This window comes from Apteryx mantelli, chromosome 1 (assembly GCF_036417845.1).
Source record: "Apteryx mantelli isolate bAptMan1 chromosome 1, bAptMan1.hap1, whole genome shotgun sequence".
Lineage (NCBI taxonomy): Eukaryota > Metazoa > Chordata > Aves > Apterygiformes > Apterygidae > Apteryx > Apteryx mantelli.
This window is the reverse complement of record NC_089978.1, coordinates 160861896-161006074: the sequence shown is the minus strand read 5'-3', so window position 1 is coordinate 161006074 and position 144179 is coordinate 160861896. Positions and strand designations below refer to the sequence as shown.

General features: G+C 37.6%; 4 protein-coding genes across 10 annotated transcripts in view; 2 read left to right on the top strand and 2 right to left on the bottom strand.

Moving 5' to 3' along the window:
- Window positions 1–30944, bottom strand: part of WASHC4 (WASH complex subunit 4) — a 43594-nt gene extending 12650 nt beyond the window's left edge. For 4 of the 5 annotated variants that reach the window (XM_067308638.1, XM_067308645.1, XM_067308662.1 and 1 more), the window contains exons 1-25: window positions 30813–30944; window positions 26760–26899; window positions 25420–25473; window positions 25194–25259; window positions 24980–25025; window positions 22271–22338; window positions 18877–18959; window positions 17955–17997; window positions 17327–17430; window positions 16676–16796; window positions 14996–15119; window positions 14761–14888; window positions 13855–14015; window positions 11918–12044; window positions 10444–10569; window positions 9804–9911; window positions 8760–8906; window positions 8593–8672; window positions 7369–7474; window positions 6411–6527; window positions 4766–4934; window positions 4477–4631; window positions 3002–3076; window positions 2151–2255; window positions 435–569 (exon numbers count right to left, since the gene is read on the bottom strand). In XM_067308638.1, coding sequence (XP_067164739.1) covers window positions 435–569; window positions 2151–2255; window positions 3002–3076; window positions 4477–4631; window positions 4766–4934; window positions 6411–6527; window positions 7369–7474; window positions 8593–8672; window positions 8760–8906; window positions 9804–9911; window positions 10444–10569; window positions 11918–12044; window positions 13855–14015; window positions 14761–14888; window positions 14996–15119; window positions 16676–16796; window positions 17327–17430; window positions 17955–17997; window positions 18877–18959; window positions 22271–22338; window positions 24980–25025; window positions 25194–25259; window positions 25420–25473; window positions 26760–26899; window positions 30813–30873 — 2649 coding nt within the window. In that variant the 5' untranslated portion in view covers window positions 30874–30944. Of the gene's footprint in view, window positions 1–434; window positions 570–2150; window positions 2256–3001; window positions 3077–4476; window positions 4632–4765; window positions 4935–6410; window positions 6528–7368; window positions 7475–8592; window positions 8673–8759; window positions 8907–9803; window positions 9912–10443; window positions 10570–11917; window positions 12045–13854; window positions 14016–14760; window positions 14889–14995; window positions 15120–16675; window positions 16797–17326; window positions 17431–17954; window positions 17998–18876; window positions 18960–22270; window positions 22339–24979; window positions 25026–25193; window positions 25262–25419; window positions 25474–26759; window positions 26900–30812 lie in introns of those variants that run through there. The other variant, XM_067308654.1, reaches the window with a different exon arrangement.
- Window positions 30945–38186: 7242 nt separating this feature from the next.
- Window positions 38187–74280, top strand: ALDH1L2 (aldehyde dehydrogenase 1 family member L2). Its single transcript, XM_067308621.1, has 23 exons — window positions 38187–38326; window positions 45192–45333; window positions 47626–47860; window positions 49823–49988; window positions 50832–50933; window positions 52873–52962; window positions 54015–54149; window positions 54550–54675; window positions 55885–55976; window positions 56803–56950; window positions 57714–57833; window positions 59004–59131; window positions 63336–63486; window positions 64212–64282; window positions 64389–64494; window positions 64949–65036; window positions 65854–65947; window positions 66214–66310; window positions 67796–67894; window positions 68640–68805; window positions 70097–70202; window positions 71812–72011; window positions 73054–74280. Exons 1-23 carry the CDS (start codon window positions 38276–38278, stop codon window positions 73107–73109), a joined length of 2769 nt encoding a protein of 922 aa, XP_067164722.1. The 5' UTR covers window positions 38187–38275; the 3' UTR covers window positions 73110–74280.
- Window positions 74281–74337: 57 nt separating this feature from the next.
- Window positions 74338–80488, bottom strand: NOPCHAP1 (NOP protein chaperone 1). Its single transcript, XM_067308629.1, has 4 exons — window positions 80345–80488; window positions 78888–78974; window positions 76980–77116; window positions 74338–75645 (listed from the first exon to the last, which is right to left on the bottom strand). Exons 1-4 carry the CDS (start codon window positions 80412–80414, stop codon window positions 75463–75465), a joined length of 477 nt encoding a protein of 158 aa, XP_067164730.1. The 5' UTR covers window positions 80415–80488; the 3' UTR covers window positions 74338–75462.
- A 3525-nt stretch (window positions 80489–84013) lies between these two features.
- SLC41A2 (solute carrier family 41 member 2) lies at window positions 84014–143094 on the top strand. 3 transcript variants are annotated; one of them, XM_067308593.1, is made up of 11 exons: window positions 84014–84120; window positions 92542–93283; window positions 96309–96416; window positions 102764–102835; window positions 103710–103854; window positions 105768–105914; window positions 115431–115578; window positions 117265–117344; window positions 130321–130452; window positions 131415–131563; window positions 142747–143094. In XM_067308593.1, exons 2-11 carry the CDS (start codon window positions 92729–92731, stop codon window positions 142930–142932), a joined length of 1722 nt encoding a protein of 573 aa, XP_067164694.1. In that variant the 5' UTR covers window positions 84014–84120; window positions 92542–92728; the 3' UTR covers window positions 142933–143094. The 3 variants fall into 3 exon arrangements, with proteins under 3 accessions (XP_067164694.1, XP_067164703.1, XP_013803484.1); XM_067308602.1 differs by lacking the exon at window positions 105768–105914; XM_013948030.2 differs by lacking the exons at window positions 84014–84120; window positions 92542–93283 and adding an exon at window positions 93444–93481.
- The last annotated feature ends 1085 nt before the right edge of the window (window positions 143095–144179 follow it).

Below are 144179 nucleotides of genomic sequence, written 5' to 3'. Positions count from 1 at the left end.
AATGCTCAAATCTTGACATAGTAGAATAAACATACATGTTCACATCTATTTTGGATTCTGATTAATCTTACTATCCAAAACAGACAACTGCTTAGCATGATTTGGACCAGAAGTTTAGGACCTACACTGGACCACAGCTGAATCAAATCATCTTTTCCAGGTCACTGACAGAATGATTTTATCCAATCCCATTAACAAAGAAAATATTCAGAGCAGCCAGGATGAAACAAAGCCATTCTGAAAACGGGAATTTCTAACACTGCATTTTACTTAAAGGAAAAAAAAAAAAAAAAAAAGCTGTCACTGTCTGGAAATACACATTTAAATAAAAGGAAAGTTGTGACATTTTATGGTTTGGTACACCTTCAGCTTCACTTTCATGAAAGTGGCACGTATTTCAGCCAAGTTATTCAATCCTTCAAAATTTACTATACCTTGTGATCATTTTGATCCTTGACTTCCCTGAAGAATCTGATGTCTTTGATAAGTCTGGATTTGATATGCTCATCATACATGAACTGGCTAAAAATATAAAACTTTTTCCTCAAAAATTGGTAAGTGAAGTTCACCTAAAATAGAGTTAAAAGTCAAATTAAGAAAGCTGACAAAATAACATGCATCCCTAGCAACTCCTGTCTAGCAACTTCCTGAATAACTTGCATTTATGATAATGTAATTTAAAACCAGAAACTTTGCCACAGTTCATTTTGAATTTGTTATTCCTGCCCTTGATCTTTTTTTAACTTTGCTAGTTTAAAAAAAATATATAAAGAAAAATCTTCTCCTGAAAGGAAGAAACCTTCTCTTTCAGGAAGGGCAAAAAGGGACATGCCATAAGTTGGCCATTTCAGTTCTGTGACCTGCCCCACACTGTCTGAAATATCCTGTTACTGTCCCTTTGAAACAAAACATTTTGATTTAAAAGGGCAAACAAGCTCAACTTCCTCAGTCAAACTGTGGAGTCTGCATAACCTCCTGACACACCTTTTTACTTCCATAAAACTTTTTAGAAATACTCTCCTATAAGACAGAAGCCTATTTTCCCCCTACATATTAATTTTCATGTCTACCAGGACAACCTCAGTCAGAAGTAAATAAAGCAGCAAAGTCTACTTCAGGAAATAATGCAAAAAGCAGAACAACTTTTTCAATGACTGAAGTCACTGAAGTAACCACAACTAGCTATTCTAGTACCAAAAAGAAAAATCACTCTCAGAATAACAGTGCAAGGGCAGTTATTTCCCACAGTGTGAGGAGGCGTGAAAACCTTTTGTTTCTAATCATTTTCACTTTCAAAGAAATGACCTGAGAGTCAGCTCAACATTCACCAAGTTCCTTTCTTTTTTGTTGACGGGGGCCAGAAGAGTGGGACAAAGCAAGCAGCCAAGAGGTAGAAAAGATGAGTAGCAGATTTGAAAGCACCTGAAAGAACACTTAGTTGAACTTCAGCACTGTATCCAAATATGAGAACAACAATAAATTCCTGCTGTAATAAGCAAGCTACAGGAAGCACTCTTATTTACCATGCAGAGAGAAAAATGCCTTCTGCTGGTTAAGACCACCATCTGCATCACAGACAGCATTACAAGCACTCTAGTAATACTAAGCCTTTAAATAAATTATCATAGGTCAGCAGTTTTCATTTCACTAATACAGAAACTGATGTTTCTTAAGTGTAATTATTATGAGATCAACTTATATTAACATTGCATTTCTTCCCAAGATTTGCTTTGACAGCAGCAGAAATATCTGCATACCAAGTGTTAATAAGCAGCAACTTACAGCATGCTAGTTTATGCATGCAATTTAGAGTCAAAATGCTGTGCCACAAGTTTGATAAATATTACTTTCATAATTATTGAATTCAGAGTCCTAGCCAGGACATCTCTGTCTTTTATAGGTGTGTTTTTAGATCCCTTCACTAGCTTTTATGTAACAGCTAGTAGCAGCATAACTCCTAAGAGATTTTTCTGATATGGGCTGTATGATTCCTAAGAACTGGTTTGCTTCAGTAATACACAAATATCATTATCACATTATTAAAATTGCACAGTCAAACCATTTGGAAATGCAAGAGTTTGGAGGCTCTTTTGCACTATTAAAAGGTAGTATTAAAAAAAAAAAAAAAACACGGTACAGAATATACTCACTGTTGTGTTCATGATTCCTGTTCCATGAGTTCGAATCGAATTAGCAATATGTCGGATATTGATAGTGTTCAAGTGTTTGTTATTACTGGTTCTTTCAATGAATATCTGGAAGGGGGGGGGGGGGAAGTTATTTACCCAAAACTGACTCCATGGGATATCACCGGTCTATGTAGCCCATTCCCTATTTCTGAAAGTAGACAATAACTGTTGCTTAGGGAAAGAAAGATAAAATAGAGCATGCATATGATGAACTCTACCCTGTGTGACCCTCCAGTTTCTGGTGATTTAATGTTCCAAAGCAGATATCGCACCCAAACTCTCATGTTTGAGCCCATCCTTTATTGGTCTAATTTCTTTTGGCCCCACTATATACCATGGCAATGAGTTCCACCCCTGAATTATATGCTTTGAGAAAAGGTATCTCCTTTTCTTTCAGCTGCTCAATTTCATAGAGGGCCCCTCGCTCTCAATTATTATTCATGTTCTCCAAATCATTCATGGCGTCACCTCCCTTATAACCCATCCTCAGATATCCTTTTTTCAAGTTGAAAAATAGTAATAAATGTATAATATGTCCTTATGTAGCAGCCAATCATCCTTGCTACCTTCTCCTAGTTTCAATGTAACATATGAAATGGGGTGATCCTACAATATGCAAAATATGTTCACAGAATATTTTCAAAGAATTATCTACAGTGTCCCCCAAAATGTTTTTCCAGAGCAGCAATAGCTACTGTACAACTCGTCACTATGCATATTCAGCTGGGGTCACAGTCTTACATGTATACTACTTTGCACTGCTCGAAGCCTTCAAACCAGAGCCAAACCCAGAAGTACAGAATATACTTTACCTGATTATTCAGATTGTAGAGGTAGCGAGATACAAAAACATGAATATTTCTCATGATTTCCAAAACATCCAGACCCTGAAACAACATTATCTATTGAGAAATTTTATCATAGCAGTTCTCGATAACTACTGAGATGCATAACCACTAAGATGGGTAAACACCATTTCTATAGTTACTTGAAAACATTCCGGGAATCAACATTCTCCCTCTTCAACATCAAAAAAAAAACAAAAAAAAAACCACCTCTTCACAACTTCTGTTCAATGTTTATAAGATGTCACTTAGAAGAACAAGAAAAAAAGCAGCTAAGCTCACATATTTAAATTTACACTTCTGCCTTTTTTTTTCTTTTTTTAAAACATCCCCTAAAAGTAAGGGATTCTCAAGTCTATTTGTCAAGCAAAAAACAAACAAAAATCTGAAAAAAAAAAAGGCTGTTCTCAGAGTCAGAGATTTCTGTGACATAAATATATAGCTATTTTTTGATACTGTTTTCCTCATTCTGCTTAGAACACTGAAGTTGTGTATTTGCAATACAAGTTTGACAGTTCTTTTGTTCAATAACCTGTTGAAGGAGTCCCTCTAGTATCACTGGGCATAGAGATGATGTTATTTAATCTAAACACTCTACTTCTAATTGCGTCAAGGATTGCATCAGGATTTTTCTGTGTTTTTGTTTTCTTTGTTTATTTTAAGGTAAAGCTCATACCAGGATGGATGTTATGAAACCAGTATTGTGAAAAGACTTAATTCTCTACAATATAATCTGATGTCCAAACATTGCCAACAGAAAGCCAAAGCCAGAAAAACTATAACGAACTGCACTTTGTTCAATAAGAAGTAGCGAGTTTTAGTTTTCTCTCTCTTCCAACTTGGAAAAGAACAACCACTGTGAACATAAAAGGAAGTTGTATATCTACAAGCTTGCTAATGCAAATGAAAAAAGCTAACTGTATAAGATGTTCAAGATACTAAAACTCTTGAGGGAAAATCTCCAATACATAAATTGTACTTCTTTTGCACCCACCCTGTAACAGCAAATACTTTGACCATTAACTTGGTGAAGCAATAACTTTATTCTATATGTAACCAGGGTTAGGAGTTTCTAGGAGGCTCTAGGTCACTCTCCTATTAAACTAAATAAAGGCTTCTTGAAGTCATGGATGCCCAGCCTGTGAAACATTGCCTCTCTTGGTCACTGCTAGGCAGAACCTGCTGAGAAGCAAGCAATAAAGCAGGGAAAGTATTAAATGGGATGTTAAAAACAAATGAGACCTCAGAAGCGCAATATGAATTAACTGATACTGGTTCTAAGTATTTCCAAAGAAAGATAAGGCCCTTGTCTCTGAAGTCAACCAGAAATTAGATGCTGCTTTTTCCAAATAATTCTCCAAGTTTCATTTTAATGTTTGAGCAGCTATCTAGTATGACAATGCAATGGCACAAATTATATTCATATCCTGTGGATACTGTACCTGTTCCAAAGTCTGGCTGGGAAGATGTGCTTCAGTCATACTTAAACCATATCGTTGAGTTGCTAGGTTTCTCATTTCACTATAGGTAGCCCAGTCATGAAGAGCTACAGTTGTTAAGTTGTAGAAGGTCTTGTCCAAATAGTGAGTCACATAAGCTGTAAACACATGAAAGGATGAATTAAAACAGCCCTATGTATTTAGTAAGTGTGGAAAGAAGTAAAAAGATATACTAAAAACAAACTGTAATGGAGATAAAATAATAGTATCAAGAAAATGTATTACAACCCACCTTTTATGTCAATGAAGCGATTGAAAAAACGTATTGGGTTCAGAAAGAAGAAGTGAGCTAGATCCTTCATACCAACTCTGAAGGGATTTCTGTCATCAAGTTTTAGGTGCGTATGAACTGACAGGCGCAGGTCCTTTTCTATCTCTTTACATAATTTGTCCAGCAGGTGCTATTTAGAGAAGTTTGAAAAATAAAAAAAAATCATTGTCGGTGTCCACTTACAATGTTCTGTTAACAGAACTAACATCTCTGCACTGTATGAAAGCACTGTTTAAAAGACTGATTAAACTAGTGAAGAGAGCTTTGCCTCAGCAGGGATACACAAGTCAAAGTGAAATAACGCTTGTGAACCAGAAGGGTATTAATTCCTGTGATTCTGTACTAGCACACAATGGCAAGAAAAAGTTATACAGCTCAGAAAATGTTACACTATAGCCATCTAACTCCATTCTGTACTTGAATAAAACTTCTACATAGGACTTTAACACAATTCAAATTTAAGTCTTCTCACTTTCATCTTAAGGAGAACCAGGCTTATGGCTATTTATCTAGAGAAAACCCTCCAAATATACATATTGAAAATATTTCACTGACGAAGTACTTTACAGAGGCTCATTATGATCTTTTAACTAGAACTGGACAAGTTCAGGAACTGCTCAAGGCAATAAAAAATGCTTAGCACTCAACAGACAATGCCTGTCCAAATCCTTCCTCACACACATAAAGGCAATGTTTTTAGAACATTTTATGGCTGAATATGTCTCCTATAATGATTTGTCATGAAAACACTGTTTTCTGTCTATATTTGAACACACATTCTCTTCTCTTAACACACATAAACTCCCCAAATACAGATTCAGCAATCTATGGACATCAGCAAAATTCAAATCATATTCTGCAAAGCAAAGCACAGATGGAAATGACATTATGGTAACAGCAAAGTAGAAGGAAGCCCTTCTTCTCTCCCCAACCCCTTGCGCCTATTTACACTCAACAGTTTGAGAACTCTTCCTTATCCCTGTGCTTGTTAGGTACGCACTCCTTATAAACCCTGATTTTCATAGATGGAGCAGGTTTCCAACAAGACCACAGAAAAGCCTTGCAATAAGTGATTTGGCCTCACTTTCTGCAGAATATGCAATATTTGTTTTTGAACCTGTCAGAAAAAAAAAATTGTTCAGAAGTTGAGACCTAGGACTCAGAGCAAAAATGTGAATTCAGTTTTCCTGTCAAGTATCCTTTGTAATTCTACGCAATAGCTCTCTAAAGAGGCCACCTACATTTACGTAGTCTCCACTAGTAAAAGCCCTACATATATACTACCAACAAAAGTATGTTTTTTCTGCAGTCATACAAACAGAAGCTAATCTGACCAAAAGCACTATACAGAGTTATTGCCAGCTTATTTAATATAATTCAGAGTGCAATATTTTCATACTCCTAACCAACATGGATACCATTAATAACATCTTAAATATCCAAGATAACCAGTGAACATTTTCTCATTTATTTAAATACTTCACACCAACCTCAAAAGGTCTTTACACTATTTTTATAGATGATATCAAGTTCAATACCACAGATGTGGGCCTAAAAGACATTCCAAATATACTGTTGCCTTTAATTCCCATTCACAATAACTTACCTCATTGAGCACTTCCACGATTTCTTTGTCATAGCATTCCAGAAGTACCTCATAGGATTCCAAGTGTCTTGCATGCATCATAGCAGGTACACAGTCCCGTAGTGCACTAAACATATACTAAAAACAACTATTATGCTTAACCAACAGACTGACAGACATGTCAACAGCATCTCAAATAGCGTTCAAAGCTAACTTAAACAAATCAAAACCTCTCGTCTTCCCACCTTTATTAAAAATGGGCTTCATAAGTTCAACTAAAGTTCCCTTATCTTTAACACATTAATTTGAGGTATTCAGTTGCCACTGATCCACCAGTTGAAAGGTCATAATTGTTAGCAATTTCACCTTACACAATTCCCACTGGCAGTATTTTAATACCGTGATTAACTATGGCACACACAATACTGGATCAAATAATTGATTCTATCAGGATAAGCATGCCAAAGTGTGATTCGTTTCTGCAGCAAACACCTGTTGCTTCAAAGGTGGGGGGAAGAGGGGAAAGCAGAAAAAAACAGGACAACTATCCCACACAGCATTACTGAACTTGGCAGTAAGTGCTTTAAAAATACCCAAACCACACTGTGGAATGAAAAGCTTATGTTAAAGTTCAGCTATAGGTGTCCATTTCAAATTAGAACGAACAAATAAAGGAGGAACAAGGAGTGAGACAGAGAGAGAGAGAGAGAGACAGACAGACAGACAGACACACAGAGAGTTAACAATAGCAACCTGAGAGTTTTAGAGAAATTTGAAAGTTATACTTTTGTTAGACTTAAAACAAAAATTGCAATTATATCCTCCAGATTGCCCAAATTTGTGCTTCAGTAGTTACTCTTGCCTGGGCATGTTCTTTTCGACTGACAGTTTTTCTTGCAGAGTTTCAGTCTAAGCTCTTTCCTCCTTCTCCCATCCCTCCCATTACAGTGGCTTGTTAAACTAAGTTACTGTTACTTACATGCAGTCTAGCAGAATCAACTGCATTTTCATACACGTCATCTAAATAGATGGGAAAGACTGCTCGATGCCAGTATAAGAAACAACAGTCACACTGTGCTCGAACTCTAGAATACAAGATTACTAATTAGACACAGAATCAAAGGAAGTCATTCTTTGAACATAATGATATGCATTTTAGTGAGTTTAAACTAAAGACAAGTGCTTTCCGAGTTTAAGTTTTACATGGTTACCCTAGTGTTCCAGATGCATTGTCCTTCAACAGAAACTTAAGTTCCACTAGCCTATTTATAAACAAACAGTACACCTGCTTTAGAAACAATGTTTACTCAGCCTCTGAAAGAATTGAACCTTACACTACAGCAATATCCTAAATAATTCTCTTGATCTCAGCAATAATATTGATCTAACATAACTTCAGTAGCCTAGGAGTCACGCATATATTCTTTCTATCACAAACAGGGAAACGGGCATCTCTTGATCACAACTCATGTGCAGCACTCATCCCAGGAGGGGCTGAGTCCTCTGCTGAAGGTGTTTGTCTCTCTCCATGGAGTATGCCAGGATCCCAGGCATTCACCTGGCTTTCAGATGGCTGGTGTTATACAAATTGAGTGCCACTTAAAACTACAGCAATGGTAAAATTTGGTGTCACATATGCACTAACAGCCTCATCTCCCAAATTGACTGGTATTATCTCATAACTAATCTTAACAGAAACAATACAATGCCACAAGTAGCTGTAAGCAAATTCAAGTTTTAAGAACTGACCACTTAACTTTGCTTCATGGCCACAGTAACAGTAGCTTTATAAGCTACTAGGTTCTATATACATAAATGCACTTACAGTAATATTTATGAATAAGTGTGACGATAACACAGAGGCGATTATCAAGTTTGGGTACAAAGGAAGATTTTAGTTTAACATAGAGCCTAGTCATCTACATGTCCCAGGAAGTGATAGAATTTAAAAACAATAAGAAAAGTACATTATTTAAATGCTAGCAGTTAAGTAAAATGTGACTTGCATTTCCTGACCAAAGATTAGTGAGCTACAGGCTTAGTTTTAGAATTCTTTGTTTCTTTTTCTGTCCATCCCTGGTCTACAATATGTGCAAATATCACCACCAGCATGCAGCTGCAAGATTTTTCAACTTGTGTCATCAAGATCCAGCTCCCCCAATTACACTACGCTGCCTCCTATACATCACATGCTACTGCTTACCGCTCTACAAGTTCACTGATCAAGTCTAGCTTTTTCAGAACTAACTGAAGGGGAAGAAGTTCTTCATCTTTAAAAGTTTTCTGCGCAAAAGAAAAAAAGGACAAGATATTCAATAAGATGTTACATGTAAACAAGTGAAGGTCTGGAACAGTCCTGACGGCACTTACCATCTGTGTTCCCACACTCAATGCAAGGGAAACTATTAGTCGCCTCTGTTTTGTACTCGGTCCATTGAGGGTGTTCTCAGCCAACACCAAAGCAGACAGAACATCCAGGCGTTGCTCGCTGTACTTTTTATCAGAAATGACTCTTTTCTTGATGATAGAAAGACACAGAAGTTCAGAGAAAACTCATCTAAGCCAAAAAGCATATTTCTTCCTTTCAAAACTTATGGACTTGTCACAACATAGAGTATTTCTGCAAACAAATTAGGTTTTGTGAACAGAGCTAACTGAATCTAGATTCACCTCCTCCATCAATTCAGTGGTATTATTTATATATAAACTTGGAATATGTGCAATTCAGCATCAACATAGATCAGGTCATAGCATATAAAAATGTGCAAACTACATGCGACTACATGACAATTTTTATTCTACAGTACGTGCAACTTTTTTTTAAAAAACAGTAGCTCCCTGTTGTTGGTTAAAAAAATCCAGTTTATGGAGGAATAGCTAGAAGATTTACAAACATGGTAAGAAAGACAACTTGCAATTTCCTATGAATTCTAGTTTACAGGAAAGATTAAATGCAAAAACATTTACATGAACAAACATGGGGGACTAGGTCCTCTGGCTAAGAGGTTCATCTCAAAGATGTATTTGCAAATAGCACCATAGTTCAGAACAGGCACAGCATCACAAAAGAGTTAACTGAAAGAAAACCTTCTTCAATTTTAAGAAAGTATGCTGAACATGAAAATCCTACTCGTAAATGATAAAGCTGTATTAGATATATGCCTTAGAGCTTACATCACTTAGAAATGTGATTAGCAAAGGACAAAGCACAGCAAATAACATTAGTACTAACGAACTCTTCTATTTACTAGCCCTGCCTCTTACTCATTTTCAAATGTCAAGATCTGTTCACAGAATATTCTCCTTCATTTTTCTCCCCTTGATATCCATTTGATATACAAGTCTCAGCATATTTCTATCCATTTAAAAGCACTACTTACAGGAGGATTAATTACTAGAACTTGGGTTACATACCTTGGCTACAGAAATAGAGTGAAGAGCCTGATACTGCAGATGTTGAGTGATGTGTGTCACAGAATCTGCCACAACCATACTTCTTCGGTAAAACATGTGTTCTATTGCCTAAAGGGAATGACAAAACACAATAGATCATGCAGTAACTGAAATCATAGCCTTTAGAATTTCTTTCAATGCTTGCTGACTCATCCACACTGCAAATATAGATTCTATCTCCACTTTGTAATGTACCACTAGTTGCAGTTACAATTAACCCTCAACACCTGAAAAAAGTCTAATTACTCAGGAGCATTAAAAAAAGTTAAGAGTATATTGTAAGTTTTTTTTTTAAATTAATAATTCAACTCTGTTCTGCATAACTTTAGAAAGCCACCATCAAAAAAGAATATTTTCACTTTTTTTTTTTGGGGGGGGGGGGTGGGGGGGAAAGAGAATGAATAGGAAATAAGAACTAAAGGAAGCTGGTTAGAAAAATCAGTTCTGGTCTCCCAAACCCTATTCTTCTCTAACCAAATCCAGTCTTGAAGTAGAAGCCATGTAAAAACATTTCCCCACTCAGTTTTTGTATCATGTGGTATTTGACTAAAGCTCTCTGTAAAGGCCTAAATGAAATAAACTGTTTGGTCCAGTAACTGACCTTGAGAAGTTCCACAAGTCTGCATAGAGCTTTCACCGAGGTTTTGGTCATAGGTTTTTGCATTGACATGTAGAGATTCATTGTGGTCTTAATGATGGTGCTAAGACTATATGCATAAAGAAAACCCTAAAAATAAAATGGGGGGGAAGGGAGGGAGGAAGAGAATAAATGAATATTTTCACAATATGTCAATCAAATAAGTCCTCTGTTTTTTTTCCATATAGGATAGACAACTAACTTTTGCCTCTTCACACTAGAGCCCCCACCACTCTTCCACCTAATAAGCAAGCCTGGGATCTCCTATGAAGTTGAAGGAGACCCTTCTTTTAGGCAGAGATTATGAGCTTGCCTAAGATTCTCTAAATCACTTGATCATTAGCCTTTCCTAGAGCTATACAAATTCATCATAAGTCAATGAATTAATCACATAGCCTCAAAGGACGAATCACTTCAGACCTACTGTAAACCAAGGGGAAGAAAAAAAAGAAATGCAGCTTATCACAAGCTAAAGTTTACAGATTCCATGGAATCTGTAAGCCAACATTATTTACACAGTTCTACACTTCCTAAACAGAACTGTTGATCCCACAACAAAAGAAATGGAATAGTGTCTACAGGAACGTTTTTCAAAGTCTAAGCTTTTAAAATCATGTATTGACTACATACAGCAAAATAAAAATATCATCCAAGTTACTTTAAAGGAGGTAGCTACAATTAAAAAATGAAAAAAATAGCAAGTGGTCTATGAAACTGAATTTCTTACAGACAAGATTTACACAAGTCCATTGCAAATAATTCAAATGTAAAAAAACAGATCCTAGTCCACCTATGTCCTTAGATACTTAAGATCCAGGATCATATTTTTATCACACGCCTATTTTCATCAGAACTCTGTCAAGACGACATATCAAAACAAGCAAAAAAAAATTTCAAAAATAAGATGCATCTTACATTAAGACTACATGCTGTTAGTAGGCCAAAAGAAAACCAGCTGCCTCAATGAAGTTAGATTCTTGCAAAGTACCATCCCTAGCCAAAGCACAATGGGACAATGCAAAACTTTTTATTGGAAGTAGAAATTATGCTAAGTAGAATTAAATTAGGCACTGGTTCAGTACAACTTAAATACCTCATCACTAACAGAAGAGACAAAAAAAAAAAAAGAAAAATTTTACTACAGAGAAAACAAAGCTTTCTTGATTTCCTAAGTCAAAAGAAAGATTCAGAATTTTAGCAGCTGAATATTCAGTCAGATTTGCTTTCCCCACATGTTTTATGGGAACACCTTTTACGGAATTACTTAGAACAATATCTACTGGACATTTAAAACATATAATTCCCACATTGTAAAATAACATACAGATGACCACACAACTTCTGTGATTTGTTTTAATGTTCAACAGCTTGCACCTAAACATCAGCTTCCTGAATCACTGTACAACTTCAGGTAGCATCACATTAAAGGACTGCACACCTGAATGAAGACGTTGCAGCGGTTAGAAAGATCTTCAGCAAACTTATCCATTCGTTGCTCCTTCGACAAGATAGATTCCATTTTCGTCATCCATGAGCTCACAAAGACATAATATGACTGCATATCTCTGGAGAGGGAAACAAAGCAGCTGGCTCACTTCAAATAAGAAGGGTATGATGATTTTCTTTTCTCTTTCTGAAGCTTAAATCCTTCCAAATACACACGCACACAGACATATTATGTTTTTTATATAAAAATTTTTATATATAAAAATGAAATGTTCAGTCTCCAAAGTAAAAGCTCACTCCATTCCCAAAAGTATCAAAACTTCATGCACTCATTTAAATTTTGCTTCTCTCTAGGTAAGGATTAATCTGTCAATTACATCTGTACAAGCATAATCCAAAAGACAAAAACAGAATTTGTATCTCTTATTCTTTCAAGAGAACAAATGGCCTTCTTAGCAATACACACACTACATTTTAAATTAAAACAGTAAATAAAGCTGCCGGAACATGCTTTTAAAAATTAGACAAATTCGACCTACATCAATTGCTTAATTTTTTTTCCACCAAAGTTTGAACTTTTTAATATACATAATTTGTCATTACAGCAATGCCAGACTGGACTGTAAAACTTGTATTACATAGCATACTTCTCCAGAAGATAATCCGCTCTGATTGCGCTGGTTGTAATTAAACAGAATCTACCTCTAAAACTGCTATTTATTTCATGCTTCAGACCTGTGACACTGCAACACTACTTATTGTAGCAACTATAGTAGGAACACATTCAGGTCATTAATGACATGTCCAAAGTTACACTTTAGAAAGTATATTTTTTAAGGCAATAGCCCAATGATCAAAGGCAATGCAAAAACTTGTAAAAGACAAGAAAAGCAACTACTGGAAGAATTCAAATTAATCTAGATTTGACGACAATGTCCTCAAAGTGTCTAAGAGCACCCAAATCTTTTGTTCAACGTTTCCTGCATCTTCAGAGCTGCAAGACAAGATTGTGCTGCTGCCCAGGGCCAGAAGCAAAGCGGCCGTGGAATTGTGCTCCACCCAGGAGCGAAAGCCTGCGAAAGAATTCGGTCAGAGCTCCTGACTCTCACTGGTTTATATCCTAGGTCCACAGGAAGAGCTGGATTGGTAAAGAAGACAGGGCAGGTAGTGAAAGTAACCTGCAAGAGGATCACATCAGCAGTGAATTACTACCCTCTCTTTTTTCAACTCAGTTCTGCCAGCTGGCATGCAAGGCTGGAAGACAGCCGAGGAGGATCTGTGAAATTTAAGCACTTGCTTCTCTTCCACAGGCCATTTTCCACCTCCTTGTTTTGGCTTGCAACACAAACGGAAACCTTAAGCCCTGTTACCTCCCCACGCAGAGCAGCATAATCTTCCCCATAAGGTTGAAAACTCAAAAAAAAATTCCAACTGGTCCTTAAACAGATTTTGGAAAGCATTTAGGGAAAGAAATGACATGCAGAGCACAAGTACCACTGAAAAGGGAAAACTCTCTGCAAGTTAGTCAGCCTACTAGAGACGTACTCTCCATAAACTGACTGAAACCAGAGAGTCCTAATGGAAAATACAGCAACTCAGGTTAATAGACACTAGTTAAAAAAAAATAAGTTAAAAGTGCAGAAATAGAAACAACTGAAACAGTCAAACATTTAGAACCGCCAAGAACTTTGTGATTTTTGGTATTAAAAAAAAAAGACAGGATTTTCTGAAAGCGTAACATGAAAAATACTTGTTTGTGACTGGCACTTTTTCAACAGCACTGTAACACACATAATGCAATGAAATATAACAATTGTTTAACACCACTGAGAAACACTACACAACATGTTAGCGCACTGAACGAATAAAGCCACATGGTTATAAACTATTCGCTGAATAGCACAATGAAGTAATACTTAGCAAACATACTTGGGGAGTGACTGCGCCTTCTGCTGTAGAAAATTCTCTCTTTGCATTTTAACTGTATGAATACTTTTCTTGTCCAGAAGTTTGGCAGCAGCTGGTATCTTCTGAATCAGGAAGTCGTCAGCAAACCATATAATGTTAGCAGTTAGTGTGACGGCTGGTACCTGGAACAAAAAGAGGAAAAAAACAAACAAACAAAACAATGAAGTAGCCATAAGCCTAAGTAATTACAACAAATACCATGCCACTCTGCACAAGGTCACACTTTCTATTTAACAAATATCTGGATTTTATGCCTCTTTTGAACTGTATTAGGCAATTCAGTTTATTTATGCATCACTAGTTTCTACCAAGCATTACGTTCTCATACACACACACAAAAGTCCACAAAGTACATACACCGCATGCAAAATTGTTACTACTCTCAGTGCTTTTAAACAGTGTTAAATAATTTAATCATTTCTTAATACCAACTGAAAATGAAAAAACCCAACTGCCATTGTACTTAGAGGTGTTTGAAAATTCACGTTATATAGCAAAGGTCAAAACCACAAATCATTTATTCAGTCCCACAATACTCAAATCTATAAACTTTTTTTCATCTTTGCTGCTATATATTGGTCTTGAGAAGAAACACTATAATGGTAATTTCAAGTCATTTTACCTCACTGATGACTAAATCTAAAATGAAGTGAGAACACAAGTTTTACATTATCTTAAAAAAAAAAAAAAAAAAGTGAGGGGAAATTATAATGAAGTAGAAAACTATTAGGCCCGCTTCCTGAAACCTTTCAGTAAATTGTGTTTTCTTTCTCCAAGTCTTAGCCATGCTACATTTTAAGAAAAGAATATTATCTACTTCATTATTTTTTTTCCCCTCTTAATTATTGACAAGAGTAAAGCATTCACCTTTTTGCAGATATCTAACAATGACTTGTAAAATTTCTTGTCTATGGTCCGAAAAATCTGAAAATGGAGCACAAAGAGGCCGCAGATTCCTACATACTTGTCTCGCTGGTCAATTTCCGAAGGTTCCCCTGCAGAAACACATGCACAAAAAAAGTATTTCTGAAGTCTACTCCCAAACAACATAAAAATTTTTAGAAACAATGAGGTTGGCACAAGAAATATAAGCTGGCATTACCAAGTTTAGCTTCAACATTTGCAAAAATTGTGCGAATGGTATGAGCAAATTCTTCAGCAAACGTGCTATTCTTTGACACAGACACTCCACCATTCATGGAATCAAACTGCTGTTCTATACAGGCCTGAGCAAAAAGAAAAGAAGATACTTTTATAATGTTAATGCCATGAATACTAGACCTCAAAAGAATACTGATTTTGGAAGAGAGAAGAACAATGATCTATATTGTACATCATAAATCCGAATGTACAGTCCTAAGTTAAACATAACTAAAAATCAACATGTTGTGAAATTTCATGTTTTCAGTCTGGTATAAATAATAAAAACCTCTTCTATAGCTAATATTCAGCCATTTTATTTACTTACTTAACATTTCTGTTAAGGGGTATTTTTAAAGAAAACACATGATGCGTTAACGATGAGAATCTAGATGCATATTTACTTTTCTATATTATAATGCATTACTAACTATTAACTAAGCAAGATTAAATGCAATTTATTTGAAGGATGTGGTTCATGAAGTCATAGCATAAAACCCTGAAAACACTGTTTTGTTTTGTTTAAGTTTTCCAAAAACACATACAAAAATCAAAGCAGGAAAATATGGAGACATTTCATACTTTCTAAATATGTTAGAAAAGTATTTAATGGGATTATATTTCACAATATATTTCAAATGTTTTTGTTTTCATTGGGGGGGGGGGAAATTCCTTGAATGAATGCCAGACAAATCCCACTGACATCTCAAATTAAGCATAGCATGAAGTCTTTATATGAACGCAACATTAGAGAAAGTTAAGATGGTAGTTGTCAATAGTGATGTTCTTTGAAAGGAGAAGCTAAACTGCATTTACTGATTTATGTACAATTTCCCTTCTGGAGGCCATTCCAGAGGAAAACCTTCTTCCCCCACCTATGCCAGATGTAACAGTAAGACTTTAATAACAACCCTGTTCAGGCAGCTCTGCTGTGACTAGATTCAGCAGTGCTATCCACTGCCCACAACACCACCATATCCAGTTTCAGTACCTCAGGTACAGACACTTTTCTAAAAGGATGGCTTCTTCTAGGAACATGTATACATTAAATACATTGGAAAAGCAGTAATCCTTCTCATCCATCTGTGCACTTACTTGAATGTTTCAGAAATATCACTAAATCACTGAAGTGATTTCTGATTTTTATGACAGCCGTCTCATATGTTAGGAAATACAGCAAGAGGCCAGACTTAACATACACTTGAAGATTAATATAGCTGTGAGTTAAAATCTCCTCAGTAAAGCAAACCTATCTGGGACTTACATTCTCTACACCTGACCTCTATTAACATTTCTGGTGAAAAAACAGACTCCCAAAACATACACAGTCCTAATGCCAAGTTCTCTGTGTTTCTTTCATTCTGCAAAACAGCGAGCATCAACCACTACCATTCAAAGCCTGGCACAGCTCTAAAACATGAGAAGAGCAAGGAAGAGTCTTGCAATAGAGCATTTTTTATGCATAAATGCAAGAAAGAAATTCACATATTTAAACACTGCTGTATCCAGAACCACCACAACAGCAACAGTTAAAATACTCACAGAAGGTCAAAACCCTATTAAATACCATTCTAGAAATATCTAATATCTCATCTAATATCACAGTTTCCCCTAACGCATTGGGAAACATTTTTTTCATTACCTGAAATATCATTCCATCAAGTAACTGACATTCCAGTTTTAACAGCAACTTTTCAAATGGCTTCAGTTTATCTTCTTGAATCCCAAACTTTGAAGGGTTGTGATGAACAGATTTTAGCAGCCTGTAAGGAAATTTGGGGGGGGGGGGGGGGGGACACCACACACAAAACAATTAGAATATGCTAACAGTTTTTTATCCTGTGTTGTTCTGACGAGTCCTACATTCTGTGGAACATATTATAATTTATTGCCCACATCTGTGCCCAGCAGCAACTCCAACATTAAAAAAAAAAGAAAAAAAAGAAACCCTCTCCCCGCCCCCCAAAAATGCACTAGGTCTCCATAAGTCATTAGCATTTGAATAACTCCTATCTACTGATATTTTTCAATGAAACTGTTATTTCCCATTAATTTAACTACCTATATAATTGTTGACTCTTCAGTTTTACTCGAGTTAGTATTCTTACTCAAGTTTGTAAACTTATCTCCATGGTATATATATCCCCATTGCTCCTCATTGAGGTTCCTGGCAAAATTCTCAAGGCTACAAAAATCCATGCTCCCAAACTGACTTTCTTTGGGGGAAGGGGGGGGAATGCACATTTTCATCTTTTATGTTGTGGGACTACTTTTCACACCTTCAGAGACATACCTCTTGTACATGGTCCAGTGATCTTTCAGAGTGGCATGATTGTCAATTATTTCATCCAGGGTGATTAAAACTGTCAGCAATTCCCCCAGATGCTCATACATTGTCTGTTAAAAAACAAAAAAACAAACAAACAAGAAAAAAGACTGTGTTTATTAAACAATTTATTGCAATGGAGCATGACAGATATAATGTTGAAATGAACTGAAATTTTACCATTTAATAAGAGTTAAATCAGATTTCTTAGTCTGGTAGCTTAAAGATCAAGTATTTTGTGAAGTGACACATGGAACAGGAGCTTGCACGCAGGCCCCACTTTAAGCTCACTAATCTAATTTGACAATGAAGGTAGGATTCCCAAGTTATCTACATGCACATAGCACATATTGCATACAGTATGGGTGCATGCAAACACTTTTAAACTAAGAAAGCTAGACTTTGACACATGTGCAGGTACCAACCCTTTCCACATAAAGGGCAGGAGAAAGCTGATTAACAAAGTAAAACCTTTAAACAAGATCCCAGATTGGAAGTTGTGCTTGAAATTCACTTTCTTGCCACTTTTTCTCAGTATTAATGATTAAGGCATAGATATATCAACATAAGCAAAAGGGCTCCAAATCATTCCTACCTGAAAATGAACTCCTGACGTCTCTATAATTTTTGGTGCATTCCTGTAAACAAAATAAGTATCTTAACATCTTTTTAATCCTTAAAACAGAGGACATTTATCAATTACTTATCAAGGTTTTGGGAATATATTTTCCTTCATTAAAATAGTAACTTTCAGAAAATAAAAGAACTCAAATATAATTAGGAGTATACTCTATGTGAAATCTGTGTGCTACTATCAAATTTAATAGTGCTTTTTTGAATGCACAATATGCAACTGGATCAAAACACAGATTTCATTCACTGCGCACACATCAGCGATTCCCAGCTAGGCTAACAGCATGTAGCATTTATACAGCCCTTCAGCTGAAAGGTCTGATATCACTTCACACTTTTAACCAAGTGATATCCAGGCTACAACTTGTTCATTCAGCACTGAACAGAAAGTCTTTGTGCAGCAGTGTAAGATAAAAGTAAAAACAACAAATAAAACAGAAAAGGATAGCGTTATCCTATCTGAAAAAAGATCAAGAGCCCTACAATTATATTCTCCTTCAAGAGGATTTTCAGTGACAGTAAGAGCTCCACTTATCTGTGACAAACTATTTTGATAATTGGGCCCTCTTAACTACTATCTCAACCAATAGTGCATTAGTCTGTGGTGCATTGTTCTGGCATTTTTTTCTTATCCTATCATCTAAAGATGCTTACCATGATACAAGCTAGGCCTGCAAGTATCACGAGCAGATTTTAGACAACACATGACAGGGTTGGTTTTCACAAAAGCTAAACCCATCAGACCTCACTAAGCTCAACTTAATGTGTGAAAATCATGGTAATACTGTGAGGAACATATACTAAGATTCACAACATGAAAATAAGCAGCAGTATCGTCCATAGCAGCTGTTATTGAAAGATATAGCATTTCAGACAGTAATTACTTGTTGCTGGTATAGAGAACAGCCAGCTGATGCACTACATTCACCACCACTTCATAACATCGGGTAACAAAGCAAGACAACTCCTGAAAGACAAAAATTAAATAAATAAATAAAATGCATATATATGTATAGACCCTCATCACACACATTATTTCTAAAGCATGAAATGTAAACCGCTGAACTTGTAGCCCAAGCTCCAGGTATCTTTCCTAATCCAAATCAGTGGACAGACCTACAGCAGGATCATGAACATTATCCTAGTAAGTAACTGCTCTAAAAAGGATTTGGGACTACAGTTAAGAAGCAACTGAATACAAACTCCCAGTACAACTTGTATTAAAAAGGGATGAATATGCAGCACGGTCATATAAATAGAAACATAGCAAGGAAGACAGAAATGATTTCACAGTTGCAAACAGCTTCAGCAAGCTACATCCTGAAATACCACATTTGACACTCAGGACCACATTTTTAAAAGGATATTGAATCTTTGGAGAAGGTACAGACAAGAGTCACCACAAGGAGGTTCAATAGGCTTAAAAACTTTTACAGCAAGATATTTAAAGAGTTCACCTTATTAAAGACATTAAGAGGTGACTCAACGACAGTGCTCAAGTACCTTCAGAGAGAGAATTCCCGCTAGCAAGTGACTTTTTCGCTTTTTCTCCACTAGATTCAAGAGTTACAACTCTGGAAACGGCAGAGAGACAAATCCAAATTAGAAGTTAACACAGAAGCCTGTACCTACGGTGAGAGTGATTAACCAGTAGAAGACAACTGAGTGGACTGACTTCAAAAAACAAGACTAAACATCTTTAAGAGGTGTGTGTTGACTAAAGCAGAACTTGAGCCCAGTTACACAGTTTAAATAAATAAATAAATAAATAAAAGTCAGTTGTGATAACGTAAAGAACTGATCTTAATTTCTGTAATGGATTTTAACAAGGTGTTCCTTGAGCAATAGAATAAACAAATCTGGATTTTCCTTAAGCACAGTGATATTTGCTCACTAACGTCCCCTATATTCCCATCAGGCAAGTCAGCAGGTGCTCAGTCTGGCCAGTAAGCACACAGATGGCTCCAGACCAGACAGCCTACGCAGGCTAATCAGCCAGGCTGCCGGTCTTGCCAGAAGACTGCAGATAACAGCTGAATTCTGTCTTCCCCTCTGTCCAAAATAGATCTTATTTGGGTTTCTGCCTTCTACTTGTCACCAGTTTGCACAAAACATGGAAGTGTCATTACTTATACTTGTATTCCTCTCTTAAATGCAGCTGAAACCAGCCAACAGACTCCAGAGGAGCAGATTAACAGACAACTGAGATCACATCATTTCCTGGGAGAATGCAGGGGGGTGGGGAGTGGAAAGCAGCCCAGAGAAGTCTAATTTGATTTTATCATCCAGAGATCATTTACAGCTTGTATTTCACTATCTTGGATGTGCAATCAACCAGGGAAATTTCACTTTCTGCTTTTCATCCACTTTAAAATGCTGTTTGGGTCCTAATTCTCTTTCTCTTAAAAAAAAATAAAAAAGAGCCAGAATGAGCTGCCATTTTAAAACCTTCAGGCAACAGTCCAATTCAACAGCACATGCTTATTAGTAGCTACATAGTACAGACAATGGCCATGTTGTCAGACTTCTTCAAATACACTGTATTCTGTAAGATCAAAAGCATCTACCAGAGTTTCATTGCATTATTTATTTTGATAATTTGTCTTTTTAATGTAACTACACACGAAATTTTAGGCTTTTACATCTAGTTAATCAAGCTGTGAATGTTCTCTGGACACCAAGAAACCCTGAACTCAAAAAAGCCAGTAAACCTACAGGTGCACAGTAGCTCTATGAAAGCAACATTTCACCTCTTCTGTAGTTTTCATTCACATTTTCACACTGCCATTAGGGATATGCTTGCAACATTGACTATATCAGTATTTCCCAGCCTCTGGGTAAAGACTACTCCTGACTGGATTTAGAGGAACACAACAATGGAAAAAGAATAGGATCAATATGGAAAAAGACTTCCTCACAGCTTTAGTAATACAAACCTGTTAGCACACTAATCTTCCCTCTGGGGTAACGTGCTGACTTTCCCTTCTTTCCTAACTTGTTCAGCATTCAGCAAGCCATAATTGCACATATACAAAGCAGGCCCACAAGTGAGGCTACTATAGTTTTATTCAGTGTTTACCCTATAAATATACACATCAGTGCATCCCCTATAGATATACATAAATTTGTACTACTGAGTGGGTCTGCAATACAGATATGCTGAAGACATCCAGTCATCCTGTCCTCAGCTTTCATCTGGGGAGTCTCCTAGCAGAAAAAGAGAACATACCTGGGAAAACACAAGTGTACAGTAGCCCTGTCTCAGGACCACTAACAGATCTCTCACTAATATCTGCTCAGTAAGAGTTAGAGAATGAAAGAAGTAAACTGGCAAAGTTGGTAGGACAACAAGCCTGAAAAATGGGGGGGAAGAGGGGAAATCAACAAGATATTCCAAGAATTAACTGCACTTGAGCATGTTGAAAGAGGTTGAAAAGCAATCTCCTATGGCATTTAACCTGTCAGTGACTCAGTAAGTGAGAATTGCCATGCTGGTATAAAACCAGAAGAGTAATTTTAAGCTTTATTAAACAGGATTTTGTTTAAACATTCTAGAAGTTTCCTGCATCTTCTCTATTTTAACATACATACTTCATTACAAGTAAGTTTTGTATGAAAATAAAACAATATTTGGAATACAAGAGTCACTTAAAAACTATACTGAAGAGGGGGAAAAAAAAATTTCCACCATAGGCTGAAACCCAGGAGCACAGGAAATCCTCTGAAGAAACACAGATCCTGTTTTCATGCAAATAACCCTGATAACAACCAAAATGTTTCTGAAAGGAATGTTCTCTGAAAGTTTGAGGCATGAGTAATTTTTTTCCAAACCCACATTTTAATTTTGCCTCCTCCTATGAGCTAAACAAAGATGTATAAACAAACAATCCATGCCTAATTTTCAATGAAAAACTAAACTTGCCGCTCAAAACCATAAAATCAGAGTTCCTTAACCTTGTCAAATGAAACAACCTCAATTATCTTCTCTTGTTGAAGTTTGCTTAGGTAAATTCTAATTTCTTTGAACAATGATTACATACACCATAATTCCATAATTTTACACAAGTATAAACAAAAAAAAAAGCAACAGATGACCAAACCAAGTTAGAGTTCTGCGGTAAGTGAGCTGACTGTGACAGCTCTGCAGGCAAAATGTACCAACATATGAAATAACTACTGCTTTTCAGCGAGATGCAAGCAGGATAGGACAGACAGTTAAATTCGTTTTGCAAATAAGATTAAGATTACAACTGCTATCAAAACCAAAATATACCCTACCTGCAAGAAAGAAACAAATCTTCCCATCTGTATTTGGCAATCTCCCTCCACCATGCTGGAATCTGTGGCTTGAAAGACAAAGATTTGTCACTACTTTCAAAAGGCTATGTTAGACCTATTCACTTCACTGTGCAGCTTGCTCTCCAAGTTATTTTTTATAATACAACTGGAACACATTATTATAAGGCAATGTATCCCTGATGGGAGCCTTATAAGTTTTCATTTTGCTTTCTTAAGCCAGACTTATTTTTGAAGTTTCTGTCTCAATATAAATTATATTGTGTATAAGCCACACACAAAGCAGGGAAAAAAGGTCTCCATCACATGAAAGAAAATAAAAAAATTACAGAATGCAATTCTTGACAGGCATGTATTTTATGCAACCTCATATCAATGTTTCCATTAATAAAAGCCTGCAAAAGTACTAGGTATTTATGTTGCAAGGAAGGTCTAGCAATATGGTTATTTATTGAAACAAGATGCTGCAATCATTAATCATTGGAAAAAGCTGTGTAGCATATGATTTCTTCAAAAAATTGATTTTCCTTTTCTATATACTATCCAGCACCATGGTACTGGTTCATCACAATGTCTTCAAAGCATTACTATATGACAAAATATACTAACAGGATACTAGGGGTTACAATAACTACATCATTAATGTAGAATTCTTTCAGACAGCTGTAGTGATTGTATACCATTGACAAAATACAGTCTTTTTAATATGAGGACAGTTTAATGCTATAGACTTAAGGTTTTTCTATTGAGTCACTCTGTGTAAAAATGGCTTACAATTGCAAACTTATCTGCATAAGAAATTACCTCACATTAGAGAAAAGCAGCTTCCTGTTTCTATACTTCATCTCATTCTATAGAAGGAAACTCCTAAGTTTTACAAAGCAAAAAACCAGAAATCTAAAACTAAATAAAAATGTTTCTTTAGAGCAGTCAGAGACTAAAGAAACCTCCACACTTCTGTAAGATAAAGCTTCAACACAAAAATCCTAAATACTATATCCTTCCCCTTCATGTGTTATTTAACTTTTACTCTATTGAGTTTAGTGGATGTCCAAAACCAAATATAACTCGACCTCAAGTTCCTAGGCCAGCCCTAGCCACTGTAAGGACACAATGAAGAAGTGTTTTGCATGTATAGAGTGGGCAAAGGCCAGCAAAATATTTCTCTGTTTAATTGAGCCAGTGACTTTGCTAGCTGTTCTGAACTAAGTAAGCTTGGTAGAAGTTGCAAAGAAGGATTTGGGAGCAGAGAACATCATTTCTGCACCCCCATCTAATCCACAGAAGGCTGACATCTCGTTTACTGCCATTCTTAACCATTCCCTGATGAACACCAAGCAGGAACAAATTGCAGCAACAAGATAATATATTATAGCAGCAACAACCTGTCTTTTATCATGCTAGAAATGCAGAGAAGTTTTGAGTGATTCCCTGTCTATTGCCTTGGGAGCATATCACTTTCTTTTCAGATATTTGTGAGAATCTGCTTAAATACAAACAAACAGGAAAAAAAAAACCACTTTTTTGAGGTTTCTTAACTGAACCACAATAGTCATCTTATGTAGTACTTAAAGTATGTTAAACAGTCTCTGTCTCAAAGATTTCACATTCCCCAATAGTTCTATCACATCTAAGGCTCTTGAAAAGCTTTGCAAAGTACTTTTGCAAGACTGCTCTGAAGGAGCATTCCTTTCCTTTCTCCCACATTTCTCAAACAGAAAACAGTTAGGTGGCCCATCCCTAAATCAAGTCATCAGTACAATCAGACCTCATGACTAAGATCTGTGCTCATTCCCAGACTAACATCCTTTAAGAAAGCACTTAAGACCAACCCTTCAGAGGGGTTACCAGTGTAATTCTATGACAAAAAGTAGTTTTCATCTAAAGCGTGCTCTCGTGATTTGTCAACTAGACTGACCTACAATCATTTATATCCCTGTATGTCACAGTCTAAACAGCAGCAAGAGTAATATTACCTGCACTTTAAGGGCAGAAGATTACATTAATATATTGGAACAACTATGATCCCATGAGTAAAGTGCACAGGACTGTTATAAAACAATAAATTTTTAATTTGTAAGCAATAAAACAATAAAAACCTGAATAAATACCTTGCACTAAGGTATCAAAGCAAAATCTAGTTCCAGTAAGAAATAGGTTGTTTTAGGATAATGTATTTACATGCAAAAGAATAGGTGTTCAATGCCATACTTTGAAAAATAGCTGCTACAGTACATAAACTCAGGTTTCTGTAAACTATACATTAAGTATAATGACATTAAAAAAAGAAGCCAAAATGTTTTACAAAAGTCATCACAACAAACTTCAGAAGCACTGCTTTTACATCTCATGCATTTTCTCAGTATCTTTACTTAAAGGCCATCTGTCTGAAAAAATATGTCAGACCCTACTTCTCATGTAAATAAGGTTGCAATGTATGTCCTATTAATATAACAATACTTACTGCAGATAATGGAGCTTTAAAGATAAAATCTTAATGCTGTCTCAGAACAGTTACAAGACACTAATGTATTGCTCTATAACCTCGAAGTCCATTCTTTGGCATTCACCAGCCAAAAATATAATGAAAGGATATACATCTATTATAGGATTACACATACTGTAGCTTTTAATATAACCTGAAGTAATAACATAAAATTACAAACTTTTACAGTAAAGGGAACTACTTACCTCCTTCTCCATAAAACAAGAGGCCATTATAAAATTTAGTTTCTGCCTAACAACAAAAGCAGAAATTTGTTTTTTAATAAATAGGATATATACAAACACGCTATAAAAATTATTCAGACATTGTATCTTGTTTCTTTATCATGACAGAACAAATCTACATATCAGCTTGCCAATCAAACATTTTCACACAGCAATAAAAGACAGCTGAATTTACCTCATACTTTAATTTCTTGATTTCACAGCAAAGGGCAGCATAAACAGTTATTACTTTGTTCAGAACCTAGACTCAAAGGGGGGGGGAAAAACAAACAAAAAACATAGATTACACTTACAAGACTACAGCAAGTAAACGCCTGGTATAGCATTTCTCATGTTTAGAGGGCTTTGTCTTAGCTAGAATAACTCCAATCATCTTTTACATTTAAGTATAAAGCACCTACCTTGTTTTCTGTCTTTATGAGCTCCAGCAGAGAAGACTGTTCATATGGCAAAAGCTACAATTTAATAAAAATAAAAATAAATAAAACAAAAACCAAAACACACACTTTAGAAAATATTGGTCAAAAATACATTTATCCAGCTAGGTAAGTATCTTTTTTTTTTTCCCTTCAGTTTAACCTCAAATGAGGTCAGTAATAAGAGGGCAACAACTGCACAATAATGACAACCTATGCTGCAAGAAATCTTCATTTTTTGCATATAAAAGGAAATACCTTCCTCTTCACTGACGGCAGAAAGGGAAATAACTAGATATACTACATAGCATTTATGGTAATTTACTTACAGGAATTGTAAAGCAAAAGTATGGTCATTATGAAGTATGCAGAAAAGCAGCTCAGGAAACCTAAAACACAAACTAAAAATCCCAAATGCAGGAAATGGGAAGCATGGTGCATATCTGCCTGCAGGCACTAAAATTTTGTACTTGAATCAGACATGAGACCGACTACTTCATACACATGTAGCACTGTAGTGGCCCTGCAAAAAATTTGAAAAGTTGGAGGAATGTTTTGACCCACTGTATCTTCTGGATAGACAAGTTCTATATGGGAACAAAAGCTAAAAGTGCTTTTGAATAATGCCTACAAGTTCAGTGACAAAAAAAAAACAACACAAAACAAAAAACCCAAATGTGTTCCACAGAGGACAGGAAATTTCTGACGAAGGAAATAACCACCTCTAGAGGACAGAAAATACTGTGTAATTTTTTTCTCTAAAAAAGAAAAGAAAATCAAGGCCATTACATCAAAACATAATTAAAAATACACATACTGTTCACTTTGCAGTTATACAGCTATTAGGGAGATCTTCTGGGAAAACACGCACACACAAACACGCACACACAAACACGCACACACAAACACGCACACACAAACACGCACACACAAACACGCACACACAAACACGCACACACAAACACGCACACACAAACACGCACACACAAACACGCACACACAAACACGCACACACAAACACGCACACACAAACACGCACGAAGCTTGCAGGTATCAGGCTTCCCAAGACACTAAGAATTGTAAATTCATTTAACTTTCACTGGCATACAAAAAGACAGGAAAAAGAATAACCTGAAAACATCATCTCTGGTGATAAGCACCAATTTATTAGTTATTTGATAATTAAAAGTGTTTTAGACAGGTTTCTCAAACACAAAATCAAAATCTTAAGAGCACAAATGCATGCAGCTTTTACTTTTCAGGTTTTGAAGGAAAGCAGGAATAAGGAACATAACAATTTCACTGTATATTAAATATATGAAGACCTTTAACGCAATGGGATCAAGACTGAAGTCCCAAACATCTCCAACAGAGTCATCCAAAGCATCCTCAATTCTCTTCAGTTGAGACGCATACTCCTCAAGAAATTTTCCATAATTCTTCAACTGCACTTCAGCATGGATTTCTGAGAATTGATAACATTTGTACCATTTTAGAGAAAGCTCAGTAAACTGCAATATCCTAAAATTTATTTTAAAATATTTAATCTGTTCCTATTTGGTTTGCAGTACTATATTCCTTATTGTGCTTAAGTTTTTTTGGTTATTAAACCAATGCAGTTGTATTAAGTTCTTATTTATTTAAAAAACATCATAAAGCTCAATGTCAGTTTAAAAGGAATCCAAATATTATTTGATAAGAGTACCAAACCAAGAGGTTTTACAGAAACAATTATTTTTTAATTTACACATCTTCAGACTGAGATCTTAAGCCTAACTATCACATCAAGACGTTGTGCAAAGAAGGGACTGGACAAATCATAACACAGCAGTTGATTTTACCCATTAATTGATCCAGTGCATATACAATTATATTAGAACTTTGAGGCAATAGGTCTAATCATTTTGGCCTGAGTAGCAGTTATATTAATAGCAATCCTCTTTCACTCCCTCCCTGCCACCTCTCAGTAAGTCATTAGGGCACTACACTGGACAATTATGGTTTTCAATCATTCCCTCACTTTCAAACTCAATTTCTTCAAACAGAACTATTCTTTTGCTTAGCACCTGGATGTTCAAATGAAGAACTGCCCTGTTACTGTTAGCAGGTTATAATGTTCGAACAACATTCAGCTGGTCAAATACCAAGGACAGTGGCATCAATTAGTAAAGTAAGCCTATGACTACATGCAAGTTTCATTCACTCAGTCCTATCTTTTTTTCTTTCACACATTGAGAAAGAAAATAAACAATTACTAACTTAGTTGGATAATCTGGAGTATGGAGACAATGATCACAGCTCAAAGCTTTCTTGTTCAGTCAGGAAGTACAATTTTTTTTTTTACGTGAAGATTAAAGTGTCCTCCCCATAATTAAACTATGCACCTAACAGTTTAGGATTGTCTTATTTGCTGAAAATAGGAATATCTTAAAAAAAAAAAAATTATTGAGAGGGAATATGAGGAAGCTATAAGTAAGCTGAATAACTGAAGTTTGCCTAAACAGGATGTCAACTCTGCAGGTGGGGTTCTTTAAATTTAGTTAGCAGTATATGTGCTCTTTTCACATTTCACTGAGTAGGCTGCTCTGAAAAGTTTAAAAACTTAGATGAGTACAAGGTTAAACAAGAAGAATAAAACAATGAGTTGCCAATAGTTCAGTCAAATGATAGTTAATGGTTACTTCAGAGGAAGCACACTGTCAAATCGATTGTTCTTCAGACATTTTTTGGAGGAAGAGAAGATATTTGACTGGGACACTTCACCAGGTATAAGGGGAGGAATGGATGAGGATACATAAACAGGCAAAGATGAGAAGGATTGCGTACAGCAAGGTTGAGATTGAGAAGGAGAAATGACTGCAGTGAAGAGTAAGCATTCCTGAACTAACACTAAGACGCTACTTTGAAGTCAGCAGCAGTGCCAACCACAGGGGGACATGGATTGCACAACCTATCCAAGAAGCGGGATAAACTATCCCATGCTAATTTCTGCATTAGTACCATCAGGTTCTACCTGTACCTGCAGCCTAGACACCTGCACAGACATCGTTAAAATGAGGAGAGCGAATGTCACCTAACGAGTAAGAAGCAAGCGAAGTAAAAGCTCTCCATCAGCAGTATGCAGTCAAAAACACTGATGTGGAGCCCTTGTGGTACAGCATCTTGCTATTCTCTTCGATCCAATTCATCTTGTCTCCCAGATTCCTCAGAGGGTAATTCCAATGCATCTTCTGGAAGCTCTGCCGCAGAAAACTAGTAAAATACTGATGGATGCTATTCAGAGCCCTGCAGGATGGAGTTTAACCAGCATGTCAGCTTCAGTACTTTACTGTTATAGAATTCAGTTCTGTTGAGCATGGAGACTTACAGAGGCATGCTGCAGTATTGCCCAACCCCAGCTCCTCCCTTCACACAAAAGACAAACTAAGAGCAGAGAAACTGAAAGAGATATCAGGGCTTTATAAGAGGAACAGGAAAACTACTGAATTGTGCAAGAGCAGGAACTGGCCACTCCTGTTCAAATCAACTGCCCACGAAGCAAGTGGCACCTCTCAAACCAAATTCTGCAGCAGCACTCTGCTGGACACCCAAGTCCTGTCACCCTTCCCAGCAGCCAAGTGATGGATTTAAACAACAGTGCTATTGCTCAGCAGAACTGACATCTCCAAAGAGGTGACTGCGGAAAGCTGTTAACCTACCACCTCCAACTGATCATATAAAATAAGAAAGAGGTGTGAATAATTTCTCACAGAGAGACAAGAGTATGAAAGCTATTGGCTACCCAGATGTAGGCAGGGTTGAACTGATAAAACATGACTGGGAGGTGGGGCAACTTTTCACAAAGATGCAGAAAATCTTTTCCTAAGTAAACTAGATCTCAGAGAAAGAAAAGGGAATCCCAGAATGCAGAAGTTTGCTTTTCCTTCCAGAGAGTAGACAAGTCCTACTTCGTACAACATGATGTATTTACAGTAAAGTTAGATTTAGTTTCCCCTCAGGTGATAAGATGAAAGTATCATAATTTGAGCAACGTTAGATATCTAAGTTGTACAGATTCCCCAACTTCATCTTATTTTATGAAATCAGCAATATTAATATTCAGTGGATGTACTGCTACAGCAAGATTTGCTAATGCTATGCCCATACATATCTAGGACAGGGATCCAACAAACTGGACTTATGTAGTACCTTTTTTCTCAATTTAGAGCATAATTGCTAATGATACAGGTCACAGTCACTGGAATTTTCTTTGGCTCTTCCCTTAAAAGTTGCATAGTGTTCTCAACAGAAGACCAGCCTGTTTGTTCACTGTCAAGATAGCTGTAATGGAGCATATTAGGTCATGCAAAGTTCTCTGAACTGCATTTAATGTCACTGTCAAAGCTGCAGAGATTTGGCATTTCCAGTAAAAGCTACATTTTGCATTCCATGGCTAGAGAACAGATAAACTCACTACGGCTTTAGTTTCTACTGAAAGTCAGTTAAAATGAATATGGCATGAACTGTATCATCTCTTGGAATAACACTATATGTGAAACAGTTGGTCCATAAGTGACATATTTGCACAGCAACACCTGGTGTAAGTAGTTTGGCACAGTTCAAGATACAGTGCATATTACAGTGTAACAACTGTACACATTCCTGGTTTAGAAAGTAGGTCACCTCTACACACCGAGAAAAACGTGGATTTTGACAGGCACAGAAACCTGCTGACAGAGTTAAGCATCGCATGCTCTTATTTATTTATTTTTAAAGGTGAAATTGCAAGTGACTGCCCAAGACATGAAGCCTCGGCCAAGGGAAACCTCATACAACTAACTTATCTCGGTATCTCTGGCTAACCGGGGGGGGAGGGGGGGGGAGTTGCAAAATTTTCTTGGGCTACCAGATATGTTGGGGGAAGCAAAGAAACCCTGTTCACGCAGGAGAAGAAAATCGTGCAGATCTGCCTGCCCTCTCCCTCGCAACGCTGGGGGCCCTGGGGGGGGGGGGGACTCCCCAGAAGGGAGGAAGGGGAGGAACAGCCGTTCCCCCAACCCCAGACCTCTACGGAAAGGGTGCGAGAAGCAAAAAGGGCCACCGCCACAACCGCCCCGCAGCCCGCCCTGCGGAGGAGCAGCTGTTGGGGCGGCGGCCGGCCCCAGGCCGGGTCCGTGAGAGAAGCGGAGGGGGGGCGGCTGACCCCGCTCAGCTCCCCCGCCACTTCCCCCCCCCGCCCCGCCCAGCCTAGCCTAGCCCTGCCGTCTCCCCCCGCGCGGGGCCGGGACAGCAGCGGAGTCCCCTCAGCCCGCGCCCCCGCTCTCCCCCGGCGGCCGTTAACGCCCGCAGCTCCCCCTCCCCCCACCGCGCGCCGCGCCCCTCCCCCCGCGCGCGCTCACTCTGCGAGCCGTCGTCGAGGCGGTCGAACTCCCAGTCCGGGGAGAGGGTCTCCAGCGCCATCGCCGCCGCGAGCGCCCCAGCAGCAGCAGCAGCAGCTCCCCCTCTCCTCTCCTCTCCCCTCCTGACTCAGAGACACGGGACTTCCTGCCCCGCCGCCGCGCCGCACTCTGGGAAATGGAGTCCGCGGAGGGCGCGGCGCGGCGGCGGCGCGTCTGGTGGCAGCCGGGGCCCCGGCAGGGCCCGGCCACCCTGCAAAAACCGGCCCGGCACCGAAAGCTGTAGCCGCCTCTCGATGTCGAGGCCGATATCGGTTGATGCCAGGCAAGGGAACAACAACCTGAGACTGAAAGCTATAGCTCCATCTGGAGATGGAGAGGTATTGATGCCTGTTGATGGATGGATCGATATCGATCCTTATTGATAGGGATGGAAACCAACAGGCATCGATGGCTCTCAGCATTAAGAGGTGTCAATGCCTATGGATAGGGTTCAAGATCAATTGTTACTGATACCTGTCGATATCAATCCCTATCAATAGGGATGGAAATTGACAGGCATCAACGCCTCTCGATAGCAAGAGGTATTGATGTCAGTCACTGCCGAGCAATAGCAAAATCGGCCCAAGACCGAAAGCCATAGATGCTTCCCGAGGTCGAGAGGTCTTGATCCCTACTGATGGGTGTGGAAGTCAACCGAGCTGTGCCACCTGGCACATCAGCAATTGCACAGGGGCAACAGCAGCAAAATTAGCATCACCAGTGAGTGATGCGTCAGTAACTGCAGGAGCATCCATAAAAGCTAGTTCTGTAATGACAGCATGTCTTGAAGTAGCGCCTGCTATAATTATTTTTTGGAGAAAAGGGCTCCATATTTTGGAATCTATTAATCGTAAAGGTCTTTCTAGGGAAGAGAGATCTGGTTGGCTGGTTTATTCTTGTATATGAGTTTTTACCCCATTAAAGTACCTTCTAAGAGACTCACCTGGGAAAGAAGAGATCAGAATTAATTTTATGGAAAATTACATAAACAATCAGAATTTGGGATAACTTTTTTTTAGGGGAGAGAACTCTGTTTTGGTCAATGCTGTTAAATAATCATAGTATAAATGTGTCTCCTCCACTCATTGGCCTCTGTGCAAACTCCAGCTGTTCATACTTGTTTTTTTAAGTCCCTACAAGTTTAAAAGCTTAATTGTGCAGGATGATGACAACTGACAGTGAATACAAGTACTTCTAAAGATATGGTAAGTACGAACAGAATGGAACCACAATTTATACTGGACTTTAGGGATCACATTCTGTCTGCAGTCATGTACATATAGCTTTCATTGAACTCAGCAGAGCTGCTGTACGTGTGTTCAAAGCCCAGATGTGTCTTTCAATTTCGAAAAATAAAATAATAGAAAACTGTTCTCTACAATCCCTATTTTCTTCCTTTGAAGCAAAATATTGGTTCTTCTGACTATGGAAAGCTGCACACAAACAGAGGCTGTTACACTGCTTAAAAAGTAGTCACCAGGAATTTTGTCACCTGTCTCAGAAAAACGTCTCCTTGAATTCTGCAGGACAGTACAAGGGATAAACTACAGACCTGGCACTCTTGCAGGGCCTGCCCTCACCAGCACATGAGCTGAATTTGTAAAGAGTAAAATACTGTAGGGTTGCTTGTTGCAAGAATGTGAGATCAACAAAACTGAGGACGGTGTAACCCAACTGGTTGGTTTTCACAAGAGCCACACTGAAGAGTGTGCTGTGATCCCCGCAACATAAACTGGTGTAAGCCTTATTCTGAATATGGAAAAAGAAAATTACTTTACAATAAAATGTATTGAAATGATGCATTTTTTAAAAAGAGTAGCAGGAAGCTAAGTGACTAACTTAAAAATCACAGTTAAACTCAAACAGCTACACCAGCTAAGCTTCACACGGTCATTCATGATGCAGTTTTAAATGACTTCTTGTTGTTTTTCCTTTGATTCACTAGGTGGCAGTGGTTGGTTACACTGAGGTTTTTGAGGTCAGTTCTAGACGCCGCTAGAATTTCGATTTCCTCTGAAAGTCTGACTTAGACTTTATCCAGAAGCTGATTGCTTTTTGTGACAGCAAGTCTGGCTTAACTGTATTGATAAATGGACTGTACTGACTTATCAGTGGCTTTATGCTGTTTGCTCATGTGAAATTATTTACAGATTTTATGGGCATCATTTCTGAAAGTCGGTTGACATTTATGGCTGTCATTTGCACCAGGAAGTTTTTATTTGGTACAAACTTAGAGGAAGTTGCTAAGATTGCTAAAAGATTTGTTAATATCTTCAGAAAATACAGTAGTCGAAAAAGTCTTCAGGCTTTAATACAGTGATTTTTGGTAATTTTGAATATTAGTGAAGAAGGGCCCAGTTGAGAAAGCAATCATTGTCCTATTATTTTCTCTAGGCAAGACCAAAATGATCACGAGTTTAAAATTTCGTATTGGACTTTCACATGGACTATGTCTCACATAAATATGTTCCTGACTAAATTACTTTTTATACTAGGGTACTGGAAGGGGCAGGTGGATGCTGCATTAGAGAATGAAGTCCAAAATACAGTTAATTTGATACTGTGGCTGTTTTCTTTATGGGGTGTAGTGGCTCACTATCTATGGATTTGTAACTCAAAACAGAGGTTTGAGTGTTAAGCATCTTTCTCCCTTTGAAGTTACCAGTTGGAAAGACGATGCAACATTGGTCAATACATTTATTTGGTATTTTTAAACAGTAATCTAATGATGTTCAAAAGCCTGGTGGAAACTTTAACACAGCATTCAAACAGGAGCCATTTTTTGAAGAGCTGGTAAAGAGTGTCCAGAGCAAAAATTGCTTCTAGTGTATATTCAGGCAAAGCTCCATCAAAACTGATAGAACTATACTTACTTATAGGAGAAAGAATTTGGCTTGCTGGATCTGCAGGAAACCAGTTATGCAGTATGTTCTTTGTCTGGGGAACACTTAATGCTCAGCTCTCTGAATATTTTAAATAAAATAAAATTCTTGCTCAAAGCTTTTGTGGCAGGATTCCCAGAAAGGATTCACTACCTGAGACTCATTCTTTGCTCATTCTTTGCAACTTTGATCCACAAAGCTAACACCAATTTTTGCAGAAGTCGTTTCCGTTCTATTGTATGGAACGTGAAAGACTTGCATTTATGCGTATCAGTAAGGAAACTGCACACAATAACTCCTTCTCCTGCTTAAATTGGTAAAATAATTCCCTATCCTCATCAGAGAGACGTCTCTTTTTTGGTAACTCTGGAAAAATGATATGTCAGGCATATGATTTTAAGCAGTTGTCTGGATAGCAGAAAATCCCTGTGAGTAGGCTATGAAAGCCTCACTGTCATGGGCGTGTCTAGGCTGAAATGAAGTTAAGGCCCAGATTAAAAAAATTATTAAAGCAAGTATAAGATCCTCTTAAATATAACAACTGTCGCAGAGAGAAACCGAGAAATAAAAGCTTCCCATGAATTCTTGCCTCAGCAAGTAGAAAAACATGACAAGGTGCATATTTTGTACAATATTTGAGTTGAAACTTGTCATGCAATTAACATAGTTAGAGAAGAAACAGTACAAAGCCTTACTTTATTTTTTTAATTGCTCAACCCAATCTTTAAAACTGGGAGAGCTCTAAAATACTCATAATGAATTTGAGTCTGAACTATGACCAAATCTTGCTTCATTATGAAAATCCCCATCAAGGCTGATTTCTAACCACAAAAAGCTTATACAGAGCTAGCTGAGTTAATTAGTAAATCCCAGGGCATGGTTTTCAAAAGAAAACAAATCCTGAGAGATTCTGAGCAGTTTCCCAAGCACTTCAGAGAGTGCCTGTACTCAGCGCCTTATGGTACGCAGCCTTCCATGATGATCTTGCCAAGTCTTGATGATATCTTCAAAGACATTGAGTAACTTTTCCTTCCACAGAAATCAACAAGGATTTATAAAGTTCAACCAGATTAAGTCTTGGGTTTGTTCTGTACATTTCTGTACATACACATGCATTTTGCTTTGCGAGCATGCTATTGAACAAGCACTTTTAGGTCCTGAATAATATTTGTGCATCACAAAACCATATACACCCCCCTACCTTCTACCTATACCTGTTCGTACCACTTGCTGACATATTTCTATGAAAATTAGGAAACAAAAAGTGATTAGATTAGGGGAAACCCATGATGGAAAGCTTGCTATGGCTAACTGCAGTTTTCTTCAAAGCTAAACTTTGGCTTTAAGAAACAAGGGCCAGAACTGGAAGAAGGAAATCAAGAGAGAAAACTTGATGTATAAAATGTGCTCCAGATCAATTGCAAAATTTACACTGATTTCACTGGAGCTAGGATTTCTCTCCAAATTAACAAGAAACTTTGATAATTTGCAAAGTACTTTTCTGATTGGGATGCAGAAATTAGTAAGGACTATTTCATGTCATTTTTTCCAAATACCATAGAACCTAGAGGAGTGCGTTGTAACATTTAATCATTTAATGCTGATGTTGGAGGTTGCTTATGTCACAAGACTCAGTGTTCTTTCTCAGATAGACAGATTAACTTCATCATTTTCTGGGCAACAAAAAAAGGATGATTTGAATTGACTGTAAATATTTACATTGGTCCTTGAAATTCTGAATAGACAGATTGCTCAGTAGTTAAAAGCCCATTTATACAAGTTCGTCCCTCTGATCATGAAGAAGAAGCTGATGGTAGGCAGGTATCATCCTTGCATGGGATTTAGCATACCCTCACCCTGTTCCTCTCCCAGAACCTCTTATTACTATGAAATCTAAAGTAGAGTCCACACCCTATTCCCCTGCTATTCTTTATTAAATACTGTGATTCTATTGATGAGAGACGCTTTCTTTAGAGATTTTTCCCTTTTCCACCTAGCATTTTAATAGTCTGAGAAGTAAATGGAGATATCTTTTTGTCCCAGTGGATTTGGAGTTGTGTTTTGGAGTCCAAGGTATGCCACACCAGGAAGACCCCAGTGCTTTACTTGTGCATTGTTGTAGTGTCTACATTGTGGATGTAGAACGAATAGAGTCATAAGCCATTACAAATTACTTTCCTAGGAATACCAAGTATTTTGCCTTGAGCTTGCATGTCAGCTATTAAATGCCAAGAATGTGGTGTTGAAAAGGATTTTGAAATGTGAACAAGGACTTGAAGATTCATGAATCTGTGAATTCCGGCAGTGTTTGAGGGCCGTTTTTGATGCCAGCTTCTATGGAAGTTTTTTCCATTCCGCTGTATGAAATTTATGCAACTTCCATCAAGTCGTATGAGGACTATACATACACTGATTCCTCCTGCTGACCGAGTTAGTGAAGTCATTACTTTAGTAAGCAATAGATGCATATATGTTTTATTTGAACACTGTGTTTTTGACCAATTACCAGAATGACAGTCAAGTGCATTTGTGTATAGTCCCTGTATTACTACAAAATGGCCTATCACACTCTCCAATTATTAATCTTTCTTCAAAAAACTGCTAATTCCAAAAAGAAACACAGATGAACAGCAAGCATTTCAGACCACCAGTATCTGTTGTAGTTAAAATATAAATTTAGTCCAACAAGATCATGAGTTTTAATGGTGTTATTATACAATTTAAAATGGGAGTGATACATATGTTTGACAGAAATAACAGTGAAATTTTGTAGATTTTATGTGAGATAATTAGAAGAAATGAGGACACATACCCACAGAAATAGCTAATAACAACAGAATACACAGAATTTTAAAAATCAGCCAAAAAGCAAAATCTTTTAGCTTTCTTGATGAAAAAAAAGTAATTACTGCACACCATTCTTTATAACTCATAGTATCACAGGTATCAGAAAAGGAATCACATGTATAAGCATATTGTCCCCCCTTATTAATGGTGGTTTTTTGATGCATTCTACAGATTATTCTAGCCAATATCATTTTTAATGTCTCAAAGCAAAAGAACTCACTACTTCCCTTGCTTGACTATTCCATAATCTAACAGGTCACTACATACTCCAAATGAAGGCATCATGAGAAAAATTTTGTAGAAATAGGCAAAGTGCTCTCCTAGGTTTTTAACCCCACAGTGAAGAAATTATAGGAATCGACCAATGATAATGCTTTCTCCAATTTTCATCACAAAAACAAAATCCAGTGGTTTATTTTAATTCGTGAGCTTTTATTTCATTGTAATTTCTGCAGACTCCATTTGCTTCCATCTACATTTATGTGACTGTTGTGAGCTTTGAATAAAGGGCAAGACACAGTTATGCTACACAGGAACAAACCAGGGAATGAACTATGGCATGAGTCATAATTTAAGCCTTGATATCACTTTACTCCAAGGGGGAGGTGTGCTGTACCAACCTTTTTCCTCCTCCCTACAGGACTGGCGTGACTTACCTCTTGCTTGGGACTGATGCTGCAGCGCTGTTCCTTCTTGTGTGTCCTAAGTCTGAGGGCAGCAGCAGCAGCAGCAGCAGCAGCACTGCAGCACTGCAGCAGTGCTCCTCTTTCAGATACAGCCAAGCAATTAAGTACCCCGAAGAAGAGGACAGGGGGCTCAAAAATAAACCCTAGCAATTGCTAACACAGACTGTAGGAAAAAGATCAACAATTCAGGGCGAAAAAGATACCTGCAAGTGCTAGGCAAGGTTCTGTGTACTGTATTTTCTGTCCTGGGCAAGATCTCTGCAGGTTACAAATTTGGCCGAAGCGTCGCTTCTGACCTCTCTGATGTGGTTCACAAGTCAGCAGTATGGCGACCAGCTTCCCCTTTTTTTTTTCCTTCCTTGCTTCCTTGACAGGAACGCAGTGTATGTCAGCCTTTCCCCCAGCCCTGTTCTTTAAGACTGAGCGTCACTGAGTTTGAAAACTGACCTAAATTGCCATGATGCTTAACTACCGCCACGCTGTCGACTTCTGCTTTTGCTGTTCAGACCCCCTTGGGGGGTCGCTTTCATTTGCCTCCTGATTTTCTTAGATCTTCTCCGTAGCCCTGACAGGAAGATGTTTCTAGGAGCCTGGAAAAATACTAAAGTTGAGACACTTATGTTAATGGATGACCTCAAATGCTGGGAATTAATTGTTGGGTGAGCCGCATTATCAAAGCAGAAATGTTGGCAATACGGATTTTCAGAATGGCTTTTTTTGTTTTTTGGGTTTTTTTTAAACCTTATCGCTGGCCCTTTTGGGAGCCCCCGGGGCCGGGGCGGGGGCCGGGCGCGCCCCCGCCGCCCCCCGCCACCCCGCTGCGCGGCCCCGGCGGGCCCGGGCGGGGGCGCGCCGCCGCCGCGGCCGCAGGAGCTGGCGGGGCGCCAGCGGCGTCGCGGGTTGCATCAGACGAGGCGGCGCGCCGCGGCCGCCGCGCCCGGTGCTGGTGCCGGTGCCGGTGCCGGCTCCGTGTGCGTGTGCGTGTGCGTGTCCGCCGGCAGCCCGCGCCATGCTGCGCGCAGCGCCGCGCCTGCTGCGCGCCATCTCCACCTCGGCGGCGGTGAGTGGGGCGGGCGGCGGGTGCTGCGCGGATGCTGCGCGGATGCTGCGCGCTGCCTCTGCCCCGGTGGCGGCAGGCGGCGCCTTCGGTAAAGCGGGGCAAGGACGGGAGGCAGCGGCAGGGAGCCGGCGGCGGCCCGGCCTCCGCGGCCGCCCCCGCGGTGGCCGCCGCGGCCCCGGCCGCTCCGTGCCTGCGCGCCGCCGCCGCCGCCGCCGCCCAGATGTGCGCCTCTGGCAGAGCGCGGTGGGGCCGGGAGGGTTTTGCTGCCCTAGAGCCTGCTCCTCGTCTCCCGGGAAGCTGACTGCTCGGGGACCCGCCAGGGCAGCAGCTCTCCGAGGGAAGCTGCGGGGAAAGGCTCGGGGTAAAGAGCCCTCTGCAAATGCGGCCGGCAGTGCCGACAGCGGGAATGAATGACCGGCGGGAGCGCTGTGCTTGCAGATGGCGGGGGGAGTTTCTACTACGGGCTTCCACTTGGAGGCACGGGAATTCGGCACATGCAGGGGGATCCTCAGTAGAAATAGAGTTGCGGTACTGCTCTTCAAGGGACGCATGATTTTACATTCGTTTTAAAAAGCTGAAGCGTTGTCAAAATATTTGTGATGGACTAGCTTCACTAAATTCTTCCAGAAAATAATACAATATTGTAATCTTTTTGATAGGAAACATCATAACCACGGTAGCAGTTACTAAAGGTTAGCCTTGAAGGAATCTGAAATGAAACCAATACCAATTAAATGACAGACATAAATACTTGCCCACATTCAAAAAAGGCAGTGATAGAAAATAATCATCATTTATAACTATGAAATAAATATTTTTCTATGTAATGGTTTGCTAACATTAGACTCTTCTGAAAGAAATGTAGCTCTTGGACTGGCCTTCCATTTTTAAGGATTAGCACTTGACAAGGTACTTACCAGCATTTGTCAGGTAGTTTTGCTATGCAGTGCTTACCTGTATTTATTAATTTTATTTTTGGTTAGGTATTTTGGAGGAAAAAAAGAACTGGAATGGAAGAAAGCACTGAAATACTGTATGTCTTTTAAACAGCCATTGTAAAATAAATTCCTGTCATTTTTTGCAAATAAATACTACCATTTCAATAGATGTTATGGCCAGAATTGTCAAATAGGGAAGTTAAACTTAAATCTAGACTTTCATATTGAGGCAATGAAATAAAAGTGGACTGTCTTTCAGAGAGGTTGATCAATTCACAGTTTCTATTAATGCCAATGAGAGATCAGGATTCTCAGCCTCTGGAAAGCAAGCATTTTTATTGCATTATGTGAGAACAATATCCTCGTGCACTCACATCTAAAAGGTATTGGCAAAATTGCTCATTTTTATATCTGGAAAGACTTATGCTTCATTCAGACCATTTTGTTAAACCAAGTCTTTTCTGAGTATGACCATCCAAAGGAATTAGCGAATTATCCAAAATAATTTACCCAGCCATAATTCATTGGTGTTAGGCAAAGACAAAATTGCTTGTACAAGTAATTTTCAGGTTTTGTGCCCTTTGCCTTATGTTGTTTTTTCATCCAGGTAGAAAGCATTTGAGTTAGGGAAACAATTAATTTAGAACTGGACCCTGAGCATTTTAATCAACATTATAATATAAGCAAAATAGAAGGTTAAAGGAGAAAAAAAAAGTTCAGACAATGAAAACAACAGAATTACAGTACAGTGAGCATCAATTTTCTGGATTCTTATCCTTTGGTAGCACTGTCATCTTAACTACATTCTTCTCTTATGCCCTAAGTCATGAAAGGGCAGATCTCTGTAAACAGTCAGAGCTCCATTGTTTCCCATAACTAGGCCCTGGGTAATCTTACAAAAATACAGCGAGAAGTCCACTCCGATAATGCATTAACCCATGAACCATTAACTTTCCCATGAAAAGAAATACATCTAATGTCTTATGTCTGCAGTCAGGCAGGCAACTGCAAACAAAATCCAGTACTACCTCTTAACAGCACTGACAGAAACAATCACAAATTTCATCTTTATATGCATTAATGATAATAATCCAATACCCATTTAGCACATTATACGACTTAATTATTTTGGTGTTCTTTAAGGAGCTTCTTTCTATAGCTCCTTGATACATGTTGGTGATGGTACACCTAGGTCAAAAAGTGCCTTTTCTGTGAGAAAGAAAACACCTGACTGTTGTTCATTTCTGTGTAATTTTACAGAACTTTCAGTTTTAATCAGATCTGTGATGTCCACGTGACATTCTTCTAAAGCAATTTCTCTCTTTCACAGGTCTTACTCATCTTAGGTGAGGAATACTTGAGGAGAATTTTCCAAAATAAGATAGGGGGTGGCTGTAAGGTCTTGTGCAGTTATTCAACTGTCATTTTCCTAGTAGGACAAAAAATGAACAATTGAATTTGTGGCCGGGTCATGCAACCCCTTCCTTGTATGGGATTTCACTGAAGCCAGTAGAAATCCTATGCACAGTTGATTTGTGGCTCTTGCTCTTGCTTTTTACTGATCACAGCATATGTGTTAATGTAGTACAAGCAGATTGCCACGTCTGAGCCAGATGTTAATAGAAATCATGCAGTACACACATAGCACGTACTGGAGAATTCAAGAATGACCCTCTTGCAATTGAAACCAGTCTCTGATTGAGTAGCTTTCTGTAAGTCTGAGAGGGAAGAGTTGATCTGTTGCCAGAATAGTCTTCTTGTGCACTGCAGTTAAGAAAGGGAACTTTCTGAGTTAGCCAACCTGCAATCTTGTCTTTGCACTTTTGCCAGTTTTATTTTTTGTTCCTTTAGGGATTGTGTCCTCTTTTTACTTCTCACCATTTGTCAGCTCAGTTCCACAGCTAGCAGGAATTGAGCACATGCAATGTCACTGAAACTATGCTGATTTACAGCAACTCATGATTGGGAACTGGAGCTGGTATGCAGTTCCATGTAATACAAGAATCAGATTTATTCATAGGGAAATGTGAATCAAGAGGTAAGTTTAGGAATATGGGAGACATATGTTTTAAAACTTCATGAGTAAGTGGAGAAAAAGTAGTTCTTAAAATAATGCTAAGGATATAATTTATGAAAGTACTTTTAAAGTTCCATTTACTTGGTATTTTATTATGGCTATTGATTTTAAATGTAGTCTTCAAAACTGGTCATGCAATTTTTCTTGTTTGAGTCCTCAGACATAGAAAAATATAATTATGTCCAACTACAAATAGCAATTTGACAGTTTCATATGTAGTGTCAGAATCCTAAATTCAGAAACTGAGGAGCTGAAAAATTTGGAGACATAAAACTGTTTGTGCACTCAGTCTCTATCGAGTCCTTTCAGAAATTTCACTGCTGTCTCTCAGTCTTAGCTAAAATTTCACTCTTTTCCAGTGAAACTAGTTCTTAAAACACTTTTGAAGAGGTCCTGATTTTTTCTGTGATAAATAATATAAATGAATGGGTTTTGTTACCTCCAAAATGTTAGGCCAAAATACACTGAAAATGTTATTACAAGCCAAAAAGTTTGCTTGTTCTGGTGTATATATACAGTCTTAGCACATATTAGCCAGGGGATTTCCAGGGGAGGTGAAAATAGTAGTGCAAATATTTCAAGCCCTGACAGGGCGTCACCTGGATACAGTTCCCGTCACTCAGGTTTCAGAAACTAGAGGAGGTGCAGAAAGCTATAGGATGAACCCAGGGCTAGCATCCCTCTCTTATGAGATACAATTAAAAGGGCTTGGCTTGTTTAGTCTAACAAAATAAAGGTAAGAGAAAAGATATGATTGAAGAGCCATGTTCCCCCTGAACAAATGGGTTTAAGTCAGTGGTGATAAATTTGGGCTGAAAATTACTCAAAGGTTGCTAAGTATCAGAAAAGCAATGGAATGGCACGGTGAGAGCAAAAAACCTGTACTTTATGTTGGAACGTGGATAAATTTATGAAAGCGATCACATCACGGTTGCTTGTGATAGCAGAGGGCTGGATTTCTTAGCTAAGGAGATCCCTTCAAGTGCTCTGTTTTTACTGAAAGATGTTCACAAAGGAATGAAAGTAGAACAAGTAGCTCACACCTGGACTTTCTTTAGTGTGCCTTCAATGCACCAGCAGGACTGCCATTGTAAATTAGCCCTGTACAGAAATCGGAGGATTTCGTACCATGCCAAACATGTTTAATGACCCAGCAGGTTAGACTTTTTCCAACTTGCCTGCTGTACTTACAACAATTAAATGATTAGGAAAATCTGATGACTAATTTTTATAATGCAACATTATTTCTGAAAAGTGAAGACATTAGTGATAAATCATTGGTAATAAGCTCTACCTGCGTCCATTGGGCCTTGCTAGATAAGAATTGCAAGGATAACTTATGCACATTGTAATTCAAAACAAGAAGGTCATGCCTTTACTAAGAACAAAATAGTCAACTTATTTTAGGTATTACTGCCGACAGTGCACCTTTGATTAGGAATATCATCATCACCAGTCTCTCAGATGTTTTTTACCAGCCTGCCATGATTTTGCAAGAGCCTGAGTTATGTCCACCTTTGCAACTTATTACTACTGCAGTTGCACTAGTGCTGACTAATGCTCTAGTGCAGGGACAGTTTTACTCTGCAGTTTCATTCTGAGGTAAAATACTATCTCTGGACAAATAGCTATTTCCTACTGTCTTCCATAAAATCTGTATGCACAAAATAAGGGGCACACTTCAATAGTCCTGTTTTGGAACCTCCCATTTCTTAAGTCCCTTTTCTGAGGCCAGCTGCACAGCTAAAATGTAACTTGAAAACAACAAAATACAGCAGTAATATGTCAGCTGTGAAATGAATGCCAGTGGAATAGATTGTGGCTTTGAGTAACCTGTTTTTCAGGACACTTGTGTTTGTCATAGAATTGTCATATGATGGGCAGTCCAGACCGTTTGGTATCCAATTAATAACTGACTTAGTCAAGGTATCCTCCTGTCCCAGCCTCCATATGAAAGGGAAAAGAGGAGTGAGGAGCAAAATAGACAGGTGCCAATATACAGGAAAAATACCAATGGTTAAGATATTCAGACAGTGTTTTGATTCCTGTTTTTCATTCTGAGGTCATGGTGATCTAGTGCCATAAGCTTTTCAAAAAAAAATGGAAGTCAAAGTCAAGTTGGGAAGGATGAGGTTAAGAATAGAGGTGGGCAATATGTGGATTGATTTTCTGCCTTTCATTCAGGCCTCCTAAGAGGAGGAATCTTTAATGGTCTGAGTCTAGGAATAGCTTCCATCAGATTCAATTTTGATGAAGGTAAGGTTTCTTTTTATTGGATATGGACCTTCATTTCATAACCAGGTCCACTAGTCCCTTTGTTCTTCAAAGTTTTCCGGTCATAGCTGATGAAAAATGCGAAGGCAGTGCTTGCAGGGGCAGTGCCACCCTTCTGCTGGCCCCTGCATGCTCCTTCCTGCTCCACCGTGGGACCCGTGCCAGGGCTCGTGGCTGTGCAATGCGCTCGATCAGTGAATTGATCCAGTTGAGAATTAGCCACCTTTTGTCAGGTCTGTGTCCACCTAGCTCAGTACCCTAATCCAGTGCATCGTGCAGCCACAGGAACACCAGTTCTGGTATAAATGAGGTATTAGGAGCAAGGTACGGAGGGTGGGGAGGAAGAGGAGCACAACTGCCCCTTTTGGCAGCAGTCGAGATATATGATAGATTTAAGAGAATATGCCTTGGCATTCACGTCTGCCTAGGAACCTAGGCAAAGAAACCAGATGCTAGTGTGCAGATTAAAAAAGTTGAAGGATTCACAGGGACTCTTGAGCAGGAAGGGAAAAAAGAGCCATATGCAAGAAATATTGCAGGAGATCTTGGACTATTTTCAGCGCTTTAATCAGCTTATTTGTTGTAGTGCTCACTGTAAAAAGCAATTAGTCTTGGAACGTTTTCGGAGTTACAGTGGATTCACTGAAGCTGGGCCATCTCTTCTCCCTGTCTTTCCCAGTCACACAGGGGTGACATCCATGCCAGAAGATGTGAGCTGTGCTTCAGCTTGCATGTTTCCCTGAAAGGGAAAAACAGAAATTAGAGTGCCCTCAAAGCTGGAGTTTTGCAAAAAACTGTCCTTAAGATTTTGGGGAATCTGAAGGAAATAATACTTTTCTTAGTGTAAGCACCTGAACAGAATAGCAGTAGGTGATATCCTGATATCACAGCATTGTTGTGATTCTAACTATGCTAAAGTTCAACAGGTGGGGCAGTTCTTGGCATCTACTCAGTCTGAAGAAGCTTAAAAGCATATGCCTAATGTACTGGGATCCAAACACAGAATGCCAGTGGGTGTCCATCAAAGGAACATCATGCTTAGCAATATTTCCTGGTGGAAGGATCAAAAGGTTGATCACTACCTTTAATTTGGCAGGGTTACAGAATGCAAACTTGTGCTTTTTAGCCTATAGATATTGACCACTAGTAATATGCTCCCATTTAATTACAGAGATTTAGAGGGCATGTTCCAGGCACCTAAGTAATGCCCAGAAGTGTTTAATATACCCGTTTCAAAAATGAATTTTCATTACTTTCTATATTAGTTATAAGCAGGAATAAGATCATGGAGCCTGTTATGGCTCTTGTAACAAGCAGTGGGTCTGTCTACTGAAAATTTTGGGGAAGTAATATCAACATCAAATGATACTTCTATGCTAAATGTGGTCTTACTGAATTTTACATTACCTGTGGTTAATCTCAAAATGTGATTATTACTCCTTCAAAGGTGATTGGGATAGAAAGATTATTGCGTTTTAGATCAAAACATTGAATAAGAAAGAGCAAGAGAGAAATGTAGATAGCAACATATTTTCTTTGCGTCCTAAAACAGAGTTTGTTTTAATTCTTTTGACAGGCTTATCAACATAAGCTAAAGCTAGCACTAATAGGTCAAAGTATTTTTGGACAAGAAGTCTATAATAAGCTGCGACAAGAGGGTCACAAGGTTGTGGGAGTATTCACAGTGCCTGACAAGAATGGACAAGCTGATCCTTTGGGTAAGTGCAATAATCTGTAATAAACCATAATCCAAATGTTAATGTTAGAGGTGTACCTGACAAACTTGCCTTTTCATGAGAAGGTGATGTCTATATGGGAATGACTTGTATATATTGCCTTTGTTACACTGGATTCAGCACAAGAACCGTGCTTTAAAGAAAACTTCCAGAACCAGTTTAACCTTGTTAGTTAATCAGCATTTAAAAGCTGTTTCTAACCATATATTATGATATTAAAAAAAAAATTAATCTGGGAACCTTATTTGAATGGACATCCTAGAGGTAATTATCTTGAACCAGATCTGTATCTTATGATATGCACAGTGTTTAAAGGCAGCTCTGAGGAGGCAATATTATGTCTTGACTTACTCCCTGCTCTGGAGAGGAAGCAAAGAGCTGCTGAGCCCGTACTCAAGCACAGATGTCTGTCACCTGTTTTTCTGTGCTGTCTGTGACATTCAAGGCATGGAGCCAAGCCTGTTTATTCCTGGCTTTCTGCCCTTTCTGCCAAGCTTGCGTGCAGCAGCATATCCACAGAGCCTATTGCTCTTCCACCTGGGGTATGGACAAGCCATTCAAGAGGGCAGAGGAAGCTTTGCACTTCTTTTTTCCATTGCCAAGGTGCATAAGGATTTTCTAGATCTTTAGAAGAACGTGTTGTTGGCTGACATGTATTCAGAATTACGCTCATACTATGAAATCTACCATAATGAAGAAGTTACTTTGGAATCATTATCTGAATTGTAACTTTCTTTTTTTTTCAGAGGCACAAAAATGGTGATTTAATATAGTTAGCCAATAGAAGTGCCAGAATGGAATTTACCTTTCTGGATAATCAGAATTTAAACTACATTCCATAAACTGTCTCAAGTCACCTGGTGTTTTTTGTCAGGTTCTGGCATGTTTTTACAGGACTCTTTTGAGGGAAGAATCAAACATAATTTTTGCTTGCCTAGTTTGTGGCACTCCCAAACTAGCACATAGTTTTCAAGTTTGTTACATTCTGTAACTCTACCTTATTATAAGAATTTATCACGCTTTGGAAGAATTAGAACTGCTACTGAGAAAAAGACGATCTGACTATCCATTTCTGGGAGCATGCCATAATACTTGATTGCATTATACAAACTATTATTATACAAGCAGTTCTAACTCGGCAAATCTTCCACTGATTTCCATCACATATTTATTTTAACTAAGCCATAGAATTCATTTATTATACTTTTAATGATAAATATTGATTTTGCTGGATTCTTTGCTGCTTTTTGCCTCCAGGTGATTCAAAGATCTTAAGTCTCAAGTGAAATTTGGTAATGTTTCTATATCCTCAGGCAGTGAGGATTTTTATTTCTAAAAGCTACTGCAGTAGAGGCTCACTTCCACCATGCAGTGTGGAATGACACCTGCGTAAGTATCAATTTAAGACCTAATTTAATATGCTAAAGATGCTTTGGGCCAAACTCAAGGTTTTATTTTCAAAATGATAAAGAGAAAGGTTTCTACAAACATATGTTTAGAAGCATATATTAAATGAAGTGAATTTTCTATACCACTGCTTGTTTCCACCTTTTTTCCTATTAAACCTACAACTCAACAGACATAGAGCTTGACTCTACTGTCCTGTTCTCTGTGATGGGTTATAAAGCAGTTGTGCAGTGGAATTTATCTAACATCTAAAAATTCTCTCTGAACTCTAACACAAGTAATGCAGTTATTTTTCTCTCCTTTGAGCCTAATCTTAGGTGTGGCTCTCTGTCTCACAGATAAATGGAAGAGTACCTAGAAGACATCAGTAAACAAAATTTTGAGGAAATAACTGAGGGCCTCCAGCATGTCATTATTTGAATCACATGGCAAGGTGCTGCCGACATGAGTGAATCTTAGTTATATGAAGTCACAGGTGCATACAAAATTGCTGAAGTGGAAAATTAAGTTTGCGAAGGCAAACCAGTTGTAGGCAGATGTAGTGACTGGACAAGAAATGAAGTGCCACTGTTAAATAATCAATAGCATTCATTGTTCTCTTCCACCTTCATTGGTACTTATTGCTTAGGTCATAAAAATGAACTTAAAGCTGAGAGTGACATGAGCTGTAGGAGTAAGAATCAAAGACAGAACTAATAGAATACGTCCTACTCCAAAGGTTTGATAAACAACATGCAGAACAGAACAGTACAAAGGGCACTCTTTAATCACATTTGATGATCTGTTTGAGTTTCTTGCAACATTTCTCTGATTTCTGTTTGAATTTTTAACACAAAATGTGAATTAAAAACAATTCTTTCCCCTCAGCACTGGCAGCGGAGAAGGACGGCACTCCTGTTTTCAAGTTCCCCAGGTGGAGAGCTAAAGGCAAGCCTATCCAGGAAGTAGTTGCAGCCTACAAATCGGTTGGAGCAGAGCTCAACGTCCTTCCATTCTGCACGCAGTTCATCCCCATGGATGTTATTGACTGCCCCAAGCATGGCTCAATTATTTACCATCCATCCATCCTACCACGCCACCGAGGAGCTTCTGCAATCAACTGGTGAGATTTTGTAAGAAGTTCATCAAAACTATGTGCATGTCTCAGGTTAGGCTGTTGGGCCAGACCAATTGCTCATGTAAATGCTGGCACAGTTCCTAACTGACTTGCAAGTGAAGCAATTTCTCTGATGCAACTGAGCTTCATGAATAAGGAATGATTGTTCATTCTTTCTCTTAATAAAAAAATTAGGGGGCAGCCAGCAAAGAGATCAGATAGTAGGATTTGACTGAATAAAGGAAGTACTTTTTCTCCATACAGTCCATTATTAAACTGTGGAACTGCACTTCTAGAGAGCTTTAGAAGGATGTGTTCATGGAGGAAAAATTCATCAAGATCTGCTACACGCAAAGATGTAGATGCAGCCCCTGTTTCAGGACATTCCTGAGGTTAAGATTTCCAGAAATGGGAAAGTGGTGTATCACCATGGTGTATTACCATGTCTTGCCCTTCCTTCTGTAAGCATCTGCTCCTGCCCTTCTCAGATAAAGGCTGTTGGCCTATGAAGACCTTTAAACAGAGCCAAGATTTGGCCAGGATTTGGCCTTGATTTGGCCTTGGCTGACCATTCCCATGTTTTACTTTTACACCCCTTGCTCTCCTCACAACTTCTATCTCTTGCAGCCACAACCATGGTACTGAACAGACCCAGTCTCTCCCCCCGTGACTGAGAAAGCCTGTGGGAATTAGGCAGGGCTGAGGAGTACTCGGCACAAGCAAGGGTCCTAGGCCTCTGAGGGCTCCTCACTCCTTTCTTTTCAGCCTCCTCTTGTTGCTGCCACTCTGTCCTCAGCAGCCCAGTGCAGAGGGAGCTGGGAGAGGTGGGCAGAGGAGGGGCCACACAGTAGTTCTCGTCCTGTCGCCTACTGAGCATCAGGGACATTTGCCCACGGTACTTGCTTCTCCCCTAGAACAATGCTGAGAACATTCACTTCTCACTACCTTTACCAGAGTGCTCTCTCCGTGTTTTCACTAAAGCAGAAGAGATGCTGCTTAAATGTGTGCAAGGTGTGATATGGGCTATCCCTACTTTTGTAAGCTTTCACGCATCTGCACACTTTTGTTATACATGCCAACTTCTGCAATTGTCTTCAGTCTTTGTCCCTCCTTCTGTACAAATGCATGCTTTATTCATTTTAATAATGTATTTCTCAGTATTTATAAAACCCTGAAAATTTTCATGTGTGTAAGGTGATCGTGTGATCCTGATCACAACATGGACTGCCAAGGGAACACTTACATGAGTTACATCTTATAGTAAACTGCATTGGTGTTTGCATGCAGACAAACGATTAAAAGCATGCAGGAAAGTTGTCTTTCCATTTTTGGTTGCTCCCTTAAATACGCTTGTGTTTGATTTTCCGTAATTCTGAGGCACCTGCAGTTCCAAAGGAAAACTGGAGAATCCAAGCGGCCACAGTTCCCTTCAAGTTCAGAGGCAGATCCTGAGTTGATGTAAATCAGCGTAGGTCTGCTGTAAGCAGTGCTACGTTCATACATACCAGCTGAGAATCTGGCTAGATTTAAATTGCCCTAATGACTTTTCCTTAAACAGTTGTGCAGTAGTGCCCTGTTAAGCATCTGTCATTTTCCACCCTGAGTTTAGCTCTTTTTCAGCTGTGGGACAACTGTACTTCCCTTGCTGACCTGCTGATAAGTTGTGAGGCTTAGTTAATTATAGTAAACAGCTATGAATTATAATACATTATCTAGAAGCAGACTTTTTCAATTTGCTTGTTTTGATGTATCCATCTTTCAAATTGTCACAGCTGTTGCACACCTTTTGTTCCGTGTGTCTTACCACTGTTAAAACATTTAAAATAATTAGCACAATGAACCGTGTGATTGACACAGGACCTTCTTCTTTCCTATCTACCTAAAGCAAATGCATGTGTAACAGATGACTTGATATCCCTGAGTGCTTTCATACTGTCAGTATTTACTGTAAGGCTTTTTTCTGTGCAGGACTTTAATTCAAGGAGATAAGAAAGCAGGATTTACTATTTTCTGGGCTGATGATGGTCTTGACACTGGACCAATTCTTCTGCAGCGAGAATGTGATGTAGGCCAAAACGATACTGTGGATGACCTGTATAACCGGTTTCTCTTCCCAGAAGGAATAAAGGCTATGGTATGTTTATCTGTGCTAAATATCAACATTTTAAAAGGCAAAAAAAAAAAATTGTTGGAGTTTGAAAATAAAGGTAATATAGACAAAGCACATAAATTTGGGAAGACCGAGGTCTTGGTGCTCAGCTGAATCAGTGACTTTAGTGGAGCTCTGATGCTTCATGAAGCTGAGGAGCTGGCTTCAGAATATTTGTTGCTGGCAGCAGGCAGCATGTCCTGTTTCCACAGAAGGCAAGAAGCTGGTTTTGTCTGGAATGTAGCTCTTTCCACAGAGTGTTTGATGTTTTTACAAGGTGAAAATTTTTACAGGCTTAGAAGGAGCAGAAAGTCAGGGGTGAAGATAAAGAAAAAAGGGGAATGGTGTTTAAAGTTCAGTTGATGGCTTTGGATTTTGTATGCTTGGTCTTTTTTCATTTTGTTTTAAAATACATAAAAGAAAATGCATTAAAAATACTCAGCATGGACTCTTAGAGAAATTTTTTTCTCTCTCCATTTTAATATAGAGAAATAGCTTTTGCAGAAACAAAAGCAGTAAGAGTTGAATATAAACATACAGAACCAAATTCTGTCCTTAGCTAAGTTCTGGACCTGCAGAATTTAGGCAGCTAATATGCGTGGTGATTAGGTATTCCCATCAAATTTCTGAGGCTATTTCTTTTGTCAAAGAAGTTTAAGCATACACATATGTAAATCTACGCAGCATTGATCTCCCCGATTTTGGAAATACTAGGTTTTAAAAATAAACCAGCTCCTTTTATGCAAGAAAATCTGCTGTCATTCATAAGGATGACTGAACAGAAAATGAATACCAAAGTAACATTAAAACTGTTATTTTTCTACTTAGGTGGAAGCTGTACATCTAATTGCTGATGGTAAAGCTCCTCGGATACCTCAGCCTAAAGAAGGGGCAACATATGAAGGGATCCAGAAAAAAGAAAATGCAGAGGTACTGTTAGATAGCACTGTGTTTTGTGCACATCACTAGAAAAGGTGTTACTAACTGAGATTACAATAGTGGTGACCGAGTTACCTTGGGTTTTAACAAAGTTGTTTCCTCACCTCATATTCCTGGGATAACTCCAAGGATGTGTGTAATGGAGCCCCAGGTGAAGTTCATGTTCCCTGTCAGCAGTAACATATATTTAGAAACTTGATGTTCTACTTGGGATCATCTGCACGCAGCTAGATGGCAGCTGCTCCTTTAGTGGATTCTTAATGATACTATGATACTTTTAAATACAGCATTGAATGGAGGTATCTCTCTTTTTTTGGTTGGTGTGTTTACCAACAGTTCATACTAAATTCTCTACCAGAAATAGATGTGCTGTTAGGAAAACTGAGCTGTTGGAACCTACCAGGAAATAAAAAACATGGTCATGTAAAAAAACAGGTCATGTAAAAAAACTACACATAAAAAAATAATTCAAACACATATATAAGGACTATATTATACAACTGCTCTCACTGCATTAGCTACATAATAAGCTTCTTACCCTTAGCTGGATCTTCTTTTTGTTTGGAAAGGCCACCATAAAATGATAGTGAACGCCATCTTTAGTACCTTCTTTTCTTTTGCTAGACCAGTGCAAGTATCTAATAAAGAAGGCAAAAATTACTGATTTCAGTCTGTTGTTTGTGATGAGCATAGTCCTTTTCATCCAAAATGCTGTAATAATGATTTTTTTCTCTTATTACAACCCCTGACTTACCTTAGACACAAACAGCTTTGCATATGGATATTTTTAAGTGATCTGACCTCAAAGAAGAGTTATGTCATCGACCAAAATTTTGGGTGCCCATATACATGCTGACACAGTACATAGGAACTAGCAGAACAGCTGAAAAAATTACAGTTGACTTCTATCTATTCCAAAACATCTCAGAAAAGGAGTTTACAGAGAGGAGCTTTCATGGTGTTACTGAAATCAAAAGAACGAATGAGTATGAGGACTTAATAGCTTAAATAATATATGCAAAATTGCAATGAATTCAAAGAGCTTTAGTGACTTGTAATTTTTAATTTATGTATTTGATTTGTATCTGTGGTCCAAATGCTGTATTCATCCCTTAATTGGAAGATATAAGAAACTTTTCTGGAGTGAACTAACTTAATGTCCCTGTTGTAAATTTTTTTTCATTGGCTTATAACTTGCTTCTAAATATTCTTTGTGCTTAAACTAAGAAAGACACTGAGTACCTCAGTGTTTGTTATTTGATAGATATTCTGATACTTTCTCCAATTCATTTCATACATATACTCTTGATACTGCAAAGATAAAGGAATGCATTTTCACTGGTGCTACACATGATACACAATATACATGATGTTCTTAACAAAACATTATTTCCATGTTCCTCTTACAATAAACTTAGACTTATCGTGGAAGACCTTGCAGGAGTTGCAAGCTGTAGCAGAGATTCCATTTATGAAACAGTTTATAAAGGTTTAGTAAAGGATTAATAGGTAGTTTAATAAGTGTTTGTAGATTTATTAATTTAGGATCCAAGCAGTAAATAGATAATTTTCAGCAGAAGGTGATATCCTTGACACATACTATTCATGTTTATACTGTGCTTATTAAATTTGTTAACGGTAATATTAATTGTTATTGATATTTTCATGGTCTTATTGTGAGAAGGAGAACGTGTGAAAAGGTAAAAGCTGCACAGAGGAGAGAAGTGCTAAGAACACCCCATTTTATGGTCTTTGATTAGTAACCTGGAGATCACTGATCTTCCTTTATTAGACCAGATCCTTTCTGTGTTCTTAAATAAACAGTTGAAAGAGAGGGAGGGAAGATTTGTAACTCTTACATGGGAAAACATTACTAACTTGATTTATAACCAAACAGAAAAGAATTAGCTCGCATGTCTTGATTTTGTAGATCTCTTGGGACCAACCTGCAGCAGCTTTGCACAATTGGATCCGAGGGCATGATAAAGTACCTGGAGCATGGGCGAAAATAGATGACCAGGTATGCTCTGGAAACCAGAAGGGTATCCTTTTTTTCTGTACCCTCTTGGTAACTTTTTTATTATAAAGGCTAAAGGGGATTGCATGCAAGTGAATACAGTTGGGAGTTACTTTGGAGTGGCTCTCATTTGATGACTGTATATTTTGTATATATCTAGAACAGACCTAAACAAAGGTACAGGACACAGCAGATATATTGTAACTATGATTTTCTGTTAGGTCCATTGAATTCAAAGAAAGATAAGAGCAATATCTGAAAAAATGGAACAAAGCGGTAAGTAGGCAGGGTAGAGCCAGACTATGCCAGTTTTGGGAGGAAATAGGTGTACATTACAGTTTGTAATGCAGCGCAAGCTTACAGTGAGCAACATTACAGTATAACTCAGAATGAAACACTATAAAAAAAAGTCTTTTGTTATTTCAGTAGTTTAAAGAGATGAGGGCCTAGGAAATAAATACTTCTCATTTTATCCAAAAACAACTACTTCATTTCAATTTTGAAAAAGCACTATGCCTTTGATTCACGTTTTCTTTGTGTAAAATATTTGTAAAATCACATTTTCTTTCCTGGCTGTAATGTCCAAATTTTGTTACTTAGCCAGCTGCTGATAGGCTGCTCCAAAGACCTGGTTCTGCCCTAATATACAGGTGCTGGTGCTGGCTTGAGAGCCCGGAGAGAACAGACAAGCCCAGGCGAGCGGCGGTGTTCAGCATCGCTAGCCTGGGAGCCAAGCAGTATCTGCCCGTCACAGCCAGGCTTTTGCCGGTCTCTCACTCCAGACCTGCACTGACCAAATCTGCTTCTCTTTCTGCGTTGGTTTCATCCTGCTCAGTGTTACAGCTAAGCAGCTGTGCAGTTTTAGGCAGTTTGTGTTTGCAAAGTTTTACATGCCCTAGGTCATAAAGATACAAAGATAATGTTGTAACATGTTTTCCATGGGTCGGTACTTACATGTTATTACATTATAGTATATTAAAGCTTCAAAACAGTATCACTTCATTCTTAGGATTTTAGAGCATATTTAGAGCACATTTCACTCTGTTTATTTTTAGGTGGTTACTTTCTATGGATCATCATTACTTGATGCTTCGGTGCCTGCTGGACAAGAGCTGGCAATAAAAGGTGCTTCAAGACCTGGACTTGTAACCAAGAATGGCCTGGTCATATTTGGTAATGACGGGAAGATGGTAAGCACTCATCCTGGCAAACATGAGCATGGGTGGAATAACTTTAGCAAAAAGTGCAAGAAGCGTGAAATTGTCAGTCTAGACAAATTCAGCTGCTAAAGACAGACAGTTAATTAGCTTGGAGTTTATTAATCTTCTGCCATTCTGTAGAAAAGGCATTCATGTCTTGCTGCTCACCCAAATCTTATCCATTTTGCTTATGCAATAAAATGTACCAGTACTAGAAGAGAATCTGAAAGACAGATAGAAGTGACCTGTTTTTAATTACCTGCATCATAGCAGCTTTCCTGCAAGCTATTTATTTTAATATTTCAATGATTATTTTAATACTGAGAAATTCACCGCGCAAGGATGTATTGACTCCCAAATAGTTTAAAAATCATATCCCCTCGTTTTTCAGGTACTAGTGAGAAATCTACAGTTCGAGGATGGAAAAATGATCCCTGCATCTAAATACTTCTCTGCTGATGAAACAGCTGCCCTAGAACTTACAGAAGAGGAGAAAAAGATGGCAGAAGATATCAGGGTAATTCTAAAATCTGCTTTTGTTGGATACTACTTCAGAGAAAAGCATTATATACTTCTCATTATAGGCAAAGCATATCTTTTAATTAACCATGCAGGGTTTTTTTGGTGAGATGTACTCAGAAAGCATAGGGCTGAATCTTTAGTTACTGAAATTAATTCAGACGGATTTGGGAGTTCACACTGAAACACATAACCCTAGAAAGTTTTCTTTCTGATACAAAGAAAGTGGTTGCAGGGTCAAGTGATGGCAAATGACAGGATTTTACACCTGTACCTGTCCGTGCTGTCTCTCTCTTCTGCTGCAACCACACACAAGGGGCTGGCTGGCAGAGGGATGTGGCAAAGGAGTGGCTGGAGCAGAAAGTTTCAGAGCTGGAGAGGCAGCTTGTTGCCCTCCCCAGCAATCACTCCCTCTGCAGTGAGTGCCAGGTTGTTAGCTGAGGGCCACACATGTCATTTGTTTAAGTTGTGGGCCAGAGCAGCTGCAGCGCAGACATATTCCGTTCTGCTAGCTCTGCTGCACAGTCCGTCACTTTTGACACAGATCAGGCAGCTCAACACACTAATGTTTTAAATGGCTGTTTCAAGCTTCCCTTGAACCTGCCTGCCAGCAACTTAAATGCTGCCTGGAGCTATTGACTGACTGATACAATAGCTAAAAGAAATACAAACTCTTCAGTTTATGACACTAGCGGCTAACTCTTGAGACCTATTTATCATTAATTTAAATATCACGCTACCAGTTATTTTAGCATTCATGTTAGCAGAAATATCCACTTAATGCATGCAGCTTAAGCTACCTCTCAGCTCTGCCCAGGTGCCAAAAAATCCATCAGTCCAGTCACAAAGTTCTCCCAGCCTCTGCTGAGAACATATTCCATAATGGAATACAACGCTATTATTTGGAAGGTGAAGGCTTTAATAAAAATGGGCATAAAAAATCATTAGCATTGTAGCATTAAGTTTGCTTGCATGATTAGGCGATATTATCATGGACAAAAATAATATTTTTTGGTGTGATAATTATGCTGTAGATTTTATTGGCTGTCATCAAGTTCCAGACCTGCTTAAAATGGCTTTCTGTTGTAGTATCTGTTGAAGTAATACGCTTTGAAGGCATAACTACATTAGAAAATAGTTTCAGTAAATACTTCTTGCAATTAGAGCATTATTCATAACTGCCTCCATTATTTTTATATATTATTAGGCTATTTGGAAGGGAATTTTGAGCAATGTTGCTGTAATTGAGGATTCTACAGACTTCTTCAAATCTGGAGCATCCTCTATGCATGTTGTCAGGTAAACAAATATTCAAAATAATATTTTGAAGCAAAAGTTAATGGAAACAAAGTTGTCATGGTGCTTTTAAATCAGGGTTGATAAAGTAGTGAACAAAAATTGATTTTTCCAATTTATTTCCCACTGCTCTATCTATTCCCTTTCCTACCTTTGGAAACATGGTAGGGTTCTGTGCCCCAAATTAGGAGATATTGATGCAGTCGTGCCTTTTCTACTCAAGCAAAATTCCCCTTGACTTCAGAAACATCAGCCACATGGGGAAGCATGATGGTGCCCAAAGCCATCAGCATGCAGTGCCAGGTATCTCAAGAGCAGTGGGCTGACTGAGAAGCTGAGCAAAGGAGTCCCCATACGGAAAGTCATTCAAAGCCTTTCACAGGAAGGATTGAGCCCAGTGCCCAGTGCACAAGTAAGCGCACTGAGTTCGTGCTGTGTTGGATCACCTCAGTTAACTTCTTTTTGTAACTCAGATATGCAAGGCCGTAACATCAGGATTTCAATTTTATTTTAACAAACTGATTATTGCCCAGTATTGATTATTATCAGTATCATAGAGCTCAGAACTTCCTCCATGTGTTGGTGAGAGTAGTCTCCTATGCTGTTTCATCAATCAATGTATGTTATTTGTCATTTATTTCCAAAAGTTTACCTAAGAGTATTCCAGACCTCACATTTTCTTTTCTGTAACACCCCCAGTTAACCCAAAAGCTGTTGGTAAGCTGTCTGGAACTATTCACTTTTGACTCTTTTCTACCTTCTAATGATTCAATTATCTGAATAATTCTTTCATTTGCAATTCAACTTGTTCTATCTTTGAAATCTTTAGAATGCTGGAAGAGATCAAACAGAAATATAGTGGACTTCAGCTGCAGAATGAAGATGTGTATATGGCCACTAAGTTTGCAGACTTTATTCAAATGGCTGTCAGAAAACTCAGGGGAGAAGACAAAGAAGAAGAGTTAGTCATTGATTACGTAAGTAGTCATTGATTACTTTGTCTTTATTGCTTGTTGTTTCTTGGTTGTTTGGGAGATAGGCAATGCATTTTGTTAGGTTGCTTGATGCAGTAGGAAAAAAAAACAAGTATATGGGCACAAGCTCTTCTTTGTGGCTTTTTTTCTGCAAGTTTTATATATTTGCATTTCAGAATGGAAGTATATGTGTAGTGTGACTCATGATGTTCCTGACTGGGAGACCAAGAACGTGCATTAGAGTAGCTCACACAGGCCCCCCCCGGTGCAGTATTCTGCTAATATATTTCAGTCAGAATAGTTGCAGACCTTCTGCTTTCCTGAGGCAAACAGTGCTAGACTTTTCTCCTAAGAGTTTGTTAGAAAACTTTATGTGAACGGTGTAGGGTGTGTTTTTGAAGACATTAAGCAAGTCAGGATTGCTCGAACTTGGGGAATTTGCTTGAGCTGGGCATTTGTTTGAAGTCCTGCACCTCTTCAGGACCAACCTGAACCAAGGTTTAGTGTTGGTTTGAAGATAGAGACCCAATGATAAGAAATACAGAAACCCACTTAACTATCTCAGAGTACGGGTACTGGTGTTCAGGAAGAATATGACTTGTATTTCATTTTACCCTTTTGACTGTTCTTAATAGCCATAAATACATCCTAAAATGCGGCTGAATGTTAGCTATAAGTATCAAAAGCTATGTTCTGTTGTTAGGCAACATTAAAATGTTATATTTTAAGTACTAAAATATTCATTTCTTATGTCTTTCACTCTTAGGTTTCAAAAAATATGAACAACATGACTGTGAAGATGCCATACCAGTGTTTCATAAATGGACAATTTATAAATGCTGATGATGGAAAAACATATGACACCATAAATCCGACAGATGGATCAGTGAGTAATTTCTAAGTATGATCAATATCAGTTTATTTCAATTTGCTTTTGAAAAAATCTAAGACACTAATCGAATATTGCTAGGTTCCAAACCATACAGTACAAATTTAAGAACCCCACAAATAAATTTGAATTTTTTAATTTACTTCTCAATTTCTATATTCTTCAGTTTTTGCATGTCAGTCAAGCTTCACAGTAAATACTACCTAATTCCACCTTAACTATTATATGCTAATCTCCATACCCAGCTGTTTGTTTTACCTTGATTTCATACTTGTTTGTCTTTGCAAACAAAAAAGGCTAAGGTTTAGTTGGTAAAGAAGTATTTCTATTAGCATATTATATACATTTCCTGTCAGTCATCAACTTCAGGTTTTTTTTTTTTTTAACAATATGATGTCTTAGGGCAAATGTGGCTTTAAAATGTCACTTTAAATTCCCAGTAAGAAAAATGAGTTTTCAATAGGAAAATAGATACAGTTCCACTTCATCCTCTTGAAGGTACTGAACCTTGGTTGAGCAACTGTTAAGTAAGAATTGTAAATAAAAGGAGTGATCCTGATGTCTGCATATGCCATTGTAATTCTGGAGTAATGAAATTCCACTGAAATCAGTGGCACAAATTTTACTAGGATTAGAATCCAGAATCTGGTACTTTCCTTGGAAATCATTATGGAATGGAATAAAAATCATAACAATTTTGTGTTAGGCTTTAAAATATAATAATTATGGGATGTAATCATTATAAAATACTGTGTGTATATGGTGGTTCATGTTAACAGAAGCTCCATTCCAGAGAAATAGAACATTCAGGAGTCATTTTAGCGTGTTTAGATATTGGATGATAATATCACATATTAGAACTTTCCACTTTTGTCATATCACATTGATTTTATGTATGAAAAGAGGGTGAAATCCAGTGGGATGATGCTTCTTGGTGCTGAAGAAAAAAAGAAGAGATGTAGGAGTCAGGGTCTCTGCACTGTCCTCCAAACTTGGCCACCATTAGTTGTGCCTGAACTTTTTGGAATTTGACTCACCCATGACGACTGATGGGGTTTGAGGATATCAAGTATTTTCTTACACCCAGTCAAAAAGTTTAGGAGGAAGGAGTAACTCCGTGCATCCCAGCCTTTCAGTCTGAGCTAACACATTGCTACCTTGTTACAGGTAATAGCCAGTGTATCTTCTGCTTCGTTGGTTGATGTTGACAAAGCAGTGGCAGCAGCGAAAGAGGCATTCGAAAATGGTGAATGGGGAAGAATGAATGCACGGGAAAGAGGGCGACTCATGTACAGGTATGCAAAGGGTGGCATTGTGTTTGGTTAGTTTCCTTAAAACTAATTATTTTGTTCCTCTGAAGAATTGTAACATACTTTATCTGAATGTGATGGATACTCATAATCCCATTTTCAGAGTTACTGGACTAGCTACCTTTTCATCTCCTAATTTACTGCAGCGCACTGGCCTGAGATCATAGCTGAGGCCTGAACCTTTTTCGTGCCCAGGTAAAATCTCAGTAGCTCTTACTGTCAGGAGGAGACCTGGGTTCCCCAGCCAGTGATCACTTTGCTTTTGACTGAAACTTTGGCAGTCTCTTTGAGAAATTCTGAGAAATCCTCCAGCTGAAACCATATTAACATGAAGAATTTTTATTTGTGAATGGAAACAAAGAATTGGAGGAAAAAGACTTTAAAATACCTGATGGCTTCATTTAATCTATATGCTTTCCTCCTCTATTGCAAGGATTGAGAATTCCCTTGTAAAGTCCAAATCCTTCTGTATAGATGAGGCTAAGTTTTCAAGGCAGAGTCTAACTAGGTTGAGTAGGCAGAGACTTTTGACCTTGCAAACCCTGCCTGTATCTGCACTGCATACAGTAAACTTATAGCCACATTGCCACTAATTTTGAAATAGACTGAAACTGATGCTAGATTTTCTAGGAGCATATCCCAGCATACTTCTCACCTGGTTAAAGAGCCACCCTAGGAGCTGTTTTGTGGTCTGTTGTGGAATAATTGTCTGTCCTGTGTAGAAAAAGTCTAAGCTGAATCCCACATTTATCTGAGACACTTCCAGCTGTGTACTTCTCGTTTATGTGCTTCATTGCACCAACTCTAGATCATGCCTGGTTCTCTTTTTGGGCTGTGTTATTATTGTTTCAGGAGGTAAACAGAGGTCACACTCAGTGAATGGCATTTTAGTGGTGATTTCTGATTCTTGGAGGGCAGCAGATGATCTTGGCAAGTTGCTCATGCTAGCTAGATATTGCCAGGATGTTACTGGAGGCAGCTGACAAAAGCACATATGTTGTGGATTCCCTGTATGCAGCATGATGCTTCTGGTGCCTGATGGCAAGCACAGGGAGAACATAATTGTCTTGCAAACCTGGGATGACTAGAAGCTCCAGAGCTTCCCTGTGAAAAAAGCCTCTTTCATGGAGCCGTATGAAGAGCTTTCACTGCTTTTTCAGTTCTGGGACATGTGAATGAATGAGAAGAGTAGAGATGATTAGGGAAGCAGATTGCTACCCCTGACTGCCACAGTTAGCTACTGTGATGATGGAAAATCAATTGTCAACACTGAGGAGATATATTAGGCAAATTCTGTTCCTGTTCAGTAGGTGGAGAGCTTACTTACTGTTCTTGACATAGCAGTTGACTTCAAGGAAGTTGGGGGCTTGAACTGAGCTGAAAGCATGGAGATTTTTCTGTCCCAAGGAACTCATGAAGGAGTAGGTCCTGTGTGTCTGACGCATTTTTTTCTTCAGGCTGTAGTCAGTCAAAAAGGTGGGTTCTTCAGCATTACTACTGGAGGTCCTGGCAAGGCCATTTATGCTGAGGAGACTGGATATTTATCTATATGGAAGAGAAGGAAACATTTTCCCTTCAAAAGTCTTGTCTTCAGTAGTGTGCCCACACTCACTGCTATTTTAAGCCTTTATTTCTCTGTGTCAGGAGGCTATCCCTGGACACAGGAATGCACAGCAGAAGCAGGATCAGTTACACAGTGAGCAGCTGCAGGATGGTAGTAGACAGTGCATTTGGCTGATGAGGCAAGATAACACTGTCTGGCAATTTTGGGGGGTGTAGGGGTGGGTCACTGCCATTCCTTTAACTGCAGCACACTGCTCTCTGTATAACATCTGCATGGATTTGGAAGCTGAAGATCCAGCTGGTTCAAAGGTTTGGGGTATGCAACTAGAAGATGACCCTGACACCGTAAGGCTGGGTTTAGCCAAGCAAGACAGTAAGGAGTAGGGAATCCATTGTGTGTGCTCTGACAGCTGAAGAGGAGGAGCATGGGGAAATGTAACGCTGCACTTTGGATACATGGGTCTGTGCACTGCAGTAGTGCATGCAGCAGATCATTTGTTATCACACTAAAATGTCTGTAAGATTTTTTACTTTGTTGAATGCCTGGAATGTAAATTCTCCTCCTCCTCTCTTTTACCATACCCCTATGCACCAAATGGAAGTAAAAAAGTATTAAAGAATGCCTCATGTTTGACAAGACATAGCAGGAATCTTAGCAATAAAGAGTGAAAAGAAAACTGAAAATTATGCTTATCTCATAAAGTATGAGATCAAACAGAACTGGCCATCTCCAGAGTACCAGTTCCACCCATGTTGTAGTTGCATGGGTGCGGACTGAACAGGGAACATCTACCCAGGCACACCATTCTTCCAGGAGTTCATGGTGAGTGAGAAGTCTGTAGCTACAAAAGGTTGGAAAAAGGGCTGCAGGCCTGTAAAAGAACATTGAATAACCATCACAGCACAAAATAGGCAAGTCAGAACTCACATTAAAATTAAATACAGCCTTTCACTTAAATCCTTCACAAGTGTACCTGGATTCAAAGCATGTATAAACTTGGTTTTAAATTGTATTAGGAAGGTAGGGCACTTGAGCACCCAAGTTTACTCTGCCCTGAAGATACACTTTTAAGGTCTAAAAACTATTGCTCTGTTTAAAACTTGAAAGATTTTTACAAGCATAACTATGTTGGTTAGGCATGTGGAAAATATAACTCCCCTAAACTACATACATTATTCCAGTTGATGACCTGGATTAAACTATTCACTGCTTAGGGAGAGAGCTCTCTAAGACAGCTATACCAGAATATTTATGTTGCAAATCATTCCGAGTATAAATTAAGGCTCTCTCTGGTCCACATTAGTTCAAATGAGGCTCCTTTTTCTCTGGCCCCTATTCAAACTAGAGTTTTTGAGTGCCTCACTGGAGAGAAAGTTTTTGCCGTTGAAGCTCCAAGCTCTGCTACTGTGTCTTAAGGAATCATCAATAGAAGATACTAGCCGTGCGTTTAAAGGGACGTTCTCCTTTGTCCCTGGCATGGCATATCTGTTCTTTTACACACTAGCGCTAATGCCCTGGCCTGTAGCTGGCTCTCCAAGATTCAGTTAAAACAGGTATTGAAGAGCATTTTTCCACCTTTCTACCAATGTTTTAAAAGGACCGAATTTGCTCAATGGGAAAACTAGGTTGCATGCCCATCTTCAAATATTCTTTACAGGATCTAAAATGCACTCAGTTAACCTCTCAAAATCACATGAGGACATCGATTATACATCTGAGTACCAAAACACAGACAGAAGCTTAAGGAAAACCTTGAGATGTCTGGTTCACAGTAATACGAGAGATCTAACTAAGACCTGGGTGTGTGCATTGATTCATCCAAACAGACCTTTCTGCCTGAATGGGGTCCAACTAAAACTGCAAGAGCTCCTCACAAGTATAGGTGATCTGTCTGCATAGATGCCTGCCTGAGACACTTCTGTAGCTACTATGAACTTACAGTTTTTATTGCGGAGATCCTCAGTCTTACTTGTACCTCATCGTCTTGCTTCACTGATCTAACTGATAACTGAGGCCTGAGGAGACCACAGGCCAGATTTTCAAAAGTACCAAGACACGTTACATGCAATTTGCTTTACACCTTAGGATCTGCACCTTTATATATTCAAGTGCCTTTAAAGTATCTAGCATGAATTAATTTGTCCAAGTTCAGACAATACGAAGCAGTATAATGAAGCTACCTTTCCCAAATCTAAGCTAGGACCATAAGTACTCCTCAGCACTTTTGATTACTTGATATTTTTAGTGTTACTGTGAATTTGTTTTCTGACTTACTGGTCTGATTTTATATAATAAGCTCCTCATAGTACAAGAGAAAAAGTGGGTACAATATTCCAATAATTATTATATTTACAAGATCATAATTGAAAAATCAAGTGAAGTTTTCACAGATCACTCCCTCATCCCATTACTACTACAGTCAATGTGAAGACATTTTCAGACTTTAACAAGCATTTGCGCAGATTCTTACTGATATTAATGACCAGTGGTCCCAACGCTGCACTTCTAAATTCTGGGGGAATGTTATTTTAGTTACAGTTCTTTGCCCTACTAAATCTCATTTTAGGCTGCCAGTGGTTAGATGTCACTTCTCTTTGATGTGTATTTGTTATGTTTTGATTAAAGACTTGCAGACCTGATGGAAGAACATCAAGAAGAGTTAGCAACAATAGAATCTATCGACTCAGGAGCTGTCTACACATTAGCTTTGAAGACCCATGTAGGAATGTCTGTGCAAACATTCAGATACTTTGCTGGATGGTGTGACAAAATTCAGGCAAGTGAATGTGTAAAGGAAGAAATGAATGATAGTGCTTCTGTGCACATTCTTTGCTGACACTGTCCCAAAAAGCAGTGTTAGCAAAGGTAATCAAGGACTCCAAAAATAAAGCAAAATTAGAATTTCACCTAAAATAAGTCTTCCTGACAATAAAAAAGAAGCACAGTCTGCTTCCAATTGGAGAATATGGATTTAGAGTCTGACTCTAAATGTCTAATTATATATCTAATAATATCTGTCTAATTCGTTGAGGTATCATAGTGTATATGCATCTTTAGTCAGATTTTGATTATTCATGGATTAGAATGTCCTTGCAGTGGCTCAGCTGTGCTATAGGTGCAGAGACACATGAGCTATATTATGTCCTGACCAAGGCTGGTGAGTTTGCTTGGTGCCATAGCACATGGCTCAGGTTCAATAACATATCCTCAAGATATCCTTAAGATCCACAATCAGGAATATCATTCAGCTTTCTTTTCTTCATTATATCCTCACTTTATGTTCTTCCATACTTTTTTAGCTGTGCTTTTATTTTATCCAACCGATAATCAAGAGTTGACAATACCTGTAGCAGGAAATTACACAGTAGCAGCATCCCTGCCCCTGTCTCTGGTGCACAACTGCTTCTGCACAATATTCCTATATGGCAATGGTATTTTTAACAAAAATGATTAAATGGCATATTTGAGATTTATATAAAAGATCCCACCTCTTTCTTTCAGGGTGCTACAATTCCAATTAACCAGGCCCGGCCAAATCATAATCTAACATTCACCAAGAAAGAACCAATAGGGTAAGCATCACTTTTTTTATTCCTAGTGACAACCTTGACCAATAGAAAAGCCATTCAAAAGGTGCTATCACAAATACAATCTTTCCCTATTTTTCCCCACCTTCAGTGTGTGTGCAATTGTTATCCCCTGGAATTACCCACTGATGATGCTCGCATGGAAGAGCGCAGCATGCTTGGCTGCAGGCAACACATTAGTTCTCAAACCAGCGCAGGTAAAAACACAGAGGAAACGGCTCCAGGCCTTCCGTATTTGTTCAGGCAAAGCAATTCAGGCATTCAAGTTGATTTCATCCATAGGTTGAGCTGTCAGATGTTGTAAAGCACATGTAAAGTAATACAAATTGTCGTGATGAACAAGGTACTGATTGTCTTTGCTTCTGCTCTGATGGTACTTCATTTTCAAAAATTAATTTTTATCTTCTGTTTCTTCCTTGGTGTTTGTGTTGCATGGTGCTATTGTTAGGGAGATGGACATAAATTCAAAATACTATTACTGCATATGAACAGAATACATTCTTTTTTACAAGAAGCCATCATTTTTAATTTGTCAGTATTGTGAGGAAGAAGAAAATGGATATTATATCAAAATTAAGAAGTATGGAATGTAAGAGATATCATCACACATTTAACTAAAACAGAAGACCTAATATAAATGTTTCCACTCAGGTCACACCGCTGACTTCCTTGAAGTTTGCAGAACTCTCAGCTAAAGCTGGATTTCCTAAGGGCGTTATAAATATTCTGCCTGGTTCAGGTAAAAAGCTACAACTAATCATTTTTCTGGATCTAGGTCATGCTGAAACTGGTGAACTAGCATTTTACCTTTGCAGATCAGCATACATAAGTGTATGCTGCATGGCCTTATCTTCATTCCTAGTAGGCTGGCATATATGTTATACAGCAGTTTCACACATTCCCAGAACAGAACTGGGAAAATTTGTATATCACATAGCTAGTGATACCAGCCCTCGACTTACCACCTCTCCAAGTTCACACAGATAGCATTAACACTCTGAAAAAGAATTTATTTACAGAGAAACATGTTGCCCTTGATTGTAAGGCTTCACTTTTTTTTCCTAATCTTATCATCACTTGGAAATATTACTGCATTTAAATGTGACTGTGAAACCTACAGCAAGCTGGTAAGATGCTTATTGATCAGTATCGATAAGTTATTGTTCACACTGCGTTACCTGATGACGCTATTCTCCTCTTTCCCCTAAGGAAAGAAGGTGACAAAGTAACTATATGGGTCAGGCTTTGTTACAAATTAGGTTATTCCACCTACAGTGAACTATTAGGGAGGAAGTGCTTTAGTCCAGAGAGATGGGGAAATTTGGAGCCATTCACATGATTTAAGTTAACTAGTATGAGAATCTAATACTGATATAAATAAAGCTGTAAATGTAAATAAGGATGTGTAATTTACATGTAAATGTAAATGTAAATAAGGATGTGATATTGTACTTGATTCACATATTGTTAGCTGTTTCTGTGTTAGAGTGCCGCTACTGGGGTAGTAAAAATCCCAGATGTACTGCCCAGTTAAGCTGTTTCCCTCATCCCATTAGGTGGCTTAGTGGGACAGCACTTGTCTGAACATCCAGACGTTCGCAAAGTTGGATTCACTGGTTCAACACCAACTGGTAAAAAGATCATGAAGAGGTATTTTTAGCATAAGATTCATAAATAAACACTTCTGAGTCTAGTTCCGAAGTGTCTTATTAACTGTATTTTGCATGTAGCAGTAATACAGTAATACAGAAGCGTAACTATGTATGGTCGTTTACTTTTATGTAGAATTATGCTTAAGTCTCCTTGTTGGAAAATAGAGGTTTATACTATACATTTTCACTAGATTTGATTAAAGGGAAATAATGGATTTAGCTATTTAAAGCTTGTTTTTACATAATTATTTACGATTTTTCCAGTGCAGCCAGTAATCTGAAGAAAGTTTCTCTTGAACTTGGTGGTAAATCGCCATTGATCATATTCAATGACTGTGAACTTGACAGAGCTGTAAAAATGGTAAGATTACTTCAAAGAAAAATATATTCAATGTCTTCATGATAATCCTCACAGTATTGCAGTACTCTTATCGACTTGCCAAAAAGTGCAGCAGGGACCCTTTCATAAAATTTAATGTAATCTGTTAGAAAACAGACTCTTTTTGTACAGGATGTTTCTCTATGCCAGCACAATTAAACCTTTAATGCTCTATCATAAAGCCAGGGATCTGTACTACAAGAAAGATACATTAAAAAATACAACCAAATAAGAAAATATAGGTAGAAAATATTTTCACCAGCCAAGTTTATACATTAAAGTGATTTCTGTCAAAATTTGATACTCAGAAAAAAGCTTCAAATATAAAAGCCTGAAAAGGGGGCCAAAATTTAGTGAGCTCCATACTGCCATATAGTGCTTTGTAATTCACCATCAGTCACTATAACCTCCACCTTCCTGACCAACTGTAACTTGTTTAAAATTTGTAAATAATTTGTGCAAACAGGAAATTCAGTAAATTTAAGGAGCTTATTTCCTGTTCACATGTTCTGGTTCATCAAAATGATAACAAATACAGTTTGCTCACTAAGAACAAAAGAAAGGTCTCCCACGCTGTACTTACCCACAGTGCTAATTCCATGAATTCCTTGAACCGGCTTAAGCAGCTCCTGCTACTGGGAAGAAGCTATTATGCATTTTCACCACTTTTAGACCCTCTTTTGGGAGCACAAGAGTTTGTGTGACTGCACAGTGAGGTATATGTGGAAAATAATAAAAGCTGACACGCAGCAATCGGCGTGCTTGCTTGGCCCCACCAATGCTCTCAGCTGGAAAAGAAGGGAATGATGCAGAGGTTTGCCTGAGATATAAGTGACATCGATGGCATTTAATGATTGTGAAACAATGTGTTTTGGCTATACTTGACACTAGCACATGATTCCAATCATACCTGCTAGTGGCAGGACCCTAGACCTTTGCAGCAGCCAGAAAACAAGCGTTCAGAAGTTTTAGTTGTCCCGCTCTTTCTTCCCCCACCTCCCTGCTCCCCTGGAGAACCAGTGGCAGGCACCAGTTCTTGGTAAATACAAAGGAACAAACAGCACAGGGTCTGAATCCACGTTCTGGAAATAGGAGCTTCTCTGCAGATTAGAGTGAGATAACACTGACCCAGTTACATGCAACTATCAACACAAGCAGCATTGCTCAGTGGATTAGCACAGTTTCATATTCGTCGGTCTTGCTGTCAGCGCTCTTCTCCGTGGTGCTGCAGCCGGTGTTTCTGTGGAAGGCTATGAAAATGGAAGGAGCAACGCAAGTGGGTTCATCCTGAGCCATTTGTCTCCATGGAAGAGTGTTTGCCAGTTATAAGACTAGCCTGCTTCTTGCACTGATGATGTCTGTTTAAATAAAGCATTACATTTGAGGGCAACCCAAGGGAACCAAATGAAAGGGAGAATGAACAAAAGGATGCATATGAATATTAATGTGTTTTTTTTCCCTGATCAGGGTATGGGAGCAGTATATTTCAACAAAGGAGAAAACTGCATTGCTGCTGGCAGGCTGTTTGTGGAAGAATCAATCCATGATGAATTTGTTAGAAAAGTGGTAAGATTTAAGGACTAATGTTTAAGTAGATACTTTGCTATGGCACAAAGATCCACTAGTTTTATAGGCACATACATTTCTTGTTATTTTTAGTTGTTTAACTTCTCATTACTGCTTATGATAGGCAATGCTGCTTCTCATGAAGCTCTTACAGGGTTGAAAGGGAGGCACTGAAGGGAGATATTTTCATCAGAAATGCACAGATAAGAGACATAGTAGATATTGCACCATCAGTGATATTTCGTATTTGACTAGGAAAGCAAGATTAAAAAAATCACTGAACTTACATCAGTGTGACTGAAGACTGCTTGAAGTTTAAAAAAGAGCATATTGGAAGCATAGCTGGAATCATACAATTGTCATTGTTAAAAATCCAGTAGTCACCTTGTAGTACCATTGGAGAATTCATTTATCTAGCTCAAGAAAAGAAAATTATTGTGATAACTCATTCACCACCAGTAAAAATTGACTTTTTACATGCCTATCTTAATAGCAGAAGGGAATGAATGCATGAAAACAGCATGAAAAACTTTCAGAAGTAACTAGCGATTGAGGGCATCAAGCATAAGACACTTTACAGAGCATCATTTTAGAAGGCAATGAGCATTTCATCCTCTAAAAATTCAGCCCTTTCTTGGGGCCAAACTTCATAGCACAAACAATGAAGCATCCAGAATCACTGGTCACTTTAACAACTGTTTATTTGCTACATTTTGTAACTTCATTTTAATTGGATAACCCATAGGTGGAAGAAATAAAAAAGATGAAAATTGGTGACCCACTTGATAGATCTACAGATCATGGTCCACAAAATCACAAAGCACATTTGGAAAAGCTGCTGCAATATTGTGAAACTGGAGTAAAAGAAGGTGCCACTCTAGTATATGGAGGAAGACAAGTAAATAGACCAGGTAAAATACTACCCAAAGGTGTTTGGAATTCTTACACTTTAAATAAAATGTGGTTGTCTCTACTGCATTAAATAAAGAGTAGCAATATCGTGGAAACAGTACCAGGTAAGCCCAGGATGACACTTGAAAACAGGGCTTCCAACTCCCATATCAAGAGAAGTTGGGCAACTGAAGCATAGCATATGAAGTTGACTCAGAATCAAGCGCTGTTATTTGGGGGGCACTGGGATCGTTTCTGCAACATCACTGAACTAGCAAGAGCCATAAATGTAGTTGTATCCAATTATATTGACAAAACACTAAAGCTGTTTGAGGTACCTTGCTTGCAGAATCAGCGTCAGGAATTATGATCAAAAGCATTTTTTGCTATGTAAAGAATGCTAAGTTTGATGGGCAGGCATAAGAGCAAACATTTTCTTGTGGACATCTGTCCTGTATCAGTAATGAAAGAGAAACATCTGCATCAATTTCAAAACATAATGATTGCGTCCCCAAACAAAATGAAAGAGAAAATGTATAGCTCTAGGAAATTGATGGAATAAATTTAATGAGAAATCTTATGGAAGGGGAAGGCAAATATACAAAATCTCAAAATATGTTGATTTTACCCACTCACACTCAAATACACTCACACACCCAGATGTAGGTGTAGAAGAGGTCTGGCCAGAATCACTTGTGTGCAACACAGGGACAGTAAGGGATGCCAGCTATGAAGTCCTGTGACTCCTGGGCTCTTCCTCATTAGCAATGATGAACTAGGTTTTGGACACGTCTTTTACACCCAGCAGAAATCAACAGCTGTCATGGGTTGGCCCTTTCCTTCAGAATTTTCCTTACTTCAGTCTCCATAAATCTTAGGCAAAGTTGCTGCCCATCACATGTTTTTCCGTGTTTGGAATGTAACAGATCTTTATGGCTACAGTCCTGCAGACAGTCCTGTTGATACCTTGTAACCTTGCTGCCACTTTCCTGCCCAAGTCCAGGGTCTTCCATTGGGAAGTCACCTGGCGGTGGGGTGCTGGCCTTCAGGTCTTGATATGAACAACACACGTTACTGCTGTGATCAATACAGGCCATTTTTTTAACCCTTGTTCTGCTGTTTCTTTAGTGCTCACACACATGCATTTCCATTCATACTCATTACTTCAGTCATATCAATCTTAATATTTCTGTTTCAAGTCTCAACATGCCTATGACTTGGGCTCCCCTCAAAGTATGGAAAAGCGATGGCCTGGACAACACAAACAGAGAAGTATTTTCATGCTCAAATGATGCCCTATCCTCTGTTTAGGTTTCTTCATGGAACCCACAGTATTCACAGATGTTGAAGACCATATGTATATTGCCCAGGAAGAGTCCTTTGGTCCCGTGATGGTAATTTCTAAATTTAAAAATGGGTATGTTCTCTTCTGGTTACTATTAGAAACTTTATTTTCTCATTTTCACTCAAAATGTAAAAATAACATAATCAGAATATCCAATAGTATGATTTTGTTAAATCTTGTAAGACCAGGCTGAATCCTTAGATTCTCTTCCAGTTAAATTCTAAGTAAACACACTTTTGGGGGTATCCTTCTCCATGTCAACACAAAATTAATGCCATAGCAGTGCAGTAGGGGATACTATGCAACCCTAAATGCCACCCCTTAACAATGTGCTACAAAGATGATTAGGGGACTGGAGCATCTCTCTTATGAGGAAAGGCTGAGAGAGCTGGGCCTGTTTAGCCTAGAGAAGAGAAGGCTGAGAGGAGATCTTATCAATGCATACAAGTATCTGAAGGGAGGGTGTCGAGAGGATGAGACCAGACTCTTTTCAGTGGTGCCCAGTGACAGGACGCGAGGCAACAGGCACAAACTGAAACACAGACAATTCCATCTGAACATGAGGAAAAACTTTTTCACAGTGAGGGTGACAGAGCACTGGAACAGGTTGCCCAGAGAAGTTGTGGAGTCTCCTTCTCTGGAGCTATTCAAAACACGCCTGGACGCAATCCTGTGCAATGTGCTCTAGGTGACCCTGCTTGAGCAGGGGGGTTGGACTAGATGATCTCCAGAGGTCCCTTCCAACCTCTGTGATTCTGTGAATATTGAGTCTTATTTACTGAAGGTGACATGATAATTGCAATACCTTGATCATATTACAAAACATGTATTTTTCCAATGGAATTGCTTATTCTTCTCGTCACAAAGGACTGCATAACATTGTTGTGTATTATATAACACTGGCACATTACTGTTATAGATGAAAATCGCTCTATATATTTTGTAGACTGCCAGTAATAATGGCTTTCATTCCAAATCGTAGGAATGAATTTTACAAACAGATTAAATAAAAAAACTATATATAAACTTCATATAACTATTTCCACCAGATTTCATTTTTCTGCAGTTTGAAAATGCAGGTAAGGACTGACCACATAGACGACCCTTCACATCTATAAATTATGTATGATAAGCAACTATATTAGTGATAAGGGACTATATTAAGTTTTTTGATTTTTTAAATTATTATGGATTTTGAAGCTATAGGGAGATGAGATACATAAAGAAAATAGCACTCTAGACATGGTCTGAAAAGATGCATCACAACAGAAGTCTCAGTTTCAGCATTTATTCCCCACTAACTTGTAAAGTGGGGCCAGGTTTTAGCAAACTGATTCATAATCTGCTGCATAGCTCTGCTTTACAAGTATTTTGGTATTGCCCTATTCCCCGTCTTGTACTGCAGCTGCACAGAGATGGTATGCATAATGCAATTTCCCTTTTGACATTTCTGAGTGTAAATCTCAACCACTGAAATGTAAACTTACAAGCTTTACAAGTTTGAAGCAATGGCATGAACTTCCATAAATCTGATGGACTGATACACAGATTAGTAGTTATTAAATGGTGTCCTTAAAGAAGCGAACTGGAAAGAAGTATGAAATTGAAATCGACGGTGGAAGGTTGTTAACACTTGTTTGTTTTACCTACCAGCAATTAAATCAATTCTTTCCCCCCATAGGGACATTGATGGAGTGCTAAGACGGGCAAATTCCACAGAATATGGTTTAGCCTCAGGAGTTTTCACGAGAGACATAAGCAAAGCTCTCTATATAAGTGAAAAGCTAGAAGCTGGAACAGTTTTTATTAACACGTACAACAAAACTGATGTCGCTGCACCATTTGGTGGATTTAAACAATCTGGCTTTGGAAAAGATTTAGGTAAGTTGTCCCCCATTTTTCATCAGACAGTCCAAATCAATGACAAAAAAAGTGTCTCTGTGAACAGTACAACTAGTAAAATCTGAGCTATGGGTATGTGCCCTGCATCTCCTATATTCCTCCAGTTGCAGTGAGCTGGTTCCTCTCCGCTCCCATCCCTACAGAATTCCTGCCTCACTACCTCCACTTCACCCTTTCCTGTACATTTCCTAAATACCTCGATGGCACACAGAATATTCCTTTTCAATTCCTCTTGAAGTGGTCAAATGACAGCTTGTCCAGAGCTGTGTACAGGCTACCAGCTGCTGTCAAGCAACGAAAGGTATGGGCCAAAGTCTCCTTTCCTTTCCCTCAGAAAGAACACTAACTTAGGTCTCTCCTCTAAACTTGTAAGAACATGGGAAATTCCTTCCGTTATTATGCCTTAAAACGTGATAAAAATTTGCCAGTGGGCCCAGAGCAAGACTGCATAAAACTTGTTTCTTTCACAAAAAAAAGCCAGATCTAGTCTGTCAAAGAAGCTTTATAAGTCTGTACAGATCAAGCCTCATAGCAAAGAAAAGTTAAAGAAAAGGTTTTTTCGTAGTGACACAACCGATTTTCCCTTTGGAATCTCTAACAAGTAGCAAACATTTCCTGAAACCAAAACGATTAATATTATCGGGGGAAAAAAAAAAGAAAAATAATTAAGAACCTTCGCACAGAATCTATACACAGAGACGTAACATATTCTAGGCAAACCAAACTTCTTCAAATTCCACTATCAGCCACAACGGCCAACTAGAAACTGCTGCTGTTTAATCCCACACAGGTAGCTCCCTTTTTAAATTCCAGCTCCTTTTTCTTTCCACATTTGTTGGGTTTGACCTTTCCTTGTCAAACCAGTTCTGTAAATCTCAGCAGAAGGGTAAGTTAATCAGGTTGTCATTATTCCTTAAGGACTCAAAATATTGGCTAGTGTTGTGAATTTTTGTAATATGGCTAAAGGCTGACAACATTCATTTAGCTGCTGTTCTAATTGGTTAATATTGTGCTCTTACAGGTGAAGAAGCTCTTCATGAATATCTTAGAACCAAGGCTATCACTGTGGAATATTAAAGTAACTATCTCCCTTGGAAGTAAATTGGCTGAGTTTTAGTCTTAAGGACTCCATGAAGCACTTCATACAATGCCTGGGATGTGCTGTCCAAAGTGGTAAAACTAACAAAACAAATACACCCAATCCAAGCATAAGTATAAATAAATCAGGTCCAGATTTTAGTCTCACTGAAAGATGAAAGCATTTGACAATTAATCTGAAATTATTTAAATTATCCAGCAACAGTAACAGTTATTAGCACAAGCAGGAAAAAGAAAGTGTTTGGGCTTTTTTTTTTTTTTAATACAACTGAAAAATGTGTTCTCACATGCCTACTTTTATATTTGTGTGAACATAATATTTACATGATCATTTTAAATCTTTAATCATAAGGCTTCTCTCAAAGTTGAACTAAAATATGTATATTATGCCATTTTTTGCTACAAACTGGTTCAAGTTTTACAGTAGCAATTAAACATTCTGCTCTGGTGATTCTTCAGCAGTACAGAAAACCTTTGTGCCATAAGAAGTAAATAAATGCAAGAAAGTGCACTTACTATGATCTTTGTATAGTACATACAGAGTTCAACATTGGTGTTAAACTATGCATATCAAGCTAAAATTACTGAAAATATTTTCTATCCTTTTGTTGATATGAATGTGTGATATGGAATCTGCCTGCAATTTGAAAGGTGGTTACATTAACAGATTAAAATCACTTTTTGTGTCTGTGCACATGGACTGTTATCACTGTTTTATATAGAACGCTTACTCATATTTCATACTTTCATTTTTTCTAATCTCCGGAAAAATCTCTTGTAAAAATGACTGAGTTAAGACAGTGGCCTTCAAACTTTTTTTCAATTTGAATAGAAGCTTTCCATACAGATCAAGACTCTATCTAACAAACTACGCCTGCTTAAAACTGCTTGCTCTTAAGAGTACATCTCCACCCAAAGCTTAATCTGATCTGTGGGCTGCCATCAAAAATAGCAGTCTCACTGCTTGCTTTCCATCCTTCCCATCCTCCAAAATATTCTGTGATTTAATCAGATAATCCCAGTAAACCATGCCCTCCTCACATTTTTAAGAATCCATATTGTGAAAGGAAGACTAGAATCCATATTATTTCCTAACCCAAATATTCCATAAACAGATCTTTAAAGAAAATTCAAGATTTAAGTATGAGATTCAAAATAATTGTATAATTAATTGCAGGTTTCAAGTCACAATGTTTGAAGTCTAATATTTGAGCAAATACAGTATAGAAAATTTTATTTTAATGGTGTAGAAAATACAAAGTTTAAGAAACAAATGATGATATCCAGGAGCATCACAGATACTTCTGAAATGCAAAACGATCTCTAAGGTAAATACAACAGTCCAAATCATTGCTTTTTATCAATCTCAGGTAAGTATGAATGACACATACATTCACTGACTATGATTCCACAATTGCGTCAAGCTAATCTAAGTACAAGTCTTTTTATTCTGGAAAGGACAGTTGTCAACAAAATGGAGAGGATGGAAGTATGTGGCAGGGAAAGTGGGAGATGAAAAGTGAGATTTAAAACAATTGCAACACCACAGAGATAGACTCAACCCTTTAAGCTCTGAGGGTATCTACACTACAGCCACAAACATTATTGCTGATACAAAGCTGGTTTAGGGACTAGCAGCAATCTACGCATACACAGATCTATAGATCTACCCATACAAAGCTCAGTGCAGGCCAAGAAAGCCAAGAGAGTTTGCTGAATTTTCTCTTGAGTCATGGCTGGTTCAAATGCTGTTCTTACACATACTACCTTATCTTGAAATGACCTCAGCCACTACTCTAGTGTACAGCAGTTACTATCATGACTGCAATGTAGACATACCTCAAATGTACTTTAAGATAATGTTTAATATTGAAGACATGTACATAACACTTCAGAGGACAATGAATATAAAAAACAAAGCTTTTCTTCTAGTTACCTCTTCCCTCTTCCTTAGGCAAAAACTCTTTCTACCACAGTACAGAGACCTTTTTTCAACAAGGCAACAGGCCAAGAATTCTACTTCTTAACTAGCTCTGCAGCATGCCTTCCTGCTCAAGTGCCTCACTTCCAGCTGCTTTCTTAGGCTGACTTCCTGGTGAAGCTCATTTCCATGTCATTTGAGGAATAAGACAATAATTCTTCAGAGATGCAGCTTGCCTCAGAACTATAAGTAAACAATCGTCCAAGTGGATACTGCATTCCCAACCACATAAACTACAGCATTTCCCATGATCCTGGTGGATGTCACATTGGGAAACAAGGCAGTTTAAGGGTCAAGTCTTCAAAGTCAGAAAGCATGATTTGTTCACAAAAAAGTAAAATACAAACGGATTTACTCATTCACTTTGCTGTCCAAAATTTCTATTTTGCCCTTTTCTCCCTTTTGTTTGGGAAACTTAATGTTGTCTATTGTCACTTCATCAGTTGTACAGTCATCTTCAGATTCTGAGTCATCTTCTGAGACTGATACCTCTTCATCCGTATCAGAACCACTCAGTTCAACTAAAGCCACATTCTGGGGGGGGGGGGGGGGGGGAAGACCTTAAGTTAACATATTATACATTTCAATATAGCACCTAACATTTGATTAAAAAGTAAAACAAACATATAAACAACCCTACTACCATAAGAAAACTCCACAACCCCAATTAGAAAGACTTCTGGGTTCTTGTGGGATTATAAAACACATATCCAGTATTTTTAAAATGTAATTATTATGCCCCATAGCAAATATCAGAGCATTTGTATATCATTACCAGAGAAATGAGTACATAGCTGAACTCGGATAATCTAAATCAGATTCTTAAATTAATGAGCAGAGGCATCAAAGCTGTAATTTTCAGTGAAGAATTCAAACCATTTAATGCATCAGGGATCATGATACATATACAAACATATGCATGTATAAATATTAATATAATTATCTTATAATCTAGTATCAGTCATGGTACTATAACTACTGCAAAACAGCAAGTCATCTAGACCACCATGACATTTTTTAAAGCAAAAGTGATCATATATTTCCATTTGCAGTACCATGATTTTTGAGGTATTCTTTTCTCTCTGAAAACATTTGTCTTAAACTGATGATCCATACCTCAAAAACCCGCTGCGTGCTGCAAAGCAACATACAGGAACTGAGATGTTAGTAAATTTCTTCGGTGATCTGCAAATAGCCTTATGCTATTAATCACCATGTCTCTTGGCTTATTTGTTTATTATAAAGCCAAGACACTTGTCAGACACTGTCACATGAAAAATCTTTTCTGTCCAAGTCACTCATTCCACCTGAGCATATTGAAACAAACAGTTTTCATGATCTGTTGGAATTCTTTCAAACAATACCAGTGCTGGACAACTTACAGCATGCAGGTTGGATACAATCTGCAAGAACTCTGAATCCAACCTGTGGCCAGTAAGTTGTTCTGACAGCTCACAGACCAACCCCAGGCTGCCATATTTCTTGCAAGTCTGCAGACCAGAAGGCACTTGTCTAGGACAGGCAGTCTTCCAGCCATATGATTAGATACATGCATGTATCACAGCTGTTTCGGTTGCAATTTTCTTAAGTGAGCACATGGCTGCAGCATTCCAGTTAACAAGAGAAAGGGAATATTGATGTGAATATGAATAAATGGGCTTGTATTTGTCTATTTAGCCAGGCCTAAAAATACCTACAAAGAGCAGCTGAAAGTGAGTTATTACTCTTAGGCTTTCAATTTGCATATTTCAGACTAAAATGGTAAAGACTTAGCCTTATCTATCAAACTAGTTCATTCTAAGGTTAGAGAATTATTCTAACTCCATCTCAATTTACTTTATGAGATCAAAAATATAGTACATGCTTACCATTTCTATAACTTTTTCTGTTGCACTGTCTAGATTTTCAATATCAAACTGATGAGCTGGTGCTGTTACCATTTTTCTTCTTAGCTCATCATTTGCATGTGCCATCTGTGGTAGAAAGCTTTGTACTCTGTCCAAAACTAAAGCAGAAATAATTATCATATATAAAAAGTGTGTGTGTATATGTAGATATATATACACATACATATATATACACACACGTATATATGTGTATACATATACATATACACATATATACACCGACACGTTAATTTATACACTTACACTACAAAAATCTGAACATCGAAACAGATTCCATTTCAATTGTAATTTCCAACTGTCTACCATATTTAGGATTTTTTAAAAGGAGGGATTGTTACAGTATTCAGTTTCCCAAGACAAACTGCAAAACGATATGGAATCCATTAACACGTAGTTCGGTAAGAAATCACTTAACAATTCTATTTGGATTCTTAAAATGTGGCTAGTTTAAAGAAAACTTGCTCACAAATGCCACTGTTTTAAAAACATTCTGAGTGCCATCTTAAGAAATTTCAATATCAGTATTATTTCCAATGTAAATATAATTATGTCCTTCTTTCTTCCTTCTTAAAGTATAGACTGAAAGAAGACAGAAAAATTAGCTACAGCAACAAATGTCATAGGTGTCATGCTGTCACACAAAAGAAAGTAATACAGTATCAACAGGGGGCTCTGAAATTAAGATGGTGGGACAGAGACATGCTCTAGGCTGGAGCATAAAGCACTTATCCTCTGCAGAAATCTCTCTCTAAACTTGGTGGGACTTCCCAGCAATTTTAAGATAATCACTGTCATTAAGAGAATCACACCATTTCCCTTCCATGGAGGAGGAGAGTATCTTCACCTGCTTCCAGAATTTCTTCAGACAGTCTTTCCCCTATACATGGCAGATGATCCATTCTCTAGTTTTCATTTCCCCTGAAGTAAAACTGTACTACCCTGAACAAGTTCTGCAGAAGTCTAATAGGTATAACCTACCTTTGAAATACTGTCATCTTCCTAAAGACTTATATCAAAGGAAGAACTTGATATTACTGAGTAATTTGTTCTTCTATTATTTTTAAAACTCAGCTCAGTCACAAATAAAAATATAGTAATTTGACAATGTAAATTTTAAGCAAAATGCTTTTATAGCAGCAAATATTCTATACTGACAAATTACTTCTGAAGATAGATTAGGAGACCTGAGCAATAAAAAGCAACAACTCTGATTATACTGGAAGAAAGCAATCTGCGACTAAAGAACTTTTGTATTTTTTCCATGAAGAGAACAAGTTCTGAATAAATATGTATACACAATTTTCAAAGAAACATAATTACTACACCACTCATATATATGAAATTACATTGAAGAGAATGTTAGCTATCTATGTGTAGATTTGACTAAGAAAAAAGGAACATAGCTTGTTTAAAAAAAAAACTTCTTAATACATTCAAATGAATTTATTATGAACAAAAGGTTATATAACCTGTCTTAATAATTTTTGTTAAAAATTAAGTTACAAAAATGATCTGTGTATCCTATATCGATTTGAAAGCAGGTGACTAAATGAAGACTTAAGGTACAACCCAGCTAGTTCACTATATGCAGACAGGGGGAGTATTTCTGTAAGAACAAAGTCCCTAAAACTTGCAACCATAAAGCCTAGCATCACGAAATCTAGATTTTTTGCAGAAGTTGCATTTGCACCTCCCACATGTTAATCATGCAACTGCAAGGGAGGACCTAACACCAACAGAAACAGAACACAAGAGCTTCCCCCTTTATAAATGCAAGGAAATACCTGAAGATTCACTGAAGCTAGAGTAAGTTATATTAAATATGTTAAATAGGACTTGACTGTGTTCCAGCAGCAAAGTTACACTTACCATTACTCCTTGGCATCCTAACTGTCTGTAAAGTTGTGGCCTTCTTGTTGCTAAATTTTGAACTAATCAACAATGTTTCTTCCAGTCCTGGAAAAAAAACAAGTATTTGAATGTTTACCTATGTCAATCATCAATGTCACATTTCCACTGTGAACTTCTTTTCTTGCTGCTACTTTTCCACTTTTCTACAACAAACTTAAGACAATCAGGATTCGACCATCTCTATCTCCGAGAATTCCACGCTGCTTTCCTCCAGGTACTGTTTCTTGATTTCTTTTGGGGATGGGTCATGAAAGTACTTCTTTATGTAGTGAACATCTAGAACTTGCTACCTCAGGAGGATGTGAAAGCAGACAGATCAGATTCAAAATAGAATTAGACAAATTCATGGACAAGAGAGCCATAAACAGATACCAAAACAACCGAGCAGGAATCACTCTAGCATCCCAACCCCAACAATTATAGATAATGGACAATTACATGAAGAATAGGCAGCAGAAAATGCTTAAGCTAACAAGCTTTCTATAATTAGCATTTTCTATTGCAATTGTCAGGTGAAAGAATACTGGGCTGATCCAGCAGATCATTTCTTACAGACATTCACTATTTTTGAAGTCTTTGTCAAAGCTCTATTCCACAACAGATACCCCCAAGTAGAGATACTATCTGTAAAACTCAACTCAGTATAGTCATATAGCTAGATGAAGTCAGTTTGCTGTCCCCTGGTACGCCACACAGAAGAACACCTTGTAGCACTACGCTGCACTGTGGAAACAGCTAACGTGTAAGTTACACTGATTAAAATCCCTTCTCTTGCATATATAACGGCGGTGGTGATGAATGAAAGCAGGCCACAAACAGCAATGCTAAAAATATTTTCAAGATTCATAAAATCCAAATGATGTACAGAAAATTTGCATTAATTAGACAAGCTAATTCTTATGACTGCCAAGAGAACCGTCAGTCATTTCTCATTAACTAGAATTAAGCCTTATTTCTTTTTAACATTTGTTTCCTGGTAGAAATGTGGATATGACTGTCGATACTAATTCACTGCTTTTTTTTCCCTGTATTTACTCTGCATTATATCAGCGGTGCCTAGGAAAACGTTAGTAATAAATGTAACGTAATGTAATGTAATAAAAAACAGTCAGCGCTAGCAGCTGCGCGCCCTGAGAAGCCTCCCCGGGCCGCGGCAGCGGACGGTTCCCCGCTGGCCGGCGAGGCCGCGGGCTCCCCACGTCCTGCACCCCCCTTCCCCCGCCCCGATGCGCCACGGACCGCTCTTCCCCGCCGCCCCGGCGCCGCTGAGCGGCGGGGCAGAGCCGCCGGGCAGCGCCGCTTCGTCCCCCACAGCCGGGCGGGTCTCCCGGAGCGGCGAGAGGCCCAGCGCGGCCTTCGCCGGGCCCGGCCTCTCGGCTGCGCCGCTGCCCGGGGACGGCGCCGGGGCCGCTCACCTCTTCGGCACCCCACGGCCAGCAGCTCCCGGGAGGCGGCCGGCCCCGCCGCTCCGCCATCCCGCGCCATGCGCCGCCCGAGCCGGAAGCGGGTTCCGGGCGCGGCCGGGGCCGGAACCGGAACCGCCGCAGCGCCGCCTGCCCGGCGGGAGGTCCGGAGGCGCCCGTGCGCCGCACGCACGCGCCGCGGCGGGGGGAGGGAGGGTCAAGGGGGCGGGGCCTCCTGAACAACGGCCGCGCAGCGCCCCGGCCGCGGGTAGGGCCTCCGCAGCGGCGGCTGCCGTTACTGCGGCAGCCACCGGTTATTTCTATCTACCCGGGAAACGAAATTCTGGAGGCAGCGCCTTCAGGCAGATCGGCACCCCGACGGTGTTGGCTCGGCACTTCGCGCAGCGTAGCTAACCATTGCTTATTGTACAACAAAATGCGTTACAACGTGAATATTCGTGCAGCTGAGGACAGCTACTGTTTTCCAACTCATGTCCGCAGCTTTTATCCGCTCTTCACAGAACAGTGGAAAATCGATAAATTATCTCACTGTGTACATCAAATTTTTGAAAAAAAATAAGAATTTAAAGCAACCCTGAGCTAAGCAACTAAAAGTGAAACTGTTCTGTGGAGGAAGTAGCTAAATTCAGGAAAAAATACTAACATTAATTCTCTATTTCATACATGACCTTTGGTTAGCACAAGGGTAAACACAAAACTTACAGGAATATACAAACACCTATGTCCATGTAAATCTAGGATTAAAAATATAGAAAGGAAAACTCACAAAGAAAAACTACTTTTTCATCTTTTTTAAATGATTTGGCATGAAAAATACATCAATCACTTGTAGAAAAAAATGAGAGTATTAAACTCAGCAAGTAGATAATTTTACTTGAATGCCTGGCAGCTAGGTAAGTATCTGCTCTTTTGGAACCTTTCCCATTTTCATTATCAGAATCTGACAAATGCACCTAAGATTAAATTTTAGACCCTGAGGGAACTTCAATTATTCCTTGGAAAAGAAACTTATACAACTGTCAAGCTTAGTTGGCATTGGTCAACCTGTTATTCAGGATTTGCTCTACAGTCTCCATTCCTATCTATTACAATTGAGACAATGTGAAAACTGTAAAGAGAGAACTGAATAATTCATAAGAAATGAGATGGGAAGTCCAGGCCAAAAATGAGAAAATGTAGTAATCATGTACTCCAGTATGAAATGTGAAACACCTTTGGTTTTGTTTTGTTTTTCCAATTCTTAATGATTATATACCCTCACTGTATAAGAAACAAGTAAAAAACCCACACCCAGTATTTTAGAATTAACAAATTTAAAGGAGTTGGAGGCAAACCAGGAGACTGAATTGCTTTGTTGGTGACAGAGGTTGGCCAAAGCAAGGGAAGCCTCCCATGCGACTTTCCCGCAGCAGCTGCAGAGCCAGGTGCGTTCCATGATTCTGCCACCACTGCATTTCCTGTCAAGCTCACATCTTTCACCCAAATGCCCTCCACAGTTTCAGGCTCCAAGGAAAATTCCATTGCTAGCTCTCATGATTGAAAAATTGTGAGGGTTGAGTTTTCTGTGTCAGGCCACAAAACCTGAGTCTTTCCGAATTTGCACACAGCCCAAATTAATAATGTGTGGATGTCAAATAATATATTTCATCCTTTGGTATCAAGTGATTTCAGTGGGGGGAGGGACATAATACTGTCAAGGAACCTGTAATACGGACAGAAGAAAAGAGTTGCACAAGATCACCAAGCAAGCAATTAGGAAAGTCAGAAATAGCACCCTTAGGTGCTATTCCCCAGCCTCAAACATGTGTTCTAACCTATAGGCAACAGTAGCAGATGAAATCTTTATCTGATTTGGAAGGTTGCCCAGCTATGTATCCCTGGCACCTAACATAAAAGCATACACAAGGCACGAGTATATATGGTTACTGGGGTAAGGAGACAACAGCTCCCTTAGCCCATCTTCTAATAAATTCAGGCTTGAGGCAGCATTTGCCGCTGAATTAATAGCTCTATGGTTTGGACTGCTTCATTCATTTAATGCAGTATTGACTCAGAGTTCAAGATGATGCTGTACATTTCACTCCTGTAGTGCAGATTATTTTGGCCCCGGTCCTGCAAATACATTCTCCCATACCTAAGTCTCCACTTTGCTACACATATTCACAGCACTTAGCTACAGTTTATGACAGATACTTGGTGACTTGCCCATGCTGTCTATTGTTCTGTCAATAGAAAGGAAAAAAGATGCTTTCAGCCTGTCTGCCATCATTAAATCCAGGTCTTTTTTTTTCCCTCTTTCTTCCTTTTCACTTTCCACTTAAGGCATCCTCACTGCTCTGAAGTATAAAGCAACAATACAGGAATAATATTAGTAATAATGGTTTGAAAACACATTCTCAACTGCAAAACATAAATGCTTTAATATTAATATAAAGAAATAAATGTGTCTCAAAACAACAGCTTTGAGGAATAACAAGCTCAGCAAGGCTATGGCTTTGCAACAAATTAGATACGTATTTAATTTGACATAGTTGATTTCAAGGGAGTTATTCACAGATTTAAGTTTGAGCACTTGCTTAAAGTTTTCAGCACAGCGTAAAGTTTTCACATAAATACATTCTAAACCAAATACTGTAAACATTCTTTTTCTTTGGGAAGTTATTTTTAGCCAAGCTACATGAGAAGAGAGAAAATGTTCTAAGTGTTCCCTGAAATTCTGAAATAAGTAAGAAAAAAAAATGCTGAGTCTTGTGTAATGTTGCCAAGACAGCTTTTGCAAGTGAAAGCAAATGCATCATTACAGTCTGCCAAGGGAGTGCATTTGGTGCACGCTCTGCTTCCCAGTCTTTTGTTTTCCCTGTGCTGCAAGGCATTAGTGGGGCTGTTCGGAGGGCAGTAGGGGAGTAGCATGGAAACCCAATCTCACACTTTGGGGGGGGGGGGGGACGGACAACAAAAAACAGCATTTGGGAGAGTCAGAAAGGCAAAGCAGGGCGAGTAGAGCGAGCTAGGCCAGCTGTGCAGGCTCCCTAGCCCGCCTGCCGCCTTTCCGCCCTGTCCCCTCAGCACCTCCTGGCAGAGGCGCCGAGGACGTGGCGCCGCGGGTGGCGATGCTCCGGGAGCCCAGGTCATTGGAGCCAGAGGCTTCTCGTTCCCTTGGTCAAATTCTGTGCGTTATTTTTTTTTTTCAACGCAGGTAGCGAGTTGCAAAGAGGTTGATAACGATGCGCGGCTCCCCAGGCGGTCCGCTTGCGCCCGCGGAGCCGACTTTCGGGGCCAGGAAGGTAGGAGACGACGCCGACGGCTGGGCAGGGGGCCGCGGCTCGCTCCCACCCCCTGCCCGCGGCCCTCCTCTCTCTCCGCACGCCCCCGCGCCGAGGAACAGCGGAAAGGGGCCCCCGCCATGGCGGCGGGGCGGGGGGCTCCGCGGCCACCGCCCTCCCCCCCGCGCCCCCCGCCAACGGCGCGGGGTGACGGTTGGCCGCGGCTCGCGTGGCTCGGCCCCTCCCCCGCGCGCTCCCTCGCCCGCTGCCGGGTCAGAGGAGCCGGTGGCGGCGGCGGCTGCTGCGCATCACGGGCCACATCATCGCGGGGGCTGCCCGCCCTCGAGCGGCTTCCGCGCCTGCTCAGTGGCGGCGGCGCTCACCTAGCCCCGGAGCTGTCACCGCCGCCGGGTTGGTCCCTCCCTGCCCGGGGCCGGCGGCCGCCCTCCCCGCAGCGATGGAGCGGGACCGCGGGCAGCTGCCGCCGCTGTCGCCCTTGCCCAGGTGAGGGGAAGGGTCAGCCCAAAGGGGCGCTGGGGAGGGGGGAACAGGAGGGGGGCCGGGGCAGGCGCTACGTAAGGGCAGCCAGCGACCTGCCAGCCCGGGGGAAGGGAGGCGGCGGGGGGCCCTCGGGCGGCGGCGAGCTGGAAAGTTTCTTCGCAAGTCGAGGAGCTGAGAGGCGCCGCGCCCTCCCCCCTCTCTCCCGGGAGAAACGCGCCGACCCCACCCCAAATACGAGCGGGTGCGTAAGGCCTCCGAGATATACGGCACCCTCCGTCCTCCTTAAATGGACGGCGCCCACTGAGGCGCCGAACGGCCGGTATATACGGTAGGGCTCGCCCCCTCCCCGAAAGAAGGCGCGGCGCCTCACTTTTCTCCGGGGGGGGGGTGGGGGGGCGTGAGGGGCGCATACTTCCGTATATACGGTACTGCCCCCCAACCCTTTTCCATTTCCTGTGTTCTTGCTGCACCCCACCTGAGTGCAGGAGGGCATCTCCTCCCTCCACGCCTTTTTCCCTGTACCAGTGGCCGTGAGACCCAGCCAGACAGCCTCTCTCTGTTACTTCCTTTCATCCGCATCGTACTCCTGGCAGGCATCTCCTCCCGAACTAGTGCAGGCTCTTACTTTGCCGGTTTTGCTGTCCTGCTCAAGTGTCCTGCATCCTGCCTACTGATGCTGAAAGATGTAATGACACCTGCATCCTGATACCCTGCTCTCTTCAAATCCCGGTAGCTGTTTTCATCAAGTGCATATAATCATGCACTGCTCCAGATAGTCTGGACAATGATTCTTTTGGGTTTCTCTATACAAGACCTGCCCAACATTTCCAGTGACTCTCACTTCTTAGCACTCTCCGTATCAGTGTATATTTACGTTTCTATTCCCACCTTCACACCTATAAAAATATGCCATAATCTACCACCACAGATGCAGGTGCCGGAAAAATATGGGACCCTTACCTGTACAAAATACATGGGGACTTGAGAACTATCATCTTTTTTGTTTACAAGCCCTGTAATTAATGTGTTGTTCTCTTTCCTTACTTTCCTGCCAAAACATAAGTGCTTTTTGTGATTTACTCTGTTTTAGTTTCTACTCTGTCATTAATTCTCAGTTAAGTTCAAGTAGTACCTCCATCTCTTTCTTTAATTTCAGTGAACTTTATCACAGCTCCCCCATCCTGTCCAGGATGCAATCATGTAGTCCTTCTTTACTCATAATAGATCCTAGATTATAGAATACAGTACATTAGCCAGGCTCTGATAAGTGGAGCATACAAAATTGAATTATTGTTTAATCTTAATGTCAGGAACAAAACATAAAAAATACAGGACAAAAGTCTGCTTGTATATCTCTACTTGGTAGAGTCCTGCCAACCTTTAGCAGGCACCCTAAATTATCCTCACTTTTCCAGTTCAGTTCACTTCCTATAACTGGCTGCACAGTTTGAGGCAATGTGTCCTTTTAGATCTAGATTTTTTTTTCCCCTGTCAGTTTGTAAACTTTTTGAACATACTTGTAGGAATGCTGAAGCAATATTATGTATGAATTATTATATTCTATTTCTTCCTGTGTTTTACCTAACTTTATTGAAGCACAGACCAGATGTGCCCTTTTTTGAAATTTTCAGAAAGTCTATACAGTGTTCTACTCAGACTTACTGATTGTAAAGCCTTAACGTACAGGAAGTGAATTTCCCATCCAGCATTCTACAAGAGTACTATGTAGTTTCATACATATATATAAAAAATCTAAGGTATATCAAACATTGTAAATAAAGTTTAGAATATTGTGAATAACTTTTAAACAAAAGCTACCAGGATATAAACCTACTGGAGTTTGCAGATGTTATGATTTATTATGGGTACATATATTTTTACCTGTTATGTTGCAACATAATACTTTCACTTCTTTGTTTCTGGGTAAGCATTGCTTTCTGATCCTCTTTCAGAATGGAGTTCTTACACTACAGCTCTGTGATTACTTTGAGCCAAATTAAGTGCAGGTTACCCCTGAATGAACAATTCCGTTCTCTCTTTCATCTCTTTTGTATATTTCCACTTGTTCCCTTGTGCTTGCATTAACATTTGGCTGTAAGATGTGCTGATCCAGCTGAAAATCGACCCAGAAAAAAAAAAAGTTAAAAGAACAAAATCTAGCCCCTAAAACCAATCAAACAAAAAGTAATTTTCAGCTGTATCTGTTCCCTCACTTGGCTTGCTCAGTGGCCAGACAAATGATTAATGCTGTTGAAAAGATGAGAATAGGTGGCAATACCTGTTTTGGCAGTCCCTACTTCTGTTGACTTAAAGTGATTGTGAAACTGTGACCAAAATACTACAGTATGACTTGTAGACTCTTCAGAAGGAAAAATAGCAATGTATTTTTTTTTCAAATACTGCAGTATCCCCAAAAAAGCAATGTGAAGTCTTTATACTAGTGCCTGAGTTAATAAGCAATTCATTCTCAGTTGGTGGTGACAATAGAAACCTTTAGGCGGTATCCCAAATAGTACAGTTAGGATTCATCCTGGTAAGTATTTATTGATTACTTGATCTAGAGGACTGCATGCATTGTCTTTTATATTTCAAACTTTCACACCTGCTTTTGATGGGCTAGGTATGATCTGCCAGGTAGTTTCTAAATTGGCATTCCGTTTGGGTGATTTTACAACCTGACCACATTTCACAGCCTTGTCACCCCATTTTGGCCTGTATTTTGGTCTCTTCTAATTGAGTTGCCTTAAAAGTGTAGAGGCAAACCAAGCCTTTTTCTGACAGCTATTTTTCCTTTCCTTAGGGCCAAAATCAAAAGCTGCCATGTTCAGGAAGTGGAATGCAATAGTCTAAAACTTGTCTGAAAATTGAGCCTGAGGCTAGTTGCTCTTGTGTTTTACTTATATTCAAGAAGGCATTTGGAGGTTGTTTCATCTATTTTTTTTCTCTTATTAGTCTTTCCTTTTGTTTCTTTTACTGTTGATTTAACCCTACAACTGCCATACAATAAACACCCCTTTAACCAGTTTACTGCGCAATATTTAAGAAATGGTGTGTAATAGCCATATATTTGCCTCGCAAACAACATTTATTAACTTCCAGCATGTTTTCCAGTCTTTAATACCAAACATTAAGCATCTGCTACAAATAATCTTAGCCCCATGCACCACCTTAGACTCTGGTTTCAACAAAGTGGCTAATGATAATATAGTCTGTTTATTACTCTCTATATATGCTGAGGTGATCTGATACAGCTTTCACTTTCTACTGCTATGTTTACAAGGATTTAGCAATTTAAAGATTAGCCGTAGCTGTAAATGGATGTCAGTGTATTACTGGGAACTTGTATTATACAAGACAGTTATAACAGTGGAGATGAGGCCCTGCAGAGCCCTCTATTATCTGTGTAAATCTTATTATGAACTTAAAAAAACTCCCAAAACCTCACATCCCAAACTTCACAGAATCACAGGGTTGTTGAGGCTGGAATGGACCTCTAAAAATTGTCTAGTGCAACCCCCCTTGCTCAGAGCAGGGTCAACCTTGCCCTACGAGGTTGCTCTACAAGGCTGGAAACTCTGCAAGCTGTCTGGGCAACCTGTTCCAGTGTTCGACTAGCCTCACAGTAAAAAAAAAACCCTTTTCTCACACAAAAATGGAATCACCAGTGTTTGAATTTGTGCCCGTTGACTTTTGTCCTCTTGCTGTGTACCACTGAGAAGTCTGGCTCTGTCTTTTTTACTCCCCCAAATCAGGTATTTATACATGTATAAATGATATATGTGTATAAGATCCCCCTGACCCTTCTCTTCTCCAGGCTAAACAGCCCCAGCTCTCATCCTCTCCTCACTCTCCTCATATGACAGATGCTCCAATTCCTTAATCATCTTCATGGCCCTTCACTGGACTCACTCCAGTAAATCCATGTCTCTCTTGTACTGGGGAGCCCAGAACTAGACACAGGTGTGGCCTCACTGGGGCTGAGTGGAGGAGAAGGATCACGTCCCTCGACTTGCTGGCCACGCTCCTCCCAGTGCAGTCCCAGATGCCACTGGCCTTCTTTGCTGTGAGGGCACATTGCTGACTCTTGCTTGACTTGGTGTCCACCAGGACCCCCAGAGCCTTTTCTGCAAAGCTGCTTGCCAGCTGGTTGGCCCCCAGGCTGCGCTGGTATGTGGTTATTCCTCCCCAGGTGCAGGACTGTGCATTTCCCTGTGCTGAACTTTATGAAGTTCCTGTTAGCCAGTTTCTCCAGCCTATTGAGGTCCCCCTGAATGGCAGCACAACCACTGGATGTAACCTACTTATTATGAGAGTCTTTAGACATGGATATGACCATTTCATTATAATTATCCCTGTGATTTTGGTTCTACACTGAGCAGATGTAAAAGGCCTATAAAGGGAAAAGAATCATATATGAAATATCCGGTAACTGTTAAAGGTGTCACAGAAGACTATTTAAAATACATAATCAGCACCCTCCATGCTACTTAAATATGGTGATTTAAGTATACATTTCAGCAACAGTGGCATCTTTCCTGAATTAATAAATGCCATTTACAAACATGTCCAAAATTATGAAAGTCTAACCCTGTTTAAATCAATAGCAAAATTCCTGTTGTTGTACATGTGATTAGGATTTTGCCTGCTCTGAAGAGGAGTATATAACGTAAATGTGAAAATGAACAAAACTAGACCCTCTTGAGTTTTCTCCACAAGAAATAATCTCTATTAATGGGAAAAAAAATTTTGCTATATGGAAAAGCACTAGAAATAGTAAAAACAGCATACACTGGCTGTCATCAAAAGAAAGGCCCTTTTCAAGACTGATATAGAACTGTCAAAGTACTTATATGTTTATTAAGGCAAAGTATTAAAGCTCAGTATTTCATTAATGTTTCATATCATTTTCCTGAAAATCCCTTTCCAAGGATATTCTCTTGATTGTTCTTGTACTGAGGTGTTTCTCAGACAGGCATATGTAAGTTGTGTTTTATTGTATACCACATAGAAGTGCAATATAGAGATCAAATATAAAAATGGAAGCTTATTATTATTTTAAATGATTACCTATAATAAAAGTTTGCAACTTCTAGGAAAAGTGGAGTTTGACTATGGCGTAAATAGATTTGCATCCTGTGAAAGCCCCCAGTATTATTTAAAAGGTGTTATCTTTTGTTAGCCAAACTCTGAAAGAGATCAGAAAATTAATTTTCCTAGACTTAGATTTTAATAAATCTTTGTTTTAGCCTGTCATAATGTTGACTCTACAAAAAGTTTCATACACTACGGCTGTCCATTCATCCCCTTCCCTTTTTTTTGATGGTACCTAAAAGAGCATGGCCATTTAATTACTAATTGTTTTCACATTTAAAAGAAATTATCAGCAGTCCACTCACCAGACAATCATATTTAGCTGTAGAATCCAGTCCCTTAATCCTGCTAATGCTAGATATTCTTTAAACCGTATGTCTGTTCCATGCTCTTGAGAATCGAATCCCAAGTATGTCTGGAGCAGTGTGGGCAATTCATTTGGATAATCATATTATTTGAAGAGTGTTTTTGCTGCCCCTTCCTGAACAGTTACATTTTCATTGTCGTGTTCATCTTCCTCAGATGCATCAAGATCAGTCAAGTCAATCAAATGTGAGGAATGGAAAAATGTGATAATGGTCAGATGTTCAGCCTCATAGCTGAAGTGTCTGAGATTTTCTGAAGTAACTCCCCATTTCCAAAAGTCAGCATCTCTTCCAGTTAGCTGGTTATCCTGCTTCTGCCTGTCCATTCTCCATAAGTATACTGTTTCTGTGTGTATTTTTTGTAATTGCTGCAGGTATTCCCTAATCAAATATATTAACTCTTAAGGGGAAAATTGGTTTGTTATCAGTCAAATTGCAAAGTGTCTCACTTTTCAAGAATATGTCCTCAGCAAATAGCGGGTATGGCTGTATTTGCTATTTGTGCATGTTTGTGGGACTGAGAGAGAGAGATGTGAACAATACACGTTAATTGTTATGTGGAATGGAATGAATGAAGGAAAGGAAGAAGCTATTAAATGTAGGTACTTAGGAAGCAATAAAGAAGTGCGAATCATATTCATAGTCTGGACATAACTCATTATTTTGCATGTAGGAAGAAAGACAAGATGTCCTTTCATATTCACATATAATGTGCTGGATGTGGTAAATTTGAGGCTGCTTCCTGGCTTCTCAGAGGAACTTTGTCTCTCTCTCTTCCTCTTTTTAGTACTCCACCTTACTCTGTAACCTCCTGATTATAAGGCAAGAACCAGATTCACTTGCCTCTTCCTTCCGCAGAAGCTGGGGATGGGATTTCTGAGATTTATACTTCCTACCTGTGCTCTATTTTTAATACAGAAATAGAGACTTCTTTCATATGAGTTACTCCAGTAGTGCTTGCTTCTTTTGGTGCCTGTATCTTTTCTAGACAGCGCAATAAAATTGAAATTGTTCTTGTCAGTGATGAAGCTTCTGAAGGAATTCTTAACCCGGAGATCATTCTGCTCCTTAGATGGTTTGCTGCTTTGTATAGGTGCAAACAAAACCTAAAGCTACAGCAGTATCATCATCCATTGACTCAGAATAGAATTATTGCATCAGATGACATTTGGAAGATTGTTGGAATAGGTTTTTGAAAATGAATAGTTACTTTCACAAAGGTTCACAGTTACCTTCCCTGTGCATGCTCTAAAGATGTAATTACTCTTTACTGTATAGTATATTTTTCAGTTCGTCTTCTTAAGTTCTCATTTTTCAGCATTTATCATTTGCTCACTTATGTGTTCCACATCTTTCTGGTAGGAAAAACATAAATGGCAGTCATCCAAACTGCTTTGTACTATTTCTTTTCAGCTGTTAGCCATCCAGGCTGGCCTCCTTCCCCTTTTGTAACTTTTGCTAGTTGACTGAATCATTTTTCTGTCCCTCTTGTTTTTTTTTCTTTTAGTGTTATTTCTGTTTATTAACACTTTCTCATACTAAATGAAACTACAATCTCCCCAAAAGATTTATTTCTTTAAAAAATAAATATAAAGTATAAAATTTCAAGGAGAAAAAAACCCGTGTGGTTTTAAGATATGGATGATTAACCCAAATATTTTTGGCCAAAGTTCCAGAACAGTGAATAATTTCCATGAGTCACCAGTCTAGTACTCCAGTGATATGGTTGGAAGACATATTGGAGAAACCACAATGAGAGCCAGACTCTGCCTCGTTAAAGCTAGTGGAAAATTTCCTCAATGTATTTCACCGGGAGTGAAACAAAATCCTTCATTTGTTACTCCCCCATCCCTTCCTGAAAAAAAAAAAGGACCACCTGAATGGTGAGGCTGCTGTGGGTCTTGGTAAGTGTCTTTCATCGAGGGGTCTTTTACACTGTAATCCCACATCCTGTTATTTAATTCTGTTGTAAAGTTTCTCTAATCTGGATGCATCCAGTGGTCAAGTGAAACTCACTTGGCTAAAGTGATCCAAAATGTTTCCTTCTGCAAACTTCATAGCCAGTGTGCCACTTTGCATCTTCATAAATCAGCTGGCAACCTGCAGCACACTCAGCTATACTGTTCTTGAAATCTTTATTTTCCTCAGCTTCCCATGATCCTCTCTTCTGCTTATATTCCTCTTAATTCTTCTGTAATGTTCTTTGCTGTTGTCACAAAAGTTGGTAGAAGGTTGCTGGTTTAATACCTCTGTTTATCTTTTTCTATGTGCCGTATCTTTTCTTTTACTTAGACAATACATTCTTCAGGCCAGGAAAGAACAAAACTGCACCTTCTTGTTCTCTCATTCTGTTTTTGGGAGGGGTCAGGAACTATCAACACATAAGGCCTTTCCCACCCAGTAATGCTTTTAGGCTTACCACCTATGATAGTGTTTTGAAAGTTTTTCTTTTTTCCTTACCTGTGCCCCACATTCATGCCATTAGCATAGGGTCCAAGGAATAATAGTGGCTCCACAGTGCATTGAGTGGGTTCACCTTGTCTGTGCCTTTGCACTTTCTCCAGATATTTTTCTCTGGGGACTTTCTGGCAGCCAGGACCTACTGCCTTCAAGGCCGCTGGAAATCTAGGACTACACACACTGCCTGATGATGTTGGCTTTCTAGGCTTTCCAGGCCTTAAGAAGGCAAAAGTTAGGGTGTCACTGTATTCGCTTACAGTCCACATTGCTGTCTCTTTTACTCACTGGAGAGCATGTGGGTTTGAGAAGCTTCCTCATGCACCAGCTTTTCCTTTTTCCTTTCCATTTCTTCCAAGTCAGGGAGTTAAATGTTGGAGTAGATTTGCATTTCTACAAACACTTGCATTGAAAAGGTGTCAGGTGACCTGAGAATTTAGACTAGTATTTTGTGTCTTCTGTATAGAGTTAAAATATTTTAAAGCTTGAATATATCCTTTTTTTTTTTCAGATCCAGCCTTACTTATGGAATTGTTCAAGATCTGAGATCAATGAAAAAATCTTTTTGCATGCAAAAAAGGATCATTTTGGTTTATCCATTTTAAAATCGAGTGTGACACTTGATGATTCATCTACAGGATTTCTTTGTTGACGTCTGAGGAACAAAGTGCTTTTCCAACCTATACTTCTGTAACACTATGACTAACTGTAAAGGCAGATCTACCATTACCAAAACAAATAGCAAAGTTCATGACAGAGAAAGTTTTGTTAATTGGACCATAAATCTTAATACAATTCAGTCTGATAAATTTTTGAACCTGCTTTTAAGTATGGTTCCTGTTGTTTACCAGATAAACCAGGATGAAAGACACAAAAAAGTGAGTGGTGTCTGGCAAGGTGGATTACAGCCAACAGGACACAATTTTAATGTTAGATCTGATCAGCACATGGAGTACCATCACTTCTCAGAACCCACTTTTCATGGTAGTAATGGACACAGCCCATCTAGCTGTAGCCCTAAATACGATGATTTTAACAGTTATAATTACTGTGATGGAATGGACGCTTCAGAAACAGATGCCATGTTGCAGGAAGATAACTTATCTAGTGACAGTAATGAAGATATGATTGTGGAAGGAAGCAGAAAACAACCCAAAGAATCTAGTAGTATTATGGCATTACAGATACTTGTACCTTTTTTGCTAGCAGGATTTGGAACTGTTTCCGCTGGCATGGTTTTGGATATTGTGCAGGTTGGTATTTGCTTTGGAAGGTGGGTTTTTTAACAGGTGATCTATGGGTTTTTCAGTTCTAATGCATGATATTGCAGATGTTTGCTATATTAAACCATAATTATATCTATGTATGTTTCTACTATTATGAATTCCTCCTTTTCCCCAGACTTCTTTTAAAACAGTTCCAGAATTTCATTGGGAGTTACTTGATTCTAGGTAAGTGTTGTCGCTTAGTCATAATAAACTGGTGAATAAACTTACCTCTTGCTTTAAATAAAGATAAAAATCTAGTAATAAAAGTAAGTTGGTTCAAAATTCTGTTGACATTAATAAATGTATACATAGTTAAGTGGACGTTGCAATAAACTGTGATGTCACAATACATATGTGTTTAAAAATTGAGAAGAATTTATTGTATTACCTCTTCTACTTGTGTACCTCATATCTCTGCAGTATCTGAGAACATGTGTAGAAACGGTCCGTAATAATACATATGGTATATAAAAGTGTGCATTCCATTCATATGCTATATGAAATTCATATGAAGTGATTTAGAGTTTTTTAGAGTGTTCAGGTATGTTTAAGTGACTTTTTAATGTAATATTAAGTATACTGAACACTCAGAATTACAAACATCAGTGCTGTGAACAGGGATAGAAAGCCACTTCCACCTTGAAATATAATTATGGTAGGTCCATTCAGGCCAGATTATCTTGATTTGTGGTAGCAAACTTAACTGATAGTTATTCAGGGTTAAGATAAAATAGAACTTTCTCTGAATTATAAGAGTTATATTTAATAATATTTTAAAACACTGTTTCAGAGTATTATATGACTAAGACCTTATGGTTATGGAGTGTTTTTAGGACTGGTTCCTTGCTTAATTCGGTTGCACATAGCAATCATTTCAATGGAATTACAGTAACAGTTGCTTATGAAATAATTCTTTGTGTAGTGATGTTTAAAGAAAATTGAGGTAACAGTTAAGAAAGGTTTATTGGACTAGCTTACTTTCTTGCATTCTGTCTGCTTTCTAAAGGCTATATTTACTTTTATTTCCTACCTAGTTTCTATTTTTTTCAGAACCAGAAATTCTTTATAATTATAAACCTAATAGGTTCTCTCTTCCTGTGTGAGTAGATACACAAAGTATTCAAACATATGTGAAATAACCACACTGTTCATATTGGAAAGACTGTAAAGGAATTTATTTGGGCTTTTATGTTTTGTTTCATTCTGTTTTAGGTGTTTTTAGATGCACTTTAAAATTTTAGAATGTTCATTTAAAGACGAGTAAAAGGTTTGTCACTCAAAATCTTGAGAGAGTTAAGAAAACTTTAACTTAATCAATTATAACTAAGAGACACACATCAGAAAAAGGAAAATAAAAAATGGCATGCACATTTTCCCACTTCTGTATATATTCACTGTTACATATCAATTTTATGCTTTCTGCACAGATTTTACCAGTCTTATGCTTTGTTCAGATGCTTTGCTCATGTTCATTAATATATGATTTACTTCATGATATAGCTTAATGATCAGCCAAAAGAGGCAATTGTGCCCACTATTGGCTTCCAACCCAGTCTTTCACCTTGCACTTCTTCCCTTAAGGGAACATAATTGTTTGTGTAGCTGGTTTTGTTGAACTGGATTGAAAAAATTTTTTTTTCTGGATTAATTTTAATCTCAATTGGTTTCCCAGTCCAGCTCACCATGCATGAGAAAGGTTGTGACACTGGGGCAAAAATAAATAACGAGAGTCAGTAATAGCTTTTTGCACCTTAATATTGCCATTAAACTATGATGTCAATAAAGTGAGGTTTTAAAATATGACAGAACATGTTTTGAGAATGAAAATTTAAACAAGACAAAGTATTTTAAGCTTGAATTTTTACAAACCATTTCATGGCTATTCTTTCACAGTAGTAAAAATATATGTAATTACAAATATAGTGTATTCTCAGATTCTCTTTACATTTGAGAATTGAATTAGTTTTTTGTTAAAATCATTTTTTAAATTGGTGCAAATCCCTGAATACAAAGACAATTTATATTACAATTTTGTTAGTTTAGTTAAAGTTGATAAATGAATACCACTTAAATACATGGATTGACAGACAGTTAATGCAGCACAGCATTTCTGTTCTGAGGGCTCAGAATTGCTCACATAATAAAATTATGGGAGATTTTGTCTTGGTTTGCTTTATAAAGTCTGGGATTTACAAAATGGTACTCTTCTAAATTTCACAATATTTTTGTAAGCAAATCCAAAACCTTTTATAAGTAAAAGAGATAAGAGCAGAGTTACGGACTTTGACCGTTTGACAACTTATTACTTGCTGTTTTTATATGAAGTTTCCAGACAGCTGGGAGGGAAGACAGGAAAATATTTTTGTAAATTAACAGCAGAATTCAAAAGCAAGTATAGCGCCTGGCACTATTTTAAAGTCATGAAAAAGACTTCAAGTTAATGACATCTTTTTGAACTACGTTTGCTGTAATAACAAGTTATAATTTCCTGCTAGTATAAAGAGAAATGTTATTAAATTTCATATTAGTTTCTAATTATTGCTTTGATGTACTGGTAGTGTAATTTAAGTGGTTGAAATTAACTTAGCATATGCACAATATAAACAGAAATTACATGCATTAAACTGCAATATTAAAAATTAGCCTCCCTTTTCAGAGAGAGTAAGAAATAATTATTGATTAACCAGGAAAAATAAAATTTTCAAATGACTTTTACTTAGTCTTTATCTAAAAGATGAGAAGAAAGTGCAGTAGCAGAGCCATATTCATTTAGGAACTTTTTTTTATGTTACTTTGGGTATTCTGATTTTTAGAGTCGTAATATACAGTCATAATTGTCTTTTATCTAGACAGATAACAGTTCTTTCTTTAAAGTTTTCTAGGTCTAATATTAAAAGATTGTTTCTCATAGAGAGTTAGGTTATGAGTTACAGAATTTTAGGCATTGCTTTAAGGATGGTCTAAAGAGAATTTTTCAATTGAATTTTTCCCCTCTGTATCCATTAAATAGCACTGGGATGTGTTCAAGAATGTTACTGAAGTTTTTATCCTAGTTCCTGCACTTCTTGGTCTCAAGGGAAATTTAGAAATGACCTTGGCATCCAGACTGTCAACTGCTGTAAGTAACTTTCTTCTTCCCTTACCCCTTCAGATATGTTGTAAATATTTCAAAAGTGAAACAAATCTTTGGAACAGAAATGTTTTATACTTACAACTTAATTTGGCTATTAGAAAAGCTCTTTAAATTTGTTATTAAATTGGCAAAGCTAAAAAGGCAACCCTGTTCCAATCTTCACACCCCAGACTTTTATCTTCTTCCATCTCCTCTGAATCATCCTTCACAGCCGGTTGAGTAGATTTTTGAGATTTACCTTTATATTCTGTAAGCTTGACTGGTCTCTTTGGCCTTGATGGGGTTTGAATAGGCTACTGTGTAAAGTTTAAATACATTTTTCAAAAGACCACTTGTGTGGCACCAAAATAAAGCATTGCTCACATTGCTACTCTAGACCTTTGTTGATCAAACCGTGAGAAACTTTTTTTAAACTTTTTAGTTAAGCAGTTTTTTTTTTTTGTGCCTACACTGTAATTTAGCATAAGTAGTTCTTTTCTATGTCTTTTTTTGTATGTCTTTGTCATAGTTCTTTTTTGTGTCTCAAGGGATGTTCCATTCCTTCATTTTTCCAGCCTAAGAAACCAGATTACCTTCGCCTGTGTATTTTTTCTGTGTGAATAACTATCATGAATAGAATGCTCCACTAACTTGGCTAAACTATTTCTGGTACCTGAGCTATCTTGGGTATCTCTGTAACACACTGCATTTCTCCTTTGTAAGATAAGCTTTCCATTCCCTGGGGGGGGCAGGGGGCTTTCTCTATCTATTCCTGCTTGAATGAATTTTTCTGGAAAAATGATTGGTAAAGGTGTATATAATTCCAGATGAGACCTCACTATGAGTTTATAAAATAACTCTTCCCTGTTTCTCTTGAATATAGCTCCCTTGAAACATTCTAGGATTATATTTACTTCTGTTCCTAGGAGCATCACTTTTAGACCTCATAGTCACTTGGTGATCAATTATGGAGTCCTAGTATTTCTCCTTTTGTGTTATTTCCAGCTGTCACTTCCATCTTCTGACAGAAATACTAATAGTCCGTAAGCACATGACCTCTGACGTGCCTTCTACTGTTGAATTTCATCTGGTTTCATTGCTGTAATCCTCAAGGTCATCTAGTTTCTGTATGATTTTACAATTCTTTGTATTGACAAGGCCTCCCAGCTTTGTGTCATTAGTAAATTTCATTACCATATTATGTTGAATTATTGCCCAAATACACACTGTGATGGACATAACCTTAGCATTCCTGTGAAGGTCTCCTTGTGTCGTGCCCATTATAGAAACTGATGGATTTTCCCCCATACCCTTTCTTTCATACATATGGATAGGCATGCTTTGTTGCGTCTTCATCAGTAGCAGACTTAGCTAATCAGTCACGTTTTCTGCTTGATTTTAATGTTCTTAATTTTGGGGTTTTTTTTATTGTTTCTTAACAGTAATTTGCATTTAAACCTTACTGCCTTTACTGTCAGGCATGAACATTTTTATCTTCTACCTTGCAGGTTTTTTTGTGTTGACTTGCCACTTAATTTGTTCACATGTTACACAGCTCCTTGCCTGATTATTCAAAGTATTTGTATTGCCTCGTGAAGAATAAACCCAAGGAAGTCCAGTATCTGCCAGTGCCGTAGTGAAGGTGTGACAAAAGAGGATCAGAATGAGCTCCCCTAGTTCTGCTTCAGATAATGTGATCTTTAATGCTTCAGGCTCAATTGCAGCTCAAGCAAAAGGATTAGACCTTTTCAGATTATGATTCCAGCACCTCTTCTCTGAGCCAATCATTGCCTGATTTTCCCATCCTCAGCAATACCCTCTCATCTGTGAGCCACATAGCTCTCCAGGGACATCTGTAAAATATAGACCCTTTTTCTGCACTGAGAGTTCTGACTCCAGTTCATATTATCTCTCAATTGTTGCCAAAAGTCAAGGAGTTGCCCCCCGCCCTCCCAAGGAAAATTGATAGAGGAGGTTCCACAGCACTGCCTGCATGTTCAGTGGTTAACTGAAGTTGATACCCTCAGGTTCAGGCCACTTCCCCCCAAACCAGAATGGCATGCTTGAAAGTATCCCATTAACTGTGTGATAACATGGCTTGCAGATGTCTTGAATGTGATTTTTCAGTACCAGTTTGGACATTTGAATGCCAGACTCCTACCAGACTCAAACAACAGAATACAGTCAGACTGATGAAGTGCTTTAATCTTTGCTTCTTGTCTGTTACTTTCACCAGTTTATTCATCATATTTACCCTCAAGCAGGAAGAGCATCCTTTCTGGGACAGCATCCTTCTGGGACAGTTTACCTTTTGCCACTACTTTATTTCCATGAAATTACCTTGTTGAGTCAAAATGCTTTGCTGCTTTTGTTGTATAACTACCTTTTCCTTGTTTTTCTGGTTTTCACTGATTTTGCCGAATGCTTCTGTTAGACCTTGTGCCAACTGCGAAAACCATATTCCATTTTTTGATGCACAGCCCATTCTAAGAAGGCTTAGTCTGAGGAGTATTATCAGTTCCACTTACCACTGCTACAGTTATTAAGTCTCACCAAGACATAAGTCAGCTGCTGCTTCAGAGCTTTTTACTCAAGCATGCCATGAAGGCTTCCTCTCATCCCAGTACCAGCAGTTGTCCCATGTCCAGCTTGGCCAAATCAGGTTAATCAACCCTGTTCACAACATACCACCATGAAGGTTAATTAGCTGCCTAAGAAGAGGTCAGTGACGTGCATTTCTTCAGGTAACAGCAGCACTGGCACCCCCAAGCTGTTTCCCAGCTTTGAATCAACAGGCTTGATTTTTTTTTTTCTGATGTCTCTGTGGTTCCTTAGGTGGCCTCTTTTCTTCAGGGATCATGGAAGACCCTGGACTAAGTTACACAGATGACTGAACTACTTTCTAGCATTTCCTTAGATCTATTTTAAGTTCATTGCACATCCCTCTTAGGAAAGAGGTAGACACATGTCATAGTTTGGTGGACATTCTCTCCTTTAGCCAGTGGGCACTCTAATGTATTTTAGCTGGTGAAGATCAACAGAAAATATTGTTGTGTGTGTGCGCATGTGCATGCAAATACACATGTAAAACACAGTGGAGGTTTAAAAGAACAATATTGTATGAAATAAGAACGATTTAGATAATTCATTATCAAGATAATACTAATGAGACGGTATTTAGTCTTTGTATGTTGATAAACAGAAAAAATGGCCTTTATCTTACAAAGAACCTTGCAGCTTTCTCTTATGTGCCTTTTTTCATGCTCAGCTTCAGCTGCGACATGCACTGCTCTGTGGGCTTGGGGATAGACAGCCATCCTCACGGAGCACTGCTGTGAAGGCAAACAAATGCACAAGAGCTTTGTAACATGTCTGTTAGAAAAAAAAGGAGGGGAGAACTTGTTACATGTTATTACATGTGTAATCTATTGCCTGTAACTTTTCACATGTGGCAGCTTGGGTTTAATTGCCAAATATGAATTTAAACTCCAGGACAGTTGTCTGCTGGCACTCTCCTCGGTTTTAAAAATGGGTGCTATGTCATATTGTATCATTCCTTACTGAAGAGTTTTACCAAAAAACTTGCTATTGGACCTGCAGTTTACATGCCACTTCTCTCAGACCTCTATGAAAGAGATTATTTTGATCTTTGCACTCTTCATATTGATTTAATTGACCCCCCCACTCTCTTTAGCCATTCTGCCTTTGCTCCTGTCGCCCTCATACTTAGTGAAAACTGAAGGAGTGTATTCATTTGGGGCATATCTAAATGGTCATCTGGAGACAGTTGTATGATTAAGCTTCCTTCCTCTGACCTAAATTTGCACAAGCCAACTCTCCAGCAGATACTGTCTCAACACTAAATGCAAGACTGTGCCTCTGTGAATAGCTCTGCCTTTAAGGAGAAAATTTCTAATATGTCTTCAGCTTTGGAGCTAATTCCTGCCCTCCGACTCAGTTAGTTTATAATTGCATCTGAATTTGTAGAGGTGCCTATGCTCTTGGGGCTGTAAACTAATTATCTTTACTCTTTACCCCACTGTAATTACCTAGTCAGCCAAAACATAATATTTTGTTATTTCAACAAGTTTCTGTTCATAATACCTTTGGTTCCAGCTTTTGCCTGAATCACCTTCATCTTGTTGCCCAAATTTCTGCTTTAGCTGCTTGTTACCGATCACTCACAATTTCCTATTCACTTTAAATTAGTCCTTTCACTGTGTCTCAAGACTGTTGTTTTACTCAACTTACTTGTACTTTTTTTTGGCATTAGTGTTAAAGTAAACAGTTTCCCCTCCCCCCACATTGTGCTGGCATAAGTGTATGACATGTACGTAGGTCAAATGCCCTTTCAAACGTAATATTTCTCTTGTATGTTTTGTATTCTTCAACTTTGTTCTGTTCTTTGGGTCATTCCCATTGTTGTCTCAGTTTACACCATTGCCTTCTCTTCCTTTTCCTTTTTTTTTTTTAAGAGGAAAAGAAGAAAGATGCTCCTCCAGACACCTCTGTAAACTTTATGCAGACGCCCTTGTCTTGATTGTCTGCTTGTTATCAGTGGCAGGCATTAGCAGTGTGGCTTTATAAGCCTTTTGTTTAGGTCCATCTATTCTCTAGTATCAAAGTAAAATTGATCTGATTTAATGGAAATCTGTAGCTGGAAGGAGGGGTCCTGCTGTCTTTCTCCCTTCCAAACCCCAAGAGCATTTGTGCAACCATTGATGGATCAGATCATTTTGCTGAAGAAAATCTACATCTACTTCCCTAAAAAAAAGTTTTCCATCAAAGCAGCAAGCAAATCTGTGTTGCCATGAACTTGTGGAGTTGCTGGAACTGATTCAAGAAAGAGAACACGATCTTGCAGTTGATGGTAGGGGAGAGAAGAACTATGCCTTTTGGCAGCAGCTTACTTGCAGGCTGGATTAAGCATTTTGCAAGATTACAGTTTTAGCAGGGACTGTTTGATACTTTTCAAAAACTTCCTGAAAGGAAAAAAATTTTAAGCTCTCCATAGCCCATCATTTAGCATGTATATTTAAGAAGGATGCAAAGAAGATTCTTATCTGTACTTTCTTAAATACTGCTTTAGTATTTAAACTTAATGCATGTATTGATAGAGCTTTGACTGTACTTTGAATACTGTAAAATATTTATAGTGTAGATTGAGATAAAGTGTCATATTAAGTTTCCAGATTTTTTAGTTGGGTATTTCTTTTAACACTTCATTCCTCATAAATCACTAAAATCACAAACCGTAAAAAAAAAAAGGAAAAGAAGTGGAAGTATAACTGAAAAGAAATCATCAAAAGGGAAAAAAAAGCATTGATGCTTTCTGTATTTTGAGAAGTATAGGTTATTTTATAAATTGATATTCTATAGAAAAAATAAACACCAGTATTTCTGCAAAAAATCTAAGAATTTGTTCAATTACCTGAAAAGTAAGGTATTTTAGATATTGTCATACTGCAGTGGTACGCATGGTTCTTCAGATTTTGTCCTCTAACTCAAAAAATAAATGAAAGTATGGAATACATTATAAAACAACATGTATGTCCTTTTTCATTTGTTAAAATAATAATAATTTGCAGTCTTTCCAACTACTGCCTTAGGCCTAGACTTATATCATTTACAGCATTATAAATCTTTAGTTGTATTGGAATAAACCCAAAGTTAGAACACAAAGCACTACTAGATGTAGTTTCTGATTTTTGTAAGCACTTGCAAATACATTTTATGTATGCAGGTAGTCTCACTGCAATCAATTAATACATATACATGAAAGTATGTGTGTCTACATACACATATGTCTGTGCATTTTTTATTGACTCATAGAATTTGGGACCCATAGAAACAAGTTTAGTCTAAAGTGACTGAACACTGATAAATTTCCCTTCCAGCCACTGATCTAATCACGTACGGTGTTCGGAGCATTCGTGGAATATCAGGTAGCTAGTATACCTTACACAGTAAGCTAATGTTAAACAAGTTACATACTGCATAAAACTGCATCAACCTTGGCTATTTTCAGATAGGTAGCATAAGTGCAATTTTAAATGCTTGACTTGAAAAAGCATAGCTTGGTTTTAACTTGCTTTCAGAATGTCTGGCATTAAGTGTTAATTGTTGTAAGAGAGACTTAAAAGCTGTTAAGAATCAAATTTCTAATTACCGTATAGGATCAGCAGATTCCACAAAATATATTTTTTGAGTTTGTTAATCTCTATAGAATGGACATAATGTCAAAATTTTTTTGAGAGAGTTGAATTATTTGTGGTTTTCTGCCTTGTTAGTGAATTTTCAAAGTAATATAATTTTAAACCCAAATGTCTTAAATTGTCTTGTAATTTTGACAGGTAAATATTGGGAAAATGGATTCTCCCATTGAGAAGTGGAACCTAATAATTGGCAATTTGGCCTTAAAACAGGTAAATGTAACTGACTAGTTTGCTTACTTACAAAACTTAAAGTTTTTTAAAATGTGCAGCACAAATTTGGGCAAATGTGGAGATAGAAAATGGAATACTCCACTGGGTCATACTTAAAATATAATGTTTTCGTGATCGATTGCTTGTGGTACAGTGTAGTTTTTCTCTAAAACAATATGAACTTGTGTTTATCGCCAAAAGAGGTACATTATTCTTTCTGACAGTATCAATAGTATTTCATTTTTAATTTTCCAGAGAGAACATTTCTAAGGCTGATTAGAGAATAATTTCAGATTTGGCAAAGCCTCTTAAACTTGACCTCAAATCTTTTCAATACTATGTTTTAATTGGATTCATTATTTAAAGGAAGTACGTGATGGAGCTTTTGGATAATAAACTATATTTTAAATAGCTGGGTCATTTGAGGAAATGAGTGTTTGTTCTCCAAAGCAACTATCTCTAATCTTAAGAACTATTCCATGCTCATGTTTTGTAATGGAACATACAGGATTCAAAAAAAATATGTGAAGTGTTTATGCTGTGACTTCACTGTTTTAAATGGCTTAGGAAGCTTTTTAGGCATTTCATCTTAGGCTCCTGGTGATTCCTCAGCTCTTTTCCCTGATTTTACTTTTGTTATTTTTGCGTCTCTGAATTACTGGTAAAGCCTTTACTACTGGCATAGGATTTTTCTTCTTGATCAACCAGGGGTATCATCTTCTCTACAGGATGAATGTGCACGCTCCCTCTACACTTTGCAAACAAATGTAGATAGGAGGAAAGAATAACAGGAAATGATTCCATAGTCCTCCTAAGTCAATTATTTTAAGAGCCACTCATTCCAACAAAAAATGTCTACCTATTTCTTTTCTAGGTTCAGGCAACTGTAGTTGGCTTCCTGGCAGCAGTGGCAGCAGTTATTTTGGGATGGATTCCAGAGGGCAAATACCGCTTTGATCATTCAATCCTTTTGTGTTCTAGCAGTGTAGCAACTGCCTTCATAGCTTCTCTTTTACAAGGTAAAAGAAGTGTATTTGTTATTTTTTAGAGTTACTTCAGTTTCTGTGGACACAGAGTGTGTATTTATGCTGCTATCCGTAAAAATTGAAATCCAGTAATGCATAGTCACTAAAACACAGCTGACAATAGAATGCCCTTTTGCAATTTCCATATAGGCCTTAATATTACATCCATCTTCTATCATATTTTCTGAAAGAGCTTAATTTGCATGACCTCCTGAGCATATCTAAAAACAAAAGTATGGTTTTTAGGTTTTCCTAACAAGATGAGAGAAGGCAACTTTTTTTCCAGTTTTTATATTCATTACTGCACAAAATACATTCTCAGTACTGGACATGTGGAAATTATTTGTAATTAAGCTCAACTGAGCCTGAATGATAGCTGAATCCAATTTCTCTAGTTATCCATGCTGCTTCCATAGTACTTTGTGCTCCGCTTTGTGTCTGAAGTGAACCAATTGGTTTGGTAGTTGAAGGGCATAGACTGGTTCAGAGTCCAAATTCCCCTGTATAGACAGTATCAGTGTATCTGTCTTGAGCCACATGGTGTGATGCATTTAAGCTTATCCTTGGCAATTGTCAGGAAAGATTTAGTCATAAAAGTATAAGAAAGTACTTAATGGACAGTAGGGGAAAAAAAGGTGCCTCTACTTGCGACGTATTCTTAGTGAAAATACACAGTTGGTAGTCTTCATAATAATGTTTAGCTTCCCTTTTTTACTAACTTGAGATGCTTACTTATGTGGAAAGTTGCAAACTGTCTTGACATTGTTACAGTTTTGCATGGAATTAGTAACATATTAAGAACACACTTTTTTAGTGACTACAAAGCTATTGAGTTTCACCATGAGGTGGAATTAAGAGCAGTAGTAAGATCGATGAACAGGACTGTGTTCTTTCCATTTGTCATGTATTATCTGGACATGAAGAAAAACCTTTGTTGTATCTGGTGATGGGCCAGCACAGGAAATTACTTTCTAAGCATCTAACTCCTACACATGAAACAGGTGCTGTTGAAATACTGTGATCCCACAGGACCATTTCAGCTCTTCCGTTTGAGAATTTCATGGAATGTAACTCTTTAGGCAGTTCGTCTGGAAGTGAACTCATAATTTAGCCTACAATAAATAATATTACTTGCTGAAATACATGAAAAGGATAAAAAAAATTTTTTTAATTTCTGTAAAACAACATGGAGAATAATGAATACAGTTGAAACTCTTAAGTGTATTATATGATGAGGGGAAAATACTTCAAGTACCTGCCAAAGAATACTCATAATAGCATTGTGAATTGTATTTTTAGTAGTTGCTTGCATTCTGTAGAGAAATGCCACTTAAAAAGAGTGGCAGTGTTGCTGTTTATAGAAAAAAAATAGAAACCAATGGCCTCAATTTAAAATGTTTTGGCTGTGTAGCAAATATCATTTTATTATGTTGGCTTGTTTTTTATTTAAATTATGATACAGCTTCATGGCTTCTGATGCTAAGCTCATGACTGGAAATCTTGCACAATTTCAGACATCATAGTGTTTAATCTTATGTTGTTTTCAGCCTACTGTAATAATATAAATCTCAGCCAGCTAAAGTTAATAGGGTGTAGAAGTAATACAATGAATATTTTTTCTTCAAGAGATGACTGATTTACAGTTTTAATAGTGAGAATTCTAATCGTAAGCAAAAATAGCTCATTGTACAGATGGTTTTCTTTGCTTGCTGTAGTTTTTAAAATACACAACCTCATTTTTTAAAATTGCTAAGAATTTAAAATGCAGAAATGAGTCATGTGGGAGAAATGATCATCCTGGACAAAGGCATGGACTTCTTATTTATCTAGTTTGAAATTACCATTATCTTGGAATTTCCTGTGGGAAATAGATATGATTAGCATACTTTCTTCTTTGTTGAATTTAGGAATAATAATGGTTGGAGTTATTGTTGGATCAAAGAAGACCGGTATTAATCCTGACAATGTTGCCACTCCTATAGCAGCAAGTTTTGGAGATCTTATCACTCTTGCTATACTAGCATGGATAAGTCAGGGTCTTTATACTTGCCTTGGTAAGTATGTTTCTGAGTATTTATTTCCCTAGGAAGCTCTTTCTGGGGGGATGAGGGAGGAGGTTTAGAAAACCTTTTAGTGTAACTGACTTTGTTATTAACACTTATACATCAAATGATAAATCTTGGGTTGAAACATTATGCCATGCTTCCCTCCCCGCCCCCAAGATGGTGAAAATCACTAGCCACAATCTTGGCACCATCTCCTGATATCCTAAAAGGTCTCAGAGTACCACAGCAGATCTACATGTGAATTTGAAACTGCAGTTGCTGAGTTGTTGAATTTTTTCTGCTTTCTGCAGGGGAAGGGGAGCTGTCTTCATCCTAATTTCCTGAATATCCACTCCTAAATCAAATATTTGCTTCCCAGAGCCCTATTGAATTGTTTTTCTTTTGCACTAGGGGCAAGGTGTTGAATTGCCTGTTTTGATCAGCCATTTTTCAGGAGAGTTTTTTCCAGCTCCTACTGCAATACCTCCTTGTTCCTCATCTCTCCTACTCCTGCTTCCAGTACCAGTTCCCCCAGCGCTTCTGTATCTCCTGCTTCCCTCGCAGCAGGACACTTTCACGTCTCCTTCCTGTTGCCTGTGCCCATGCATCTTTTTATCAGCTTTACCATTTACCAGCTTTACCAGCTTTTCCTTGTGCTTAACAGCAAATGAAATAACCACTTCCATCTTCTCCAAATGATGGCTCTACCCTTTTTTGTTTACTTTGTTTTGTTTTGTCTTATATATTTGGAGAATATATTTCAAACAGATCTGCTGACTTAGGTGTAGCTTTCTTCAGAACAGCAGTTCTGCCATGAAATATGAAAAAGCAAATAGCCATTCTTAATAGCCCAGCAGCAAAGCAGAGGCCTGCCTTGCCTGTTGACTTCAGATAGCAATGATCTGATCGTATCTGATGCATAATTTTGTCTGTCTTCTCGATGACAGTGTTTTTATTGTTTGTTCATTTTCCCTTTGATAGCTGAGGGCCTATGAACAGGCAAATTACACATAAACAGCTCCAAACTAATTTTCTTGTGAATTACTCATATTTCAGTCTAACTTTCTTCTCTTTTATTAGTAATCTGCATGTTTCTGTAGTCCTTTGAAACTGTTTTTCTGATTTCCAAGACCTAGACTAAGTCCTATTCTCTTAAAGGAGCAGAGTACTGAAGGTTCATTGTCACAATGTCTGCTAAAAATGAATGTGCTGATAATTATTATTACTAAAAGCATGCTCATATTGTAGCTGATGTAGTGAAATGCTTGACTGTCACAGAAAGAGATGTTAGCTTGGAAAATGAGAATGAGGAACTTGAAAATCAGTCTTTTTCTTCCTGTTTCTCCATCTCCCCCTCTGTCCCCTATGAGGAAACCGAAAGTGTGAAAATGTTTTCTCTCAGGAGGAAAAAAAAAGAATATTCAGAACAATATTTAAAATTACATTATTGCTGTAACTGACTCCTTCAAAAGAATCTATTTAAAATATATTGTATTTAAAAATACATAATTGTAAACAATTATAGTACAGGATACCACAGGCCAAATTTTTTGTTGATCCATCATTGTTTTAACAGATATGTTAACATCACTATATATATTCTTTATAACTATGCTCATTTTTCAAGCCTTTTTCTCTAAAAATTTGAACTATTCTGTGTAAGTGTTACAACATTGATCAGAAAAGGTATGTAAGACAAACTATCTTGGTGCGACTTGCCATTTTTTTTCTTTATTTTCAACTAATAATTTTATATTTTCATATTTAAAAGATTTTGGCATGATGTCAACTTAAATACATCAGTGTGCAATGCTTATCCATTTTCAATGTTTGCTTTTTTGTTAGAACTTAAATTCTGTTTATTTCATAATAGGATTAAATGCATATTCTATACTATATTCTAATAAAATAACTTATTTCTCAAATACTTCTTTTAGTTAATAAACTTACAGTGAGAAGCAAATTAGTATAGATTTTTTTAACCTCCTATCTTTTTTTTTTCATGATGAGGAAAATGGAGGGGAAGCATCTATTCTCATGAAATTTGATGTCTCTAGCTAGTGCTAGGCCTGGGATAATAATTAGAGTTTAGCTCATTAGAGACTGTTAATTTAGATTTATTGCTATGTCCAAAAGTATTTCTACTAGAGTAGAAATATTGGCATGTTGTGCTTTTTATAGATTTCAGGTCCCCGTGTTTGATATGTTTGATTGGATTTCAGTTTAGAATTAGGATTTATGCTAGCCCATGAAGAGCCAGTGAAGCTGGTATCCTTGCTGGATTAAAGGGAGCAGAGAGCTAGCTAGGATTATTAGGAGATGTGTTAGCTATCTGGTTAGGTGTGGAGTTGGCCGAGGTTGCCAAATTTGAGCTAAGACTAAGATGAGATTTATGGTTATAGTTGAAATTTGTTCTAGCCAGGATTGTGGCTGATTTAAAAACATTGACTTCAGGCTTGAAGTGTTAACTAGTAAGTATTTCAAATGAAGTTTCTTAGAAACTTATGTTCTATAAGTCAAACTGTAATGTAGATAACAAAGCAAAATCTTAAAGACCACAATGAAATGAGCATGCCAGTGATGTTTCATTTGTTTTCCAAGTCTTTTCCCTAGAAATATTAGTTTCTTATGTATTTGAATTGTAATGTTGTCTATATAATTACATAAGTTAAACCCACAGGGCTCAAAGATAGTAGATCAGTAATACTGATGTTTTCTGGTTTTAAACGCCTTCCTCTACTCCTTTCCATCTTTTAAATTGTGGCTACAGGCAAAAATTAGTTACATTAGTATGTATTATATTAGTGTGCTGCACAACTGAATTTTAGTAGTAGCTACATTTGTCTTCACAAGTTAACAATGTATATTATTTCATGACTAGAACTAGTACTGCTTCCTATGCTTTGTATAAATTACGTATAATGTGTTTCTTATTCTTAAAGAAGTAAATAATTACTGATAATATTTCCATTCCTCTTAAAACATTCATCTTCCTTTTGGAAAAAAAAACTAAGAAACAAAAAGACTCACTCAAACTCAAAAACAAGATGGGGAAAGAAACTTGGACTTTCTTCTTTCTTGCTTTCACACATTTCCAGAAATTTTACATCTTTACTTGCAGATGGCCTAACATATCAGAGGGGTATAAAAAAAGAAGTGGGGCCAGTTTGAACTCTTCCTTTGCTACTTTTACAGCTGTCATGAGCGCTCACATGCATTTCAGTCAATCACAGCTGCTGAAGAGTATGTATGAGTAGGGGAAAGGATTTTCTTGAATACTCCAGTATGCTTCTAAGAATTACTTCCAATTCCATTTCCAAATGGTCTTTTGGAAATACTTTTCTTCTGCTGATATGTCTAATTATCTTACCACCTCTAAAATGATTGCTTCTGCTTTTCTTATTTTTCAATATCTTTCTATTACCGTCTCTTAGGAAATAGACTTTCTAAAGTAAGAACATACTAGAAAGACCTTCAAAATGTGTGTTTTCCAAGATGTAATTATTTGAACTACGAAACAGTAACGATGAATAAAAGTATGGTGTAGCTTCTGTACAAGGAGAGATTAAATACACTTGTAGTCCTTTCGCTCAGGAAAAGTATATAAAGTTTTGAACAGCGTGGAAAAGTTGTTTAGAAAATGATCAGACACCAGGTTTAAATAAGTAAAAGAAAATACTTTTTCACACAGTATATAATTGAGATGTGGAACTTATTTCCATACCATACGAAGCTGGCCAAAGTGATTTTAGAAAATATTTGGATGACTTCTTCAGAGGGGAATCCATTGAAGACTATTGAACACAAAGATGGAGGTAGAAACGTGGGTGGTGAAGTCACTGAGGCACATAGCAGCAGAAGCTGGCAGCACACACTGAAAGAAGCATTTCCGTAAACTTGCCATTTTCTTACCTTCTTTCCTTGAGCCTTAACTGTTGGCTGTAGTCAGACACAGTTTATTGGACTAGGTGAGACCTTTGGCCTCGCCTAGCAGCTTACGTTCTTACGTTCTTTTTGCCATTTCCCTGCCTTCTCAATATTAGAGTAGCAAGCAGAATGGGACTGTTATAAAGAAACCCCCAGTATATGAGCTAGTAATGAAGCAGGATGAATTCACCTCTGAACTTTCTTCTGAGTGAACTATTTTTCCCTACAATTTGTTAGCCTGACTACCCAAATGTGCTGAAACAGAATGTAAGTTTATGGCTCCACTAAGCATGGGAAGAGTTGCCTTCAGACAGTGAGACTGAAAGGGGGAATTATTTATGTTACAAGCTTTCTGCCTGTCTGTAACAGAGAGGTATGCCTGTGCTCAGCTTTTGGTTGGAGACAATGCTTCATGGTGTGGCCAGAAGAGGCAAGGAATAGGACTGTAGCACTGCACTTCTTGCCCAGGCCAGGGCTAACTCAAGTATCTTGTATGGGCACCATCGTATATGTAGTTTTTTAAAAGTTCTTCTGAGTGTTTCATAAATAATGGCAAATCCATCTAACACTGCAGTTTAAATAATGAAGTTAACAGCTATATCTTTTCAACTCCTTTAAAAGAACTATATCTGTGCATCTAAATTACTCTGTGAATTGCTTCCCTAAAGATGATCATCTATAATTTTCTCTGCTGAGACAATTATCATATACAAACTTGTCTTTTAAATACTTAACGTCAGTTGAATCCTTTAGCCAATTGGAGGGGAGTCTTTGACACCCAGTCCCTTAAATGTGTAAGACGCCTAAACCACTTTCAAATTTTTTACGCTTTAAAATTAGTGGTGCTTAAACATGTTGTGCAATGTTACTATAGCTTTTAATACAGTGTAAAATAGTTAAATAGCTAGGGGGCTTGTTTTCTGGTGAGGAAAATGTACTTTACATTTCCTTCACTTCAGCGATTTAAATAACTACCTTGGTGCAATGTAATCCAGTATGAATGGTGGCCTTTCCTTGTGGAGCACTAGAGGGCTCCCTAGGACTGTCGTTGGAGCTGGGGCTTGTGTTCCTCAGCTAGCGAAGGGTACACTCTGAAATATGAAGACCCGGTATACTAAATGCAGAGAGTCCATGTTGCGTGGCTTTGTTAGTCATTTGTAATGCTCTGAAGACTAGGTTAAAGCCATCCGAAAATAAATGTTTTTCCTCACAGAACATGGTTTAAATATATGTGTATGTCTCTCAGGCATTCCTGTATCTCGGTTGAGAAGATAAATTGTTTGACTCCCAATATTGTTTCCAGGTTTCTAACTGTTACTTTGAAGTATTATATTTCTAATTTACGTAGAATTCCTAGCAGTGGTTGCATCATTTTGAGTGGCACTGCATGAGAACGTTAAGCATCACTTTTTCTGAACTGGAAGATTGATTGGTATCACAGGTTGCTAAAGGAATGAGTGCTTAAAATAATTGAAGGTCAGTTAGAAATTGCTTGAGATCCTTGTCTCTTCCCTCCTCCTCACTTGCTTTTTAATCTAAGGTCACAGTCAAAAGTTCCTTGAAGAGTTGTTGGGGGTTTTTAGAAGTTGATCTTCCTCTGTTGGATAGTACAGCCTCTACAGCAGAGCCCCCAGTGAAGATTTGACTAAGCTTTCTTTTACCATATAAGCTAAACACTAGAAAGCTATCAAAAGTGGAGTAAAATGAACCCTAAAAGGGGAGTCATTTATTTCACATTCCCATTCTCCAGCTATTGTAGAATTTGTTTTTGTCTTCTTTTGTGGACTAAATATGAAGAATATGGCCCACCCTTACTCAAAAGATGGATCTCAATGTTAGCATCTTTTTTAATTTTTCTAATAAGTTGTTCTACCAGTAGCGTCACCCATAGCTAAAAAAGTCCTACATTCTGTTTCCAAGAGTTAGACTGGAACTGAGTAGTTTCCCTGGTCCTGCAGGGCATTGGAGTCTATTATTGCTCAGTTGTGACAGTTTCTGAGATATTTTTCTAAACTCTTAATTGCTTCTATAGTTCTGTTTTTAATTAAACTTTGCCTTAAAACCCAGGTGGGGTGAATTTCACTTGTCTGGTCTCAAGCTTGTAAACTGACTAATATGTATACCTGATTTCCATCTCGTTTAGCAGCATGGAGATGGTTGGTGGCCTACTGATATTCTTTTATCACTGCCTCTAGCGTTTTTAGAACTGGGAATCCCCCCAAAAATACTAATATACTATAGCAGAAGTAAAAAAAAAAAAAAATTTGAAGCTCTAACTGTATCCTGTCCTCGAACATTGCCCACTCCTGAGAACCAAATGACTTTTGTTCTTTTCAAGAAGAAACTTCTGACTTAGTATTGTAACACTGGGGTAACTTTTATAATCCTGTTCATGTCCAGCTCCATCTATAGGGTTCAGGTGTAAAATGCATTTTGTAAGTTTTCTCTGTTAATTTTCTCCGGGGTGAAATTAAGACGTTTGTACATATTAAAAAATTGAAAAATGTGGCTAAAAAAAGTTTAATAACTCCTCTTACTTACTGTTGACTCAAAGGAACAAAGCTAAGCCATTGCTGAGTAGTCTTGAAAGCCCTGTCATAGTGTACAAAAAACCACTGGTTGCATTTTCTTTCATGTCATCATCTTTTATGTCACTATGTACTTTGTTTTTGTTGTTATAAAACATGTTTTGACCCTCTTGAAAATTCATCTAACTTTTGCTTTGTCTGATGTAAAAATGACAGCTTGTGTCATATTGTGTAGATAAATATTTCTTTCTTACAGTAGGTGCTTTCAGGTAACTTTAAATGTGTTGAATTCAACTTGGGAAAGTACTGAAAATCAACCATACGTTAGTTGTGTTTTCTAAGATTTATGAAGCTCACCTTGCATCTGGCTATTTGCTGACCTCTTGAAATGTTACAGTCCTGTTGTACTGCAGATATAATTTGTATTTATTTTGGCTATACATCATGAATCATTTTGCACTAGCTGAGATTGTCTTCTCATAATTTTTCTTTCCTTTTTTTTAACTTGTCACAAAACATTTCTATGGCAGAATCACATATTTCTATGTATATCTCCAATTTTATATTTTACATAATTAGTATTTATTAAAGTTACTTATTAAATAACCCTTTGTTAGCATTGTTTGTATAATTGCCCTGGTTGATATGAAGGTTCATTTGTTGGACTGTTTTCTATTATATCTCTGTTCTTTTTTTTTTCCAGAAGAAAGGATTTATACAGTATATTTCACTTTGAGTAAAAGAATGCTTATTTTTAGTGTTCTTTGTAGTTCTTGGACTATATTCTTGGACTAGTTCTCCAGTCTTAGAGACTGATGCAGATGGTTAAATACTCTCCCTTTTCTCTTGATCACATTCCAACAAGTTTTTTAAGTTGTTAATGAGATTAGAAATTATAGAAAAAAAACATGCTTTTTTGAACTTTTACTTTCCTGTATTGGTAGAAATCCTGTAATAAAGAGTACAGTGGGCCAATTGTTGATGTAATACAAGTGAGAGACTTTCAAAAATTAGTGATTAATTAGGATAATGCTTTTTTTTCTGCTGCTCAACATTGCATCTGTATTTTGCTGTTGAATGTCTTTTCCAACAGAGGATCCTTGCTGACCAGAAGACTTTATCTTCTAGTAAAATTGGCAGCCTCTCCACAAATGTAGTAAAGACTTGAAACTTTATAATACTATTGGAATTTCATTATTTTCTGCCCTTTTCTATTTTACTAAATATACTACATTAGAACTATTCTCTCATTCTGACCTTTAAATCAGTTGTTGGGGTTCTGCTACATGCTAATGCCTCCCCTTGTTTCTGTATGACAGGAACAGACAGAAAGGGAGAAAAAGTAAGCAGCAGGAATACAATATGATTAACTTCTTAAAAGGAAAGAAAAAAAAAGAGAGAAAACCTTATTGCATCAAAGACTTAAGTAAACAGATGTAGAATGAATGATTCCTTTGCATGTGACCATTTTTAGTTACACAAGAATCTTTCTTCATTGCAAGTGGAGAGAGGAATGAGTTTACCTGGGTAATAAGTAGTGGTCCACATGACCAAAAAGAGTTTAAGAACTTTACATCAGTTCATTTTTGTCTTTTTTATTGATAAAACTATGATTACCAAATAAAGGAATTGTGTTATGTGTACTCTTTTGAGTAAGACCTTTTTACATTAGGCCCATCTTCCTCTTCTTAGTTCACAGAAGGAGGAGAAAAGATGGAAAAAGAAGTAGCACCACGAAAGAGGAGGGGATAATATATTTTACAATAGTTGGAAAAGGAAGGGGAAAAAAGACTTTTGGGCTTTATCTCATTTTTATTCAGGTAGCTTTCTAATTTTAGCTTACACAATGGAAGTAATCTCACTATCTTTTGTGCTGACTTTGCTGCAGAGGTCGTACCAGCCAAGGCAGAAGGATAGTAACTTCTAAAAACTCTACAGCAATTCTTCCAGGTGTAGTTTTAGCTGTTCTCCCTCCCTCCGCCAAGACAGCACCAAAGTAGTAGCTGCTTGAATTTGCAGCCTTTCTAATAAGCCATAATGCTTGGATGAGATTACTTTTATATATACTTTATATTACTCTTTGTTAGAGTGTTTATATGTACTACAGAACTGATCATTTAAAATATATTTTGCATTAAGTTTTGTCTAAATTGTCCATGTTTAGACAAAATTTCAATGTTAAATACCACTGCCACATTTCTCATAAAAATAAACATATGTAGAATTGGGATATTTGTATAGTTTATACATACTTGCCATTAAGATAGATTTTCCATTATTTACCTCACTGTTCAGTTAGGAAGTCCGGAGTCAGTGGGATAGCTTCTCAGTGAACGGGACTGTAAGACCAAACTAACTTGTGAAGAAAATAGTATTCTTTTGGCAGAGGTAGCCATTCGCATTAGCAGTTCTGCTTTGTGGTGGTACTCCCTTATTGGTATTTGCAGCTGTCTTCCTATGAAACATGATGCAGTTCTGATGGACAGCTGCAAGCAGCAGAATTGTGGCTGTGAATTACACTTTCAGACTGGTGATAAAAAAATTGAGCCACTCATATAAATGTTTTAGTACTCTGCTCAGAAAAGCCTTGCATGAATGACAAGATATATGTAATATTACACGTTGTGGTTTTATCACTTTAGATAAACTTTTTTTCTGGGAAGATTAGGAAGAAGGTGGTTTATATAGGCTGTGCACTTGTACATAAACAAAAATGTATTTTCTGTACATTCAGTTCCTTTTTTAGGAGATGTGTAACAAAAAGATCTATATTCCATGCTTTCTTGTGTTTTTTTATCATATAACATCATATAAAAATTCTCTGCAAAAATTCCTACTTTGCATATGTTGTTCTATCATGGAGAAGATGGGAGAGAGTGATCATACATGACAGGTGTCAATCATGTTGTTTAATGCAGTAGTTGAAAATTTAGGTACCACAGTGATGAAGACTTAAAATTCCTCTGTTGCATAAGGTGGAATATAATCTATTTTAGCGTTCTAAATTAGAACTGATAGGAATGTCTTGAAAGTAAAACAATTCTTTTGTTTTTCTTTATTACTATTTTAGAGACATATTACTATGTATCTCCTTTGGTTGGTGCCTTTTTTTTGGCTCTGACTCCCATGGGGATTGTCATCGCTGCCAAACACCCGGCAACCAGAACTGTTCTCCATTCAGGATGGGAGCCTGTTATAACTGCTATGATTATCAGCAGGTAAGTTTATTTGTCTTGCTTTGTCTTGATAGTCACCCTGTCTTTCTGTATATCTTATTTAACATCTGATGGTGTTTAAAAGAAACATTTAACAACCCTCTAGGATGTGGAGTGTAGATAGATAAACTTGCGGTTTTAAGTCAAGACTGCGCGCTGATCTAAGAGGTTTGATTTAGTCAAATGAAAGTCATGAATCTTAAAAGCTGAGTGATTGCTTGAAATTCTATGGTCTTTGATATACAAGAAATCAATGTTAATATATAAATCAATAACTATAGCAAGAGAAAGAACAAAGAACATGCCATTGTTTGTGCAATATTCAACAGACCTGCAAGACAAATGGTTGACAATTACTTCAGCTGTGGTCTCTGTGGGGAAGGTTAGCCTCTATAAGCTTTGGGGCATTAACATAAAACAAGATGCATGTCTTGGTTCTGTGACAGACCAAGCTTTTCTTATTTAGCATTGAATTTCATAGGTCTGCAAGCAACATTTTTTCTGTCTATTACAATATTTTTGCCAAAGACATTGTCCACTGATGGCTGGGATAGGTGATCATGGCCTTTAGAGGCTGATGAGGTGTGCATAAGAACAAGGTAAAGGGGTGGTAACAGACTGCATAACTTAAGTAATTCTGTGAGTTTGACTTTGTTTTAGGTGTGCTTTAATTCTGAGTTTTGTCTCATCAATGAGGTGTTAGGTGTAGGTGTTACTTCTCACAGTGTTTTTGTTTATTTGGAGTATCTTTATGTGTCACTGGGTTTTAGGCCAGATGTAAGGTTGAACTGCTTGAGCGCTGCATATTTTACTTTTATATTTTACTGTTCTTCAGCAGTTTAAGTTTAGCTACTTTTTGTGACCAAGAAAGGGACAAGTCACTGGTTGATTTTAATGCTGTTTTAACAAAGCTTTGGAATATATGGCTTCCTTACTTGAAATAAATAAATAAATTTCTCAGCACTCCCATGCATTTCATGAGCTTTTTTGATTTCTTAATCTAAATTAAAGATTAAGAATTTGCTCCTAATATTAAGAAAAGATTTATGAACAGCTCATGCTTGGGGTAGAACACATCCTTTCTTTTTTTTTTGTATTTACATACTGCATAGCAAAGGAGTCTACAATTCATGACTGCAGGCCCTATGAGTGATCTTGGAAAAAAAAAAAATACCTTGCCACTTTGTAGAAAAATAGAGCAAAATTATTATATATGTATTCTTGGGTATTTACAGATGCATACTAGAATTTTAATTTCACAGTGGGTGCTATCATCACATACTAACATTTTCATTATTTCTTACTAAATAAGTTAATTTATAATTCAAACAGTGTAGGTGCTTGGGTAGTGGTGCGTAGACTTTTTATAGGGGAATCTTTAGTGAGTCCTATATTTTAAAGTTTCATCATCCCAGTGCATATGCATTTATGATTACTTACAACTCTGTCAAACAGAATATTGGCAGTGATTTTTATGTACTTAATTTGTGCCTCATATTTAATGTCTGTTTAACTCAACTAAAAATATTAATCTGCAGGTCAGAACAGGGGTAGTGAGGGAAAAAAAGGTAAATTGAGAAGAAAATAGTGACTTGAAAATGTTTAAAGATTGATAATGCTAAATAAGATTTGAAACACTAATTAGTGTATCTGCTTGCCTTATTCTATATGTTGTACTTTGTTTTTCAGTATTGGTGGCCTTATTCTGGACACAACTGTATCGGATCCTAATTTGGTTGGAATTGTTGTTTATACTCCAGTAATTAATGGTAAGACTATGATAGGATTATTTACTACTGTATTGATACATCTTGGTTTGATAGAAATCTATTATGGTAAGATTCTGTTATGCAACTTAGTATCTGTTATATTCTTTTCAAGTTTTGACTTTGGTGTCACCTAAGGAGTTCTGACTTTAAACACCTAAGGAGTGCTCCCTGATCTTATTTGTTATGAACATTAAAGCATCATAGAGAATGTGAGAAATAGGAGCCTAAAGTATGCAGTGAAAAGGGTAAAAATTGAAAAAGAGGTATATTCAAATATTATATCGAAACTCTTATGGCTGAGGAAGACAAAGATAAAATTTTTTTTCAAAAGATTTTCCTTTGAACATCCAAGGGCAAATTTTCAAAATAGTAGTTTAAATTACTTGTAGTATGTGTAGATATAAGAATTAACAGGGATGCTACAGGCAAAGAAAAGTGTGTGTTGGTTCCTGGCTTGTTATGTACTTTCCAAGTGTGTATTTGTGAAAATTTGGTCCATAAATTGTTACATGTTTGATTGTCTAAGGATATCAGCAGGGCAAAATTTATAAGAAGAGTTAATATCTTATTACACCAATGCAGTTTGAAAATGCAAACTTTTGAGTTTTTTTGATACAGTATCACCCTTTTGATTCACATTTAGTTTGTGATAATTATAGTTACCAGAACTTTTCCTGCTATTTTGCTACCTAGCTTTTTTTCCCCTTTTGTAGTTCTCCATTTGATTTCTTACATTTTTTTGCCCTGGTATATGTTGTTGATTTCAAACCATTTCTCCAATTATCAAGATGATTTTGACTTCTTATTTTGGCTTACAAAGTGCTTTTGATTTCTCTTAACTTGGCCTTTGTAAATTCTATGTGGCTATATTCTATTCTGACTTTCAAGCTATCAATTACATGACTTAGGACCACTCGTCATTCTCTTCCACTTCTATAATAAAATGTTAATAGTGACCCTGTGTTTTAGTTTTGAAGTACATCACCCCAATGTGCTCTATTCCAGAGGTTGCTACAGGATATGTGGTATGAGATGATAGCATCAAAAAGTTTTGCTAAGCTTTACTGCAGTCAAGATTTAGCGTATCTATTGCAGTGTCCATAGGCAAGCTGCTGTGTCAGAGGAGGAAGTGGTATTGTTTTCACTTAAGCATGTTCTTGAAAAATTCATGTTAGCCCTTGTTTTACCACTTTTATATCTTCTAGGTGCTTATAAATTGTCTGTTTAACAATTTATTCTAATACTTCTCTGGGAATAGAAATTGGACTGACATACAGATTCCCCAGGTCATCCTTTCTGGCCCTTTTTAAAGTTATAGTTTCTGTTTTCCCTTTTATAGCCCTCTGGTATTCTCTAACCTCAAAGATAATCAGTTTGCAAAGATAATCACTGATAATTCAGGAATTGTTCATCTAGCTCTCTAAGGATGTTCTAAATTTAATTTACCCTCAGGCCCTACAGATTTAATACATTTAAGTTTGTGATCACAGATCTGTTTTTACAAAGGTGATAGCAAAAGGAACTGAATATTTCAATCTTCCATATAGCATGTTACTTTTTTTTTCCCTGTTAAAATCTTATTTTTCCTTTTTATCTTACTTTAATGTGAAGCATTTCTATGTTGTTGCTTATGTTCCTTGCTAACCATAAATTCATTTTTGCAGTTCAGCCTTTATGCTTCTGTGCGTGTGCCTCTCCTTTGTATTCATCCCAGCTTGCTACTACTCTTACCTACATTTTGGTTTTGAGATACCTAAAGAGCAAGGTAGCCATGTTGATCTTCAACTCTATTCTGCTTTACATCAGAAAGCTTTCTCGTGATAGTCCTTTTCAGTAACTCCCTAGATCCTCTTCCTGAGAGAATCTAGGTGGCAGGTGTCTGAGCTTATTGCTGACTGGGGCTTGGGGGTTGTTTCTTTTTTTTAATCCATTAGTCTTATTCTAGTGATGCCCTTTTTTTGTCTTTTAATAGTGAACTCTGTTTGATGATTGCTTTCACTAAATTGTTTTCTATAAGCAGTTCTTCCTCATTAGCTAATTTGGGGCCTAAACAGTCGCTTCCCAGGGTAACTTTCTCCACCTAGTAGAAACACAAGTTTTGCTTCAGAGCACAAAAACTTGACAGACTGCTTCTCCCTTTTTGAGTTGCTTTCCCAGTAGATGTCCCTTTCCCACCTAGTTTAAAGCTTTCTTTAGAGAGCTGGAAAATCAGTAATGAAGAATGTTGTTCTTAGGCAGGTGCACAAAAACTCTTACCAGTAGTCCTGCTTTCTTAGATGTCGTCCCTTGATTACAAAAGGAAACAACTGTCTGGCAATTCTTTTTATTACTGTTTCTGAGTAGGCATCTATCTTTGCTTCAATATACTGTACCAGAATACTTACAGATTTTCTCTATAGACTCACTTATTTCTAGACATGCCACTAACAGCTTTCTTTTCTCAAGGCCTCATGCGCCTGCCAGATGTTGGAACGATGATGGTCTTTTACCCTGTAGCAGTTATGGACTGCTGTTGTAAATGGAACTAATCATCTTGTTCAAGGTCATCTTTTTTTTTTTCCCCACAGAAATTGGCTGTGAAACCTGTATTGCCAGCGTGTTTAAATTTTACCTTTTTAACATTTTTGGCTAATGATTGGACTTAAGTAAATCATTTTAATTGCTAAGAATGACAGCTTACTATGAACATGCCTCTAGAGAAAAAGTTAAATGTACTGCTTTGTTTCTTGGGGTTTTTTTCATACATTTACCAAAAGAAGGGACTCTTTTGAACTATCTTTAGAGAAAAAGAATGAGCCAATAGTGTTATCCAGAATAGTACCTAGCCAAATCAAGTTTGTATGTAATAGGGCATTATTGAGGGATTAGATCATCATAGAGGAGAAATGCACAGAATTTGTGGGGAAAACACAGACTCGGACACATACCTATATGCATCCTGTTATACACAGCCTTGGGTGATTAGGTGGCAGGTCAAAAGATCCTTGAAGAATCAGGCAGGTGGAGAGAGGATACCGGGGTTATTGGAGCAGGCAGGGAAAGAGAGAGTCCTTAAAGAAGGCAGGGAGAGCAGGGGGCTGGCTTATAGCTCTGGCAATCCCACAGTGGTTCTGCAGTGATGATTTCTGTGATGACTGTACCACCCTCATTCAAAATCCTGCTTTTTTAGAAGATGTTTTGTGTTTCTAGACTGTTCTTGGTATTTGCCCCCTGGTCTGCTGTGCAATGCCTGAAATTGTTACTTTCCCAAGTCACATTAGGTCCCTTACCTGTTGTTCATCTGGATTTTTATTGCTTAGCTACTTCTTTTCTTGTTATGTTTTCTTGTTATGTTAGTCTTTTTCCCCCAGTTCTGTAGGTTTAAACTTCTTCAGTAACCAGGAATGGACTATCAGCGAGTTGTTTATAGTCCCGTGCCCATATTTTCAAGGCTTTTGCTATTATCCCACACTTACTTAAACTCCAAGAAAACTGCAAGAAAACTACAAGAAAAACCTCCTGCCAAGCTCCATTTTACACAGCAAATTCTCATAACAAATTGATAACAAGTCCAATAGGCCAAAACTAGGGCCTTGTGAAGTCTGCATAAGGCAAAGTTAGCATAAGGCCTGTGGCCTGTTACTAGAAATAGCAATGCTGCTTTTACTGGGCCACTGGCAACAATAGGAGTGTTAAGGAATTCTGTTCTTCCCTCATTCACAAATGAGTAGAGGGGAGCAGTGTGTACATGTTGCATGTGCATGTGCTGACCCCCTCAAGCCTCTGAATTGCAAAGACAGAGGTGTTTCTATTGGAAAATATAGAGCAAATATTTTCTGTGTAGAGAACGCAGAATGTGCCTGTTTTATGATACGCCTTCTGAGAAGGGAAATTGTAGGTAAGTAATTTTTTTGATTGCTGTTAGATTAGACTCTCCTGGGTTTCATAATTCTACTGGCACCTCTTGATATTGCTGGTCAGTATAGTGTAGTAAACTGGAATTTAGGAAATCTTTCAGTTAAAAAAGCACATCTGCTGACACTCATTTACTGATGTAAAAGGTGTGTTAGACCACTTAACAGATGGCTTTTTAAATATTACTGTTGCAGAAGGCTTTCCCTACCAGTACTCTCCTGTCCTTGGAAATCTCATTGTAAGCATAAATAGTGAAAGTAGCTGAGGGTTTTCCCCCTCAAAAGGCTCTTCCGGGGCCTTTTTCTTTTTCTTTAAAGTTTGTTGCTCCTATTCCCCAGGAAACCACCAGGGAAACCTGAAAGAAAGGTTGTAACCTATTGAAATTTTGTCCAGTCAAAAATTGAGGCAGTGTAAATTTGTCCCGATTTCAAACTGTCTTTTTTCGGTGCCCATTGTTGGATAGCTAAAAGCGCTGGATGGTATGTGCTGCAAAGTTGTCGGGTACTGGGCTTCCTGTGTGTGCCATTAAATAGCTTTGGACCTGGAGCTGTATAGGTGGTTTGCACAATCTTAGATGTGGGACAAGTTACTTGCATCACATACGTTACAGCGTGGAGCTATATACCTTTTCGTTTAAGAAATTCTGGTCTGGAATTTGAGCAACCTCAAAGGTTCCTACCCCTATTAACAATAACTGCAAATATTTGCCAAGAGTATAAAAATAGTTCTTAATCAGAGGGGCATTTATAGTCAACTTTACTGCTGGTGGCCAGAAGTATTTTAAAACCATTTTTCCATTTCCCTGTTAAACACATTTCTTGAGATGAATAATTATTTTTAATTCTATAGTTGGTTGGGCTAAATTGTCACTCTGCTTTCTAAATATAAATAAATCATTTTGTGGTCTCAGCCTTTGTTGTACTTACAGACTACTTGAGATTTAGATGTCTAGTTTTCATGTATTAAAGTTCTGAATAAAATAACTAAACCCAAGTGTGACTGTGCTTAGGTCTCAATACTAGAAGTTGATTTTTGTGTTTTGTAATGGCCAAGTTGGTTAAAATTTGCAAATCCTCTTACAGGATCACAGCATGTTGAATTTGGCTCAGGAATTGAAATTGGCAAGTAACAGAGTTCCTTTTGCGCAGAAAAAGATAATGCTTTGAATAATTATATGCTTGAGAGTGTGCCGCAGAAATCAAATAAGGTGCAGTTACTAGATAGAGCCACTTTTCTCTCTCTTTTGGTTATATCCTTAGACAAAACATAGTGAGATATCTTCTAGGTATTTACTTTTTAGGAATTACAGCATAATGACCAGCATATCTGTAGACCTTCCCCCCATTCTTCTGCGTTTTTGTAGAGCTGAGGTACTACAAAATAATTCTGAAAACGCCTGAAAATCAGACATGCTTTGCAGGCTTTATATAGCAAAACTTTCTTTTACAGATGGTTTGAAACAATACTCTTTAAAGATAACACAAACCTGTTGTAATGTTTTTACTCTTTGGATGTACTTGTTATAAGAGTATTTGATACCTTAAGGGAATAAATATAAATCAAAGAATATGAGAAACCTGTATGAGAAAATTTTACACAAAACTTACTGCTTGTCTGTCGTCTGGGAGATGAAAGTTAAGCTTGTATACTATATTCCCCAAACCATACCTTTGTTTATGTATTAGTAGGATAAATGGAACAACAGACTTTTTTTCTTTAAGACAGCTTTTTCTGCAAATTGTTTGTTTTGGAGAATATGGAAAGAAAACACCAAAGAATCATTCCCCCTCAAAAAATATATTTTTATGTAACTTTATATATTTTTCTCTCATACAGAGTAGTTGTACTCTCAGCTTTCATGCAACACAGAGGTGCTTTGATTAGAAGATAATCATGGTGTCCATCAGTTGGGCACCTGAAATTTGGTGCCTCTCTAAATTACAAGGGAAAACATTAGAGTACATGCATGGTGACAGAGCAACTTGGCTGGGTAGCAAAAGAATTACTCTGCATCCTGAACTGGAGTGTGGTAGTCTCAGAATGGCACCTATGCTGTATGAGAACTTTAGAACTCAGTCTTTATTTTGGCATGAAAAAGGGGGAGGATTTTGATTCTGGATATTTAATTCTGACACATTATTGGGTGATAGTTCTACTACTTACTAGTTGCTAGCCTGTACGTGTAAATGCGCGTATTCTGTGCTACTATAAAGTATGTGTTTTTTCTCTTAAGTCTTGTAAATTTTTTACAAGATTTCAGTAATCATTAGTTTTCACATCACACTTTGATAATTATAACCAGAATATTTTCATTTTTTGAGCAGAAGTCAAGGAACAATTTCTAAGTTAGGCATAAGAAAGAAATGATTTATGAGCCAAATCAAACATAAACCACTCCTTTTGGAAAATGTAATGATTTGCGCATACAATGTTGTCTTAAAGACTTCTCTTAAAAAATGGCCCTATAGGAAAAGCTAATGGTTTTCACCTGTTTTTTCCCCAAACATTTCTAAGTGTTAACAGAAATGCTACAAAGAGCAAAGGAAGATAGAAGAAATTTGAATAAAAAAAAAAACATAGAGAGGTATCTGGTTAAGCAAGGCTTCTCATTTTAGTATTTCACTTGCATAAAACATGATTTTTTGAAGTTTCTGGTGCAGATGTCAGGGCAAAAATTCATACTGACTTTTCTGACAGATAACCTAGTTATTCCAGAATTTAGCACTTTGGTCACTATTGTAACTGAAATTCTTTTTCTTCCTTTTCATTTAATTTTTATAATACAAATGGTATCAAAAAGCAAGTTGCTGTTGAACTCCAGAAAGACTAATTGACACAATTTACTATTTTGAACTGCGGATTGTGCTCAAGAGTGCTCAGAAGCAGGAATCTTCTTGCTTTCCTTCTCTAGATACATAGATCCACAATAAAAATCAATTTGGGAATTGTGTTGGACTAATTCTCTCCTTATGTGGACATTAATTGTTTTTTGGCCTTTTGCACAAACTATATTGTAGATGCTTGGGAACAACGCAGTCAGTATTCTGTACCTGATTACTCTCTCTCCATACAGCTGAATTTTTAAAAATCTGTTATCTCAATGAATTGATCTGCATATTGGTTTGCCATTCTTACACCATCAGTCAACTGTTCTTCATAGTCTTGTTAGTAGTTATGGCACTGGTCATTAAAGCTGAGTAAACAAGCTTTATCTTGTGCTCTCAGTGCTTTCAGAGGGGGCAGTTTTCTGCAAGAACCCTGCTTAATTTATTAAAACATAACAAAAAAATTGGAAGAATGGGATGGAGAGCTACAGGAGAGGAGGCGACCTTATGAATAAGCTAGCTGGATACCGCTTTGGAAAATTGCTCTTGCCTGTCATACAGTTCTCCCTGAGTGCTAAAAAAGCCCCTTAAACCTTTTTTTTTTTTAATTAGTAGTAACTTATTTCTCATTTTCTGGAATGCCTCATTAGAGATCCTGTCTCTGACTTGCAGAAATACTAAACTAAATTGGTACAAATGAAATTAAGAAGTCTGCTTTGAATACTTAAATATTTTGAAAAATCTGAACTTAAATGTTTCACGCTGGACATCCAAAACCACAAAATGGTCTTTACAGATAGCACAAATAATTAAATTGAGGAAAATATCAATTTACAGGTATGTTTTAAAAATAAATATATTAATATTTTTAAAGTAAGATTTATAGTGACAAGCACCACTGAAAAGCAGAAGGGAGACTAATGAGTCTATATTCAATCCAGGCTTTGAACAGTGGATATTAAATCATGAGATAATCATGATATGCTAAGGATAAAATATCGAAGTGACATTTAAACAATACTTTGTGGCATTGATTTAGAGGTCTAAGAGGAAGAAAAGTAATCATATTATTGGACTGTGTCATAATTTATACCAACTCTACCTATGAGGTGTTTACAGATAGATGCAAAGTGTTTACATATAGGGGTCTATAAAATGTAGAGGGCTATATCTACTAAGAACTTTGGCTTTGGAACACCTTGTTTCTAGGTGTGTGGCCTCCTGCAGAGAAACTAAAACGTAGAGCAAGGGGCTCCCAACGATATCTCCTGATGACCTTAAAGAAGGTGAGATATCTTGGAAGAGAACAGTCCTTTTCCAGCAGAGAGCCATCCTGAGCTAGTCAACAGAAAGCATCTCTGGGTCTTTGCCACTTAAGCCAGGGAAGAGACAAGTACCTCTCTCTGCTCAAGATTCAAAGTTTAGAATCCTTTTCTAAGGTTAGATGCATACATCTGTTCTTTAAAAGCAGTAAGTAGTGCTTGCTCAGTTCATTTGAAACATAGCTGAAATAGACTTGAGAGGAAGAGGTGGCTTTGCCCACTTTTTTATAAAATTATCAAGCAGTGGGTGCCTTTACCCCCCTCTAAGTGAGAAAGCAGGGTTTGATGTGTTTAAAAATAACAATAATAATAATCCAAAGATGAATACAGAAAGATAAGCTGTTGCAGGTGTGCAGGTCATGGGTTTGGGAACATCTAGGACTGGCTAACTGCCTGATTTAGTGAAATTAGCATGCCCACACACAGTAGTATGGTGTGTGTGTGTACAATCTACCTATCTATCTATATATGTATATATCAAATATATACATATATGGCAAATATATCATGTACATAAATCATTAAATAACTTTTTAATCAAATGAAGTGAGTTGAAAGGGATGGGCAAGTATATTTGGCCAGTATATTGTACTTACTTAAACATCGTGCACCCATGATACGACATAAGTTCCTTGATTATATTTGCACAGAATTTTTTTTGTCTATTAAAGCGTGCAATATAAGACATCCGAAGAAAACAGCCGGATGTATTACGCAGAGCCTTAGGTGAACTATGACTAGTTGCGTCAACAACACCCATCCAGCTTCCTTTGGCTTCTGTTTTCTTACCTATAAAATGTTAATGATGGTAGTGAGACAGATCTGCTTTGAAATATTCTTTAAGATGTATTGATGCAAAGTACTTTTAATGTGGTTTGCAGTATGTGTATATATATGTTCTACTATTAGAAAAAAGTCCTTTTCCAGATAATGATTATTAGAATCACAGTGGTAAAGATAGTCACAAATACATGATATGGTTTTGGCTCTGCTTTGTATGTAGTTTTGTGTGCTTTTTAGACAAGAAAGACCTGTGATAATTTTCAGAAGAAATATTTATTTTGCAGAAAAGAGGCTATTGCTTAAGCCTGTGACTGGTTCAATAAAATGATGAGGCTTTAAATTTTCTTTTTAACAGTGTAAGCCAGCATGACATCCTTCTCACGTTACTAGACAACAACCCTTCTGCTTATTGACAAAGTAGTATTTTCATGTTTAAGTTAAACACATCTGCTGTCCTGAGAGGAAAGCAATAGCAGTTGTAGGATTTTACTTTTGAAATAAATTATTTTCCTCTGTGTCATAGTTCTCATGAGAATGAAAAGAAGCTAAAAAGTTAGTCTTTATAATAAAGCGGAAGTTTTGCTATGATGACTACAATACTGTTTTCCAGGAAGCAAATCTTATGACTTAATACTCATGGAAACAGTCCACATATATGCCCACAGAGGTTTTCATAATATGAGCAGCTACTGATCACACTACCATTTTATGCATTCAGGTGCTCAGAAGCTATCAGTTTTGTGTACTAGCATCTTGTCAATCTATGCAGTTCTATCTGTTTTCTACTTCTCACAGGGATATGATTAATCTGATGTTGCTGAGATAACTTCACACACACAGTAACCTCTATTAGAGAAAAATAAACTGAATATCTCTGTACATGTCAAAGGGATACATTTAATGCAAACACAGCTTTATCCAAGTCATTCTATGACCAGCAGAATAATGAAATGCGATTCTGTACTGATTTGTATCCTGTGTTGTTAGAGCACCAGTTAACCCTTTCTGTCCCCAGTATTCCTATGACCTTGTGTCCCTGCAATACCTGCTGTTCACAGTGTTCTCTCCGTTCCCCCTCTGCTTTCCACAATACCGTCATTCCTCTTCCACATCCCTTAACTACTGGCTGAGCAAGAGGCATCATGCCTGGCTCCAAGCTGTGTATGTGCTGACTAGACAGCTGGTGTGGTTATGCTGATAAGCATACAGCTCATATTACTGCCTTTGTCTCACCAAGAACACTGGTTTGAATCTTTCTCTTTACCAAGCCACTGTTTCCTTTTTGTTATCTTGTTTAACTGTACTTGGAGGTAGTTAGTATCTTTAGGAGTCCTTGTATTGGAGGGAATTGGCCAAAAGGTTTAAAAATAGGTAGAAGAAAGAATTGACAGGTGGGTAGACAGAACTAAAGGATGATGTGATTGCTGCTGTCCATCACTATACATTGTCAGCTTGTTGAGACTGAGCAGAATGCATAGATTCTAGAAGATCTTTATACTTCTGTACACCTGCTTAAAGTGTATGAGGTTCTTTGAGGACACGTGTGTAAAACTATCCATATACCAACGAACTTAGATTACTGAGACTCAGACCAAATTAAATTTAAGATAATTTTGCTTAGTACATGAATGTTTCCTTTTCCGTTAGCTAAAACAGATCATATATGTTCAACTTATCTAAAATGAAAGTAGAAAAGACAATGTTACATCTCCAGAAATCATGCTCCACATTAGCCATTTTGGTTAGTTTGTCAGCTTCCTTTGCAGAGCAGATGTCACCTTCTTTTTACCAGTGTCGCATGGCTGACCAGTTTGATTTAGAATCACTATTACTGCTTTTGAGTCATTTTTCTTGTTATCTACGTGCACAAATGTGTTTGGGCCATGCTTTCTCTCTCCAAAGGATGGCTATAAAAGTACAAAGATTTTTTGTTGAGTAGCTATCCATCAGAGACTTGACAAGCAGTCTTGTACCTTTTTTTCATAGACTAGTCTGTGTCTCTGTTGTCCAGCCACTTTCTTTTGTCCTTTCAAGTGGGCAAATTTCCATTTTCCTTGATTCTTTTCCCTCACATATCCACTTTCCTTTGCTGTTAATTCTGAAAAGGGGTCCAGATCATCTATCATATTTCTGTTTGGATGAACTGAACTGACCTGAACATAGTCTGTCAAAAGCAGAAATTGCATATGTCCTAGGAAATACTTGAAATCTGTTTCCTGTGCCAACATTTGATGGTTGCATTGCTACAAGCATCAAAACATATCTTGAAAGATTACCTTAATTATTTCTGTTATTCTTTTCATAATACTATGAAAAATAGAGATAGTGAGAGAGGATTTTACTTATTTCATCTGTTAATATTGTTTTGACTATGTCAGTTTTTGCAGTTGCTATCTTGCCTGTAATTACACAGATGTCTTTTATTCCATCTTTTTAAAGCAGGAACTGTTTCATATTTTCTAGTCATGTGGCACGACACTCAGCTTGATAGCTTTATTAAGATGCAGTTTTACTTAACAGCTTTTTCATAATTCAGACAGAAATTATCTGATCCCCATCCGAATGTAGTGCATTGATCCTTCACTTTACTTTTCCCTCCGTTTCCATACTTTATTTTCATTAGTCAGGAGTCTGAATACCATTGTCCATAATGAAAACTATCAAAAGATAGACTTTGGACCCTACTTAGATTGTTTTTAATCTGTACCCCTTTTATAGTTTATTTTTACTCTGGGTTTTTTTTTTCTTTCTGGTTCTGTAGTTTGTCTGAAAAAAATGTATTGTTGTTTTAATTTTCTTTGCAAAGACTGACTCAACTTTTTTGGTAGTTCACATTTTTTCCCTATATTTCCTGACTGGGTAGATGCAGCTTCCTTTGATAATCAGTCCTTTCTGCCAACTCCATGTGTTTTTTGCTCATACGTTATTTCCTGATTGGTATTGTGAACCTTTTGCTTAAAAGCCCTACTCTCTCCTTAGATTTTGCCATTTAGTGTCTGTAGGCAGTGACAAGGCAGGAAATCTTCATTGAGTTCCCAGTATTAGATCTTTGTCCTAACTGCAGCATAGTCCCCAAAGAGAACTGGTAAACAGGGACTTCTGGTGACCCACAGACACTTGTTTTGCAACCAAACAAAGCCCAAAGTATCAGATAAACAAATCAGTTCAACCACAATAAACAAGGTCTTTCTCTTTCCTGAGTAAGACAATATCTGTATTAACTCGTGTTTACTTCTGCCTAATCGTATCTTCTCAGAGCAAGTCATTGCTCTGTAAAGAATATGAGGAAAAAAAACTTGTGCTTGATATGGAAGTAGACAATACTTGAGCATAATAGGAGCAGGAGAGTTCAGTGTGCTAATACTGCTGTATTGCTACCAAGCTTGTTTGGGTATGTTCTGTATGCCACTGCATTGTGTGATGTAGGTATATATTGTTTGTTAAGTTCACTGAATGCCAAAGTCATTTCATAGAAATATTTTTTCTGATGGCAAGCATATCAAGAGTGGTCAGGGAGAAGGAAGAATTTCCATCACTGCCATTATTTTAAAGATCAGTTAGTTATTCAAACATTTGTCCTTTCAACCTGAATTATGAATGGCAGAAAATTATGGTTAATCTTTCTCTGTGGCAAAGGGAAATGGATAGATCATCTCTTGAAGGCTTTTGCAGTCCTGTGATTCTGTGAAGCCTGCATTTATGCTTGTGGTAGTGCATCTGCTTTGTGTTATTTATACTTGCCAGCAATACTGGCCTAGGAAGGTAATCCAGCAGTGGCCCGGCTTTGTAGTACTTCTGTTGTTCCAGGAGGGATTGACAAAGAAAAGGGAGCTTTAAAAGGGAGCTTCACCTACAAGAGAGTATCAGGTTGAACCTTTTGGGGGAATCTTTTGCATTTATTACAAATTAAAATTGATCTCCAAATACTCCTGTCTAGTGATACAAGAAACTGTAGCCCAAGTTTTTCCATTGTTTTAATGTTTGGTGTTAGCCCATCGATAAGTAACATTCATTCTAAAGATGTTTTTTTATTTGACTTTTGTACTTAATGGGCTGTGCTAAATGTCAAGGAAGTTGGTAAATTTGCAAAAATATTGCCTATTAGAAGAAAAAAATATTTGAAAGTCTACCCCTTGTCCTTTTGTGTTTCAGGTATTGGTGGTAATCTAGTAGCTATTCAAGCTAGCAGAATTTCTACCTACCTCCATTTACACAGCATTCCTGGAGAACTGCCAGAAGAAGCAAAGGGTTGCTATTATCCATGCAGAACCTACTATGGTACAGGTATGCATTAGTCAATTGTTAAAACTAGTGTCTCCTGTCTCTTCTTTTTTTCCCCCTATATGCCCCCAGGACCTCCCGTGAGAAACAGAGCAACAAAATAAGTTGTTGTACATGATTCAGAGGCAGCAGAGGTATGACAGTTTCCTTTGCCTGCAGATGTTTGACTGTGAAAGGGAGGATGCATAGAGAATAGCAGGGAGAAAGTTATAACTATGACAAGGGTCAAAGGTGGGGATTGATGGGGCAGGAAATTGAGGATACCCACTGACAAGGATTTCAACCTTTATCTTGCCTTAGCTCATTTACCTGCTCCTAACTTCTGTCATCTAACTCCAGAAGTTCACACCAACGTCCTGTTAGGACCAAACTTTGTTTCTACCGTAATTACTAAGCTTAGTCCCTGCTTTCCACTCCCCATTTGCCATTTCCTTTCTAGATTCTTGCTTCCCAGTTTATTCCTCCCTAGTATTGCCCCCTTTCCTAATAATATAGTAGCTATAATGAAATTTGAATTTGCAGTAGCATCTATTAAACTTTCATATTTGTGAAATGGATTGGGGCAGATAAGAAAATGGTAAATGTGGGGCTACTTTTCAGAAGTATTAGATTCTTCTGAGGATAAGTCTTGAATATGGGGTCCAAAATATCCTCTCTGCTAGGAACACTGTAGGAAGTCACTGCAGCTCCAAAAAATTAGATGGTAATCCATGTGTACAGAACCCAAATGGATGTAGGAAATGTACTGATTCAAAGCAGACATTTGTACCCTCTTCTGGAGGGGCCTTGTGTAGCTTTGCTGGCAGACTCTAGAGCTGTCTTTCTTCCCCCAGTGGAAACCCTCAAGGAGTATTTTGGTGGAAAATAATACCTGCTGTTCCACAAACCTGCTTTTTATATTAAAATTAATTTAAAAAAACATAGTAAATGAAGAGCTTAACTGCATTTTGGATTTTTTATTACAGGAGTAAATAACAAATCAGCCCAAGTTCTGCTTCTTCTGGTGATTCCTGGACACCTAATTTTCTTGTACACTATCCATTTAATGAAAAGCGGCCATACTTCCTTAACTCCCATCTTTATAGCAGTATATTTGTTTGCAGCTCTGCTACAGGTAAGAACAAATATAACTTCAAAATGCCTGTATAAAAGTATGTCCTTGAAGAAAATCACACTTTATCTAATTTCTGAAATCTCATGAATAGTACAAGAGGTTATGGGTTATTACAGGCTTTCAGCACAGTTTAGAGGTAACTAATTATCCCCGCATGCATACAGCTTACACAGGTGTATCTGTATTGTGAGTGCTTCTCATAAGACACTTGATTGCATTATTTCCCAGTCATGCAGCCTGCTTTTTCTCTTTCTTTCTTCTTGGCACCACTGCATCTAAAAACCCCATCATCTTAATCAGCTAGAGGGGGTAGTAGAGAGAAGGAAAGGTAGCATTTATGAAAAATGACTATACCATGAAAAATTCTCAGATCTCTCAAAGTGGCTTCTTAAAATGGTTCACAGTTCTGTTTTAGTTAACGTACTGAAAAATGTAGTAGATTAGATAAGAATGTTACGGCTTGGTGCATTCATAATATTTACTAAGATTGAAATTAGGCTGACAGTAACCATTCTAGGAGAAATTGTAATTGCATTAATTGTTAAATAGTTTTACATTATTTTGGCTGGTCTTACCTAGTGGTCTGTCCAAACCAAGCAGTGGCATGTCTTGAAAGAAGCCTTTTGAAATAGCAATGCCTTAAGCTGAAGTAATTTCACTCAGAGAAATCAGTAATATGAAATGAAATGTTTTTATTAAATCCACAGCCAATTTTTAGGTAAAACTTGGCTAACTAAAATGTTTCATTGTACTTAAAAATTTTTTTGAATGTTCATGTTGCACAATAAAAATACAGTTGAAATATCCATATGTCCACATATTGCTTCTAAATATGTAAGCAACTTAATTTTAAAATACAAATTGTCATCATTCAATAAATCCCTAATAAAAACATAATTTTTAACATTTTGAATTGTCTTCCTATGTTCATCACTCTGCCATTCCAGTAAAGATAAGTTTTGAAAACTGCTTCTATTTTAATTTTATATGAGAATTCCATATTTTTTACCTAGAATATAACCAGAAAACTTTGCATGTGAGAGACTCTCACTAAAAGTTGTCAAACCATTATTTTTAATTTTCCTCTTGCATACTATTTCCAGTTTCCAGCCTTATCACTTGTTTTATTCACTCTCTCTGTTCTGTCTGGTTGTCCTTTCTAATGACTTTTGAAACCTTTGACCTATTTCAGTCAAGTTTTTCTGAGACAGCTCTCAGTGATACTAAGTCCCTAAGAGTTCCTGTTAATGCCTCTGCTGGAGGCAAAACTGCAGTATCTCAGCTGTTAGTAGACTTCAGAGAATTCACATGGGAATCAAGCTAAAGACATAAATCCGTATGAAATCCATATGGTTCTCCTGCTCGCAGAAGTGCTATCTTATGTTTATGACTACAAACCTTTTCTTCAGCAGCAGAAGATAGGGCAGGTTTTGAGAGCTGCAGAAGTTCAGCTGAAAACCAGGTTAAGGCCTTAGGACAGAACTTTCATATCACATGGTAGTTTAGGCTTGTCATAGGAACAAATGCACATGTGAATTAATCTTTATAAATTCAAGGACTGATTAGAATTTTCAGTTTTACAGTCATGTATCTCCACTCATTCTGTAACTCCACACCTGATTTTCCTGCTTTTAACCTAGAATAGCCTGCATTTAGCTTGCTTTTTTTTCCCTTCCTCCATTTTATGGATGATTTTTCCCTAACTTCTGTCTTGAGCCATAACAGGCAGTTTGAAAGGTATTTGTTTTGAAACTGAGTAACAGTATTGCACACTATAACTTCTCAAGGGTTTTGACAGATTTACAATTTGGAAACCCTTGTTTTTTGAGACCTTCTGAAAATATTTAACTAGATTCTTTTCTCCATTTTCATTATTCTGGCATTCTTCTAGTAGTGATTATCACAGTTTTATGTAATTGTAAATATAGCAGATTTAAAATTTTCAAAGAGAGAATTCTTGCTTTAACCCCATAAATCTCAAATATATTTCATTTACCTATCAGTCTGGTACTCTTCTTCCATCTGCATTTCTGTGCTTTTGGTTTCTCCTTTCTAAAGTAAAACACTTAAATATCCATGCTCATTCCTCTTCCCGTTTTTCAATGATTTTGAAACTGTTGTTTCTTTCAAGTTTGCATAAACCAACATCTACTGATCTCATTTTTCCAGATTTTTTTTGTATTTTTGTCCTCCCAATGATGGCTTTTCCAGCTCTACAAAAAACCTGAAAAACCTCACAGCTAATTACTGTCACTTCAATTATCAACAAAACAAATCAAATAGTTTCTTGAGCAGTGGAAGATCTGTATTTTAGCCCTTTTTGATGATGTATTGGACTTCACAGTTATTTTTGTGCATTGAAGGCATATGAAAATGTAGATCAAGAATTACAAGCCTGCATTTAAGCAGGCTAAAATACCCTCTCTATTTATGTTTGAGGTGGTAAATGATAATTTGCTAGACCACAATGATTCCCAAAGTAAGACTTAATTATGGTCAGTCCTGTGTTTGAGGAGGTTTGGTATCACTGCTTTGCACTTTCTAATTCATTACTTATTATATCAAGTTTGTGGGAAAAATATGGAGCTGAATGATAATTATAGCAATATACCCAACCTTTTTACATTTTTTTCCAGTTGTTAAAAAACCTGCCAAATTATAAAAAAGCAACAAAAACGTGAATTTTCTATCTTTAAAAATCAAGTGGCTTTTGTGTGATGTTTACATTGTTTAATTAAGTGTTTTACAGTGGACTGAAGTAGATTTTTGCTTAACTTCAAGATGTTGTTTATTATCTCTGATTGTCCACTACAATATTTGTTAAAATATGTGTGGGCTTAGGGAATGACAAAAGTAGAACTGGAATGTTACAATAAGCTGAAAAAAATCGAGGAAATGTTAAATGAAAGGTTTCATTACAAGTTTTTTATTTATCTCTTGTTCTGTCAGTTTATGCTCTTTCTTGGTCAATGAAATACTCCACACTACCTCTACAGTAAATTTGTAACATAAATACGAATTCCTCTATTTGGCATTTTAACAATACTTTTTCAGGTTGTCTGTAAACTTCAATATATTTCCTCACCAACTAATAAAACAGAAATTATTTGTATTACAAGCTCCATGCAATATTACTGAAGTTCCAGTCAGGTAGTTAATTTTGTTTTCATCCAATTCTGATAATACTTTAATTGTTTGCTTGAGGTTTTTTTACCACCCATGTTTATCAGCTTCCTTTTACTCTTCTCCTTTTCCATTCTCAGATATTCTGTCTCCAGGATGTCTCATAATTGAAATATTTATGGGAAATAAGTAATTAATGATGTGCCATGATTTACATTAGCATTAGTATGATTTAGTTTTTACTTAACAAAAATACACTATGTAGTAAAATGAAGAATAGTTTCATTGAATATACAGTTGTTTTAAAAGAACATTAGTCAAGATGTTTTAAATAATAGGACTAGCCAGTATGATGATCTGCAACATCTCATTCTCTCTGATTCTCTATGAACAAAAAAGTTCTTGGCCAAACAGAAGGTTTGGGCTTTTTCTTAATCTTCCTGCTTTCGAATGTACATTGGTGCTGTTCTGGAAATAAATAATAAAATTGGTTCTATTGGACTCCAAGGCAAAACTTCCTTTAACTTCACTGAGATAGGATTTCACAGTTATGGTTTCATAAAGATGGGGAAAACTACACAACTATTTAAATTCATCTGCATTCAACTAGATTTTTTCAGGATTGACTTCAAAAGCTTTGAAATAGTCCTGCAGTGGAGAGCCTGTTTTGTGTTTATCAGTGGCCTCATCAGAGGAAAATACCAAAATAAAAAGTATGAGGAAGCTCACTTATGTAAATAGGCACCTGTAAGTATCTAGGTTACTTCAAGTAATGCAACATACCTTATCTGGGCAAAGCATTGTGCATTGATGAAAACCACTAGATTGATTTTAAATGTGGTTTGGATTTGGTAAGTGACATCTATTCAACAAGAACACTTTTTTGAAAATTTTACAAAAACAAGTCACACACACACACACACACACACACACACACACACACAAACACACACCTCCCTCCATGCTGTGTGAAGTTACAGTCTGACTTTTGAGCAACAAACAATATATTAATTGAAAAGCAGTCCCCTCCTCTACCTTTCAAGGGAACAAATATTTTTCAACTGTACGAAGCTATGCACTGAGCAAAGTTTCATTTTCTGTCTTGTCAACTGCAGTAGAATGAGAGCAACCCTGGGACTGCCAAGCCATCAGTCCTGACATACTGCTTTGGACATTCAAAGGCTGCCTCTGTTCTTAATATTCTCACTGAGCCAGTAAAATGACCTCTAAGGAATTTTCACACCTCCTAACCAAATCTGAGCACACAGTTATGTTAAAGACTCTGGGAATAAACAAACGAGAGGAGATTCCAAAAGCTATCACCAAGCAAATCCGTCATTCCAAAATACAATTGCTCCTATCCAATGAGGATCAGATGACTACTCCTGTAAAGTAACTTCTTCAGTATTTCAGAGTTGTTTGGGGCAACAGAGAACCAAGAAATGAGTAATGCTCTTAAGGACTTTCTGTTTACATTAGAAATGTCTTGGATTTCTCAGTAGTCAGAGGTTTCTAATAGAAAGTTATGGTATGGTTCTCTTCAATGTGGAAAAATTACCCACAGGGTATTATGTAAATTATACCAAAATGTGGAAAAATTTGTTTATAGAGAAGATACTGTGGCACTTTAAGTACTGCTTTTTCTGACAGAAAATGTTTACTTCCAAAATGTGGAGCATGAAGCTACTAAAGAGACTCCACAAGTCAAGGAAATAGGGAAATTAATATCCGAACCTGGATAGTTCTGCCTGTTTAATGCCATATTGTTGCGGCATGAGAAACAGACTTGCCAAATTCACTGGGACTGAACCTGGACATCACTACCTCTTTCTCCTCCAGGCATGTTACTGTCAATAGTAGAAGCCTGGTTCCTACAAAGTCATTAGAAGGGAGATAGATAGTACCTTTTCCCCCCAGAAGTTTAAGCTCAAAGTACTTGTGTATGTAGCAGGACATACTAAGTTGTAGCTACTGCAAATTGAGCATACCTCAACATTTAATAGTGTGGGTTGTACTCTCATTCAGCCATCTGATGAGCAGCCTGAAACTGGGACTGACTTGATTAAACTGAGTGTTTGGCAAAGATGCAAAGAGAGCAAGAAGACAGTTTGAGGAATCTGGATTTAAACTATGGAGTAAAAGAATTTTTTTCCCACAAAATGATACCGATACAATCAAATTGGTGTAGAAACTCCTTCAGTGAAACTGGTATAATCCTTTTTACTTAGATAAGGTTTTAGTCATATGTAAGTTTATGTTATGCTGTCTGCGTACTTGGATACCATAGTGCTATGCACTTTAGATAGAAAAGTGTGATTATACATATTGCCTGTATACACATAACATAAAGGTTTGACATTAGGAATTGAACTAGTATTACCAAGGAATAATAGTTTTCTGGCCTTGCTCCCAACACATTTTCTACACAGGAGCTAGAGGGAAGCAATGCAAAGCTAAAATTGCCCAACACTCTTGGCAATTTTCTTAAATCATAGATTGTCCAATAGATGATGAAGATCATCCACTTACAGTAGCTGATGATCCTGCTCTCTTTCCTCAGCCCGTTGTTCTCCTTCCTTCCCTGTCTGTTCTCCGCCGTGGCTAGAATGACCGGTGGCAGAAGCAAACACATCTCTGGGCCTCGATCAATGCTGATAATGGTCCAGCCTATCAGCGTAATCCCACTTTCATTGCCAATTTAATGCCAGTCTGCTATGTTAGGTTGAAAGAGAAGGGTCAGACACAGAAACATGCCTTGCCTTTTCTTGCCCCCGATAGGGTGGCAGTAGTTTCAAAAGAGCATAGAGAAATGCCTGAGGTTTATAATGTCTTCATTCACTGCATCAAGAGTCTCCAAAGCTCATTAGTTAAAGTCCTAAATCAGCTTGGAAACTGATTTAAATTAAACTGGTATGACTTTTGTGTATAGGCATGCCACAGCTGCTTTATGTATTTGAATTGAGTCCAGAAAGGCAAAAGACTGGTGGAATGTACTCATTATTGCTTAGCGTTGTTTGAGAAGCGTTTAGAAGTTTTCTAAGGAAAGGGTTGGATCTTCTGTGAGATATCTATATTCACTCCCAAAGAGAATGAATTGATATTTACTAATCACAGGATAACTAAAACATGAATGACAACAGCAAGTAAAAACTGTGGTTTCTTTACAGCCAGACATTGAAGGAAATCTCTCCAAGTCTGGGGGAGCTAATGACTTGTTCCCCCGGGCATGATGCAGACCAGAGCTGCTAACCTGAGAAAGCAGCAGAGAACTGTCTTGAAAAATATAGTAAAACAGCCCAAGTTTCAGGAAATATGCAAAGCAGAGATATCCAAGTCTCCAACAGTTTCATTGCCTAAACATGTAGAACCTACTCTTAAGTTCTCTGACTACAGAATTGTGGTTGGAGACAATGGGAATTCAATAAGTTCAGTATAGATCTGTTCTGAGTGCTTTAAAGGTAATACTCAGTTTCACATGAAGACATCAAAAGCAATTTAAAATCTGAGAAATCCAATGTATGATTTAAAAATTAACTTAATTCATGTCAAAACCACTATAAAACCTAAACCATAAATCTGATGAGGATTTCAGAGTCAGGACACAGTAATCTTTAGAGATCCTTAATTGGGGGTTTCATACGCTAATAATTTTAAAAAATAATATAAACTTACATCTGAATTTCATCTATTTATAACAGTTGTTATACAATGATTACCAGAGCTTGTTATGGTTATGTTGTAGGTGAATTCTGAGTCCATATAAGAATGAGAGTAAGGCAGAATTAAAATACATTTGAAAACAGGATATCACAGTTTATTTGCATCTATGTTTCCAGTCTAAAGTAATAGACTGAAACTATTTCATAATACAACTTCACATGGAAACAATTTAAGAAGAAACAGTAGTACTAATAAGTTGCAGGAAATCCTGTCCATCTAAGGCATGCTAAATAAACCGCTAAAAGGTCTTGGCTCCACATACCACCTACAGTTGAATTTTGGTAATGCCGGATTATCAGTGTGAAAAAGTATGTACAAACTGTATACCCTAAACTTGCTCTTTCCAGCTTGGTACTGGAATTCACTAATCACAGAAACTATGTATAAACTAATATAAACATGAAAGATTCAACCCTCATTAACAAAGATTATTCATTTGAATGTTACATTTTTATCACTGTGAGTTTGACGTGTATTCACTGATGAAATATGGTAATCCTAGATGAAAGAAACAATAAAAATATTATAGCATGCTGCAACATATCAGCCTATATTGTTTAGACTATATTAAGAATGTTTTGAGGGAGTTACGTATTTTTATTTTAAATTAGAGTTTCATTCTTTTCCCATTTCTGAAGCCGTGAGTAATTAGTTACATGAGAGTGTGTAGACAGCTTTTAGAGGTCTTCCCTACATGCAAAAGACCAAAAATAACTTTTCTATAGCTAAACTTGTTAATTTTATCTAATGACCTGCAAAGAATGAAAGCAATTTTTGTGCCCCATAGCAAAGGAAAAGAACTGTTTTGTCTTGTGTAATGTTTCTAGTTTTGCAATCATAAGATTTCAGCTTTAAATATTGAGACTCATTTTATTTAAGCATTTGTCTTCAGTTTCAATCTGATATTAACTTGAATCAGAAGCTTCAATAACTAGAATTGCTCTTTCTTTATATCTGTCCTTTGTTGTGCAATGTGATATGTATATTTATACTCCTTATTTTCAGATACCTCATCATTAGAGTCTGATAAAGGCTCACTGGCATCTGATAAAAGCTACTTGCTCTTCCACTCTTTCTCCTTTTATCTCATTCTTATTGCTATATTCATTATGTAGTGTCTCTATTCTTCTGTCTTCTGCAGACTTTTTTTGGCAATGTGACTAATATATCTTTTTACAGATACCCCACATTTATGAATAGAAAATATCAGGCATTATTGGGATACTTATTTCATACCTAGTTAGTCTAAAACTGATGATGTCTTAGCTTCATTTTCCTCAATTTTAGTGGTAATTTATTCCAAAAGACTAAAGAGAGTAAGTTAGTATTTCTTTTAAAGTACCAGAATGTCTGGAATTTTGTCTGTATTTTTACAATGCTTGCTCTGTTTTTTCTTTTCTTGATCAATGGCTATAGAGTATTTCCGTTTTCTTAGTCAAACCTTTTATGTATGTAGCTATTTAGTTTTTTTAGCCTTTCAAAAAGCTCCTGTTTCATATTTCTACTAATGCTTCTCTCTTTTTTTGCAAAAGACACTTCATTGATCTCTTCCTCTGTATTTTAAATAATTGTAAAATACTAGCTCACATCTTGAACAACAGTTCTTCATATATTTTCATGTTTTTCTTATCGTTTTTGTATAGCATTTCATGTTAACCAGGTCATTTTTTATTGTCTCATTATGCTTTTCTGTAATGTTGATCCCTTAATTTTTTTTCCCCTCAAAAACAGCTAGTTTTCAGTTTGAAGCGTGCTTGGGCTTTGTTCTTCACAGAATAAATGCAGAGTACAAATATGCTGTATTTGCACTACTATGCCATCTGCATGATTTTGCTTAAATAAGTATAGGCTACTAATAAATCCTGGCAAATGTAAAGCAGTGTAGCACAAAACTACTGTTGTGACAAGTTTCATAATGCCTCCTATAAAATTTCCTCCCTGTGCCTTAGAAACCTTCCATTTTTATCGGTCTTTGCTCTCCTTTACCCTTCTCCATGAGTACATCTGCCTGATTTTTTTTACCTCTGTCAGATCTTTGTGTGTTACTTACCACTTTAAATTCAAGGACTGTCTTACTTTCAAAAAGTCAGCAAACTCATGGTAGGAGTTTTAGTATTGTTGTCAAAAATAACAATTGATTGACAGTTGTGATCTCTCCGTCTTAATATTGATAAGCAAAATCTCATTAAAGATTTAAGTCACGCTCATTGACTTCTACCTTGCCAACATCAGCTGTTGTGGCCAAATAAGTAACCAACCTTTTCCAAAGACTGATCTTTGTAATTCTTAAATGTTAAGTCAGTTTTTAGCCATGTAAATGTATGACAATAACATTATTCCTTCCCCAAAAAAAAGGCTGGTGAACCGGAATTTCACAATTCCAGTTCACTATGTCCCTGCTGTCATCGTATACTGTTAAAGCCTTCAGTTAATATAATACACTATACTATAATTCCTTTTTTTCCCATTACTTACAGAAACCTGGTTTGTTATAATTTGCATTGTGTTATGCACCCATAAGTTAATATGTCAACAATAATTATTTTGAAAAGTTCACAAAACTTAATTTCCAAACTACCTATTTTTCCCTATAGTCTAAGCCAGTTAGTTTAGAATGGAAAATATATAGACAAATTAAAAGTTTTCATGTCATGAATTTTTAAAGACAAAGGTGTATACTGTCATTTAAATTGTACAGTGTATGTTATGTTTAATTAGTTGTGTGCCTTATGTAAATAGGTTGTAAATTATTCTTGGAATGAGTGCTCTCATCCGCTAATAGAACATGCGTAACTATTGTTGATTTGGGGGCTATAGAGTTTTCTGTGTACATCCAGTAAGTGATGCTAATGTACAGTATCTTTTATAAACAGACCTCTTTTTGTCTGTGTTAGAAGAAAGAGCCAACACAAGGAATCTGATAGTCTTCCAAAGAAAACATCTGCTTTAAATAGATTTGTTTGGATTCCAGTCAGCACACCTAGGACTTGCATAATTAGCTTAGACTACAGAGTTCCCTTTTCAGAAGATATGTTTATATAAATAAGCTGTGCATTTTTCATTAAGCAAATACTCTCCCTTTTTTTATAATTAGAGGTCCATGTTTGTATTTGAAAATATGCTTTTGTAAAGCGATGATTAATTGAGAATAATTTTTTCACCACATTTTTATATAACATTCATTGTACTGTATTTTGTTTTGTGGAGAAGTGACAACCACATCACATCACATCAGTGTTTCAGTAAATGAGTAGACACATTTATAAAGATATTTTTGATACTAATTTTTAGTAATGAATTAAATAAAATATAAATTTTGTACCTTTTACCACTTTTGTTATTGCGTACTCTTTCAAATGTGCATAATAGACTTTAAAAATATGAATATGGTAATAACTGTCTTAAGTTTACCCTTCCTGAAGATACGATTAGCTAAAAAATGCATACAATATAATGTTTATTTCATCTGAGGCAGCTTCTTAAAAGAGAAAAGAAGAAACACAAGCTCAGTTAGTAGTGTTTTTCCTCCACTCATCTCATGCCATGCCACACCACATGATTCCACTGAACCAGAACCTCTTATTATACAGCTGTGGAACATTAAAAGAATTCTTTTCTAAAACTGGGTTGATGATTTACACATACCTTTGGTATTAAGATCAAACCTCTCAGATGTTCAGACACTCACAGTTGGGAATTAAATCTTTTACTTTGGGACATAATCAGCCTGGAGTGACACTTTCATAATATATACTGCAGGTGTGCCTTGTTACAGTAGAGTTGAAGTTGGTATTTCATGCATAAAAGTAGCTTCTAAGCCATTTGTAGTGGCTCATACTATCTAGATGAAACTGTTCTTAATCTGACCCCATATTCTTTATATCATGTCTGATTATGGCTCAGATCTAGGTCTGTGGTAACAAGTCTATTTTGAGTGCTTTCATCTGGGGTAACATCAGTCAGTTCTGAATAATCTTGAAACCTCATTTATGCTCTCACTACACAGAATATTGTCTGGTGTGAGAAGTGCAGTCACACATTTGTGTGAGATTTGTGTTTTTCTTGCCATTGTCACATTTTTCTCAAGCATAAGACTGAAAGAATGCTGTCAGTGATTTAATTTGTTCATTCTGTTTGAGAGAAGTTGGCTAAGGGTCCCTGTTTTTTTGTTGTGGAGAGTTTTAATCAGAAATTAATTCAGATTAATTATTTATATTTTTCAAAAGCAGTTGTGTACAATAGTGCTAAGTACTACGGAAATAATAATGTTGGTTGTTGACTTTCTTTCAGTATAATTTAAGTGATAATAATACAGATTTTGCTTGTTTGATGTTCTGTAGGTGTTTACTCTATTATGGATTGCTGACTGGATGGTGCACCACTTCTGGAAAAAAGGAAAAGATCCTGACAGTTTTTCTATCCCTTATCTTACTGCATTGGGAGATCTGCTTGGAACTGCCTTGTTAGCCATGGGTTTTCATTTTCTGTGGCTCATAGGTGACAGAGATGGGGATGTTGGAGACTAATTATTCCAGTGAATGCAATAGATTGACTTTTTCCAGAATATTGAAAAGACTGATTGTTCCACTTGAAGGTCCTCAAAACAATTGTTCCATTTGGTATGAGTGGATCAAATTGACACAGATATAAAACAGCCTTAACTGTTTTGGTTTGGTTTGGTTTGGTTTGGTTTTTTTTAAAAAAGATGGACCTAGGAGGATATTTGAGACCTTTACAATGAAAACAAGGAGGATTGCTGCTAGTTGAGTACATCTGAGTAGACACAATGAAGGGTAGATCAATCTTTTACCAAGTTTAACATTTTAAAAAGATCTGGTCTTTTAAAAGAACAATTCATTACATGTAGTGTGAAACAGAAAAATCTCTAATTGATCATTCAGTGGTGATGAGGAAGAGGGTGCCAATCAGTACCTTGCCTTGTTTTTTTCTCCCCCAAAATGAATATTGTGTATATATTTTCCTCTTACCGCAGAAGTGGCTGGTAGACCTCAGATGAATTCAGTTTTACAGACATTACCTGACTAGTTGATGGTATGTTCCTATCTTGCAATTTTAGTGCTATAGCTCTCTGACTGTTGCAGACTTTATATCAGTAATAACTGTTATAGTGATTTGAACCCTGATTGTCTAAACATTTTGTCACATGCTTTATTTTAAATATACTAATATGACCATCAGCATTTATAAAATTAGACACTTGAAAAGTGTCTGCAGGATTGAGCCCTTTTCCTTTTTACTAAAAAGAGCAACCTAATTATTTTGCTGTTGTAATTTATTAGAACTGATGCATAGTAAAGACGTAGAATGTGACACTGATCTGATCAAAAGTAATGGATGAATAATTAAAACTCCTTGTGTTGAAAAGTGTATTTTCATTTAGCAACTGGAAAGATGTTTAACTAATCAATATTAATGGTGTTGTGATGGCACTGATATTTGATATACCTAAAGAGTATGCCAGTATTTTGATTTTAGTAAAATATTTAGAGGTGTTGATTCAAATGTAAGTATTTATCCCTGATTAACATCTGGGGTATAAAAGAATACGTTGCCTTCTTAGGCACTTACAAAGTTACATAAACTTTTAGAATTGCAGTTATCTATGATGTCATCTGTTTCTTAGCATAAATCTCCATCGTTGCTAACAGGATTTCTGCTTTAAAACTCTAGTATGGCCCATAGGGAAAAGTACTGCTTCTGAATGATTTCTCTTATTTGTATACCTTGCTTTTTCATATAATACATTGATCAA

Coding starts and splice junctions, on each gene's coding strand:
- SLC41A2 (XM_067308593.1), top strand. CDS start 92,729: ATGACTAACTGTAAAGGCAGATCTACCATTACCAAAACAAATAGCAAA. Junction 115,579..117,264: donor ACTGCTATGATTATCAGCAG/GTAAGTTTATTT, acceptor TTTGTTTTTCAG/TATTGGTGGCCTTATTCTGG. Junction 130,453..131,414: donor CAGAACCTACTATGGTACAG/GTATGCATTAGT, acceptor TTTTTATTACAG/GAGTAAATAACAAATCAGCC.
- NOPCHAP1 (XM_067308629.1), bottom strand. CDS start 80,414: ATGGCGCGGGATGGCGGAGCGGCGGGGCCGGCCGCCTCCCGGGAGCTG. Junction 78,975..80,344: donor GGCCGTGGGGTGCCGAAGAG/GTGAGCGGCCCC, acceptor TTTTTTTTCCAG/GACTGGAAGAAACATTGTTG. Junction 75,646..76,979: donor CAGAAAAAGTTATAGAAATG/GTAAGCATGTAC, acceptor CCCCCCCCCCAG/AATGTGGCTTTAGTTGAACT.
- ALDH1L2 (XM_067308621.1), top strand. CDS start 38,276: ATGCTGCGCGCAGCGCCGCGCCTGCTGCGCGCCATCTCCACCTCGGCG. Junction 55,977..56,802: donor TCCTCTATGCATGTTGTCAG/GTAAACAAATAT, acceptor TGAAATCTTTAG/AATGCTGGAAGAGATCAAAC. Junction 68,806..70,096: donor AAGACAAGTAAATAGACCAG/GTAAAATACTAC, acceptor TCCTCTGTTTAG/GTTTCTTCATGGAACCCACA.